The sequence below is a fragment of the Lytechinus variegatus genome, chromosome 7 (genome assembly GCF_018143015.1).
Source record: "Lytechinus variegatus isolate NC3 chromosome 7, Lvar_3.0, whole genome shotgun sequence".
In the NCBI taxonomy this organism is placed as follows: domain Eukaryota; kingdom Metazoa; phylum Echinodermata; class Echinoidea; order Temnopleuroida; family Toxopneustidae; genus Lytechinus; species Lytechinus variegatus.
In genome coordinates, this window is record NC_054746.1 from 534,731 (window position 1) to 678,909 (window position 144,179).

At 35.7% G+C, this 144,179-nt stretch overlaps 8 protein-coding genes across 11 annotated transcripts in view; 3 read left to right on the forward strand and 5 right to left on the reverse strand.

The window, feature by feature from the left end:
• The first annotated feature begins 277 nt into the window (after positions 1-277).
• On the forward strand, positions 278-15,251 carry LOC121418141 (DNA polymerase alpha subunit B-like). The gene is made up of 14 exons (XM_041611851.1): positions 278-925; positions 1,847-1,971; positions 3,876-3,952; positions 4,675-4,848; positions 5,385-5,584; positions 6,104-6,192; positions 6,590-6,808; positions 8,270-8,434; positions 9,373-9,411; positions 10,324-10,397; positions 11,941-12,040; positions 12,531-12,637; positions 13,842-14,028; positions 14,989-15,251. The coding sequence occupies exons 1-14, from the start codon at positions 835-837 to the stop codon at positions 15,148-15,150; spliced, it is 1,809 nt and encodes a 602-aa protein (XP_041467785.1). The 5' UTR covers positions 278-834; the 3' UTR covers positions 15,151-15,251.
• A 3,784-nt stretch (positions 15,252-19,035) lies between these two features.
• LOC121418140 lies at positions 19,036-37,707 on the reverse strand. Its single transcript, XM_041611850.1, has 20 exons — positions 37,383-37,707; positions 35,560-35,764; positions 33,992-34,158; positions 33,460-33,586; positions 32,404-32,574; positions 31,777-31,862; positions 30,795-30,911; positions 29,732-29,846; positions 29,114-29,289; positions 27,941-28,186; positions 26,926-27,134; positions 26,108-26,245; positions 25,386-25,523; positions 24,555-24,783; positions 23,828-24,032; positions 22,685-22,885; positions 21,892-22,128; positions 21,172-21,317; positions 20,392-20,608; positions 19,036-19,719 (listed from the first exon to the last, which is right to left on the reverse strand). Exons 1-20 carry the CDS (start codon positions 37,542-37,544, stop codon positions 19,580-19,582), a joined length of 3,432 nt encoding a protein of 1,143 aa, XP_041467784.1. The 5' UTR covers positions 37,545-37,707; the 3' UTR covers positions 19,036-19,579.
• A 256-nt stretch (positions 37,708-37,963) lies between these two features.
• Positions 37,964-57,036, forward strand: LOC121418142 (maleylacetoacetate isomerase-like). The gene is made up of 8 exons (XM_041611852.1): positions 37,964-38,072; positions 45,186-45,237; positions 48,012-48,073; positions 48,720-48,800; positions 49,160-49,237; positions 50,288-50,335; positions 53,048-53,229; positions 54,617-57,036. Exons 1-8 carry the CDS (start codon positions 38,058-38,060, stop codon positions 54,741-54,743), a joined length of 645 nt encoding a protein of 214 aa, XP_041467786.1. The 5' UTR covers positions 37,964-38,057; the 3' UTR covers positions 54,744-57,036.
• A 1,202-nt stretch (positions 57,037-58,238) lies between these two features.
• LOC121418143 lies at positions 58,239-72,371 on the reverse strand. Of its 2 annotated transcripts, none has more exons than XM_041611855.1 (3): positions 72,211-72,371; positions 70,371-71,634; positions 58,239-61,252 (listed from the first exon to the last, which is right to left on the reverse strand). In XM_041611855.1, the coding sequence occupies exons 2-3, from the start codon at positions 71,074-71,076 to the stop codon at positions 60,597-60,599; spliced, it is 1,362 nt and encodes a 453-aa protein (XP_041467789.1). In that variant the 5' UTR covers positions 71,077-71,634; positions 72,211-72,371; the 3' UTR covers positions 58,239-60,596. The 2 variants fall into 2 exon arrangements, with proteins under 2 accessions (XP_041467789.1, XP_041467788.1); XM_041611854.1 differs by lacking the exon at positions 72,211-72,371 and adding an exon at positions 72,119-72,184.
• Positions 72,372-89,660: 17,289 nt separating this feature from the next.
• LOC121418144 (left-right determination factor 2-like) lies at positions 89,661-92,762 on the reverse strand. Its single transcript, XM_041611856.1, has 4 exons — positions 92,348-92,762; positions 91,537-91,864; positions 90,877-91,119; positions 89,661-90,340 (listed from the first exon to the last, which is right to left on the reverse strand). The coding sequence occupies exons 1-4, from the start codon at positions 92,610-92,612 to the stop codon at positions 89,971-89,973; spliced, it is 1,206 nt and encodes a 401-aa protein (XP_041467790.1). The 5' UTR covers positions 92,613-92,762; the 3' UTR covers positions 89,661-89,970.
• A 3,607-nt stretch (positions 92,763-96,369) lies between these two features.
• LOC121418145 lies at positions 96,370-98,642 on the reverse strand. The gene is made up of 3 exons (XM_041611857.1): positions 98,493-98,642; positions 97,856-97,933; positions 96,370-96,839 (listed from the first exon to the last, which is right to left on the reverse strand). Exons 1-3 carry the CDS (start codon positions 98,638-98,640, stop codon positions 96,604-96,606), a joined length of 462 nt encoding a protein of 153 aa, XP_041467791.1. The 5' UTR covers positions 98,641-98,642; the 3' UTR covers positions 96,370-96,603.
• Positions 98,643-107,564: 8,922 nt separating this feature from the next.
• Positions 107,565-139,935, forward strand: LOC121418146. 2 transcript variants are annotated; one of them, XM_041611858.1, is made up of 15 exons: positions 107,565-107,707; positions 114,405-114,604; positions 115,953-116,025; positions 119,146-119,197; positions 121,219-121,351; positions 124,105-124,221; positions 124,863-124,955; positions 126,184-126,300; positions 126,966-127,078; positions 130,891-131,013; positions 132,723-132,842; positions 133,474-133,623; positions 134,125-134,289; positions 135,075-135,267; positions 136,361-139,935. In XM_041611858.1, exons 2-15 carry the CDS (start codon positions 114,487-114,489, stop codon positions 136,426-136,428), a joined length of 1,635 nt encoding a protein of 544 aa, XP_041467792.1. In that variant the 5' UTR covers positions 107,565-107,707; positions 114,405-114,486; the 3' UTR covers positions 136,429-139,935. The 2 variants fall into 2 exon arrangements, with proteins under 2 accessions (XP_041467792.1, XP_041467793.1); XM_041611859.1 differs by having other exon boundaries at positions 126,969-127,078.
• A 223-nt stretch (positions 139,936-140,158) lies between these two features.
• LOC121418147 (replication stress response regulator SDE2-like) overlaps positions 140,159-144,179 on the reverse strand; it is an 8,508-nt gene continuing 4,487 nt past the window's right edge. Inside the window, exons 5-7 of one of the 2 annotated variants that reach the window (XM_041611861.1) lie at positions 143,917-144,037; positions 143,099-143,354; positions 140,159-142,502 (exon numbers count right to left, since the gene is read on the reverse strand). In XM_041611861.1, the coding sequence (XP_041467795.1) occupies positions 142,281-142,502; positions 143,099-143,354; positions 143,917-144,037 (599 nt within the window). In that variant the 3' untranslated portion in view covers positions 140,159-142,280. Of the gene's footprint in view, positions 142,506-143,098; positions 143,355-143,916; positions 144,038-144,179 lie in introns of both variants that reach the window. The other variant, XM_041611860.1, reaches the window with a different exon arrangement.

Consider the following 144,179-nt stretch of genomic DNA (forward strand, 5'->3'; position numbering starts at 1 on the left):
CCACCATATGCACCACCACCACCACCTCCGACACCACCGCCTCTTCCATCATATAACCACCACCACCGCCACCACCACTATCACTACCGCCACCACCACCACCACCACACCACCACTACCCACCACAGCCTCTCCCATATCCACCGAATCCCACTATCAGACAAAAATGGCAGCAACATTGACTGCATTGCCTCAAATTTTTTTTTTACTTGTTGTTGAATATTGTCGGGTATGTTCGGATCGGTACCGGTACCGGAAGTAGATCCACTTGAAACTCAACGCGGGAAATCTAACAAGCGCGAAGATCGCGGACAGTGTCATATTTGCAGCAGCTCAGGACCGGTGACGTGACCGGGGCTGCTCTGGCCTAGCAGCACGTAACGTTAGTGTGTACTGCCCGCTGTTGCTGATGCTGAGTATTCGCCGATGCTTAAGAGTTACGTATTCAGTCTACCTGTTCAGTTTAGCAGGGGTTGTAATTTTTGCTCGAAATTTTTTGTAATACGTCTTTGTTTGCTGTATTCACAGGCATACTCCACAGACCACTGAAGTTAAAAGAAGTTGCCCTTGGAGTTGGACTGAATTGAGATTAAAGTTAAACTCGTACGTGCTGCAATTATTTGAACCTGTTCTACGAAGGGAGATACAGTAACATAGTCATAGGCCTAAGTTATCATTCAACTTCAAGTTAAACTTCAACTCAAGCTCAACACAACTCTCTCTATATATATAATTTTAGTGAGATCTTGGCCAAATTTTAAGTTGACTTTGAATCTGTGAAACATTCAAAACTTTCTTTCATAGACTCGAGGAACTTGTTCTAGATAGTCCATCATGGCTTCTGTCAGTGAAGATGACCTCTCTGAACAGTTTGAAACGTTTGGAGTAACATTGGACACCAGTGACCCTGACATTGTTGACAAGTGTAAGTTTTGTTTCAATTCAATTTATAAAATTCAACCAAAGCATTAAAAATACACAATACAATAAAATGATACACATATTTACATAGATCTAGGTCAATAAATAAAATGATGCTTGGCAGGATCTTTTCTTAAATACATTGTTAGAAAATTTCTAACAATGTATTTAAGAAAAGAGAAATCTAACTTACATTCCTTTGAATGATTAGGCATGTAATTCCACCATACGATCATTAATGCGCAAATGAATTGTTATCGAGTTAACATGTATTAAATAGATTATAATAAATGAGAATTGCATTGTTGTCATGGTTGTTCAATCCACATCTATGCAAAATTTTCAAGAAATGAATTCATCAATTAATATTCATATTCATAAATCTGTCATTCTGTGTCTTGTTCTTGTGTTTGAAGCACATTCTGTTAACTTTAGATGAAACTTTAAACTACATGTAGAAGGAGCACTAATTTCAAGATGATGGCTTAACATGCATAATGTCGACTATCTTCTTCCTCCGCTGATCCTGGAGATCTACAGCTGGTTGCTGTATTGTTGCATAAATGATTATAAGAGCACAAAGCACTTCCTCAGAGTAGTATTGGTGATACAGTACAATTTAATACACATTCAAGAGAGAGAAGAGAGAAAGGAGGTACGAGAGATGTGGATTTTGTGCAGGAAGAGTAAGAGTTTAGTGGTCAGCTTGTCATGCATGGAAGGAGATAGTTTTGGATGTTGTAAAAGTAGACATCTAACATGTCTAACTACCGTAACAAATTATAATTTTGCAGAGTAAAAAAAGTAGATTGTACTCTAGATCTGTGAAATTCCTTCGCCAAAATAATTATGTTGCTAATTGAATGTAAAAAGTGGCTGTTATGATGACATTTTATGTCTTTTTTCTTCTTTCTTTTTGTTACAGTGAAAGAATTATGTTTATTATACCGCCTGACAGCAGAGGATGCAGTGGCTGAGTGGATTGCATTTTCTACAACTCACAGTGGACTGGCAATTAACATCGATACACTAGAGCAACTTGAGAGAGAGGTACAGATTGCTATTTAGGGTGTGGCTAGTCTAATTGTTCTCAATGTTTTTTTTTCTTGTACTTTTCAGTTTCTCATCTTCACTCGGGTGTAAAGAAGGCACGAAAGGAATTCAGTTAAGAGTCCCACACTAGATCAGGGAACTGTCACCATTTTGGTAACTTTGCCATGCAATGTTAAAGGGGAATCCAACCCAAATAAAAACTGAAATCAGACAAGTTGATAGGTGAAAGTTTGAACAATATTGGACAAACAACAAGAAAGTTATAAATTTTAAAAAGTTGTAAATATTGGTAATCACTGTATTTATGGAGACTTCAAATTGGCTGCATATGGGATGTAATTGTGATGTAAGGCAAGGACTACTCTTTCATGTACTCCACTACATATTATAGCTAAAATGTCATTTTTCCCAAAAGTTTTATTTCAAATTATATTTTTCTTTCATGAGGACCTTAAACAATATACTACCTGGGTTATATTTAGATTTAGGGGAGTGGGTACTTAGGAGAAAACCACAAATCCCAGATAATAAAGTACATGGCCTATGGGAAAGTTGTCCTTGCCCCTAATCATAATTTACGAAAAGGCGAAAAATTGAAGGTTTCTTTCCAGACCAATCTCATGTAGATCCTTTGATCTGTTTGTCAACAAAGCAAATACAATCGGTCTGTCTCTGGAACCGCTTCGTTATGATGTAGAGCTATGATTAGCAATGTTACAAAAGGTCGTTTTGAAGAACAATTTATAGATAAAAATTATTATCTAACAAATACTAAAAATTTAATTCGGGATTATGAATAATTATTATAAATTTTGATTATTTATTCCCTGGGTTACAGGGGAGCATTTCATGAAAAACTTTGTCAGTGACTTAATTTGCTCTTAGTCAATGAGATGCAAGGATGTGGTACCTTATAACGAAGCTGAGGGGAAGTGAAAATCCCTGGCTATTTGTTACATGAAAAACACCTTGTTCAGTTGTTCATCACTAAAAAAATTAAGGTGATGAGTCATTAATGAAACAATTAATTCAAACTCGTACTATTTTGGTGGTGTTCTTTTTTTCATCTGCAAACCGGACACAGATCTATAGTTTTGATAATTAATGATCATCTGATTTTGTAAGAACCTCAAGAGAACATTCTTGCTTGTTCCACATTTTTTATGTTTTTGAAAATCAGGGAAATCATCAGTAAGGTGATTATGATTTAGGTAGGCCTATATAATTGTGAAATTAATACATTGTAAACAAAAAAAAATCCATACCTTAATATTGATATTTTCAAGGCAAGGCCACTTTTCCATTGGGCGCCTTTATGTGTTACAGCACAAATGCAAAAACAAAAACAAGAGCACAAAAATCTCCAAGGCACTTGAGAGGGGCATCAAGGCCAGTCTATACAGAATCCACAGGACAGCCATGGCATTAAATGGACTTGGGTTTTTTTAACCCTTGAACATTTTTGGAAAAAATCAACAGTTTGTCTTTAAACTTATGTTCATCCATTATTCAGGTTGAAAAGAGAAAGAGAAAATGTATGAATAAGGGCTTGGGAAGAATTACAAGGGGACCTAGCCCAAGAAATGTAAAAAAAAAAAATACAAAAAAGATTTACATGGTTGTGAAGTAAGTAAGTTGTGAAAAGTAGCCCCCCCCAAAAAAAAAAATTGCTTGCATAAGAATGTATGGAATGTTTTTCTCTTTTTTCTAAAAAAAATTGGGATTGGTCTTTCCAAAATTTTTCCAATATTATCATTTTGTAAAAGTTGTTTATAATGATAATAACATGTTATGTTGTGCCAGGCCTGCTGGAATAACAGCTTAAAGTTGAGAGTGGATACCCTGGGTAGATAAGAATATTATTATTACTAGTATTAGTATGAATTTTATTTTACCTCCAGGCACTGACCAAAAAGAGCTCTAAAGTCAAGACCCCTTCAAGCCAGAAGCAAGCCGCCAGAAAAACATCATTCTCAATGTATCCTTGTAAATAATTATCAATATTTCAGATATCAAGAACAAAACTGATACAGTAGAACCTGTCTATAAAGACCACGTAAGGGATTGATAAAAGTTTTTTCATGACCATTGACCAGGTTTCTGTAATGTTTAAATGTGGAAATTAATTCAATGGAAATCAAATTTGAGATCTATGCTTCTTTTGCACAGGTGATTGGTAAATTAGTTTGACTCTATTTGGAAGATGTTTTTCTACTGTAAAAAAGTCCATATTACCTTAATTTCCTTTTTGTGAATTGCTGGAAATAAAAATTAAACAATTTTGCTTGTGACATCTAATTGTGAGCTTGCCCTACTTTATTGCATATGTAATATATTATATAAACATATTCCTATGCAAATTGCAGCAATGCTTTTTTCGTCAATTAAAAAAAAGATATTCAATGTATTATGGATGGAATTGAAATTTTTTATTCTGCCACTTCAGAAAGACATATATTAATGTAAAAAAATAAATAATAACAGCCTTTGTTAGTGTGTTTCTGGATTTTGAATATGTTTGTTAGTGATATCTGTTACTCCTGGCACTATTAATGTAGAGTTATTGAGATTGTAATTATACCTTACAAGCACAAGCTTCTCGTCCTCTAATATTAGCATAGTATTATAGCATTTTGGACAAGATGCATGTAATAATTCCTTTAAGATTCCCTCCTTAACCAAGAAATACAAAAATACCAGGCTTGATGATGATGAGTCTGATGATTTGCTTGATGCTTATACCCCTGGCCCAAAGGCAAGACAGAAGAGAGTTATGACAACACCAGACAGCATTACAAATAAGAGAACGCCTCTGAGAGAGAAGAATATCAAGAAAGAAGATGACATTACATCGACCGGCAGTTCACCCTCATTGTAAGTTTTGTCTGATTCCAACAACCCCACTTCCCCCCAAATATTGACCATCTTGTTCAAAGTTGCTCAAAGATCTGCCACAAACAATATTCAAGAAAGTTTAGAAAAGCAATTTTCTAAATCGGTGTGTTTGCTTAGTTGGTATAGCGTCCTTCTCACAACCGGGAGGTGTGGAGTTCAAACCCCGGCCACGTCAGACGGGAGTTGCTGCTATCCTGTTTAGCATTCAACAATTCTAGGGATAGGGCTACGTCATTCTGGTGCTGCACAGTTGCTGTCAGGCCTGCAATCAATTGGGCAAAATAGATATTTGGAGTATTTCTTTTTTCATATTTCATTTTGAACAATATAATATTGATTTTCATTTTTTTTTCTCCTACCTACTGAACAGCAGAATAATGAGAAATGCTCAAGGCCTTGCCAATTTTTGTGAACTCTTAAGTACTTTTGTTTATTTTTCGTGATTGAGGGTGGTGTGCGTCTTTAGTTTAATCCAATGCAATGTATTAATAGAAATATTTTGACATAATTTCTAGGTCTGCCACTCCTTCTCAGAAGTATAGCAGTCGTAGCAAATCAGGCGAGGTGGTGGCCAGCTTCGGACCGGTCACTTCTGTCATCTGGGAGGGGTCCAACTTGACCAAATGCTGCATCTCTCGAGGTCGAGACAACCAATGTATTAAGAAGTCTGACAAGTACAAGTATATGATGCAGAAGATGAAGAAGAAAGCTGATGGTATGTTTGTATTATTAGTCAAGTTTTATCCATGCTTAACATTAAAAAAATGATTACATGGTAAATCTAGAAAATTAAGCCATTTGATTCTTCTTATCTTGACCATCTTCCGTAGTAAATTATTCATTTTTAGGCCATTGTCAATCCATATTTTGAATATTCTGGTAACTCCTTTTCAAGACTGCTAAACTTGTTAATTTCTTTTTTTTTATTACTTCAGTTGGAAATGAACTAAGAAAGGAAGCTAGAAAGTTGGCTGCCAAACAAATAAATTTGTATACTCATAATTAAGACATTCCATTCTTGTTAATGTAGTTGTGATTTGCTATGGGGAGTGAATTTCTGTTGATTCCTTATTGTATTTCAAAGCTACTTTTTTTTAGCAAAGGCTAATCTCCAAGTTACCCGTTTCATTTTATTACACTTTCAAACTTATCATATACTTTATCTAATAAAATCCTACTTATATCCAACTCTTTGTCATAAAATTCACCATATTTATTTTCATTTTTCTTTCAGTTCTGAATGAAATGATTGAAGACATGTCAAAAACCCTTCAGGAGAGACATAATATTGAGAGTGTATCCCACTTGGCATTGCCCATACAGGTAATGATGATAACCTGTAGTGATGGTGATAGTGATAGTGGAAGTAGTAGAAATATATGGAATCAAAATATTGAGGGAAAGGAGGGAGATGAGAAATTGAAAGAAAAGCAGAGAGAGAGGGGAGGAGAAAGAGAAGGAGAAAGAACAGAAGGATGATGAGGAGGGGGACTTTTGAACATCATTTTTTAACAATCTGCAATGGCTTGCCAGATATAGCAATTGCCCATGTATTCAAATTTTATTAGTTTATTATTTAGTATTTTTAATAACCCATGATTGAATTTGAATTTTAGTCATACCTAAATAGTTGTGAAACACCCCTCAACAATTTATGATATTTTCAACCCGTCCCATGAACCTTACATAAGAACTATGTCTGTCCTTTTTGCACCATCAGGAATCAGAAACAGTTGTAGGTAGGATCTGCTGTGACAGCAATGGCCGTCTCAACGCTCAGTCCGTCATGATGGAGGGATCTGTCGAGTCGTCTGCTGGTAAACAGGTCGCTGTCAGTCTTGCAGAGGTCAAGGAGTTTTCCCTGTTTCCGGGTCAGGTCGTTGCCATGGATGGGGTCAACAGTGCTGGGGTCAAGTTTGTGGCTTCCAAGATATATCCAGTAAGTCTTTTTAGGGATGATGTATTTTTCAACTTATGATGTATTAATGAATGAACTGCTGTGCTTTTTATTCCAAGTTGCTTATTTGTTTATGAACAGGGATTTTAAAAAAGTTTATATGGTAAGAGTGTTCAGGAAGCCAGGAAATGCTTTTCCAGGGAATTCAATCATTCTTACAGGAAATTCATGGAATTTATCTTTTACAGAGGTTTTCTTATGACAGTATTTTTGTAAAATTTATCATCTTTAATTGCAGAAGTTCATTAGATAGTAGAGGTTGTTTTGCCGACTAGAGTGATTTTAAATCAGAAAAATGCATGCAGTATAATGGGGGTTTACCTCCTAATAAAAAATAGCAAATATTGCCATAGTATGTTGCAAAAGACACCCTTTTTATAATTTGGAATAAATTGGAATAAAAAGAAAAAAATATCTGCTTGTAGTATTTTTCTCATGTTATAGAGAAGGAATGTAATTTATCCGACAAAATTAGGGATTCCTCATTTTCAAACGTGATTTTTTTTTCCAGAGAAAGCAAATATTTATTGACCATTCTAGATGAAATTTCTTCTTTCAATTCTATGTGGTATCACTGTTAAAGCTAAAGTAATGAAGTTGCAATAAACAATGATGTCATAAGACAAAATCAAGGTTAAAGTGCCATCACATCATGATCGATCTAGTTTATGGTACATTAACATTTAAGCCTAATTATTTGAAATCATGAAATATAAGCTGAAAATCAATCACACTGAAGATCACCAACATATGGTGTTGTGGAGATGTCGTTGTGTAGTGGCTCAGTCACTTGACTCTTAAACCAAGGGTCAAGGGTTCAAATCCCACCCGCCATGTTTGTCACTCTCCAGCCTGGTGTTAAATGGGTACCAAGTAGGATGTCAGAGTCAATGTGATTAGATTGGCATGTGTGCACCCATAAACAGTTGCCTGGCCAGAATACTCCCCAGGGAGTGGAGATGATGCACTTCATGTGTGCACATGTGGGACTGTGTATTAAATATTGCTTGAAAAAAAAGACCCAATATATGGCTGGAATGCTAGCATACCTTTTCTCATTTCTCGATTTCTCAGCAATGACCCATTTTTCTATTTGATTCAACTTATTTTCATTTCCGATAAAAAAAATGTACAGAGAAATGCATGTGTGCATAATAGCAGATTGTAAAAACAAAAAGAGACATTATAAAGATATGCATGTAAACATACTGATATTACATAAAGTGATACAGAGATTTCAAGAAAAGAATGGAATTGAGGAATACTGTAAAAAAAACAACCCAGAATCATTTGGCACATTTGTTATTTCTAGGTTACAGACACAAAGGTGGTCATTATATTGGATTCTGTTAAGACTCATTATGAGATTGCTACAACAGCTGGCATTTAGCTTTAAATAAAGCATAATGAGACCAAGCCTTTTTCATGTATTTTGACATACAGGGTGTGATGGGTGACTTTGCATCAACAGACTTCCCTGAGGCTACAGGAAACCTTCATCTCTTGCTTGCTGCGGGTCCCTTCAGTACCTCTGATAACCTCAGCTTAGAACCCTTGGAAGATCTTATCAAAGTTATCAAGAAGACCAGACCAGATGCTTGCATTTTGGTGAGAATCATTGTTATCATTTGAGGTTGTAACTGTGACCCAATTTCTTCTTTGCACATGAGCAACTCCTGTCACATAGGAAGGAATTACTGGAATACTAGAGTGCCCGATCAAGGTTGAAGCCAGGGTACTAGTATGCAGCACTTAAAAACATTCTATTAAGAGTTTTGTAATTGCTGTGGCATTCCTATAGTAATTTCAGTTATTATCATTATTTTCATTATTATTATTATTATTAGTAGTAGTAGTAGTATTTATTTTTTTGTCTTTGTTATTATTATTTTATTTATTGTATGGAAGTCTTTTTGTGTATGAAACAGTATCAAGATTTTCAAATATAAAACTATGAAAATATTGAGTTATCACATTCCATTTCATGATCAAATGTAAATCATCTTGACATTTTCAAATATTTTAATTGCAAATCATGATCTTACATGAATTAAGTTACCTTGCATAATTACTCATTGATTTCAAAGAAGAAAAAATACCCCAACAACTTAATTTGTCAATAATTATTATAGGAATTGTTGAACAATGGGATAGATTTTACACTTGGTAAATGCTGTTATGGAAGTTCTGTAATTTTCAGCTCTGTGTGTATTGAATGAGGATCAGTGTATGTTTCAGTATCACATGAGTATCATAGAATTTGCATCAGATTGAGACAATGACATTTAGATCGGGTATAAGACAAACAACGAAAGCAGGATTTTATGAAGAGCACCAGCTGACAAATGTAAACAAAACTGTATGATTCTTATCATTTTCATTACTATTACCAGGCTTGACTATTACAGCACACTTGAGTTTGATAAATGAATATTGTACCCTTCAAGTAAACATAGAATTATCTGTGCTAAAGGTTGTGTGGAAATAAACAGCTAGTTCTATTTATACCATTGATGTAATTTTCTTATTTTCATTCTTGTTCATAGCTTGGGCCTTTTGTTGATGTTGAACATAGCCAAATCAAGGTAAGAAAAGGAATCAGTAAAATACTAGCTTAGCACAAGATAGTGAAATATTCATGGTGAACTGGCACCCATTTCTCAAAACTTGTTGTAATAACAGATTTGCAATAACAGTTGAAAGCTACTAAAATCCGCCAATCCGATTGGCTGAAAGTGATCGTGTAATAGAAATTGTACATTTGATACTATAACCAATCTGTATGAAATAGGGCTGGGATGTTGGTAAATTTTTTTTTTTTTCTTCAAAATATTGGCTTTCTGCATCTTTTTAGCAAAAGATTTTGAATGTGAATATTGAAGCAGTAGTGGTATGAGGATATTTTGAAGGGGGGGGGGGGGCATGACATAAAAGTGAACATTTTTAATTTCTCAAATGAAATGCAGGGGTAATGCAGAGTAACACCACCAAGATCAATCCTTTTATTTTTTCCTTTCTCATTTTTCTAACTATTTTCAAAATTTTTTGCCAATAGATCTCATGTATCACTATTGTTATTATCCCCACTTTTCTTGAAGATTAAATGTTTGAATAATTGCTTGAGAGAGAATCTAATGGCTTAAAGGGATGGGGGGGGGGGGGGGGTCAATAAGTTAAGACTGACTTGATATTATGATTTAGTGCCACACATGATATTTATCCTTAGTATTGATAAAGTACACAGTAGAGCAGGTCCTATGATTGTAACCAATGCTGTTATGCGCAATATACCTCATTCAAAGCAGCGTATAAGTGTACTTTTTAGTCAAGACTTAAATCTTTTGGAACACCCCCTTACAATAATATTGGAAGATTTGTAGCATGCACACACACAATCACTCAGCAACAGTTTTCTTATTTGATATGGGTAATATTTGAGAGAATTTCAGAGCATTGAAATTATTAGAAATGTTTTTTTTTTTCAAATCTTTATTTAGGATGGATCACTTGGTGAGAGTTATGACAAGGTCTTCAATGATATCATACAGGCCACCATTAGGAAAACAGAAAGGTGAGTCAAATTATGGTGCAATGTATTAACAAATTTGATTATTTATGACTATTGCATATCCTTGATGGTTGTTCATCTAAAACTTCAAAACAATTTTAGGACAGCTCAAAAAATATGTATTTTAGAATTATGACATAAGTGGGAACCTTTTTTTGCCTAGAATGAGTTCTCTACAGGAATTGACTGATCAAAATTTAGAAATTTCATGGCAGCTAAAAGCAAGCTGTATTTTATAATAATGACTGGTGTCAACCTAGTATTGTCTTTAAATAATCTCCTAATTCATGAAGAGAACTCATTCTAGGCAAAAAAAAAAGGTTCCACTTATGTGGGATAATAATGACTGGTGTCAACCTAGTATTGTCTGTAAATAATCTCCTAATTCATGAAGAGAACTCATTCTAGGCAAAAAAAAAAAAGGTTCCCACTTATGTGGGATAATAATGACTGGTGTCAACCTAGTATTGTCTGTAAATAATCTCCTAATTCATGAAGAGAACTCATTCTAGGCAAAAAAAAGGTTCCCACTTATGTCATAAATCTAAAATACAGCTTGTTTTTAGCTGCCATGAAATTTCTAAATTTTGATCAGTCAATTCCTGTAGAGAACTCATTCTAGGCAAAAAAAAAAGGTTCCCACTTATGTCATAATTCTAAAATACAGCTTGTTTTTAGCTGCCATGAAATTTCTAAATTTTGAGGTACAAGGAATTAAAAGTCTGTTTGGGATATTGCAAATATGAAAGCTTGCTTGTTTTTTTTTCTGGATGCCCATCTGCATATCCATCTGATAGTTAAAAATGGATAAGGTGATAAGTTTCTTCTGAATTTGAATGCAAACACCATGATTGTATGTAGCTGAATGTACTTGCTACTCTGTGTAATGCAGTCAAAGTAGTACCCAAGTTGAATCTGCTCGAGCTGATAAAAAAGCTTGGACTTACAGATATCTATAGACCTACATCATTAAAGAGGTCTCACAAAATGATTTGCCTTAGTTAAGGCAAGCATTGGGTTCGTGTGGGACTGACATGATTTCAATGCAATTCATTTATTTTCAGATATTTCAATATAAAATGTACAAAAGATAAAAGGGGGTAGCAGCTCAAGAAATTTATTGAGCAAGGTGCTCCCTTGAATAATTCAAAATGAAGTATAAATATAACCTAAACACATTGGTTACATAAAACTTAAAACACAGAGCAGTGGTGCACAGTAATGCCGATAAGTTGTATTTCTTGGAAATGGTAATGATTTGTTGTATATCAAACATAAATACATGAATAAAGTTAACTAAATTTTAAGTCTGAAAGAATATTGTTATTGGATTTCCTTCAAACACCCAGTCCATGTTTTTTGATGACTTGGATGACTATTTCATAATATCATAAAAACAATTTTTTTGTATAAAAATATGTTATTTCCCTGCATTATCTCAAAAGGGAAGTGTTATTGGCGTATTTCCTTTAATTTGCACTTTTGCAGATTTGCTAATTATGTGATAAATAAAAAAAAATGTAAATGATATTAATTTTTGCTGCAGTGTTGGTTGTGAACTAATCTTTCAGCCATCTTTGAGAGATGCTCATCATCATTTCATCTATCCTCAACCACCTTACACTGACATCAAGAACCAACCAAAGGTAACAAATGATTTCAGGTTATAAAATAAAGATGAACTTGAATTTAGAGTCCTTTCTTCTTCTCAGAACTTCTTTGCAGACTTTATATCTATGCAGGGTTGGTAATTTAGGTATTTCTTGCCTCAGTGGGAAATACTGGAAAAAAACTTGTATAAATGCTTGGAAGTACCTAAGATGTACATACAGGGAGGTATAGGGAAATACAAGAATATGCTCGACAAGCACCTGCGCAATACCTGAAAATATTCCAAGGGTATATTGCGTAGTATTTTCCTGCGTTTTCAACTATTTCTCATTTTCCTCAAAAATTATCGAGGTGGTATTTACCAGTATTTACCACCACATTTTTCCCACACCCGCCAATCCTGCATCTACACATCACATCATTGCGACATTAAAAGTGTGTTTTAAGACCAAAGAGTATGAATGAAACCTAACATAATAATTAGTGATTTTAATATGTTTTCCTTGTTCGTTTCATATTTTATAGAGAGTGCATTTTGTGGCTGAGCCAGAGATGATTAATATCAATGGAATCAATATAGCATCTACCTCAACAGACATTGTATTCCATCTGAGTCGAGAAGAGATCTCATGGTAAGAATGTAGAATAGTTCTCAGTTTTTCATTTTCAAAGTATAATTCAATGTGTTTCAGTGTTCTAAACAAGTGGTTTTTCGTTCTTCTGTGTTCTAAACAACTAATTCCATGTTCTTTTAAGATCTAAATGACCAATTCCATTTTCTTTGTTCTAAAATATTGAATTCTGTGATGTTTGGTGACGTTCAAAAATATGATTAAGTAATTATAAAAGGAAAAAGCAACATTTTGTGATAATAATCTGCACAGTACTCATATCAATAGGCATGGTGAACACATGCTAAACACTGCAAAGAGGTTTGACAGGCAGATATTCCACGGATGCACAAATTTGTTTTATTGAATTTGCTTTGATGTCATGATATTCACTTTACATTTTGGAATTCATATTTGTGACCTGAAAAATTGTGTTTTCCATAAAGTTCCATGAATTCTGTGAACTTGTCTGTATCATGGAAAAGTATTTACTTCAGGATAGAAATGGTCGATAAAGAACAACATCCCAAGGAAAAACTTGCACATATGTCACTGTATATCATGGATGGCTTTTCAAGATTGTCCTTTCTTCCTAGGACAGTTTTGCGATGATTATCGGATATTGTAATCTAGATTTGTGATACAGGGTGGTTGAGGCAAGTCCCCCCTTTCAGAGCTCAATGTTTGTTTCCCAAATACTATGTTTCGCTCAGAAGCCGTTAGTCCTTGCTCTGAACACCACTGCTATGAAACATCCGTTCGCAAACAGTGAAGGAGCGCGGAGGCAGTGGTCACGCGGTCGGCCTTGCGCCCATGATGTGTGTAAGCTAGCTACCTTAAGCTAGCTGGCTGGCTATTCAGCATCCTCCACAGCTAATGCAATAGCAGGGCATCAGCTGTATATGCATCGGTGATCCAGCACAAAATGGAGGGTTGGCTGCTAAAGGATAAAGATAGACTGGGAGGGTTCACAACAGAAACAAGGACACTTGTATTGGTACATACCTACCATGTAATATTAACATGCAGTTCCTTTGACATTGTTTTTAACTACACCCGATAAATCATGAAATGAATTTCATGCTGATTTTTTTTGTGTAATTTGCAATCAAAAGTTCCAAATCCTGCAGAAATCCTTAAATGTTGAAAAGTATATGGTAAACTCATTCTCTGCTAAATCCTTTGGAAACAAGGATTTAAAACAAACGAATCTTTGTGTTTTCAGTCCTCCTGGTTCATCTGACCGTCTTGGTCGTCTCGTTCGTCACATCCTCAGCCATCAGAACTTCTACCCTCTATACCCACCCTCTGAGGAGATTCCGATAGACTATGAAAAATTCTCCCAGTACGGAAAGATGGGGTGCGCTCCACACATCTTCATCTGCCCGTCTCGGTTGCGCTACTTTGTGAAGGTAAGCAAACAGGAAAGTAGGGGTTTTTTGTGGGGAAGGGTGGTATATGGGTTTCAAACTTATTTATTATCATGAACAATAAGATTTTAGAAAATGAAATCACATGTCAATGTCTTCCAATTGATTACTGATCTGATTCTAGTGTGGGATGATATGCTAAACTTGTTCAATCAACTGTAAGGGTTGCATTCAACTTGATATCTGTTTGATCTAGGTCCTTGAGAAAGTAAGGTAAACCTTAAAGGACAAGTCCATCCCAACAAAAAGTTAATTTGAAAAAAAGGAGAAAAATCCAACAAGTAAAACACTGAAAATTCACCAAAATCGGATGTAAAATAAGAAAGTTATGACATTTTAAAGTTTTTGCTTAATTTCACAAAACAGTTATATGCACATCTTGGTCGGTATGCAAATTGGCAGACTGATGACGTCACCCACTCACTATTTCTTTTGTATTTTATTATATGAAATATTTTAATTTTCTGCTCCTTGTCAAGTGAAACAGAAGTTTCATTTCTCCCTGAACATGTGGAATTACCATTATTTTAACAGTTTATGGTTATGTTAAGTTTGTCCTTCTTGTGAAATCTGTAAAAATTGAAATATTGTATTATTCAAACAATAAAAAACAAAAGAAATAGTGAGTAATGGACATCATTGACTCTCTCATTTGCATATCACTGAGTTGTGTATTTAACTGTTTTGTGAAAAATAAGCGAAACTTTAAAATGTCATAACTTTCTTATTTTACATCCGATTTTGATGAAATTTGCAGCGTTATGTTTGTTTGATTTTTCTCTATCGATTCAAATCAACAATTTTCTGGGGTGGACTTAACCTTTAAGAAATATGATTTAGATAATAAAAGGATTATATGATGATGTAAGTTCTATACAAGAGTGGTATAATATCTGTTTTGCAATGGTGATTCAAACTGGTTTATTTTCTATTCTTTACAAGGAAATTGAAGGTGCTGTGTGCATCAATCCTGGCCTGTTGACCAGCGGTCAAGTCGGCGGGACTTATGCTAGACTAGTGATAAAAGATACTGGTCCAAAGAATGATGAGACAAACGATAACAAAGCCTGGAAGAGGACTGCAGTGGAAATTGTCAGAATATGAAGTGGTAGCAGGTTACTTTTTACTTCCATACAAATAATTTATGAGGGAACTCGGTATGACAAGATATTTATATTTCAGACCATTGAATCATATGTTAAGGCTATTCCACGGTTACTCACGTTACATTTGCAGACACCTTGACTCATACTTGGAGCTGTAACTCCATTATTATTGATAGGAACTAAACATCTCCTTATCACAACAAAGTACACAGTCTGACTATCCTTTGTATAAAAACAAAACTTGGGAAATTTTATTATGCTCCTGGCAAATCTTTGGAATGTGTCGGTTACTCACGTTACATGATTTGGACATGCATAAAATGAAAAGTCGACATAAGTGAAAAGTCTCCTCATACAAGGCTTTTATGAAAGTTAATTATATCCATTCCAAAGAAGTATATTAGGGAGACAAACTTTGTATATAATTAAAAAAATAAAGAACACATGGTTTTTACTTGGGGTGCAGATAATATGGTTACTCACGTTACATTTTGTCCATGTATGATTAACAACACACATGTCATTAAAAATTCAATAATGTGTGTAAAATTCATTGCTAGGAACATCAAAAAGAGATTTTATACCAAAAATTGGAACAATTGGAGCTTTATTAGGGAGTAGGAGGGAAAAGTATGATTTCGCTTACTAATTATGCATAAATTAGCATAATCGCTTAATACCAATTTGCATGAAATCAATTACTGTATAGTATTGTAGATTATGTCCAATGGCCGAGATCTCAAGGGGGACTGGGAGGCCCCCCCCCCCCCCCCCCCGGGCCATATCAACTCCCAAATACCCGGCCTAGATAGGGTTACAGGTAAGGACATTCTTTGTTTTTTTGTAACACTCTTTAAAGTTTGGTTAATCAAAACCAAGTCTTACTAATGCACTCTCGCATTGTGAATACTTCTACTACTATTCAATTTTTTGTGTGATTGTATGACCACTGATATTTTGATGAACAAAGAGTCACATCAAAGAGGTGTACCCTCATTTTGCTTTTAATTAATCAAAAATAACTTCACAACTCACCATGAGACTTAAAACTTGACATCCCACAGAAAATGTTACCTAACTGAATAATTTTTACTGGTTACTCACATTACATGATGGTTACTCACGTTACAAAGTTACTCACGTTACAGTTTTTCTTCATCATTTTTATTAAAAAATTGTACTTTTTAATGATTTTGATAGTCATCACTGTGTCAAAGATTGTTTGAAGGAAGAGAATTTAAAATCCCACCAATTAACTGTGAAGAATTTTCTCTCAGAAAAAAAAGTCATTTTTTTGGTTACTCATGTTACATCACCTGAGCAGGTTGCAATATTCATTTTTGAATGAGTACTACAAATTTACTTGAAAAGCTGTTGTGTATTTTAAGTAATTTGACTCTTCTAAACTTCAGAAATATATAAAGTGGTATGTTGTTGCAATAACAAAATGGTAATAAGGCATATTTCATTTTTCACTATTTTTCTTGTATTTTGGTACAGAATGGAAGACACAACTTTTGACTATTTTTTCCAAAGTATACATATGAAAATAAACTTTTTTTTTTGTTCCTGAAACTATCATGTTATATTAAAAAATTCAAGAAAATATTGAATTTGAATTTTTAAGCTCATGACCTGTGGAATTGCCCATATGTTAAAGCAAAAATGTAATTTTTTGTGATTTTGGATAGAAAAGAGATTCAAAAACATATTCTTTGACATAATGGTTACCCATTAGGATGTGAAAGCCTATGTAATATACCTAGCAATTAAGTAATAATAATTGCAATATGAAGCACTTAAAAACATTCTAATAAGTGTTATATAAATGTAACTATTATTATATATTATGATTTGATAAAGATACTGTCATTCTTTGCTAAAACATCAGAAATATGGTCACCTCCTTTGGCACTTCACAATCCAGTCATTGGTAAATTATGAAAAGCTATATACCCCCCTCCCCCTTCATGGAATGGTACCTTGTTATTTCCCGACATTGCTGTATTAGTGTCCCATTTGATATAATAATAAACAAATAATACAGCAAGTGCATTAGTAAGAATTATGTAGAAGGTAACTTTTGAACAGATATAACATGCCTGAAGCATAGCCGAGGATGTGGAGACTGTTCAAGCGTAAGAAGTGCATGCAATCATTTGAATGCCTTGAGTAAAGTGATGTGTATGCATTATATAAGATAGTGATATGGATCCTTGTTATTTGGTAAACCATGGTCTCAAAACCATGACCGGTTAATAGAGCTGGTCATTACTACTAGTTATTAGCCAGGCTGAAATTAATCACTGGTCATGTGATAGACTTGAGCCAATCATTTGATAAGAATTGATATCTATTTTTTAATATATAAATAATACACATCCGCAAAGGCATCACTAAGAATTACAGGCTTGAGGGACCTTTGGATCAGTACTGTTTTGGTAAGCAATTTTTACCAAGACAATTACCACTAATGTAGCTGTTAACTTATGCTAAAGTATGGGTCATAAATTAGTGAAAAACATCTTGCATGTACGTATACTGGTACTTTAAATGTAAGGGGGGAGGGAATGATGTGATAAAGGCACAATACAGGTTTCAGAGTTAAAAAACAGCATGTTTGAATTTGATTTTGTTGACTAACTGACCTATAACCAGGTCTGATAAAGGTTGCAATTTTCTACTGCATTTATTGTTTTTCTCATCTGTTTGATTAAGAAGAAAAATGAAATTGTTAATCTTTTGAATCAAAATTCATGAGAATGCATCAAATGCCGGTATTAATTTTGATTCATTTTTCATTGTAATGGAAGTCTAATTTGTAACTTCGTATGAAAATAAGAAAGTAATAAGCTTTCTTATTTTTAATCCTGTAGTCAGTGGAAGACAATGGGAGTATTTCTTGAATATATTGTATAGTAAAACTGTCATGTGTGTACACTAATAAAATCTTTTTACATATCAAGTGAAGATCATCTGTCGAGCATTGAATTTTCAGTAATTTGCTACTATTTATCATCAATGTTTAGAATTCAGTTGATGCTATTGAGTGTGATGAGAGTCAAAGTCTCCATTGATGCCCCTAAAAAATGCATTCAGACATTTTGTTTATTTTAATATGGCATAGAATATGTGATACAGTGCAATGAAATAATTTACTGATGTTTGAAAAATGGCATAGAAAATCTAAATAATGGGATCACAATGTTAAAAAAAAGTCTAATTGGTTCCAATTTGTGATGTTGGCAGTCTTGCGATTATCTACAATTTCAAACCGATTCAGCCTTTTTCCCGGATGTGATTGTAACATTTCATATTTTCTTGCATGAAAATATTAATATGGAATGTTTCATTATTTAAAAGCTGAATCAAGTGGACTCAATTATTTAAAATTACTGTCATAATCTAATTACAGTTTAAAACCCTATTTGGATTGCAACATATCACTCTATTTGGGGAAGGCTTTACTTGGCCATCATGGCCAGGGGTTAGTTGTTTTTTTTTATTTTTCTCTTTTATCACAAAAGGCAAAGGGTCATTTTATTTTACCTTAGTTGATGTTTTTTTATTTTTCTCTTTTGTCACAAAAGGCAAAGGTTCATTTTATTTTACCAAGTATAACAAAATTTTTATTAGAAAAATTATTTACAGCTGTTCTCCATGATGATATGCGAAGGTGAATATTATGGACAAATTTGATGGGCTTACAAACTTCTTTGTCATTTAAGCCAAACATAGTCAATATCCATGATTCTTCCATATATTGATATTCACAAAACACACAATTTAGTAAACATTTAACTTTAGAAATGACTTTATTTAAAATAAAACTCTGTATACACAATAAAACTCTGTATACAAAACACAGCAAGGCACAATGATATAAAATAATATGGAAGGTTTTTTTCTGGATGGAATCTAGTATTTTTGGACGGATCATCAAATAACAAACAATGATTTTTCTTCCATAAAATCAACTACTTCAGCCTAACTTAACACACATAAACTGGGCAGCTTTGGCCTTTCCACTTTTTCTTAATATTTTTTTTCTTCTGATCTTTCTACAGTAAAATCATGTCACATGGCCAACTGTGGTGGTGACAAGACCATGTATTAAAAAAAAGTGATATGTTCAAGAAAATGAAAACATGGCTGCCATAACACTAACCAATTGGTCAGTCTTCACCCTGATATGGCATTTATGACTTTTGCTTAGCCAAGTTAGATCCTAAGCAAAATATTCAATTCTTTCAATTGAATACCGGCCCAGGTGTTCAGAATTCATGCAGTAATGGTCATTATTTAGGCATTTAAGTTGAAATGCTATCCTTGCCATTTCCAGTGCAGATGGGCCCCGTGATTCAGTTAGAATAGGCTGTCGAGAGAAACATTCGCAACTGTCCCCAATAAGATATGTCTGAATCTGACTATAGCCACATCTTAAACTTGAAGAATGCTTGCATGTCCGGATCATCCACTGCTTTGTGGTTGACGGCAGCATAGACGTTCATCAGTAGCTCATTCTTGAACTTAGCCTCCAGGATTTGAACATACTTCTCAATACATCCTGTATAATGGAGGAAATGACAAATTGATCAAATAAAGGTGTACATCATGAAACTATGTGGGTCTATTAATCAGCAACCATGAGAAGATAACTAGAATGCATATCAAACTGATATTCTGAAGAATTTGTATGCTACTAATACATTGAATAAACACTTTTCAAAACAGGATTTTCTTCCTCTGCAGGTTTAACTGTAATCATGTAATTAAACCCCACCCTTCCCCATTATTCATCTGGGTTGATCGAAGAACAAACCAGCATTAAAATAAGACTTGAAAAAGAGCCAAATTCAACGCTGCATGTCAAATCTGTTTAAGGAAGCTTTCAAGTAGATCATAATTTTTAGTTATTATAAGCAGTAGACTTGCGCAACTTTTGAGATGGAATTGTGACATACAGGTATAGCACCGCAACGCCAAATGACATTTTACGAGAGAATTTTTGTACTTAGTGTACAAAGTCTAAGGGAGATGAAATTCATAAACGGTGATTATTTTTGTTCTGACTGGTCTGCTTAATTAATATCAGGTTTTAGTTGTTAAATTGTAAAATTTCCATTGATAAAAACCAATGAAAAACAAAAGATGATAAAATAGAGAAATACATAAGAAATAAAAAAAAAAAAATACATTTGGACCCATTTCAAAAACAAAAAGATAAGGCATGAATTACCTTTGCCGAGTATCCTGCCATATGCAATCATGTGCCTCTCTAATCTGGGGTCATCAAACTTTTCATGCTTCATGAGCAGACGGAGGATCTCGCCATGGAGGAAAGCATCGTCATATGACTCTTCATCCGAGAATGGATAGCGGGCGTAAACATCAACAGCTTGGAGGGGCTCCGTCTTAATAAGCAGTTCAGCTAGCTCTATGTAGGCATCATGGATCTAAATTGATTACAGAAAAGGGAGAAATGAATGCATAATTTCTATGCATATCAAATATTATGCAGCAGCGAAAAAAATTACACAGGGTCTTGTGGCAATTTCACCCCTGAAATGCTCAACAGATGCCTTGAAAATCCTCATTCACTGCAATGTTAAAGCTTATCCAATAGGGTGTGAAAAGTAGTCACCTAAAATGTGGCACATTCTCCGTCAAGAACCATTGATACCGGAGATGAACGTAATGACATGACTTGGACAATGTCACAATCACAATAATCGTGACAATGTTTTAATGTGATAACGTATATAATATGCACATTTTATATCGGAAGTTTCCTGCAGGAATGATTCGGGCATTGCGTTGACTGTGAAGATGGGAAAGTGATCATTTGAATTATTTTCTGAAAAGTCACCAGAAATCGTGAGTGATATAAAAAAAATGTTACCAAGTGTAATCAATTTTGTTCCAATAAAGTAACTCTCTTATCCCTCCAAATAAGTCTATGCCTTAAGCAAATTGTTATAGGAGCAAGTGGAAAGGTCATCATCAAATATTGACTAACCTGAGGTGCCATAGTGATGACATCATCATAGAGCATTCTCGATTCTTTGGTATCTTCCGTCTCTTTAGCTAGGGCCCTCGCTAGGCCAAGACGTGGAAGGTAGCTCATGCGATTCAAAGGAGCATTGGCAGGCACTGGGCTAGTCTCTGTCGCATGTACATGGAAAAACATAAATAACAAAATCAGAAATACAGGTGTACATTCATCAAATCTAAATGAAAAAACTACATAGAATGAGGAAGCTTACATAGACTTTCATTAAAACACTAGAAAAAAACATATAAATGCTGTTCTAAATCTTTGCTTGTTTGTTATGTTTTTAGAAGAATATTAACTGATTAAGCTTTAATTTTAGATTCCAGTAATTAATTCAAAGTATTGTGCGCTTAGAAACCTCAGTATTATTGAATACAAGCCTAATTTGCAAAAATATATTTCTATTAGTACTGGGACATATAGTCCGCTATGAATCGATTCAGAGGTGCACTGTATCATTCAATTTCAAAATGAAAGCTTTACATTTCAATAGATAAATTAAAACTTAACCTGATTTTCACTCTGATATGCATACTTGGACAAGGTTGGAAGTTGATCTTTCAATGGTTCATAATATTGCAAGAACAAAAACTGGACATATGAATAGAGAAATTGAGAGCATAATGCTTCTGGCAAACACCTACTATGATGGGCAGAGGAATGATATTTGTGGAAAGGACTTACCTGATTTGGCAGCAGCCTTACTTGGCTCTGGAGATGGAGTGGGTGCTGCCTTGGCTGGAGCTGCAGCAGTCTTGCTAGCTGGACCTGATTTAGCCCCTGCAGCAGGTTTGGCCACGCTGGTTGTGCTGCCCCCTCTTCCACGGGCTGGGGCAGCCTTGCCTGGCCCAGAGGTAGTGCCACGCCCACGGGCTGCGCCTCCCCTTGGGACTGGTGCTGCCTTGGCTGCACCCGTCTTGGCTGTAAAAATGAAGAGATATAAAATTAACAAAAAAATATGGTGTTTATGTTACTCTTCAAAGAAAATGGCAAATAAACATGGCCGTACGCAGAAATTTTTTGGTAGGCAGCAGGACTTGGAAGCTTTTTGAAAATAGTTGAAATTGAGGGAGTGAAGTGTCTGGGCTTGTAATTAGGGTTCTTTTGCATTTTGTAAAGAGAAGATAAAGGAATTTGAGCTTAATATTGGTGAATTTTGTGAAAACTTTCAGTAAAAATTTTCTGCTGCATACGGCCATGCATGTATATACTTCATAAACTATTGTGCATGAATTCTGCAACTTTATTTCGTTAATGTTTATTCTTGTGTATTTTATTTTCCTACTAAATGGCACTGGGATCCAAAAGAAAGACAGATTAAATAAAGGAAATGAAGAATTAGAAAGAAGCAAAAATTTCAGTTAGTCATAAAAATGAAAACAGTGAATTTCAAAGGCGTAATTCTAGTATTGCCATTTATAATAGCAAGTCAGAAAATGTAATGCATGTCCTTGCTGTGTACATTTACAATATTCACCTGCTGGACCGCCTCTGGTTGCACCCCTTGGTGTAGTAGTACCCCTCCCTGCTGGTGCACCCCTTGCAGGTGCTCCCCTTGCTGGGGCACCCCTAGCTGGGGCAGCCTTAGAGGCCACACCCTTACCCTTATCTACTGGTGCTGCCTTACTGGCTGCTGCCGCCTCTTCCTTCTTCTTTTTCTCCTGCCACCAACCTTGTTCTGAATATCAGGGGGGGAGAAGGAAGATGAAACTGAATACTTCTAAAATAACAAGAGAATCTAATCTACTTTGAATCTTGTATTATAAAACATGCCACAAACCACACCAGATAGGGGAACGTATCCCCAAAACAAGGAATAAAGATTCTTGGTGTCTTTTTCACTTCAAGAAATTGTTTTCCAAGAAGTACAGATAAAAATCTAGCACAACTCTAATACCCCTTTTACAAACCCAATTATGCGGATAATATCCGCATAATTTGGTTGTAAAATCAGAGCAGGACCAAAGTTATCTGCATTATTTCGATTCTGCAATTATCTGCATAATAGCAACATCGGGACCAGATTTTGGCTTTGTGAACACATTTCCAAAGTAATGCGGATAATTGCCATGCTGCGGTCACAAAAGGTCACCCTTTTCCAACACAACACCAATGGAAGGGGCGTGTTCAGTTGCCATGACAATTATCCGCCTTTTTCAGGTCGCGCGCTCGTAAAAAATAATGAGGATTATTTTCGGAGTTTGTGAATGCAATTTTTATTGAATTATCCGCATTAATCTCAGGCGGATAATTGGAGGATGGGTTTGTGAAAGGGGTATAAATAGTCCTCTCTAGAGACCAATGTGGTGTCTTTTCTATATTCGTTACTTTCAATAGAGGGCATTAGACCTTTAAGAATGTCTTGTAACAAATAATCTCATAGCAACACACCACATAATTCATTAGATGTGCCTTTCTGTTTAGCTCAGAAGCCTCCAGGCTATGTCAAAGTAAGTTGGAAACTGAGTTAATCTATAAATTTCTTTGATATAAAAATTAATTAAATAAGCCAGCCATTGGGGGCAGTGGCTTGAATGTCTCTCAATGAGCTACAAGGCTACATCGTTGTATCCTACAATGGATAGGTTTTTAAAAAGAAAATGAAAAATGATCTAATCACCTGTCATCTGTGTTGGCAGGTCACCACCTAAACTCGGTTTGCCCTCTTTCTCAATGCTTGCCCTAAAGGACAACCTAGCATCAAGGAGTGCTTTCTTTCCCAGGTCAGAGGTCGGGTCATTCTCATACATGGCTAGCTGGGAGGTGCCAAGGTGACATAGAGCTTGGCTATTACATGGTTGGGCTATCACTCCCTTTTGACATGTCTGAGAGGAAGAAATATAAAACAAATAATGTTTAAGTTTCACCATTTTAATTAATCAAGTTCTAACAGAAATAGAAACAAACATCAACTCAATGAGAGATGAAAAAAAATCATTTCTACAAGCCTATTTTCTGTAGTTATAATTTCATCTGAGAATTTAACATATTCAAGGATATCTTTGATTAGGAATAAAGTTCTGTAGGTTTCAATAGCAAAGAATGAATCACAGTACACCATGTATTCATTTATGGGCATGTGTTAGGTCCTGAAAAGCACCACCCAAACCCACATTATAACAAGTATTCTGATCATTCACTATTGCCATCACACAAGCCATTGTTATCTCATAACAAAGTAAATCAGCTACCCACACTCATGGTCCTCTGCCAAGAATCTATTAATATATATCTTTGTTATGTATTTTCCCAAATAAAAAAAAATAGAAAAATGAACCTTCTTTATAAACAGAGGTGACCTATTGATAAAATGAAAGCTTGATTTCTGGAATTGATTTGGTCCTAACCTGTTCTTGAAGTTTGAGAACCTGTTGACTCTGTGGGATGGTAGAACAGTTGATGAGTGAAGAGAGACGCTGACATCGTTGAGCAATCCAAGGGGTATTCCCTGCATCTTTCTCCATTAGCATTTCTAGCAGGATGGCATGAACATCAAGGAGTACCCACTCCATTGATTGGTAGGTGTCGCCTCTACAGGGCAGCGTGCATAGGTTCTGCCCTGCCAAAATGGCAGCACTGTAATAAAAATACAGCATGTTTTTTTTTAGGGAGATCATACAACTGAATATTCCCCTTGTAATGCATGAGTTTCTCATGTTTGTTTAAATTGACATAGAAGATGGGTCATAACACCAAGTTCATATCGATTATAATCAAAATCAAAGTTTACTGAAGTACTTAGGTATTCATCATGTCTTCTCTTTGATAACATACAAAGATTAAATACAGAATTGAGTTTTTATGCCTGCCTCTTTACAAAATTGTCAATTCATCTAATATTTTTAAATTTGTTGTTATTGCTTCTCTGAACATGTCTAAACATGTTTAATGGGTGACACGACATTTGCTCCTGCGACAATTACTCCAGGCTTTACTTCATCTAAGATGTAGGGTTAGGGTTGCATAGGGTTTCATGTTAGGTTTAAGGTACTGTTAATTGTAGCTGGAGCATGTGTCATGGAACTGTTAAATGTGCCAAAAATATAAACCAAAATCCTGTACAGCTGTGAAATTCTGCTATGTAAGGAGGTAATATCAAATACCTACGCTTACCAATCAAACTACCTTTGTTAACAATATACTTAACAAAAGATCCCGCACATGTATCTCATCCTCACCTGTGAAAGACATCAGCAGCACTGAGGAACCCTGATATAGGTGTCTTCTTGAGGAGCTTACCTAGTTCTATACATCCCTTGAGAAGCTGGCCGCTAGAAGTCCTCCATAGGTCTTCTGAGTGAAGGTCACATGAGGAACTGATAAAGGAAGCAAAGAAAAGAAGCACATAATTTGTCGATGATACTGTTTGTTTCTAGAAAATTATGAGGCCAGATAGTTTTGAAAAAATATATTTCTGTTATCCAGAGCCCTGGTGTAGATTCAAGTAGCAAACTTGAGGGGATGGTATATTGTGCCATCTCCCCCCTTCCCCTTTGAATAGTGTGACATCATGCATATCGACCCGTGATCCGAATATTGTCCAGACCCAAATTTGGTAGTTTTGGAGATTTATTTAAAGATTTAGAGCAAAATTTTATGCACCTATATCAATTAGGATAACTAATTACTCTAAAATAAATTGGAGAGATTCTGGATCAAGAACTAATGGTCAAATTTTAAACGTGTACATTGTGGTTGACGTGAATGACAACTTTTGTCACAAACTTGCCATCAAAGGGCCAAAATCTGATGGGGGGGGGGGGTGGAGCAAATAAACTACCATCCAGACTATGCACTTTGAAAATAGCTTTGGATATACATGTATAGGGTTAATCAATAACCTATCCTACCTTGAGCCATCTGACAGACCGATCAGTCATGTTGTAGAACACCCACTCACCTGTTCTCCACTGTTTCAGCCTGTTTAGTTGTGAGCTCTAGCAGGTACTGGATGCCATCATGCAGGTAGGTAGTGGCTTCTTTACTCCTGGCTCCAGGACCGTTCTTCTGCTGGACCAATGCTAAGCCAAGGTAGAATCTAATACATGAAGCAGAATGAAAACAAATGATCAGATCAAATGGGGATGTCATATATCATCACCATATTATGATATGAAATAATTACTCTATCAATTGACTTCAATTGACAAATTCAGAGCCAACATTCTATATCACAAAAGTTGAATAAATAAGTTTGAAAGGGTCAAACATAAGAATGATTTTGTCCATCATATTTTAGATCCAAATTAAACCATGCAAGTCTCATAATAAATTAACATCAATTCTTTTCAGTACAAACACACTGATGACATTCTTATATCTGTCCTCTCACTTACCTCAACTAAAGCACTTGCTTTACTGTTATCTAAAAGAGAAATTCCGTATTTTCTGGTGTTCTAAACATTAAATTCTGTGTTCTTTGGTGAAATGTGATACAAACAATCATAAATAGTAATTTTTTTTTAAACATAGGTTTCCAAGCAGATAAAGCTTGGCAAACACATGCTAGTCAATGAAAACAGGTTTACTTGACAGAATTCTCTTTGATGCACAATTTTGTTGATTTAATTTTGCTGTGCTGTTCATGATTTGCACTGCATTTTCTGTGATCCAACTTCTTTAGCCTACAAAGTTGCATTTTCTGGGCAATTCTGTGAATACCATATATTGTTTCCATTTTGCAAAGTGGAGATCCTAACCTAACCCTATGATCCTCACCTAGCAATGGAAAGGAATGGTTTGAGGCCTACTGCATGTTGCAACCTAACAAGGGCATCTTCTACTTTGTCCTGAAGCAGTAGTAGCCTTCCCACATGGATGTTGTACATAACATTATTCTGCTCCAAGGACAGGGCATCCATGAACTTGACGCATGCCTGACCTAGCGGGTTGCTTTCATCAGATGCTGCCTGAGATGTCTTTCCACCCTGAAATATAAAGATCATTATTTCCCCGATCGGATGGGATTGAAAATGTGCCACATATTTTCTCAGAGCAATTACACACTTGGCAAAATCAATGTGCAACTACATGATAAAGTTCTCATAATTGTTGATTTAAACCAGCATGCTTTTCAATAGTTCATCAAAGTTCATCAATCCCATGTTTATGAACACATTGTATGATACCTTCTTTTAATGCCTAGACTTATAATCATGCTGCAACTTGCTTAATCAAGTTAAACAGGGCTTATATTAATCAAGGGCCATTTCCTTTGATACCCTATTGACCTGCTCTGATGCTCCTATCATGGGCCTTGGAGATCTGTATTGCATCTTTTTATATTTTTCCTGTAATACAGTGATGTTCCTTCTGGGAAAGTGGCCTTGCCCTAAAAACACTGCCATTTATGGTCCAAGTGTTTTACAATTTGCACTAAAAAAAGGTCTTATTTGATCTCACTTCTAGTATATTTCGCCCAATACAAAAGAAATCCTGCATAATGCATCAATTTCATTCTGCTTGCAAACAAAATTTGTTAATTTTTTTTTTTGAACATCCCGTTTTGTTTTTAACTGGAACAACTTATCCAAACTTGATTGAATCAATTCCAAACAAAGAAAAATTTAAGCAATAGTAAAAAATTACCTCACCAAAATCAATAATAAGCAATTCCTCTCACCTCCCCATTATGAACATCAACCATCAGACCACCCTACCCTGCCTGTTTGATCAATAGAAGTTGGGCAGTATCCTGACATAACAATACACCATCTTGACTCATACACCATACCTGAGTAGCCTGCTTGGACTTGAACAGATAAAGCTCCTGGACATAGTCAGCCTTCTGTGACTGACCGCTGTTGAGCAGGTGCTTGTACTCCTCGTCGATGGCCTGAAGCTGTCGGGAAAGAGAGGCGTTGGCTCCTGCTCCTCTCTGCTGACATATGGCCTGGATATCATCCTCCTTGCTACTGTCCTTTGACTTGGTGCTCAGGCCAAGGGACAGGGTTGCCATGCTGTCATCAAGGTCATCATCCTAGGGGTCAAAAGGTCAAGGATATTAAGTCATTCATTTTTTATAAACAAATGATAACTCAAAGTTGTAATATCTAGGAGTTGTGGGAGTAGTGTCAACTCAAGACCATATACATATAGGCTCAGGGTCTGGAGTGTCAGGTTTGGTCAGACACAATTGAAAAATATGGGTATCAGCTTTAATGGGGAGTGGATAATTATTTGCTGACAACCGTTGAAAAGAACTGGAAATAAGTGAAATAGAGACTTTGGGGGATTAAAACACACCCAAAGTAGCAGGGAAAAATTGTTTAGCCAAGTCTGCTAAGCCTCAGTCTGACAAGTCTCAGGCCCTAGGGAAAGTGAGCTGGTGACTTCACCATTAGGCAATGGATGGAATTTCCAATGGCACTAGATCACATCCACTGGTCATTCATTTTGTGCCGCCCTTGGTGATTATCATCAAACTACTAAGATTGAGCATCCAAAATGTGTCAAATTCCCCATGAAAACTGCCTTTAAACAGATGGTATTTCCCATTTTACTTGATCAATGCTTTTTCATATTCTGTTTTTAGGATACTTCACTCAAGGTTATGTGTCTGACAAAAGAAGCAGCTTTGTGAAATTCCAGAAATTTTATTTTTAATCTGTAAATACTATTTTTCTGATTCTGAATTTGATAAACGAATACAACAAAACAACAATAAAAAAGTTCATTTGCTTTTTAGTTGAAAAACATATGAACTTGTAATGAATTGCGAGTCAATTTTTAGTACAAAAATTAATAAGAAGCCTTAAAATTAATTGCAAATTTGCAATCAATAGCCTATCTGTTTTTTAAACGAGAAGTTCAAATTACTTTACTCTATTTAATATTGATCTGTCAGTTATAAATTTTCCACAGGAATTTGCAATTGATTGCAGATACCATTAGAATGATGACTTACATCCTTCTTGAGTCCATACATATCCTGGGCATAGTAGGTCTCTTCCAGGACCAGGCCCAATGTAAAATGGAGGTCAGCTTTTTTAGGTTTCTGCTTGATGCCGCATGCCAGGTTCACAGCAGCAGAGTGCAGCAGGTCTAACGGGGATCCGCCTTCCTCAAAACGTGATGACTGACCTGAATAAAGATGTAATGAAGAACATAATAACTATAGGAATCAAAATGATTAATAAGTTCTGAGAGGTCCTCTTCTAACAATTACAATTCTTTTGACCACAACTATGAAAACTTTGTGTCACAAGTCATGCAGTGTCCTTAATACTATACTCAGACCAGCGATTCTGACTCCAGACTGACTGTACAAGTGCACATATAGTTTGCATAATTATATAAAAAGGGTGCGAAGTATCACATACAATGATTCAACCTTGACCCCTCCTTGACAATGCCATATTCATGGAGCATGTTGCTTATTATGTAAACCATTTTGAAGACTGATTCACAGCTTTGTATTTGTTTACAGCAAAAGGACTTTCATCTGATATGAGAAGTCATATTACTAAACAATGATTCATTTATTTGGCAATCTAAATCATAACTAATCATCATAATACTATACCTTTCCTTGGCAGAGCAATTCTGTATTTCTTGATGATATCTTTGGCCTTTGACATTAGCTGATCTGCACTACCAGATTCTTCAGAAACTTGTAACTTTTTCTCCCAGTCATGGCTCTGCAATATATCAAATATTGTATTACATTCAAAGATTTTAATTTGGCACATTCATCACAGAGAAATTGCAATTATTTATTTACTTTATTACAAATATTCTTTTCTAAGAGAGATTTAATACTCTGCTAAACTCTGAAGATTACAATTGGTGATTTCAATCTTGGTGTTGGGTTGATTTTTACATTAGAATAAAAATAATACACAGCGTAGGAAATATTTTTCAATTTTTTTAGGGGCAACTTTTTTTTTGACATGTTGGGATGACCACTGAATTTTTGGAGCTATTCCTTCCACTGCAAGAGATACTTTTTTTTGGTATCAAAGCATATCTGATTATTCTTGTGAAATATTGATTTTTTTAAAAGTTCTTGAATATTTTTTGTGGCAGATCTTGGGACAACTTTAGAAATGATGGTGTCCCTAAAGCATTCCACATCTGCACCTACTTCACCTGACCCCTATACCCTCTCCCCCTTTTTTTTCCTTAACATTTCAAATAATTATGTGACAATCATTATTATAGAGCCGTGAATGTTTCTCTACAATGGTTTTCATGTAGCTCCCTTCCTCTGGCTACTATTCTCTCAAGAATTTTGCTTACGACAGCTGGCCACTGCATTTTGTTTTATATATTATTGCTTACATAAATATCTATGTAAATTATTCTGCTATTATGTAATCGTCACAATTTGTAATTCTTTCATTTATTTTTGTATTTCTTTATATTCATTATGATTACTGCATTTCATATATTGAATTTTCAATAAATGCAGAAACACCTGCAAAATTTTTTAAAAAATTCTACTTTGCAAATTGTGGGGCAGTTTTTGCTGTCATGGGGGCCAAATCATCCGTTAGCCTCATGTATTTCCTAACATCGGAAGAATGTATTGCTGAAAAGCACCACCACGATCTCAGTCAAGAGAGTATTTGACATGAGGTGCTTACCTTTATGGAATGTTTGAGCTCCCTACTGGTGTGTTTGCTGGTACACATGTTGGCCATGTGCCAGTCCATTTCATCTTTGGGGCGTTTGCGACTGCATTCTTTACAAGTGTCAGCATTCTATAAAATAATGATAATAGATAAAGATATATTTATACTCTACACAGGTCAATATAATCTAGTGAATAAATTTACCTTTGAATACATGTTATTACAGTGTATATCTGCAACAAAATGTGACAATAAAAACTGCGGTGAGTTAGATAAAAAAAGAATGGAAGAATTGGGTTCATTACATATCCTCATTTTATATGTATTCAATACATTTATGATACTGATAATAAAACTTATGCACATGAATTTCAATAGAAGTCCTTATTACTGCAAATCTTGTACAACATGCACTTTTATCCAAAACTTAATTCTAGTCAGGACAGCTTGAAGTTAAAAGCTGACTGTACCTTATCTCATACTCTTCTTCATGACATTGTCTGTGATATTATTAACTGATGTATCACTACACTATAAGCAATACAATCTACATAACACTGTTCTACCGTCATAAAAAGTTTAAGATTATCATTGTAGAATTAATAAAAAAAAAGGAGAGCATTATTTACGATAGGGTACACGGTACACGTACACCACTTAGACTTTTGGGAATTAAGAAATTAAAACTATATTTCAAACAAGAGTTTAATTGTTCTTGATCAATGAATCAATATACACCCTTGGATAGTAAAGATAGGCCATGTTTATATTTTTGAATGGAACAAGATTGAAAAGTGACTGGATAATATCACTTGATTATTATCATTAATTATTAAGTAAAATTATTAATAACAATTCCTTTGCTAGATTTATTGTTTAAATATCAATTACTTAAGTGGTATGCACTTTACAGTAGAGCAAAAAAAAAAAAAGAAGATAACAAACAAAAATGAAAACAAAACAAATAAACAAAATGAGGGCCATGTCAGATTACCTCTGGTTCTGCATCAATCTTAGGTCTTTTCCCACATGTCTTTATATGAGTCCCTAGAGTACTGTACTTCATCTTCTCTTCACATCCTGTGATATCAGTATAATAATTGAAGGATTAATGATGGGCTTTCACACCTGGTATTTCAACATTTGAATTATTTAGGACAGCTTAGCAAAAGCTCTAGTTTACAGCTACTTACATGACAACTTTCTTTTGCCTTGAAAAAGAGTTATCTGCAAGAGTTAAGAGATTGTTTTCAGACAATATGAGGTCACTAACTTGCCAACATTCTCACAAATACAGCTCTTGGTAGCTGTCTTCAATAACCTTTTGAGTTAATGATACATATTTTATTGGTTGAATATACTAAAGTTATTTTCTATTTTATTCAGCAAATATCATATATAATAATCATACCAAACCACAAGATAATATATATTGAGAATAAAAATTTCACATTTCTTAATAAGTTTTTATAGTTGTATTTTCATAATCACCATTAAATCACCTCCTTGCTGAACTTGAAATCACAAGCTAAATTATCTTTTGCAATTATTGTTCCCTATGAAAGTATTAATATAAGTTTTGCTTGATTTTCAGACACCCTCAACAAAGAATATACCTTACCTGTATAGCAGTAGATACAACATACTGTAGCACTAGACAAGTCCTTCTCAATGCCTCCCTCTGGAACCTTCCATTCATTCTCGAGGGGTGTCCCATCCAATGGATCTACCTTTGATGTTCTTGTCAGCTCATCAATGATTGGTTCACTGAATACATGCTTTGGGTCAGAACCTTTGGAGAGATAAAAATGTGGCTTAATTTGTTATCATGCTCAACAATCAAGTGACTTGTTTTTATTGTCAAAATTCTGTAATTCAATACCAGTTTCAATGGTCTAAATGTTATTGTTATTTATAACTGGAAAAAATATATTGAATAATAAGAGTGGGATTTGAACCAATGACAGATCAGTACAGCATAGAGCTCTGATCTGATGCTTGTACAACAAGCAATGTTGACTACAGGCTTTATACCTTCTCTCTATAGAATACCTCCACTTTCATCCCACGGTTTCCTAACAATTTGTTCGTATTAGGTAATATAAAGCCAAAATTGTCTTGCAGAATGATTCATACTATAAACTCACAGTAAAAAAAATGTATGTGACCTCAAAGAAAATCTGATCTTTATTTGTTCAGTCATGGAAGTATCAAAGAGGTTTTGTATGAAATTATGTAGAAATATGTGAACATGCAAACAGAGAAGCAATGCATACAAAATATCAATTAACTTCCCAACTAACCTGAACTAAAATTTGTTTATTTTAGTTATATTCATAAGAACATATTCTCAATGTTACTTCAATGTGTGTGCTGTACTAACAATTACTAGAAACATGTAAATTATGTAGCAAACACAAGAAACAAAGTAAATCAATGAATTATGAAAATTCCCAAATGATAAAATAAGGCTTTGTAACAATTTACTAAATTCCATAATTTGAAACAGATGTTTGATAGGTAATCATTACATTTCTCAAAAGAAATTAGGCAATTGCAATATGGTAAAAGAAAAATAAATGCTAACTCATTTGTATACAAAGCAGGATTACAATTTATTGAAAATCATTTGTGCTATCTGAGAGAGAAAAAAAATCTGAAGAGCAATTAGAACTACCTTTGATACTGCATGGCTTATGAAATGGACTGATGGTGATGGGGCATTCATACTTCATAGCATCTTTGCTACTGGCAAACTGTACTGCACGTCCAAGCCATCTTTTTGTGGCATTCACAGTGTATGTCTGAAAAAAAATCCAACAACACAATGCAAACAAGAATTGGGGAAACCATGAAATATGACATGTGATTTTAACAATTACTCATCCTTCATTGGCAATTAAAAAATAATAATTTTCCAAAAAAAAGGAAAATCATAAAGACAAAAAGCAACAAAAATAATTAAAAAGTATCATATACAAATACCCTGATTTCACAATGAAGCACCATCTCAAGAATAAAATTCAGAGAATTAAGAATTTTGAGAATGAATTGAAGTGAGGCATGGGGAGCATTTCATTTTCATCACCTAAGCTGGTCTGAGCCAGTCATATAAAAGGATTTCAATAGCTTATAGTTGTTGGTGAAAATCACTATTACATTTATGAAATTCTCTCATGGTATACATAAGCATAAAAGTAAAGAATAACCTGTTTATTGGACCCATCAGCAGATGTGACCTCAATCTCTATGGCTGTCTCGCCAACATTAAGGTTGACCTCTGACCCCGGGTCTTGACCGTTGACCTTCACTACATTCTTTTTATCAGGAGCAGTCGGAGTAACCTTCAGTACACTGGCAGAGTAAGGAAGAATGCCTGCAAAAAAGCCATGAATAAAGTATGACAGAATATGATCTAAACATACTTTGGGTAATTAAACAAATGCAAACAATTGGTACCACAGTGCTTGGTCTTACTTTTTTTACTATCAGTATCAGTCAGTTCCATCACCTTTCCATCTACATACATAATGGCCCGAATTCACAAAGGTGGTTTCCAAAACCATCGTTTGAACCCATGGCTTACGCAGATTTCTGTATAAACAACGCTTATTTACTGCGTATATTAAAAAATGTCCAATGCTGATGCGCGCTTTTTTCAGTGCGCCAAATTGACGCCTGTTGCCATGGTTATCCACGTTAATTTATTTATGAGTCCACTGTTTGAAGAGCAGACTCATGAGCTGAAAACAGTGGACTCATGAATGAATAAAAAGCATGGATAACCACCACAACAGGCGTCAATGTGGTGCACTGTGACCAAAGAACACATCAGCATTGGACATTTTTTAGTATACGCGGTAAATAGGCATAATTTATACAGGAAATCTAAATAAACCATGGGTTCAACCAGTGGTTTTAAAAACTACCTAATTTGGGCCATTATGTAAATTTTTTTTTATAGATTATTGTAGTGAACCTGTCCGCTACGGTTTTGGTTATAATGCTTTAAACGAAGATATGGTGCTATAGCATTTAGTGTGTTAGAGCTCAATGATCAACGGATGCAACGCACTGGGTAAGGCAGCTCTCGGAAACTATAGCGAAGTTTCGCAGTGATCTCGTCACTTCGACACTGACTGAGGTCGGAGTCGAAAGACAAACTCCCTACGCTTCTCTCCAACTGGGCTGAATCAAGAAAAGGTTTTGGAAATGAACATACGGAGGGCCGGTACATTATTTATCATGGCAGGTTGGGATCTAGGGGATGGAAGGACCAAAGGTTCACATGCCCCCCCCCTCCCCCTGACTCGCTCGAGTGACCCTTTTAGCATGATTAAGAACCTCCAATGTTGGTGATCTTCAACTTATCTATGACCATTTTATTTTGTTCTGTTGAAAATGATTAAAAGCTTAATTAGACTTGCATACATTTCAAATTTATTTATGTGTCTCTTTGGGACCTATTAATGTATTTCACTCACCTGTTATTAAATCAGCAATTAGGCCCTATACTAATGCTCTGTGCATACATCATAATTTGTCAGGCAAACCTCCGGCAATGCATCTTCAGGGGCAGCATCAGGATACATGTATATTAATGGGGGGGGGGGGGTATGACCCCAATTGAATTATAGTGGTATTCTGTAGACCTCTTTAAGACTTTACATTCTTATTCCCTTTTTCCCCTCTTCCTTCACCTTTTTCTCCTCTTTTTAAATTTCTTCACTCCTTAAAATATAGTAGAAAGTGGCTGCCACTAAGTCCTAGTTCTTACATGAATAGGCTAGTGTATCAGGGCTGAAGTCAGGAACCAGGCACCCATCTGCTAACTTGATATTGGTCAGGGAAGCATCTTTGGCTGAGAGTCTCTTGGCATGGATGATGTAGAGCTTTGATGTTCCATCTTCAGCAGACACATCAATCTTGATTGTTGTTGTCTTACCCTCTGCAAGATCAACAGTCCTCCCTCCATCCCCACCCTGCAATCAAAAATAAGAATAAAGCATATCATTTAAAATCTGTACCAATTTTGAAAAAAAAATCTTCCTTCATTACTCTAGCAAAATTATTTTTAACACACCTCCTTCATTCAACCCCCCCCAAAAAAGCAAAAAAAATATTTTGACAATAGTTTGGAAATATTTCACAAACCAGAAACTGTTTCTCATTATTTCAATAATAACACTAGCGTATCCAGCATCAACTATAACAAAGAAATGTATGGGCCAATGCACAAGCATAATGTCACTATTGTCTGCAGTTTTGTTAGTGCAATATTGGGCTTAAAGCCTTAAAGTTAACTGTTAAGTCAAAATTATGAATTTCTCAAGAGTAAAACACAGATTTTCATTCAGCCTCAGGAACAAAAGTGTTAGCATTATCCACTGCCACAGCCTCAAAAAGGGACAACCCCAGGGAAACTCTTCCCCACTTCATTTTCAGAAGTCCGGACAGAATTCCACTTCACCGTTTCAATTCTGTGATTCAATACGAAACAAATCCCATTCTAGATTACAAATATACATGTATCCCTTTCTTAGCCTCGAGGACTCCATGATGATATTTAAAAATATTTTGACATATACTTCTTCATCATGGAGCCTTGAACCGTCTCCCATATATGTATAAGAGACACATGTAAACAAAGATGGATTTTCCTAGGAAATCCATCTTTGAAGACAGAAATCATGTATGTTAGTGATTTTATTTATTTTTACACCTTCATACGCATTAAGCGTATGAAGGTTTCAAAAATTGGTTACCGTAATAAAAAGGTTAAAAATTGAAGGTTTCTTACCAGACAATAGGTCTGACCCTTCAACCGCTTCACTATGTTGTACATTCGGTTAGTAATGTTACAAATTGCCGTTTTGAAGAACAATTTACAGATAAAAATTATTATTTAACAAATACTAAAATTTAAAAGGTGATTATAAATATCATTTATATTCGTGTATTAAATTTTAATACGTGATTATGAATAATTATTTATAATCACGTTAGTATTTGTTAAATAATAATTTTTATCAATAAATTGTTCTTCAAAACTGCATTTTGTAAAATCGCTAATCGAAGGTACGTCATAACGAAACGGTTCAAGGGTCAGACCTATTGTATTTACTTTGTTGACAAATGGATCAAGGGATCTAGGCCCTACACGAGATCGGTCTGGTAAGAAACCTTCAATTTTTCACCTGTTTATTAACAAATTTTTGAAACCTTCATACGCATAGGCGTATGACTATGAATAAGGTGTAAAAATAAATAAAATTACTACGGTAACATTTACGTAATTTCTTGTTTAAATGCATCATGCATGACATGTGTCTCTATATCATATGTTTAGTTTACTCCAACGATGTTGTACCGTACTTGTACTACTACTAGTTGTTGTAGGACTAGGAGGTCTGAGCCTGAGCCTGTTCATCGATCAAAGTAGAATGTCTACATGGTCTATTCAGACTATTGCTGCTCTCCTTCAGACAAAAATATGGGAGGCGGTTAAAGTTAAAATATCAAAAATATCATGGAGGCGGTTAAAGTTAAAATATCAAAAATATCATCATGGAGTCCTCAAGGCTACCCCTTTCAACTAACCACAATTTGGTAGCTTGCATTGCTGTCACTTGTCAAGCAACTGATGGTCAGTTTGCCCACATCACTCGCGACAGTCACGGCGTATTCTGTCGTGTTTCTGTGGAACTTCGGACTCAGGGATCCGGGCTTGACAGAAAGTTTCTCCAAGTCTGCATCATCCATGATTGTCTCGAACACATGCAAGGTTGGCCTAAATTAATACTCTTGTCGTCTTGACTTGTTCATCTATTAATCTAGCCTATTTAGGCCTAAAGAAAAAGATCTACTGCCCCGGCACCGTCAGGACGATCGACTGCTATATAGGCCTACTTGCTAGCAATTTAGCGTCCCTGGTTTCACCGGGGGGCACTTGCTATGTCCTCAACTGGATAATAATAGTCAACACAAAGATTGGAAGAACTTTCTTCTCGAGTGATTTTTTTTTCATTAAAATGACAAAAGTTGATAACCATCATTGAGACACATATTTCCGCTTTTTAAATATTTCTTTTAAAGTCAAATACACAGAAAAGAATTTTGACATTCTAATATTTTCATGTACCCGCAGAAAACAAGAACAAGCCCCTTCCAAATTTTAAATCGCTAGAGGGCGATCGAGAAATTGCAGTCTTTGCAGACGACTCGGCTGCCAGAGCTCAGCAGGTTTCTTCTTAAAATCCGGATAATTTCAGCTCAATGGCAGCTTCAAAGGTAAACAGACCCTAGATTTTTCGATCTAATTCATTTCTTTTAAATCGAACATGTATTTTTTTTTTCAATACTCGGACTGGTAGACTACAAAATAAGTCACAAATTGATCGTCATTTCTAGACTTTGGTCATGCTGGTAGATGCAGTCCGACATGTCGAAATTCATGTCACTGCACACACGATTGTGTGTAAGTGGTCACATGCAATCAATGCAGTCTTTCAAATATTACATAATCTTTGTATAAGAAATTTAAATCATTTACTTTTTCATTAATATATTGTTTTATTCTCCAGAGCACATCTCTAATTTTGAGCATGTATGTGGGTTGGCCTCACCAAGATCACCAAGGTTTCTCCCTTTTTGGTCATTTACCTTCCTCACTTTAATTTGATGTTCTTCATTGTATTTACAATTGTCTATTTTTTTAAGTATACCGGTATTTTTATCTTGATCTCTTGAGGAGAAAAAAATGAAACTTGAATAGGGCCTAATTGAATATGCACCCCCACCAAAATGGCAAAAATAAAAGATTGTTGACTTGAGACTTTCGGTAACTATCCTCAGAGACACAGCCGGTTTGAGATTACGACACTGTCGTACCTGTCACCGTGTTAAATTGGCAAGACCAATAACATCATTTTCATAAAAGAAGTCAATTTTTAAAAATAAAAGTGGTATGTAAGGGAAACACATTTTATTCTATACGAAATTATTACATTTAAAACTTACATCATGTACTTTGAGATCCATAATAGTCCATTTACAGAGACGATCGATCTTGTCACTCGTACATCCCCAAAAAGTCGCCATCTTGAAAATATCAAGTTTTGTGGGATCTGACTTCTGGGTTTTATTTTCTCTCTCATATCATGGCTAATTTGCTATTCAAGGAAGCATCAATTTTCTTTCTTTTCGAGCACGATTCCGAGTTCGAAAAGGTCTAGTTTGATGCAGAAAATATGAAATGGGTGAGCAAAATTGTGTTTTTAAAGTGATTTTTCGTTTGCATAATTAATGAATATTATCAGTTTTTGTTTGGCCTTTATTTCTCAGGCGACGTTTTCTTGATGCCGATGTATAAATTTGGGAAGGTTTTTTCTTCAGGCGATGGTAATTTTCCGACTTTACAAATGTGTCGCATGTTGCCCTCAAAGCTGAAACGCAAGGCGGATTTCGGACTAATGAGTCATAATTTTTCAGGAGTTTGAGCGAGGATGAACTGGCATTAATAATGAACCTTTAGAAATTGTTGTTTGATATAAATAACAATTTGTACCTCTAATGACTAACAAATGTCGCATTTAACTTGTGAAGTGAAGTGAAATGAATAGGTCGAGCTCTATGTGTCTCTAGCTCGTGCAGTGGTCACCGGTAGAACAGGTGCACACGCAGCATGGTTCTACCTCCATGGTGTGGGCATGTATACAATTACAAGTCATATCCAATCATTAGGTGTGAAGCCAATTAAAGGAGACAAAAGGGGATATGTTAGCCCCCTCTTCAAATACGGATATATTTTTTGACAGCAAATGGGTTACATCAGGGATGGAAGGGGTATCTCTTTTCAAATATAGTATCGACACCAGGGATGGATCTAGGATTTTCCAGGGGGAGGGCACATTTTCCCCAAGGAAAAAAAGCAAAAAAATGTTTTCAACCGAAAATGAAGTACATTTCAGTCCTTCTACGAAAACATCTGACAAGCAAAAACAAAATCCTCACTTTCAAGGGGGGGGGGGGGCCACTTGTGTTTTAAGTTTTAACAGCATTTTTACATATATAAATTTTGATTGTGCCTCTCAAAGGGAGGGGGGAGGGGCACGGGCTGGCTCTGCCCCCTTGACACCAGAGGTTAGTTACACTCCCCCATTTAAATGTGTCATTTCAATGCAAGTAAAATATTTTCATGCCCCAATTGAAAATTTGGGAAGCTAGCCTGCAGCATGCCTCCTGTACATGACCAGTGGTGGATCCAGGGGGGGGGGGGCACATCCTAACCACCCCCTTGAGAGCCATTATCAAAATTTTTAATGTAAAATGCTGCTTTTACACGTGAACGCTTCCCCTTTCATTGGTGGCGGAAGCCAAAAAATTTAGAGGGGGGGGCACCTGATAAAAAGGTTATCAACCCAAATTTCAGGGGGGACCACAAACACTTTTGAGAGGGTCCACCCTGATCTAGGGGGGACGCAGGGAAAAAATTGAGGGGGTCCGATTTTTTTACTCCTGCCCCACCCCTTCATGCAGGTTATCCTGGACACGCCTCTACTGCAGCCTTTGAACAAGGAAAGCTTACACAGCTTGTATAGTCATTCAAATTCAAAAGTTATTCGTATAAAATCCTGACATTGAAGGATCATCATCAAAAACAAAGAAACATGAAAAGAAAAAAAATTAAACAACATAAGCATAACATAGTAACAATGAGGTACACACAACATAAACACAACCACATTTCATATCTTTTGCTCCCCCCCTCCCCCGGCTCTCCCCCCCCCCTCCTTATAAGCCTGAATCTCCCCACTTTCAATTCAGCCACTCTCGTGATCACATGCATACACAGCATATCCACATATCATTCAGCATTACTCCAGTCATACAGGTACATGTACATTGCAACATGCAAATGAGTGCTGGCAGCCAAAAACATAATCTCATGAATAAATTAGCATGAATATGCATCCCCCCATTTCTCTGCAAAAGGCAACCACAAAAAAAAGGTTGGTAGAAAATGACATTAACTACTTGATTTAGAGCTAAACTTCAATGATTATATATATATTTACATGTATATACTTCATTTTATATGAACTAATTATATGCTAATTCATAAAATCATGTTCTGTTCTAATTCAGTAATTAAAGCTTGTACAGTGCTAATTTTTGCCATACGTATTCTTTATGGCATTTCTAACAGTTTTTTTTTTTAAACAACTTATGCTAAAGGGCAATTCCACAGGTTGGTTGACATGAGCTTAAAAATTCAAATTCAATATTTTTATGAATTTTTTAATGCTTTAAGTCCTTCATACATGATAGTTTCAGGAACAAGAAATAAAAAGTTTATTTTCATATGTATACTTTGGAAAAAAATGGTCAAAAGTTGTGTCTTCCATTGTGTACCAAAATACAAGAAAAATAGTGAAAAATGAAATATGCCTTATTACCATTTTGTTGTTGCAACAACATACCACTTTATATATTTCTGAAGTTTAGAAGAGTCAAATTACTTAAAATACACAACCGCTTTTCAAGTAAATTTGTAGTACTCATTCAAAAATAAATATTGCAACCTGCTCAGGTGATGTAACGTGAGTAACCGAAAAAACTGACTTTGTTTTCTGAGAGAAAAATTCTTCACAGTTAATTGGTGGGATTTTAAATTCTCTTCCTTCAAACAATCTTTGACACAGTGATGACTATCAAAATCATTAAAAAGTACAATTTTTTTATAAAATTGATGAAGAAAAACTGTAACGTGAGTAACCATCATGTAATGTGAGTAACCAGTAAAAATTATTCAGTTCGGTAACATTTTCTGTGGGATGTCAAGTTTTAAGTCTCATGGTGAGTTGTGAAGTTATTTTTGATTAATTAAAAGCAAAATGAGGGTACATCTCTTTGATGCGACTCTTTGTTCATCAAAATATCAGTGGTCATACAATCACACAAAAAAAATTGAATATTAGTAGAAGTATTCACAATGCGAGAGTGCATTAGTAAGACTTGGTTTTGATTAACCAAACTTTAAAGAGTGTTTGAACAACACATTGAATGCCCTTACCTGTAACCCTATCTAGGCCGGGGTATTTTGGGAGTTGATGGCCCGGGGGGTGGGGGGAGGGGGGGGGGCTCCTAGGCCCCCCTTGAGATCTCGGCCATTGGCCGCACGATCACGCCGAAAATTTGCGTGCAAGTTGTCTTGGACATAATCTACAATACTATACAGTAATTTATTTCATGCAAATTGGTATTAAGCGATTATGCTAATTTATGCATAATTAGTAAGTGAAATCATACTTTTCCCTCCTACTCCCTAATAAAGCTCCAATTGTTCCAATTTTTGGTATAAAATCTCTTTTAGATGTTCCTAGCAATGAATTTTACACACATTATTGAATTTTTAATGACATGTGTGTTGTTAACCATACATGGACAAAATGTAACGTGAGTAACCGTAACGTGAGTAACCATATTATCTGCACCCCAAGTAAAAACCATGTGTTCTTTATTTTTTTAATTATGTACAAAGTTTGTCTCCCTAATATACTTCTTTGAAATGGATATAATCAACTTTCATAAAAGCCTTGTATGAGGAGACTTTTCACTTATGTTGACTTTTCATTTTATGCATGTCCAAATCATGTAACGTGAGTAACCGACACATTCCAAAGATTTGCCAGGAGCATAATAGAATTTCCCAAGTTTTGTTTTTATACGAAGGATAGTCAGACTGTGTACTTTGTTGTGATAAGGAGATGTTTAGTTCCTATCAATAATAATGGAGTTACAGCTCAAAGTGTGAGTCAAGGTGTCTCCAAATGTAACGTGAGTAACCGTGGAATAGCCCTAAAGACGTTTTCTTACATATTTTTTGCTTTTGAAAATCAAATCACATATTTCAGCATTTTGGGGGCTGACGTGTATTACTAAATGTTGCGTAATTTTAAAACCACTTAACCGAGCATTTGGACTCAGAAGTTGCGCAGGACTTGAGGGAAAAATATTCTTGGAATGACGTGGAGCAATTTTCAAACATGAATTATTTATTGCAAAAATGTTGAGGCATCACAAATATGCGGCAGAATGTGTTTTAAAATTTTGATCTTTAATTACCCATAACTCCTTAACGAATGGTCGAATTTTCTTAATTTTTTGTTGTTGCATTTCTAATGCAAAGACCTTTCATTTGATGTATCATTTGCCAATATTTATTATTATCTTAATTTTGGGATAATATAGCTACTTTGGGTTCATTCACTTCTTCAGTCTTCAGATTTTTCTATATTTTTTAATGATGCTTACCTTAGTTGGGACTCGTACTCACCCAGTTGTGTCTTCAGTCAAATCTCTTCCCGCTATGCTAGCGAGAAGCACTGGTACCGGAAGAGGTATTTTAACGATTATCAGCCGATAGTTCGACTAGTCTAGACTCACAGACCCTTTACTAAGTCATGTAAATGGACAATTACACGCACTAGATCCTGCTCGAAATTTGAATTATTATGTTAATTATTTTGATTAGTGATGTTACAAAATGATGTTTAAGAGAACAATTTGTAGATAAAAATTATTATTTAACAAATAATAGAATGTGATTAATATAAAAATATATTATAAATAATTATTGTTATTATAATAATTATTTATAATCAAGTTTCAAATGTTATTATTTGTTAAATGATAATTTTTATCTATAAATTGTTCTTTAAAACGGCATTTTGTAACATCGCAAATTGAAGGTATAGTCATAATGAAGCAGTTCAAGGCTCAAGCCTTTTGTATTTGCTTTGTTTACAAATGGATCGATGGATCTACATGAGATCGGTCTGGTAAGAAACCTTCAATTTTTCATCTTTTTACTAACACACTTTTTACACCTTCTTACTCAGAAGGTTCATAGATAAATAAAATAAATAGATACAAACCGATTTCACCCTCTAAATATGGATTTCCTAGGGAAATCCATCTGGGTGTATAGCCTAGGTCTCACTTATGCGTCTATGGGAATGGTTTCAAGGCTCCGTGATGAAAAGTATATGTAAAAATATTTAAAAATATAAACACAGAGTCCTCAAGGCTAGGGTAGACGCACATGCACACCTGCGAGGTTAGTTATACTAACCTCGTAAAACGCATGTCAATTGACAATGAATTTAGATGCTTTCCTTCATCCCACAAATGTGGGGGAATAAAACGCCCAAAACTTTCTATAATTACTAACAGTGTTACTAATAAAATAAATCAATAACGTAATGATGAAAATTAAATTGTCTTAAAAAATGATTTTTTAACGCTTACCTTCAAATCTCGGCAATGAACTGTGTTACTAATAAAATAAATCGATAACCTAATGATGAAAATTTAATTGTTTTTAAAAATGATTTTTTAACACTTACCTTCGAATCTCGGCCATGAACCTATGAAGATCCTCCTTTCATACTGTGGTGGAACTCACGCATACAACAATGGAAATGTGAATGTGTGTGTGTTTGAGTTTTGTCAGACGTGTATCAATCAGATATGATTATTTACGTCTGGGACCGACCTTTAACGTCACCATCCGAAAGACGTGACCAGGGCTCGAACCCGGGGCTTGAACCTCTGCATCAATTTGTAACTTCCCCACAGCTTGGATTACAGGTGCACGCCACAACGCCCAGTTGTGAATATTTCTGATCTAACAGTCTTGATTCAAGTCGTTTGTGCATAATAGGAAATTGTAAAAAAAAATTATGGGTTGCATCTCATGTAAAAACTTATTAGGTGAAGTACGCCATCTTTTGACAGCGAAAAAAAAAACAATGAGAAAAAAAATGCTGAGCACCTAGAACGCAACCAGCAATACAAGCTTCAACATATAAATAATATCACACGCCCTCTCGCAGCTCTCTACATATATCATACGCGAAAAATCTGGATATATGATTCAACCTTCTTCGGCATCAACAATTAAATATAGTATTATTTTTATAGAAAGACAAACACAAGGAAAAAATAAGGCTTAAGACATACATGTAGACCTATTTATATTAGCACTACTTGCTCCAAATTTTTCAAAGTAATTCAATTAGCATGAATACCGGTAAACATGATAAAGGCTACGTAGCTAGCTTAGCTCAGGCACTTGACAAAAAACAAGAATCATGGAACTAATTTGTAAGAGATCTAATCGTTTTTCTCCTTTTTAGCACTGAGGACACAGTCACAGGACACATGGGTTACCAACTGGGGATAAGGTTATTATTGTTTTGAAGAGTGAGAAGTTGGAGATGGGAAAATTACATGGCCGTGATCATCGTGATGGTCCATATGACCATGATGACATTTTTTTTTCTGAAGTCCTTTAATGCTTAATGTTTCTCTTCTATTTTATGTTTTCCTTTTATGCAGCCTGTCCTTCACTCATACTTCCGCAGTTCCTGTTCATGGCGTGTAAGGACTGGTAAGTATCAAATATCAGTATTTGAAAATTGAAAGATAGTTCACCCAATTTGTGTCGAATTCTTATATTATGTTGGATGGCTCAGATTGGAATACCAAAAATATTCCAAGAGTTTGGGCAAATATCCCATGAATCACAGGTAACTGGAATATAGGCCCCAACGAGTGCAAATTTCTGGTATTCCATGAAAGAAAGCCATCCAATATAATTATTATCATCTATCCAACCCCTAGCAATCAAAAACTTGAAAGAGGGAGAAATTTGATTAAACAAGTCATATCACTTATCACATAATGGCATCATCACTTCATAAGATCAAATTTGGTCGTTGACCTGCGACTTGCATGAAGTTCATCATGACATTATTGAGTGATGTGCCCTTACACTGCGCACTGGCTGCGCACAGCATTGCTTTCATTGTTCTCTATTTCTCTCTTCATGAATTTTGATGTACATTTGTTTGAACATTCTTTGATTGTCATATGTGGCATGAAAGGAAATACCCCATTAGAAATATATAGAGGAACAACTTTTCATTTTATTTATGATACAACAAACTCTAAAGTTTCATCCCTTGTAAAGCAAATGACATAATTGTATGAGTTTAAATTTTTATAAGTATGTGTCAGGGTTTTCTGTCTGTTAGTCTGTCCATCCCATTCTTGTTCATGCAATCACTTTAATAAAACCATGGCATGAATCAACATCAAACATGATTCATTTATACACAAAGGAGAGGCATTAATCTGACTTTTTGTCTCACCTGTGAAGCAGAGTGAGACTATAGGCGCCGCTTTTCAGACAGCGGCGGCGATGGCGTCAGCACCAAATCTTAACCGAAGGTTAAGTTTTTGTAATGACAGCATAACTTAGAAATTATATGGTCCTACTTCATGAAACTTGGTCATAAGGTTAATCAAGTATTACTGAAGATCCTGCCTTAGTTTCAGGTCACATGAACAAGTTCAAAGTTCATTTAGGGTCAATCAACTTAGACCATGTTTGGGGAATCAACATCAAAATATTAACCTAAGGTTAAGTTTTTGAAATGTCATAACTTAGAAAATATATGGAATTAGTTCATGAAACTTAGACATCAGCTTAGTCAAGTATTACTGAATATCCTGCTTGAGTTACACATAACATGACCAAGGTCAAAGGTCATTAAGGGTCAATGAACTTTGGCCAAATTTGGGGTATCTGTTGAATTATCATCATAACTTTGAAAGTTTATGGATCTGATTCTTGAAACTTGGACATAATAGTAATCAAGTATTACTGAACATCCTGTGGTCACATGATTAAAGGTCGAAGGTCATTTATGGTCAATGAACTTTGGCCAAGTTAAGGGTATTTGTTGAATTACCGTCATAACTTTGAAAGTTTATGGATCTGATTCATGAAACTTGGGCATAATAGTAATCAGGTATCACTGAAGATCCTGTGCAAATTTCAGGTCACATGTCCAAGGTCAAAGGTCAATAGACTTTGGCCATGTTGGGGGTATTTGTTGAATTACCGTTATAACTTTAAGTATTTTGGTCTAGTTCATAAAACCTGAATTAGTTCATAAAACCTGAATTACCGTCATAACTTTGAAAGTTTATGGATCTGATTCATGAAACTTGGGCATAATAGTAATCAAGTATCACTGAACATCCTGTTCAAATTTCAGGTCACATGTCCAAGGTCAAAGGTCAATAGACTTTGGCCATGTTGGGGGTATTTGTTGAATAATAATAATAACTTTAAGTATTTTGGTCTAGTTCATAAAACCTGGACATAAGAGTCATCAAGTATCACTGAACATCTCATGCGAATTTCAGGTCACATGATGAAAGTCAAAGGTCATTTAAAGTCATTGAACTCTGGCCATTTTAGAGGTAATTTTTAGATTGCTGTCATAACTTTCAAATTCTATAGATATAGTGTATAAAATGTTGATATAGGGGTAATCAAGTATCACTGACAAGTTTTACATGTAGGTCACATGATCAAGGTCAAATATCAATGAACGTAGTATTATATTATATTATATGAATGGTGTTTTTTGTGAATAATTATCTTATAGTAGTTTTCAAAGTCAGCACTGCTGCTATATTGAATCGGGTGATGCAGGCGAGACCACCAGAGGCATTCCACTTGTTCAAATAAAGTTGTCAAAGGATATGATATATGGGTTAATGAGATTAAAGGTTACAGAGGTCATGCCTATTTTTAAACTTTTATGATAACTTATGGATAGTATATATAGTAATAATTGGAAATAATTGTAAACTTGCTTTATATTCACATGGCAGCGACAATTTGGTAGGTGTTAGAAAGTAATCCAGGGCCCTGTTGCATTGAAGTTACCATTCTGGTAACGTTGCCATTCAATGGTAACTTGCATGGAATCCTTGATTTTCATTAACTGTTGATCATCGTTACCATGGTTTTTACCATTGGGTGGCAAAGTTACCATAATGGTAATTTTGTGCAACAGGGCTTAGATCTGTAATGGCAGATGCATCAATACCAAATGCACTGTCAAGTCAAGAGTCTTTCCAGCTTATTCATTTTGCAAGCATTTATTTTAATGTGTTTAACGAATAGATTCAATTTTCTTGTGCTTTCTGAATATGAAATGAAGATGATTGATAGAATTCTTGTCAGATTTATCTTGATTAGATTAACTGATGACAAGGTTGTAATTGATTAAAATCGTTCATGTAATAACCCTTGTAAGATGCAAAACTATGAAAGCTCATGTATAATTTTATTTGAATTTGTAGCTCTTGCCTTGAAAGGAATCGACTATGAATACAAAGCTGTGAACCTACTGAAGTCAGAACAGGTAATTAAAAATAAGAATATAAATCTATTATTATTTATTCATATATTTTATATATATATATATATTATATAAACATCTTTGTACGGATAACATGTTCAGATACCTAACACTGTTTTTCAATATGGTCCTGTTGACAATAAAACAATCCAACAACATATAGAAAAATGCATAGAATAACCTAATATCATTATCAATCTACTGATTTCCAATCAACTGTTAGTGATTGTTTGTGAAAGCAATTTCTTGGCTCAATAGTCCCAGGTTTAATGTAAGTCCCAACTCTGGTTCACTAAACTTCATTTAAGCTGGGATTGTTTTTTATTAAGATGCATATATCAATATTTGGAAAATAGTATTGAACACAGACATACCGAAACTTGTAGACATATGTGAGTAAAATAGCTGACATGTTTATTGTTTAGCGTTCTATTCATTCATGCGATCTAACTCTGATGAGTGCATGAAATTTCATGTAGGTATCAGTTGGCTTTATATTGCCCATTTTTAGTAAAAAATAATGCAATAATCCTATGTTTTGAAGGGAAGGAGGAGGGGGTGTGGGGGGGGGGGGGTTCTCCTTTAATTTGCACCAGCATCCCATCATTAGAGGTTTCACTATTAACTGCAGTTATTGAATTTTTTCCAGCTTTCTGATGCCTACCGCACAATAAATCCATTGGGGCAAGTTCCTGCATTAGAGATTGATGGTGTTATGATGACGCAGTCAGTAAGTTTCATCTTCAATTTTTTCCAATTCAGTTCAGTCTTTATTTTGCAAACAGAATAAAAACAACATACAAAATGATATTGAAATATCAGTTGATGCAAAATTTATTTGGTCCCTTTCCACAAAGGCTATTAAAAACCCCATGTGACTGGATTGCCAAAACAAAATGAATGCAACACTAAAAAGTAATAAAAACAAAATAACACGAAATTAGTGACAAATTAGATGTAGTATACAGAAAGAAACTGTAAGAACAAAAACACTCTATGCCCCTCCTCTATCATTCAGAAGCTGACGATACCCATGAATTTTGTTCATATGATAACCATCTTTCATAATGATCATTACTAATTGTGCAGCTTCCTATCATAGAATACCTGGAGGAGACCAGACCAACTTGTAGCCTCTTTCCAAGTGACCCAATTAAAAGATTCATGGTAAGTGATCCTTCAGTCCTTGCAGTGAGTCATTAACCTCTGAACTGTGCATAACATTCATAAACAATATCTCTGAGGTCAAATTACTTGTTCAAAAGGAAAAACATGTTTTTCAGATAATTTTTCAGAGACATTTTATGGCATTTATTGGAGTTCTAATAATACCCTATCTTGAGTAGATCTGAACTCACTGAATTCTTCAACAATAACACGCTGTATGAATAATACAACCATACAAAAATTCATATAAATGGGACTAAATAAGAGATAGCAAAAAACAACACAGGGATCTGATAATTTTAAGAGATAAGAATGTGGTGTAGCTTTCTTTACCGGTGTGCAAAAGTCATGAAACTTTTTCTTGAAAATGAACCTTTAAAAAGAAGTTTGATAAGATTCATGGTTGTGTGTAGTTGGATCTAAAGTCCGCCACACACTGTACTATACAATGCTTCTTTTTTTTGTAACAAATTGCATTGGCCTTAATTAAATGTGAAGGTTGAAACAAGTAAAATAATAATGAATAGCAGTAATGATAATAGCTATTTTTTAAATATATATAGTGCTTTTCCCATAATGGCTCAAAGCGCTTTACAGTATAATATGATTCATATTATCAAAATAAAGAGATTATTAAAATAATCTCTTTTGTACTGAGGAGTAACACTAGGAATATTGAAATAAAAATTCTGCTTTACTGCAAGCCTTGTGGTCAGAGTAAAGTACAGATCGGCTTCAAATCGTAGCAAATGATGATTGAAATGTCACAACTATCTATAATTTATTTTGCTTTTATTTCTACAGGAGGCCTGTAATAGACTGAAATATTCAATTTAAGTTTTCACTTTTTTGCAGCTTTGGTCTTTAAGATTTCTTAGGTTTGAATATGTATTTTAGATGCTAAATTTGTTTTTTTTTTCTACCGTAATTCTTTTTTTTTCAAATTGATTGTGTACTGGATGCAGGGCTTGGATGTACTTTTCATGTCATCAATGATTTTCAATGAGATTATAATTCAATGTGTATTTCATGGTTTGTCTGTACATCTAGACACGTCAGGTAGCAGAAATGATCAATGCAGGGATCCAGCCTCTTCAGGTTAGTAAACATCTGTAGCAGTCTCATCAATGGAACTGACTTCAGACGGATCAAAACTACTGTATTATATCCAGTGACATAGAGTACCGAAGTGACAACGTCACAAAAAACTTTTTTGTACATTTCAGCATTTTTGATACCATATTCTGGTATAGCATGATGAAAAGCCCCACTTCCAAAATTTGGTGAGAATCGGTCCATGGGGGCCTGAGATATGACCTCATGAATACATAATTAGCCCCATTGAAGTCGATGTATTACTGGTCTGGTTCTTTTTACTTTTACAACCAGGCCAGTAATACATTGATTTCAATGGGGATGTATTCATGAGGCAATATCTTGGGGCCACATAGACCAATTCTCACCAAAGTTAGGTTGTGGGAGTTTTTCATCATGCTCTACCAGAATATGGTATCAAAAATGCTGAAATGCAAAAAGTGAAAATTGATGTCACACTTTGTCACACTATTCATCGGTTTGGAGTCATTTTCATTGTATCATGAAACCAAAAGCTCATTGAATTTGATTGATAGACTGATAATAGTCAGCTTGGTAGATAGATAGGTGGAAGGATATATGGATGAATGGAGAGAGACAGATTAGATTAAGTAGTGTGTGTGTAAAAATGACTTTCCTCATACTTGTCCAAGTCGGACAGAGTCAAATACAAGTTAGTCTGTCTAAGTTGAATCTCTTAGTACCACAGAAATATGTTAGAAATTTAAGCCTTTCAATCTTACAAGTATGTTCAGAGTTTTGCTGCTCCATGCGCAGCCGATGTGAATATAAAAGTAAGTTTCAAGTCCGTATTCTATTATCTTTCTGGCAAATGTATCAAAGGCAACATGGGATGTGGTATGATCAAGCCATCTTTACTCTTTCCTTCATTATTAATTTTACATTTATATTTACATTCTTAAAACAGTCATACATGTATCCTATTTTGAAGTATACATTTAAAGTCACATCATTGTCAGGTTATCATGGGAAATTTGGAACTAGTGCATCTCAACCAGTCGATCAAAACCAAGAATTTCACAGAAATTATCAGCGAGAACTTTCATAACAGACCCCCATTCCCCAGCACCCCACCCCCTACCCCTGTGTTCATATGTGGTGAAGATACATAACTTGTTTCTCCTTTCAAAAATGATTTAATGATTGCCAGATAATGTTTTACAGGTATGAGATCTTGGTCTATCATGACATTAGGTATTAGCAAATTATTTTAAACAAAACCTAAACATCAAATATTTAAAGTGTATTGAATCCTTATAATCAATTTTCCACAAATATTCAAATAGCACATTACTAGATTTTGCATTCATTCATTTGCGATTATGATGCACGTTTATAATGTGGAGAAACAGTCAATGGCCAATACAGATTGATTTGAACATTTTCATGATAGGTCACAAGTAAAGGTTTTGTTGGCGGTGGCGTCAACATCAAATCTTAATGGTAGGTTAAGTTTTTGAAATGACAGCATAACTTAGAAAGTATGGTCCTAGTTCATGAAACTTGGACATAAGGTTAATCTAGTATTACTGAACATCCTGCCTGAGGTTTTTTTAGGTCACATGACCAAGGTGAAATGTCATTTGGGGTCAATGAACTTTGGTCAAGTTGGGGGTATTTGTTGAATTACCATCATAACTTTGAAAGTTTATGGATCTAGTTCATAAAAAATGAACACAAGAGTAATCAAGGATCTCGTGCGAGCTTCAGGTCACATGACCAAATTCAGTGGTCATTTAAGGTCAATGAAGTTTGGCCATGGTGGAGTAATTATTATTAAAAAAATTGCTGTCATATTTTTTCGATGTTTATGGATGAAGTTTATGAAATGTGGACATAGGGGTCCATCCCATTTGTTTTAATTTCCATTTGTAATTATATGACAATACATATATCTACTTGCTGATCCATGCTGATTTGAGAAAATTATCTGTATAAGCTAGAACTTGGCAGTGGATGAATGAGCATAAATTTCCATGACCAACAATTGTTATAGACAGTACATATAAGAACAAATTACAAATAATAACATAATGCTTGATTGGTATCATGAATCCTTGTTTATATTTATATTTTCATGAACTATTAGAAGATACATTTATTGCTATTTTGTATTTTTTGTATGGAATATCATGGAAATAAATTTTGATATTTACTGTCAATAACTGGGATATATTCATATATAAAGGATTATAAAGAAACAAGAAAGCGTCAGACCAATGCCCATGGAGCTGCGGGGAATATAAGCAGAGGTAACCCATCTGTGAGAAAACAAATCGGACGGTTCGGAACTCAAAGTTTATTTGAAGAAAACATGAAAAAATAACACGAAGGCTCCGTGCAGAGAGATATAAAAGGAAATCAATCTAAAGTCGAAAGGCAAAGGATTGAAATAAGGAATAAATGCAAAGATAAATATGCCAAAAAGGACACTTTAGAAATGCAAATGGGAGTGTACTTAGCTAACGTCTGATGACGGCAGGTGTAAAGTAAAAGAGGAAATGGACGCCAATTTGCGTGATGATCTTGGGATAGTGCGTGCGTAGGGAGATGCTGCGTGTGTTCAGGAAAATTTGTGTACTTTTATTCAGCATGCAAGTTAATCATAATGAACTAGCAAATCAAATGAATATATCCAGTTATCTCGTAAAGAAGAAAATAATGGTAATTTCATAGTCTCTTGCATTACTGCAGAATCTTAGCATGATCAAGTTCATTGGAGCAGACCGAAAGATGGAACTAGGAAACACATTTATCACCAAAGGCTTTGAAGCACTTGAGAAAACCCTTGAGAACACCTCCGGCAAGTACTGCATTGGGGATGAAGTCACTGTAGCTGATCTCTTCCTTGCACCACAGGTCTACAATGCTTTGAGGTAGGTAGAAACACAAGCAGAGTATTGTTTTCCAGTGGATTACTCTCCATGACTTTGTAACAGAGGGTCATTGGTTTGAATCCTATCCATGTTCACCATGCTGATATTGGGTACGGGCACTTTGGCAGGAAGTAAATCATCAAAAGCTTTGAGCATCGGAATATTGATAGCTTAGTTAACTGGGGGTTATGTAAAAGCACTTGGAGCAAATGACAAGGTGGATATGTGTGCTATGCAAATACCCTAAGACATGTAGTGCTAGAATGCATAGACTTTACTTTATTGTGCTATATACCTTTTTGATGTCAAAGCTATATGTATCTTTTTATCTTTTTCAGTGATCATGGTGTATATGGATTTTAAAAAATTAAGATCAAGAACCTCATGTGTCTGTTTATTTTTTAGTACTCTTATAGTACATTTTATGTAAAATCTCACGAACAAATCAAAACTGAATTTATTGAGTTGAGTAATATGTGGTCATTCAATTTATGATTAAGATTAAGAAGCTCATGTTTCTGTTTATCTATTTATTGAATTATCATTAATTTAATGCAAATATCTCATTAAAATTTAATGGACAAATTAAAACTGAATCAATATGGTGAATAATACATGATCATGCTTTTGAGAAAAAAAATGCCCTTTACTCTTGGCATGCTGTAGTAATTGAGTGCATTGAATTGAAAAGTGTATTTATCATCAAGTTGTTTGAGCTGTCATAAGCAGAACAATAGCTTGAATTATAATCAAAAGTAATCTGTAAAATTTTACGATTGTACTCTGCTTAAAATACTGAATTGTGGAGAGCTGCATTAAGGGGCGTATTGATGAAAAAAGACTCTACCTAAAATTTGAAAGAATCTTTCACTCAGATGCTGTCAGTATATTCATATACCTTTATTTGAATATCTTATCACTATTGAGATCTGTTCACTCCAAGTTCTTGTCAACTTTTAGTACATTGTTTAAGAATTCAACCTTTGCTACTTATTGTTCAATATCCAATACAACACAAATGCAATTAATATTCAAATTTGGTAATAGTATTATATTTTCTAATATTCTGCAATGAATGTTAAAAATGTTTGCATGTACACATAAGTGATGCCATTGGCATGAATCATTTGTAACTTTGTGTCTTGATGTTGTGAAAAAAACCTGGTATTCAATACAATAGTTATTTGTTACATACTTTAGCTGTCCTGGTTTTGTACTTTACTGTAAACTTCTGCATTCCTTAACACACAACAGGGAGAAAAGGTAGTCACCTGTTCATTCTAACATTTTAATGCAGATTGATGCTTCTCTGTTTCCGAACACACAACAGTGAGAAAAATTTAGTCACTGGTTTTAATATTCTTTGTTTTTGTTTTTTCTAACACAGATTTAATGTGAACATGGCAACTTTTCCAATCATCTCAAGGATCAACGATGCTCTTGCTGAACTTGATGCCTTTAAGGTCAGCCATCCTTCCAAGCAGCCAGATTGCCCTGAAGATCTCAGACAATGAAAGGTCTCTAAATTCAAATAGATAGAATATTAAGTTGAGTAATATGAGCAAGATCAGTGTCAAATGGTCTTGACAGTATGGAATTGGCATGTACCATAAGACAAATTCTTGTTGGGTAGTAGGTTCCAAAAGTCAGTTGCACAAAAAATAGTGATCCACAATGCACAATACCAATAGAGAAAATAAACAATGCCTTTTGAAGAAAATGTACCAGTATTCATTCGAAAGTTTTCTATCCTACTGTGCCATTTCAAATACCTTTCATAAATTTTACCATTTACCGGTAATTGTAGTATTTTGCATGCCGACATTATTTTTGCATTAGTGACCTTTGGGAGCTAGCATCGCCAAAAAGTAATGTTCAACATGTCACCCAACACTAACCATTGTCTGATATAGAAGAAATGTGAATGATATCAATGTGAAGTTTCATTTCATTGATGGCAGTAACCCTCTTTATAAGAAGAATGATATCAATCCTCTCGGGAACTACTTTCAATTTCTCTTAAAATGTTGAATATGTACAAAATCATGATCATGTATGTATTCATAAGAGCAATACATTCATTTTTTTTCTAATTTTGTTTGAATTCTTTCAAGATTAACTACATACATACTGGTTGTGAATGTATCCCGTTACTCATATTTTTTTCAGAAATGATTAACTTCTAGTTTTTCAATAAAATACATCTTGCATATGATATGGTTCACAAAAGATATATCTTGTTTAAGGGTTACGATAGGTAGGTATTGCCAAAATGAGAAATTCATTGGATTGTAGTGTAGGGAGAATAAAATGAAATGCACTGGCGATATGAGAATAGTCATTTAATCAGTTACTGACTGAAAATAATGTCTTCATGATATGTAGAAATATTTTGATTGTTTACTTGAATTGTTTCATCTGTATTATAAAAGTTTATATTTTCTTTGTTTTCCCTCGGTCATTGCATGATCTTTCAGATGTAAATTGTATCATTTTTAATTTCCATATGTGGAGATTTTGTACTGAGTACATATTTTTGAAAACCATATTTCAGTACAGGATTAAATAATCATGTATTTAAACAAATATGATCTCTTTGTGTTTTTTGTAAAAAAAATGTAAAAAGGAAATAAAGAGTAGACTTGTTTATAGTTTGCCCATATCTCAAGTTAAGTCCTGTAGCCATACTTATTTTAAAACATATAAAAATTTTGTTGTGTGTGTGTGTGTGCATTCAGATAAGAGACAAAGTAACAGAAGTGTCTCATGAATAGCTTTTAATTCCCTTTTGAACAGTGAGTACCTACCTGTGGATATCACAGAATGCACTGTGAGTGAACAAAAATTGTACTCTCATACTGCATTCCAATTTTATGCATGCACCCTTCACTGGGAGCATCCACAGGTAGAGACAAGCTTTTCCGTTCACCTGCTTTTTATAATCAGTGAGGTTCAGTGTTTGGAATCCACTTTCCATTAATCAGAATGTTGATATGTCGGGCAATACTTAAAAAAAAGTCTCTCAGTGGGATAAAGACTTTATACCCCCGTCACACTTTTATTCGGAATCAGCAGGAATCGAGCACAACCAGCAAGAATGAAAATTTTCAAAAATCGAGCCACATTCGGGAAGGAATTTCGAATTGATCTAAATTTGTAAAAATGTCGTTCGATGACTTCAATGCTCCTCAGTGCTGACTGACGTTGCAGCAACAGCTAGCCATGTTTTTATGCAATTCAATTCTCCCATGAATGCGATCGGAATGCCTCGAATGCTCTTAGAATGTCGTAAGAATATTTATAATGCAGTCAGAGAGCAGTCAGAATGCACTTCGAATGTTGTTCGATATTTCTCCACTTCGAAAGTTTTGAACATGAGCAAAACATTCGGGCCGGTCACAAGAATGGACCCGAATGTCTGGAATGCACTCAGAATTTTTAGAATGCGCTTCGAATATCCAGGAATGTACCAAGAATTTTCATTCCGACGGCATTCTGGCTCATTCCGCCTCTAGTGTGACGGGGGTTTTAGACAAAGACTTCAGATGGCCAGATGTCTAGTATGCACTTTCTCATTCAAAATCACACAATTAAAATCTACTATATGTTCTTTTTCTCCCCTTTACTTGTTTTGATTTGATATTTGCTTTTATTACCCCCTACCCTTAGAATGGAGATACAAGAACATGAAATGTGAAAGGTATGTGCTGCATGTACAGTATTACAATAACATTAACAACTCAGATTATGAAATCACTACACTTGTATGCCATTCTTCGTCCAGTAACAAGTCGTAATATAAATATTTAACATCCAATTCAGAATCCTTGTCATCTGTTATTTCATCCAACATTCATGTGTGCTTATCCATCCTACTCTCCTACATTGATTGTTTACAAGCCAAAACAACCCGAAACTTGTCTTGGTTTTGGCTTTAATTCTACTACTCTTGGTGTATTTCTGGTCATGTTATAAATTTGGGTGGGGGGGGGGGGGGTGGGGGAGATTATGACCCCCTTGAAATTTTGACCACAGATATGAAACATATTTCTAGATATGGAGCCCAGTGGATTAGTCTTCTGACCTTGAAACAGAGGGTCGTGGGTTTGAAGCCCAGCCATGGCGTAATTTCCTTCAGCAAGAAATTTATCCACATTGTGCTGCACTCAACCCAGGTGAGGTGAATGGGTACCCGGCAGGATGAATTCCTTGAATGCATGAGCGCTGAAAGGCAGCTCGAGCTAAAGCCGGGGTGATAATAATAACAACACGCCTCTGAACAGAATATTTCTAGACAGAAGGCGCAATATAAATGCCTATTATTATAAATGTTTGCATGATGAAAGTGGCATAATAATGTGGTATCAGGTTGATGTCCTCACTGTTTTATCACATCTTAATAAAATAAGTCTTGACATATTACCGGATCCATGCCCTTCAAAAGATTATTAACGACAACAAAAACTAAATTAACTCTTCTCTCTTTTTGTGACCACTGAGATTAAGGGATTGTAGATGTCTCTTTTCACTGCTGAAAATTTGCGAAATTGACACTTTGTGATCCAAAAAGGAAACACAGTTTCTGTGGATCACGAAAGACAGTTTGAAACTGGACAAATCTTTTTTCACCAGCCCCAAACAACTTAGAAAATCTCACAATAAATTCACAATAATAAAAAAAGGCATGTCATGACCCCCACTCCTTGCTCCCCTACCATTCCCCCTTTTAAACATTAATTTCTTTATTGACTTTAAATTAAAATTCTATTCATACACACATTTAATATCCAGTCATCCCTTCATAATGTTCATGTTATGGTTACATGTAAACCTGTCTGCCAAGGTGACCAAATAGAAACAGAAATATAGCCAGTGGGGACATGCAGGTTTTATAGATAGGTACTATACACATATTCCTTTCAAATGGAAGACAATCTTGCTGGCCACTAAAGACAGGTGGTCAGGTTCGACTGAATTTATGATAAAGTACTGAAGAATCTGACAAGGTGTACTTTTCAGTATAATTTATTTTCTTATGAAAAGAAGATATTTTGAAGGAAAGGCAACCAAGTGCTCTCAAATGCATAATAATAAAAAAAATCACAAAGAACATGAACAAAGCATTTTATGGTATATATTTGTGAATGTGATAGTCAACCAAATTTTATGCTTCAAATGTCTAAGTGTGATCTCTTAGTACATAAAAAAACTAACATCTCTGTGATTAAAGAAAGTGAAACTTCCTCAAAAAGAAAATTCATACCTTCATATACAGTACTGCTCAAGGAAAGTCTGTAAACTAAAATAAACCGTCTAAAAATGAAAGTTCTTTTTTTTTCTAAAACCTCTTATTGCAAGTTTTTGCAAATTTCAAGTTTTAATTTTTTGCAAACAAAGCCCCCTATAACCAAAAAATTTTTTTTAGAAAGAACCATAAAGTATTCTGACAAATGTGACAAAAAAAACCTTCCATTTCATATCTCATCATTTTTTGTTGTTGTTAAGAAGCTTTCCAGATACGAAATAACATAATGCTTCAATAATTTGAAAGTAATTCAAACTCTAGGTCTGTAAAACCCCCAAAATAAATATTTCTTGGAAAAAGCTGAAAAATCATAAAGAATGCTCACAGAAAACTGCTAAGTAGGTTGATATCAATGATTTCATAGAAAAGCAGTTAAGCCTTAATAAGTCAACGTAAGTTAAAGTCAACTTTATAAATCAAATCGATTGTCATACTATGAGAATGTTTCACAAAGAGTTAATTAAAAGTTTTGTGTAAGTGCCAGTGCACATGTCATTTAATTGGGGGCTATTTCATAAAGCTGTTTGTAAGTTAAGAGCCACTTTAAGAATGACTGGTGAACCTTTCTTACGTGCTAAACCATCGCCAATGGTGTATACCATTTACCAAAAGAAAGGATCACCAGTCGTTCTTAAAGTTGCTCTTATCTTATGAACAGCTTTATTAAACATCCACTAGGCAATCTAATTGATTACTATCCACATTATAAAATTTGTCATCTGGTTTTAACAAAAATAGATATCCATGTCAAGATTATTTTAATGGAACACAAACCTACTTATTTCTTATAGTCTTTCAGATAAATTTGTTACACAAAACCTAAAGGTAACAAAAATAGTAAACAGTGAAACTGTTATTTTCCCCAAGCAAAAAAGGAAAGAGGCCATTGAAGTCAAAGGTACAGGAAAAAGATATTCCCCCCCCTTAAAAATTAATGATGTGGTTCATATGAAGAATTAATATTTATGTTTGTACTATAAATTCAAATAATTACTGAAATGTGCTATGACATTTGTGTTATGCAGCAATTCCTTTTATAGTTTCAATTTTCTAATCATTCATAATATTGAAAGGGAATAATGTTTGAAATTGAACACATGTACATACACATAGATTCATAAGAAATTTTCTTTGGTAAAAGCATAAACCTGCATACAATTGAGAGGGAGAGTATATCACTCAATTACAAATCAATTAACTTGAAAGCAGGGTGTTGAATAGAATGGCTAATGCTTGGATAACAATTCATTACACTAGTAAAGAACATTTGTCTCCCATCACACTGCCACTTTGAATTACTTGCTCTCAATATAAAATGAAATAAACTTGAAACATAATAAATCTCCAGTCCTGCCACATGCCAATGTACATTCAGATAATCTTCATATATATAAGGCCTACCCTTTAATCAAACCATCATAAAGATGTCATCAATATAGATTTTAAAACATGAAGTTCATTTGATCTCTATTAAAAAAGAAAAACAGTGCATGAACTTACATGTACACATTAGTTCTGGAAAGGCATATTGCGTAATGAATAATGTAAAGATAAAAAGGAAATTATTCATCATTTTAGGAAGTATGTATTTAGATTTACAGATCAAAGAAGATTAAAGAGGATCAAAGATTTAAGAAAATATTGATTTTTTATTGTCCATCAAGGATGATTATATTCTTGTAAAATGGAACATGTTGCACCAGAAAAAGGAATCAATACTTGTGAACATAATCGATCACAATGTTTAGGTATTATATCCGAATGATACAATCATTCATATAAAATAATTTTGAAGCTGCAACTAAAATTGAATATTTTGGTATATCTGTTTTCTTTTTCAAATACCATACTTTAAGCAGAACGTGTAAAGAAACAAAAAGAAATGAAATTTAAAGTCATATATAAATACAGAGAAAAACAAAAGAAGAAGCTCTTCTAAGTCTCTGTTTATATACCATGTAAGAAAATATCATAATTTAGCTCCTCATTTTATCATCTGTTTATGAAAGTCCATATGGGAGAAATCCATGTTGGCATACAAAACCTTACAAACTTAATTTATTTAGAATTGGTCGGTTACTTCGTCCCGTTTCACAGTATCTACATGATGCGACCAGTACTCTTTCTGTTTCTCAGCGACTTGTTGATATCTAACCAACATCCTCATCCTCGCTCTATGTTCAATCTCACTCATCTCCATCATCCTCCGCATCCTCTCCACCTTCGATTTCTCAAAGTCCAGCTGCGCCTGGAGCAATTCCATTCTCTTCCCGTGTTCCTCGTCGGTACGCATCTGCCGCTCTGCTTCCTCGACACTACTTCTCTCAGCGACTGCCGACGACTCCCCATCTCCGTCTAGAAGCACGACTGGCGACGCTGATGAGCTTGGCCGACGGGGTTGATGTGCGTTGCTCTGATTGGTGTACACTTTGTCACGTGGTCGCTTGTTGTTGCGTGATGACGAGCTGATGGAATGTCGAGAAGATAGTGATTCTGCGGCGTCGCCCATTGAGGATGAGACCGATGGCGCCCGAGGGATGCGGTCCTGGCTGGTATCACTGGCAGCCAATGGAGGTGTGTGAGTGTGTCTGGTCGATGACGACGTGGATGCTCCTCCTCCCATCCCTCCTCCAGCAGGCGAGGTCGATCCGTTCCATATTTGGTTTTCTTGTGATGCATCGCCGATTTCCGTTTGCAGGTGGATATCTTCGCGATCACCTATATGCATAAATGATAAAACAAGAAAAAGTTTACCCACGGATAAGCCTCATGTTTACAAAACAATAGTTCTGTGAAGCGTGCCATTTGTCTTGGGCTGTAAGACATACATTTTTTTGTATAATTTGATTTTTAAAAATCCCAGCTTAATATGCTTTCGATGACATCGTTTAGATCGAAAGTCAGTGATTTAAAGATAAATTCAAGTTTCGGTAACGATCTCAAATGGCTTTTTACAGAATCTAATACAATGACCACCCAAGTGTCTGTTCGTATAAGTAAAAAATATATGCCAAAGGATTCTGGGAGAAATTGTGTAATTGCTGAGAAATAAGCAAAATAAGCGCGGATTCGGTCACTTCCGTCGGGTCTTTATTCCAGCAATAATAATACACTGTCTCACGTGTGCCTATCTGTGTTGGTGATCTTCAGTGTGAACGTTTTTTCAGCGTAGATTTCAAGATTTTACAAAGCTCAGTTTATGTAACTGTACCAGATCTAGGTCCTCGATGATATTCTGACAATTAAGCCTGGTTTTACAGACTTTCTCATGAAACCAGTGTTTACTGCAACTACTGGCATTTCTCTTTAAGGATAATAATAATATATTGCAGAGCATTCCCAATAGTTGCAAGCATACCGACGCCATAATTGTTAATGAATATCACAAATAATGTGACAATTTCGAGGTAACAAAATTACGGTTTATTTGAATAAAAATCATCAGCTTTACATTATCTTGTCAATATAAATCCTGCACTTCCCTCCTTATTCATGGATAACTTCCGCCAATCAAAAGATACAAAGCTAAATCTCCATGCACCTACATATCTCAACTTTAAATCTATTTTAATTGTCAAATTCTTTTGAGTTTATTGTGAATATCCCTCAAATAGGCTCCGAATTAACTGCATTATTCTTTTTCACTCATTTCTCTATTAATTTTTTCATTTGACTCTTCCCGTTACAAGGTCCTACTTAATTAATATAACATAACGTGGACGTATCACATCAAACACATGATTGCCTTTCAAATTGCCATCGTGTCGACCCATTTTGCATAAGAGAAGCCCTCGTACAGGCATGCATACCCTTCCCCTAACAGAATTCCATCCAACAATCCTAGAAGTGTGATTCCAATCCACAATTCAAACTAGTATATATGTTTTGTGTACGTTACGATCTCAAAGGTTTGAAATACAAACATCTGCATGTATTCATTTTCAATGTCAAACTTGGAATTACCCCAAGTTTGGGATGTAACTCGCCGAGTTAGAAAACGTATTATAGGCGACATAATTTAGGCCTTAACATGTAATATTGCCAAAGATAATTGTCATTTACTCTGGTAGATATTGATTCCTAGTAGTAAAAAGGTATTTTTTCTTTCATTGATCAAACAAACTCGCTTAGAATCATTTGGCTTCGGTTTTATCATTGTGCGGGTTATCAATGTGGGGGAATATGATTCATATAGAAATTTTATTGTAGTTTATGTTGCAAATATGCTTCTTAATGCCCCCCTTCCCACATTCTCGTCGTGCCCCCTTTTAGACAACATTACTCAACGGGGAAAAAAATGTTGCGGCGAGATAAGAGCTTGCAATTAAAATCGATGGTTTGCTATAGAATAATAAACATTTCTAATAGTGGGATTGCCAAATACAGTAGTGGCACTACACGCTCTGTTGGCCTACGTTTCCAGCTACGATCAATGCACAATTGATGTCAAGTACATGGCAACGATAACTCGTTCCTCGTTCCCCTTGGCAACGAGACAACCAGTGTGCTTTGCAAGCTTTGTCACGTGAACAATGAATGCATCACTTTACCCTGGGCTTGAAAAAGTACGATACAAAAATGACATGGTTCGCAACAGGATGAAAGAGATATGAAAGAGTACGTTGTTCATAGTGGTGTCCCACAACTGCCACAAGGGGCACCATGCACAATTCCAGCCCGCAAGTGACGAACGGTCAAGATGCTTTGACTCACGATGCAAACATTTTTTTTTAATTAAAAGTAAAAGTACATGGAATACACAATTTTGCTTTATTTCTGGCAAGACCCGATTCAGAGAAAACAGTTTTCCATGAGTAGTATATTCTTTCTATCCGACCAGGTGAAAATATAGGGTTCTGCATGGATATACCGGTTACATCTTATACCAAGTCCACCCTTACAAGGAGTTGATTTGAATAAAAAGAGAAAATTCAACTAGCTTAACGTTGAAAATTTCATCAAAATCGGTTGTAAAATAAGAAAGTTATGACATTTTTAAGTTTCGTTTAATTTCACAAACACTATTATGCACATCCTTGTCTGTATGCAAATGAGGGTGCTAATGACATCACTCAATATTTCTTTTGTAATTCATTACATGAAATACGAAATATTGAAATTTTCTCCTCATTGTCCTTTGAAACAAATCTTCCCTTAACATGTGGAATTATCATTGTTTATAATTTCACGGTTCAGTCAAGTAGGCCCTTACTGTCCAATTCGTAAAAAATGAAAAATATTATATTCCAAACAAAAAAAGAATTAGTAAGTGTGGGACATCATCGACTCTCTCATTTAGGTTTCACTGAGTTGTGCATATAACTCTTTTGTAAAAAAAATAATAAGCGAAACTTTAAAATGAAAAAAAATTCCTTATTTCACATCCGATTTTGATGAAATTTTCAATGTTAAGCTTGTCGATTTTTATCTATTGATTAAAATTAACATTTTCCTGGGGGACTTGACTTTTAATTACACAATTACCGTGAAAAAGTGTAATACTTAACTAAAATTGGATGTCCTTATACGTCAAAACAAAGATGAGTAGAACTAGGTCTACTGGTGCTGGCCAAAACTTCAAGAAATCGATATCCACCCCACTCCCCCCGAATATTTCACGAAGATCCACCTGGCCTTTATGGATAGCTGTAGATTTTCAATGTTTGTAGTTTATCTGTGTTGTATATGCCCATGGGCGGCGTTCCGGGGGGGGGGGGCGGTGGGTCTATTGGAGACTGTCGCCCCACCCTCGGGAACCAACATCCCTCAGAATATATAGCTGCGCATGATTGTTACTTCTTCATCTGACCAACTGGGAACCGCCGTCCTTACAACCAGAAATACATGGGTTAACTAAAGTTATTGTTTTGCTATTTATCGCCCAATCCCCCCCAAAAAAAAAATAATAATAAAAAAGAAAGTAATAGACGCTTTACAGCACAACTCCACCCCAACAAAAAGTTGATTTGAATAAAAGAAAAATCCAGCAAGTATCACACTGAATTTTTTTTCAAAATCCGATGTAAAATAAGAGAGTTATGACATTATAGAGTTTCACTTAAAAAAGCTAAATGATAGTAGTTGCAGTTAAACACTAATGTCGTGAGAAAGTCTGTAAACCAAGGTTAAGTATGACTATATCATCGTGGATCTAGATCTGGTACAGTTACATTAACTGAACTTTGTGAAATCATAAAATCTAAGCTGAAATACGATCACACTGAAGATCGACAACACAGATAGGCATACGTGGGACAGTGTATTATAATTGCTGTAATAAAGAATCGACTGAAGTGACCGAATCCGCGTTTATTGTGCTTATTTCTCAGCAATTACAACACAATTTCTTCCAGAATCCTTTTGCACATATTTTTTATTCATACAGACACTTGGGTGGTCATTATATTAGATTCTGTAAAAAGTCATTTTGAGATCGTTACCAAAACTGGGATTTACCTTTAATGTCACTGAACATTCGTATGCACATCTTGGTCGGTATGCAAAATGAAGAGACTGATGACGCCATCCACTCATTATTTCTTATGTATTTTAATAATATTTTAACATTCAGGGCGCTTAATATACAGACGTTTCTAAGCGGTCAGTTTTCTGCCTATCAATTAAATTACCACGGAAAATAAAAAGTAGTCTTAATGAATTCAAAACATAGTTGAGAGAAACAAACGCAACGTAACTATAGACCAACCCACAACTGATCTATCTAGACATTGAAAAGGTATTCTATTATATGAAACAGGGGCGTCAATCCATTTTTCAGATGGGGGGGGGGCAAAATCATGAATCAACGTTCCAAAGGCGCTCGATCTTACAAAACACCCACACACACACAGATATATATATATATATATATATACATATTACTCGTGAGATACAGACACATATCTCACCAACAAATTAATACGAGCGCGAGCTGAAAATTTTGATATTTCGATCTGAATAAAAATGAGTTTATTGGACGTTTTTGATAAAACGAGATATATATCCAACAAAGGATTATTGCAAATCGAAGCGGGAGTTCTCTTGAAGTTTATAATTTGCTACAGAAATGATGCGAGCGCGAAGCGCGGGCTTAAAATTTTTATATTCCAATCTGAAAAGCGGAAATTTTGAGCACGATTTGAAATAAAGAACGATTTGTGTATCTCAATCTCCCTTGCTGAACATTACAATCTTGTTTTGTTTTTGCACATCCGGAATTATTTTGCCCCCTCCCAATATTTTCATTGGTGGGGCGATCGCCCCCGTGCCCCCCAGGATCGACCCCTCCGATATGAAATATTCTGATTTTCTCCTCATTGCCAAATGACATGTGGAATTAGCATTAGCATCAGTCAAGTTGTCTTTATTGTCAAATCTGTAAAAGACAAAAAAATTGTATAATTCGAAGTTTCGAACAATAAAAAAAAACAAATGAAATAGTGAGGGCCATCTTCGACTGTCTCCTTCGCATGTTACTGAGTTTTGCATATCACTTTTTTGTGGAAAACAAGCAGAACTTTATGTCATTGAATTCTTATTTTACATCCGATTTTGATGAAATTTTCAGCGTCGTGCTAGTTTGAATTTTATCTCTATCCAAATCAACATTTTTCTTGAAAGGACTTGACCCTTGACTGTACGTGTGCCCCGTTATTACTCTCTCAATCCAGAGTCATCATTACTATATAGCTTATTGAAAATATGCAGATCATGTTTGATCTCAGTATCCCGGGGGGGGGGGGGGCACTCAGTATATAATGCATAGTGGGTATGTGCCGCGGAGGGGACCCCCATTTTTACACCCAAATTTCCGTTCCAAGGCATAGCATTTTTGTCTTATTGAGAAAAAAAACAGAGAAAGCCGCTCCAAGGCATAGTATTTTGTTCTTATCGAGAAAAAAAGAAGAAATCCGCTCCAAAGCTTCGCATATTTTTCGTTACGCCGTTCCGGTCGCATTGATCTGCTGCAATTTTGGTGAAAAGCGGCCGCCGAGCGCTGTCCGACCATCGTCTCTGCGCTAGTGCACCCGGTGGAGGCCGCGCTAGCTGCATCATGCACGCATGCCCGTTCCATAGGGGTGCATACGCACGTACTCACACACTGGCGATCCGTTCCAAGGACCCCCGTTTTTACAAAATTGTAGTTCCAAAGCCCGTTCCGAGGACCCTCCTTTTTACAAAAAGCCAGCTCCAGGGCCCCCGTTTTTTTGTCTCGCCCGCGGCACACCCCTACCACTTTTTTGGTCGAGTGCCCCCCCCCATTGGCGGCGGAAGCAAATAAATTTAGGGGGTGTCCACCTAAAATTTTTGTATGGACACATGTAAAAAATAGGACAAGCGCCCCAAAAATTTTTTGACAAGCAAAAAAAAAAAAAAAAAAAAAAAAAGGTCATCAGCCTAAATTTTAGGGGGGGACAACACACGTTTCAAGGGGGGCCACGTGAATTTAGGGGGGGACGCAGGAAAAAAAATTGACAAGCAAAAAAAAAAAAAAAAAAAAAAGGTTATCAAAAAAAATTTAGGGGGGGACCGTCCCCCCCACCTAAAATTTAGGGGGGGACACGTCCCCCCGTCCCCCCGCTTCCGCCGCCTATGCCCCCCCCCGGGCTCAGTATCTCGTGAAGAAAATTAACATACCAAATAGGTTCACATTTAACCAGGGAATTGGGAGGTGGTTTAAAGTAGTATGTTACCGTAGGATTTAGTCATATTAACGAAACCAATCGATGGCGATATATATCATTGGAAATAACGCATTAGCTTTGGTTAGTATCTAGTCGGTTTCGACGATGTGACTGAATCCATCACCCGACAGTCCACATGTTGTAAAGATCGTGAGAACTACCAGGTGCAAGTTCTTCCATCTTGTCCACATCAAACCACTTTCTATCCTTTCTAATAAACAGGGAGAGTTTTGTTGACAGAAAAATATTTGATTTCCACATCAAATACAGCTTAATACATGCATTTCCATGCAAAAGCTTTCCTAGATAAAGCATTTTCTTGACACTCATAATAATGTAGGCCCTACATACCTAAATACTTCAATTATCCATTTCTTTAAGCTTGGACCCTTCCCTTTTCAGTATTTATGCATGATCATGAGCTTTTGGAATTCAAGTAGAGGCCATACTATACTTCGCAGATGCGTCCTCTACTCTAAAACCGACACCAATCACTTTAGAGTACCCCCTCCACCAAAAAGATGAGGTTTTTTTTTTTTTTTTATAGTACATCTGCATTGTTAAATCACGTTGATTTTAAATTCATTTGTGATTACAGAAGATTACTTCGGTAGTGGTGAATACAGTTTATATTGTTTATAATTATATATTAGTATTTCGGGAGTGCGTCAAATAAGGACGATGTAAGCAGTGCAGCATTTTCAAAGTAGTCGAGGTGGCGGGTATTTTCTTTTCACAACCAACATATCGGACCAAATGGACATATAATATAGTTCTCAATACGAACTATATTTCCAATCAATGCATCTATTTCCTCAACAAGATTAGATTGTTAGGATTTAGCTGTCTTCAAATTCCTGAAGAAACTCTTATGTGATCGAGTCCTTCCTTGTTCAATCACCCAATTATTCCCTGGTTAAGTTTTATTAGCGCTAGCTGTAAAAGAGATCGCAATGCAATATGATTGTAGCAAGTAAAACGACTTTGTATTAACTACCGCATAGTTGCCTAAAGTGGAAGACCCACACTAGCAATGAATGAGTACATGCAAAGTCTGTACGGCCAGACTATGATTGTTGAGTGGGTGGGTTTAAGTTCAAGATACAACGATAGCACACCATCGAGTTACATAGAAACGTACATACATCATGGGGAGAAGAGATTCAGGGCATCCTTCACTTCCGAACACACTTCGGATTCGCGCCAATTTACAGTGCATGCAGGAACTACGTAGATATACTCCTGACTTACCATGGTTCGTTTGTTTGTTTTGGCAATGTTGCCACAAAACGAAAAGCGGATTCCATCACCCATTATCAATTTTAAGCAATGAATGAGAAATCCAGATCCCATCAATTTTTCATCATGCAGCAAACATCAAATATTATGTTGAATATAGGCATATATTTGACATAAAGTAGTAAATACCAAAGATCCACATTACAGACGTCGATATAAAAGATCACAAGAAAAAAAATGGCTGATGCATGAGTGAAATAGAACTATCATTATTGCAGCGCAGGTGTGTAGGCCTATATATCCGTAGGGGGTATGCTGCTGTTTTGGGGGTAGAAATGGGCATTGGTATGAAATTGTCATGATTTGAAGTCAATGGTGTCTTAAAAACCAAATAAAAAATCATTATTGATTCCGTGGCGTACCTAGAAACACCACCAGGAGGAAAATACTAACCCCCTGACCCCACCCCCCCCCAAAAAAAAATAAGAGAGGTCAAATGTCATTTCGTTATCTCGTATATTTTTTATACCCTCCAAAAAAAATATCAAAGTTCTGTCAGGTGATGGGGCACTCTGTCCCCTCCCCCGGCCACCCAGGTTCTCTCGTGGCAATGGCATAGGGTCTACTGATGGCGTATGGGGGGCTGTGGGTCATGGGCAAAATTTTCACGACCAAGAAAAAAAGTAAAAGGAAAAGGGGGTAAATATAACATTATTTTCTGAAACTTATGTCAAAATCTGTTACAAAATTAGACTTTCGTATTAAAAATGTCAACATTTTGGCTCGATCGCATCGCTTGCAACTTTCTTAGAAATTTTTGGCCCCAAATGCCATGTCTGGACCCCTCAAAATTTCGGGCTTATTACGCAACTGGCTTATTGTTATTTTTGAAATACATGTGATCTTTACTGCTAGTAATTCTTCATCTCTCGCAACCTTCATTTTTTATAATGACATCGATGAATTTTATAAGCTCTACATTTGATACGCGGAGATCAAAAATTGTTAATTGATCTCCAGAATTTTATAATTTTTATTCCAAACAATTAAGTAAAGCGTTGGAGCGAGTGATCACTGTCTTCAATTTCCTTCGGGGGGGCTACGTTGGGGGGGGGGGGGTGAAAGGAAATAGACTCTCAAGTCATGCATATTCAAATAAGAGAGAGATTTTTTTTTTCTTTAACCTAGAGCCTCTTCACTCGAGTCATTTGAGTGGGTTAAATTGCACGAGTTCCAATTAATTCACATCAATGGCGTCTTTGAAATGTATCTCAATTAGTATTGAGATTAATCAAAATAATTACTGTTCAAAGATAATGAATATTAAGTTGAGTGAGGTATTAGTACTATTGATCTATGATTCATCCTGGTATTCTCATTTCATATACGTACGTCTTCAAATTTCGTCGGGGAATGGGGGGGGGGGGGATGGCGCTATGTAATGAATGATCTGAAGTCAAATTCCAGTAAACAGACAAAAACACCTCTTAATTTTGGTGTACCATGTCATGAGTTTCAATTAATTTAACTCAATCGAAATTTGTCTCATCGATCAGTCCCCATAATGGTATGAATTTGAATGAACCTCAACTTTATTGTCTAGCTATTTCCCTCGTTTCACCAAGGTCCTCATTGGTCTCACCGGATTTGTGATTTCCAATGTACATTACATTATTTACGTCAAGAGTAGTATTACCATTCAACTGTGAGTTTGTTAATATCTCTCAGTTTATAGATCAAGTAAATCTATGTTGTTGTATGATAACCATTCTTATCTTGCAGTCTATAATACAGCAACAATTACGCTTCGCACACGTGCATACCGTGCATCTACATACTTCACTCATTTTTGAACTCGCAATAACATATAAATGTTGCCTTTAAAACTGAGGTACAAAAGGAAAGAAAATTACCATCTTCTCCCGGTGCTTCTTCTGCTATCCAAGCGTCAGCGACGAAGCTGCCAATTAATTCATCGTCTGGCGGGTGAGATATGGGAAGTCCATTGGGATGCCGCGGATCACCATGGGGGGTAGTCAAAGGCAAGGGGAGATTCCCGTTCGTCTCTGTGGCATCCAGATGATCTAGATCATCGCTAATCTCAATCGGTTCGGTGCCCATAGGCGCCACCATCTCCTCTTCGTCATCGTCATCATCGAACTCCCCTTCGTTGTCATCCTCCTCCCCTTCGTCATCTTGTTCCACGCTCCCACCCATGAATTCCCCCACCCCCATCATACCAGATGTGAGATGGGAGGGGTGGGTGAAGTCTGAGAGATGGTGTCCGTTGTGTCTGCTCATGTCACCCTCGACCTCTATGTCGGCCTGTTTTACTTCACGACGCGCCCTCCATTTCATATTTTCCCAACACTTTCGCAGTTGTTTGGCATCGCGAATTCTCTTATCGACGGACTGAGAGTTGAACTTTTGCGTTATGAGCTGCCAGGCGCGCTTCTTTTCATCCAGCATATTCTGGTTGATGGCTTTGCGCTCAAGAATCCCAATATATTTATTGACTAAATTTTGAAGGAGGGTCCTGTCAGACGATTCAAATTTGTAGCGAGGTAGTCTTTTTCGTAGCATGCTACGTGGTTTCAAAGTATTCGCCTGGGACATCATGCCTGTGTCAATGATCAGATTATTATCTGTCAATATTTGAATAAGATGTCGATCAAGAATATCAGAATAGCTTATGGCCCAAATATAACTCACTTTATTTAACAATTTTCCATGGGGTTGGAGATGTTTGAATGTTTAAATTGCACTTTGGTAGAGATTATCAGAACAACTACTAAATACCAGTCTCGACAATTCTCCTCTTTATCCTTTGTGCATCTAGTTTCGTTCAAAGTTCTTTGAAGGGATTTGAGTGTAAGTTCAAATTCCATGAAGCGTGCCGCATTTATTTCAAGACGATATAGCACTATATCATCCACATTTAAAAAGGCTCATGCAGACAATTCGCTCGGGGAATAATGAGAGACGATGACAATGACAGGAAGACAGGCGCACTTAACTTGATATACACGAGAAAGACTAATGGTGTAATTCATTAGCTGCACTGTGTGCGTGTATACAAACGATGTTCATTCGTTGCTATGGTTGGCAAGGCTATTAATGCCAAGGTCAATCACGTTGTAAAACTGAAGTCATGGGCCGGGTCTATCTGGTCAACATCTGAAACGAACCATAGAAACAAAATAATGAGTTAATTTTGCGTGAAATCTGGATTTAATTCCCCTGGTGGTATATTGGTGTTCAAACAGCAGGCATCCATTCATTCACGTTCGTTGCTGATGAAATGGGAATGGTAACAGTTCAGTCACTCAATGATATTTCTTGCTTGATTCAAAGTAGAATTGCACTCGATCACCTTCCCCAGCTATTTATCCATAAAATGATGCATTGGTATCTCCAAATGTAAGATAAGTTGGCATTCATTTCAGCAAAGAATATCCCCCACCAGTGCGATGTAAGATTAGGCCTGCGTGGATATGCTTCATACGCTTGTGCAGTGTACTTCCAATATCAACAGCACACCACGCACACCATGCAGTTGGCTACACCTCAATTATAATATGGACAAGAAGCACTACCCTTGTCTAGGAGAGCCACGCTCTAAAGCTCTTTCTGTTTCCCCTACAGCCCCTACGTCACTCACGTTCTTACAATCCAAGGACCCACGCTAAGTCCTGCCCACAAGCGGCACAATCTTTCCCGCGCTAACCGATAGGAGTGACCTTTGTATCATACCCTGTCGTGCTTGCACTGGAAAATTCTGATCATTTTCCGGAGCACTTGAGTTTCCCAGTGAGTGAATGCTTGATAGATTAGACATGTGTGTCGCCCTTGCACTGGCTGGTTGGCTGGATTGCACAGGGAGATTCAAAGCCAGCCAGCCAGCCACGTACACACAAAAGCTCCTCGCTGATATTCTGCGAGGATGTCGGTACCGTGTGTTTTGTGTGTTCAGTGCTCGCTCTGGCGCGAAAGAGAGAGATCGAAAGAAAAGAATCCACAGGCGACTCCAGGCACACATAGACATGCAGGCAGGGTTTTCAAGAGGTCATTGAGGAAACAGCTTGCCAAGTGTGGCATATGTGTGAGGCATGTCTGGTGTTCCTGCATAAATTATGACTCAAGGGGAATGTGTGCATAAGGGAATATAGGAAGTACAACATAGACAGCGCTCCGGCGTAAGAAGCGTTACAACTTCAGAGACCACATGACATTATGGCCGATCTCTTTCCAGAAAAACTTGCAAATAAATAAGTTTATATTGCTTGAAAACTGCACTGAGTCGTGCGGATCATATCATTCGTATCATTTGGACTTTGGCAAATCCAATGAAAGTAAATCTAAAAGACCATCCACTTTAGACCTACTATTTCACACAATGATCAAGATTTCGAGCTTTACATGCGGAGGCTCCAGAAAACGCAAATTATGGGGGCACCCGTATATAGTAGTTCGCAGGGCAAATACTAACATGCGATGAATAAGGGAATGTAATGGATCAAGATTTTCTATAATCCAGGAATCATCAGGATGGGAATTCTTGTTTAGGATAGCTTGGCTATTTCAAAGGACTAGCTACATGTGCTTAAAATCCAGACACTACCCGGATACTCCCTTTGCGGTGCTGAAAAAGAAGACTATCTCGATTCTCTGTAACTTCGGTTTCAGTATGTATACAGCACTTGCGATTCGCCCTAATGTGTATGCATATGGTTTCATTGTTATTGTCATACTCTGTGTACTGTTATAAATTGCCTTTGTCACAGCTTCGGTTTGTGGGTGAAGTAAAATTATGTAGAGGGTGAGGCCGTACCTTTAAGTTAGTACAAATGAGAGGTCTCTGCATGTAGTATATCAGGGAGTTGGGAGGGTTATATATCCTGGTACTTTGTTTATGTGCCAGTGTACCGTGTCATTGTAACCCGACTGGCCATGTTTTCCTTCATCGCCTAGGATAGTTTGTGGAAATTAATTAACTATACTGCAAATGCACTTCTCTTTGTGAGAGACTGACATTGATACAGTTCAGTGGATTAACAAAAAGGAAGCCCTTCAGTAAGTGTGCTTTGCATAAGAAAGGGGGAAATCCCAGCGAACCGCCTATCATATTGCGCTTCCTGAAAACTATGAAGCCATGCATCAAGTGTAATATTCGATCATGTACCCTACAGACGACTAGCTCCCTTAATAGCTCGATCCTCATCATTTGAAGGCACTCCTTGAACACACATGAGACATACTTACCCATTCGTATGAATTAGTATGATAGCTCCATGGGGATCACCCCTACCCCCACCCTTCGGCTCACTCCCAGCTTTTCTCTCTTATAGTCTCTTTACACCGGGTTCCCGTTATATGCCCCCTCCCTCAGTTTATCTGTATACCTATTTCTCTTGTTATATACCTCTCTCGATCTCTTTTCCTCTCTCCCTCTCTTCTCCTTGCTCTCGGCTACCCTTTATCTACTATGTTATAAACAGCGTAATACAACGTAGAGCGATTCAGTTGCTAGTGGAATCAGGGAGATAAGAGATATAATGCAGGCATGTGCTAGGAATGAAAGAGTTCACGTTCAATATCGAACGAGTAGTCCGTTAGGGTCCATGGTAATATCAAGGCGGTGCAAGGTGCGATCTTTTTCTTCTTCCTCTTCCCACTATGCGTAGTCTTTCGACTCAGCCATCTTACGGTTATGAATTTTGATGTTCATTTGCACAATAAATAGCCTAACCAGCGGCCTAACCGTTTGGTTTGTTCAATTAAATTTATTACTAAATTACAGTCGATTATACAATATTGCATGAATCATACATCACATGATTTTTTTTTGAGCTCACATGAAATATTTGTCCCGGCTAAAAATTGCATTTATTGTGTTAACGGGGGAGTACCCCAAGTCCCCAAAAATAGGTCTTTTTAGAATAAAAAGAAAAAAGTCAAACCAGCATAACACTAAAAAATTGATCAAATTCAAATGATAAAAATTATACTATTTTAGAGTTTCGCTTAATTAAACAAAACAGTAGATGCACATCCTGGTCGGTATGCAAATGAGGGGACAATAATGACAACACGCTCTCATTTCTTCAGTATTTTTTTATGACAATAGTTTAATTTTCCCAATTGGATATACCATAGTGTTAACATATCGGGTTGAATTGGAAGTTTTTTTTTCGTCAAATCTGTAAAAATTTGAATATTGTCTATTTCACACAAAATATATATAAAAAAATATTGAGTGACATCATACACTCTTTCATTTGCATATCGCTGAGGTATACATATGGAACTGTTTTGTAAAAAAATAAGCAAAACATAAAATATTTAAAGGTCAAGTCCACCCCAGAAAAATGTTGATTTGAATAAATGGAGAAAAATCAAACTAGCATAACGCTGAAAATTTCATCAATATCGGACATAAAATAAGAAAGATGTTGTTTGAAGGTTTGCATGGTGGCATGTACAATTGCTGACGTGGTTTACGGTACACCATGTGGAGTGTTATAGGAACAGTGGATAGAAGAAGAGAAGAAGTGGATAGGCGAGAAAGTGGAGATTTGAGAGTAAGTATTCTTTCTTGAAAATAGTCCTGAAAAGGACTGTAAACCAGAAGGAATGTTGAGTGAGAACAGCTTGAGTAGTAGAGCTGATGTGAAGATCCCGGGGGGGCCACTTCCATTCACAAGTGGATACCATGCGCGACCATGGGGTCTCGAAAAGCACCCTAAACACGTAATTTCCATATTCTGAAAATGCACCCCTTAACAAGTATTGGCGTGTGAAACCCTACCCTTAACAAGTATTGAAAACAAAACGATACTCTTGGCAAATATTCCCTGAAATGAACCCCTAAACAAGTACAGGAATGTTTTATTGTTACGGGTCCTTCGGTCGTCGGCTTTACCTTATTTGGTTTAGTACGACCCCACCTTCTACACCTCGCGCAAATCGGACTCTTAACACGAAGTGTTGGGGCAAAAAGGACATCCTTTAAAAAACATTTGAATTTTGTTTTATCATCCCCGCAAATTCGACCCTAAACACGTAATTTTCCTAGCGAAATAGATACCCTTTTTTCATTATTTTTGTGTATTTGACACCCTTATCACGTTACGTACGTAACGTGCCCTATCGTGAAAAAGACATCCTTTTTACGTGTTTTTTTGGTCGCGCATGGTATCCACTCGTCAATGTAAGTGGCCCCTCCGGGGTGGTGATGCTGGCTTGAGTCGGCGAGTAGAGATGATGAGTAGTAGAGAGACTCGACGTTTCGGACAGGTTGACTGTCCGTCTTCAGGAGTGAAGTGAAGTATATTGTCTGGTTTACAGTCCTTTTCAGGACTATTTTCAAGAAAGAATACTTACTCTCAAATCTCCACTTTCTCGCCTATCCACTTCTTCTCTTCTTCTATCCACTGTTTCTATAACACTCCACATGGTGTACCGTAAACCACATCAGCAAAAATAAGAAAGTTATGACATTTTAAAGTTTCGCTTAATTTACGAAACAGTTATATGCACATCCTGGCTGGTATGCAAATTAGGATACTATGACGTCATCCACTCAGGGGCGGATCTAGCTTTCGCCAATAGGCGGGGGGCCGAAAAAATACCCATATTTTCCCCGATCGGCCGCTTAAAGTTGATTTTTGTTTGTTTCTTTGAAGGGGTAGTCCTAACAGTCACTTCTTAGCTTTATTCTTGCAAAACATAAATAAATAATATCATATAAGCTCTAATCGAATAGTGCGAGCGCGAAGCGCGAGCTACTTTCTTTTGGAAATTTCATGTATTTTGTCCTGAAAATTTAACATTTTGTGATCGTGAACAAGATGTGTTTGTATTGCGAGCGCGAATTGTCATGATTGTGAGCAAAAATTTGTAATAAGCCAATATGTTCTGCCTGATCGAAAAGGGGTCTGTTAAGGACTGTTTGCAGTTACCCATGAAAACGATGCATATTTCAACAATCAAGTATTGCGAGCGCGAAGCGCGCGCTGAAAACTTTTGACATTCTGACCTAAGAATTCGAAATTCTAAGCACTTTTTGTACTCGTGTACAGGAGAGGCATATAACTAAACAACTAATGCGAGCGCGAAGCGCGAGTGGGAAAAAATAGAGATTTATACCTAAAAACGGGACACTCTATCTGTCTGTCAATCTTGAAGAGGATGGGTATCTTCCTACATGAATAGTGTGAGCGCGAAGCGCGAGAAGAAATTTTTTATATTCTAATATAAGACTGGAACTGGATAATTAAAGCACGTTTTGAATAAAGAACAAACTGCGTATTTCAACAAACATGACTGTGTTCGTGTTTTTGAGATTTAGATCAAAATATCTGGACATTCTAAATAAATTTCATTTATTATCAAAATCAATAATGCGCGAGCGCGAGCTGAATCTGAAAAGGATCAGTTTAAGCACTGCTTTAAGCACTGTGTAGGAAAATTGTGAAGTGGATATTATATGGATAGCACTTAACCAATGTTGTGAGCGCGAAGCGCATACCGATTTTTTTTAATTATTTTTAAAACTAGCACCGAGACATTGTAATGACAGTTTGTCATCATATGAAAATGATGACTATCTTTCTATTCCTCTTCCCAAACGCGAGATGAAAGTTGTCGATATTCCATCCTGAAAAAAGGACAATTTCATTTATAGGAATTAATGAAACTATTATCTTATATTTTAATTTGATATTAACGAGACCGCGAAATTGGTTGATATTAAGGTCTGAAAACTGGATATTTTGAGGATTTTTTTTATATTGTCTTACGGCCTACTTGAGCGCATATGGTAATCCTATGCAGAGCTACTCGGCCGTTGCTGGAGTACAGGAAACCCATGTGCAGGAGACGGCCGGCCCGATCCCCATAGGCCTACTCGATCGCAGTGGCACCGCATTCTGTTGGTTTGCGTATATGATTTTGTGAACCAACAGAATGCGGCGCCACTGCGATCGAGTAGGCCTATGGGGATCGGGCCGGACGTTAAGAGGCCGTAAATTGAAACATTGATCTAATACCGCCGTAATTGTCTTTAATTCTGTTTTCAGCGTTTTTCTAAAGTTAAAAAGGATTTTTTTTTGGTTGCCAAAAATAGCGGGGCCGGCTCAGCCCCTTGGATCCGCGCCTGTCCACTCACTATTTCTTTTGTGCTTCATTATATGAAATATTCTAATTTTCTCCTCATTGTCAAGTGATACAACAATTAATTCCTCCCTGAACACGTGTAATTAGCATTGTTTAATACTATATTGTTCAGTCAAGTTGGTCCTTAATGTCAAATCTAAAAAAAAAATGCAAATGTTATATTCCACTTTATTACTTCCGTATTTAAACTATGGTATTCTTGCCTGGGGAAATTCTAGTAAGCTTCAACTTGATAAAATTTTGGTTATTCAAAAGAGAGCAATTCGTATAATCTCCAATGCCCATATACGGGCTCAGGGGCGTCGATCCATTTTTCAGATTGGGGGGGGGGGGCAAAATCATGAATCAATTTTCCAAAGGCGCTCGATCACACAAACACACACATATGCCTATATACAGTGCGTATCAAAAAAAAGTTTACACTTAGAAAAAATCCTGTAAAATTATATATTTGTAATATCCTAATGATTTTTCCACATTTTAGCATTGGTACAGATCCAGTTAAGCAAATGACGATATAACTGTCGAAAAATATTTCCGCTTGAGTGAGCACCACTTACTTTTGAAAAGTTGGTGAAAAATGATTTGCGCAGAACATTGAAATAGTCACTGCGAATAAAAGTAATGAAGAACACGTGGAATTTAGCTATTAAAATTGATTTGAAGATATCTTTTACCTTTTTAAACTTGTTTCCTTGCCCAAAACACTTCGAAGAGTGCATTGCGCCCCACCCCACTCCCCCACACACCGAGTCCATCGTGACGATATTTGCTTTACACTGAGCTGTGATTTACATGAAATGGCTTAGGCTTGATTTTCATATTGTTAATCATTGCCAAGCTTGGGAAAAGTGTGGAGAAACAAGTATCAAATGAAAAATGAAATGTAAAGCCACTTTAAATGATAAAAACTTAGTGAAAAGTGCTGGAGATGGCTGAAATAAACTTTTGTTCACATTCAGGTATGTCCTCAGATCCAGCTGTCACAAAAAGGGTAGAGGTTGTGCTTACTAAGTGTTAAAATTTCAAATTTGGGCGGCAAAATTGTTACAAAATGCTTGAATGTATCTGTTTTATTTCAATTGGCTAAAAGTGCTAGGGAAATTTATGAGAAATGCTTCGCAGGGTAAGTTTGATTTCGCCCTTTCCCCTTGACACAGCGTGAAAACAAGCATTTCTGCGCAAACAGATTTCTGCGAGCTTTACAAAAATGGACAGTGCTCACTCAAGTGTAACATTCTGTCAAAACTTTTACTTTCATTTGATAGATGAGACCCAAACCCATAATTATATGTGAAAAAATTACCCACATGTTGCATATTTCTAAATTCCCAGGGCATTTTCAAAGTGTAAACTTTTTTTTGATACGCACTGTATATGTGTACATATATATATATATATGTATATATATATATACACACACACACATATATATATACATATATATCTCACCAGCAGATTAATGCGAGCGCGAAGCGCGAGCTGAAAATTTTGATATTTCGATCTGAAAATTTTTTTGATTTAATGGACGTTTTTTAATAAAGAATAAGATATATATATCCAACAAAAAATTATTGCAAATCGAAGTAGGAGTTCTTTTGAGGTTTAGAACTGAAAACGGGACCATAATCACCTATTTAATCATGGAAAGTATGGGTTTTGTTACAAAAATGATGCAAGCGCGAAGCGCGAGCTGAAATTTTTTGATATTCCAATCTGAAAAGTGGACATTTTGAGCACGATTTTAGACGAAGAACGAGTTGTGTATCTCAATCTCGCTTGCTGATTTCTGTGTAACATTACAATCTTATTTTATTTTCAGCACATGCGGAATTATTGGGGGGGGGCAAAATGATAGGTTTGCCCCCCCCCCAAATATTTTCATTGGTGGGGCGATCGCCCCCCCCCCTGCCCCAACATAATCGACGCCTCTGTACGGGCTCATACCACAGGTCCTCTCTTTTTAGAAAAGGGTGTTTTAAGAGTTTCTGATATTTTCCTTCTGCAGTTGGGTTCTTTTATGTTTCAACTGAATAATAATGACTTGCCTCCGGCACTTAATTATATGTTCATAAAAAACAACCAGTTGCATGACTATCCAACACGCCAAGCATTTTCATTTCATCTTCAAAAAAAAAGAACAAAATTTGCCCACAATACTATTATTTATTCAGGTCCCAAATATTGGAATTCACTCAATATCGATATAAAAAGATCTGTTAGCTTAACTGCATTTAAAAGAAAATTGAAAACGTCTCTTTTGAGAAAAGATTACTCCTCGTAGAACCCAACTGTAAGCTTTAAATACACAATATATTTTTATCTATTTGTACTCAATTGCGTATTACTTTTAAGACGGTCAGAGAGTGGATTGGGCACCTGGTAGCCAGGGAAACTCTTCAAAACCACATACCTCTTCTAAGTTTTGCTTCGGTCCTTTGATACTTTTTCTCTCCTAGCAACTAACAAGTTTTTTTCTTTTCCTCGTCTGCCAGGTGCTCCATCCCCTCACTACGTCCGTATGATTACCATTGTAATGAATTACATGTATTCATATTTACAGCTGCAGATACCCTTACAAAGGACCCGTCTAATACTATTTCACTGGCATACGATCAATTCTGTCAAAATATTTTACGTCATGCTGATGACCATGGTCACATTTGTTCTACGGCGGCCGTACGGCGAGTCGAAAACAGTCGTTTTATTAATTTTTATTCAAACCACCTATATGTAGCTGGTACAAAAGTGTTAAAACGGCTGTTTTCGACTCGCCGTACGGCCGCCGTAGAACAAATGTGACCATGGTATAAACGTCGCAATCATGAACAGCAATATAATAGACGGGTCTTCTTTCCTTCTTTCTTTCTTTTATGTCTTGTTTTGTCCTCCTTGTCTTGTCTAGTAACCTGTGTGCCCCTGTTCTTGTAACGTTCTCTGTTTTCGTCCTTGTCCAGTTTCTGTAACTTTCTCCGAGCTCAGCTCTATTTTTTTCTATAATTATTTGTAGCTATCAATGATTGCACATAAATTATTTGTTAAGGGCCTATCCACAACAAGCTTTTGCTTTACTTTAGGTCCATCCACTTAGAATCTGCTTTTATATTGTAATTATGCATACTATTTCGGAATGAGTTGTATGTTTTTCTTTGTATTTTGATTGATTTGTGGAAAATAAATGAAATGAAATATTGTATAATTTAAACAATAAAAAAAAAGAAAAAGAAATAGTGAGTGATGGACATCATCGACTGACTCACCTAGTTCTGCATATCACTGTTTTGTGAAAATTAAGCGAAACTTTAAAATGTCATAAACTTTCTTATTTTACATCCGATTTTGATGAAATTTTCAGCAATATGCTAGTTTGATTTTTCTCTATTTATTCAAGTTAGCATTTTCCTGGGGTTGACTTGATCTTTAAACAATGCTAATTCCACATGTTCGTGGAGGAATTGATCGTTGTTTCACTTGACAAAGAAGAGAAAATTAGATTATTTCTTATTTCATATAATAAAATACAAAAGAAATAGTGAGTTGGGATGATGTCATCAGTCTCCTCAACAAAAAGTTGATTTGAATAAAAAGATAAAAATCCAACAAGCATATCACTAAAAATTTCGTCAAAATCGGATGTTAAATAGGAAAGTTATGACATTTTAAAGCTTCGCTTAATTGCACAAAACAGTTATACTCACATCCTGGTCTGTATGCAAATGAAGAGACTGACGACATCATCAACTCACTATTTGTTTTGTATCTTATTATATGAAAAATGAAATATTCTAATTTTCTCCACATTGTCAAGTTAAACAATGATCAATTCCTCGCTGAACATGTGGAATTAGCATTGTTAAATACTATAAAAATTATGGTTAAGTGAAGTTGGTCCTTATTTTCAAATCTGTAAACAAAGGAAATATTGTATAATTCGAAAAATAAAAAAAGAAAGAAATAGTGAGGGACATCATCGACTGACTCATGTGCATGATGACCGAGTTGTGCATATCACTGTGTTGTGAAAAATAAGCGAAATTTTAAAATGCCATAACTTTCTTATTTTACATCCAATTTTGATGAAATTTTCAGCTTTATGCTAGTTTTTTTTTCTCTATTTATTCAAATCAAAATTTTTCTTGGGTGGACTTGACCTTTAATCAGAGGCGTCGATTATGGGGGGGGGGGCGATCGCACCACCAATGAAAATATTGGGGGGCAAACATATCATTTTGCCCCCCCCCCAATAATTCCGCATGTGCTAAAAACAAAATAAGATTGTAATGTTACACAGAAATCAGCAAGCGAGATTGAGATACACAACTCGTTCTTCGTCTAAAATCGTGCTCAAAATGTCCACTTTTCAGATTGGAATATCAAAAAATTTCAGCTCGCGCTTCGCGCTCGCATAATTGTTGTAACAAAAACCCATACTTTCCATGATTAACTAGGTGAATATGGTGCCGTTTTCAGTTCTAAACCTCAAAAGAACTCCCACTTCGATTTGCAATAATCTTTTGTTGGATATATACATCTTTTTCTTTATTAAAAACGTCCATTAAACTCAATTTTTTTTCAGATCGAAATATCAAAATTTTCAGCTCGCGCTTCGCGCTCGCATTAATCTGCTGGTGAGATATATATGTATATATATATATATGTGTGTGTGTGTGTATATATATATATGTACACATATATATAGGCATATGTGTGTGTTTGTGTGATCGAGCGCCTTTGGAAAATTGATTTATGATTTTGCCCCCCCAATCTGAAAAACGGATCGACGCCCCTGTCTTTAATTATATACATACAAATTAAACGAACATAAAGTGGAAGATATACCAGAGAGGCATATTGGCCAGGTGGTTCACAAACAGTGTTAAAAGTGAAATTCTTCTCTGTTGTCCATAGGCACGTGATACCTACGGTAAAGAACTATTATGGAAAGTATACCATCTTTAAAAAAAATCTACAGAACCACGAACGCGATCGAAATCACTTTGTAAACAACCAGTTCGTCAACTTATCACTTTTACTTATGTCTGATTAACCATTTCGTCTATAATGCTACAGACATTCTTTAGGGATAATTTCACTTTCACAATGTGATGATTGGCCTATATGGTCAGTAGACCTCTGGCAATTAGACCAAAATCAATTCAAACGATGAACACGTTGACCAAAAGTATTAAGCCCAAGTAAAGATAGTTAATCTGGAAATTAAAGTAAGTGCAATGTGCATTGTCCGATGCAAAATATTAAATATTAATGACCTGAAATGACCAATGACCATCAAAATGCTTTTGTGACCAAAGAATTCACTCTGTCATATGATACGGCTAGGTTACCATATGGCAGTTAAAAAAATAACAGGTTAAGTTAAGATTTTATGTTGACGTCATCGAGGTGCTATACCATACTGAATACAACCGTAGTGTGTCAAGTCGCTTTAAATTTGTAGCAAAATGAAATGTATTTGCAAGATTTGAATTTATGATTTTTTTTTCATAAATCACATTTTATTCATAAAAAAGGGAATACAATAATGGGCCCAGGTTATCAGTTCTAGACGAACGTAATACAGGGCAATATAAAATGAATATAGTACGGTATACATAAACAAACATAAAATAATAGATAATAATCATTTACATATCAAATACGTCGATTCAATTTATAGTAAAGTGATGTGAAGGGGGAAGGAGGGGATATGCTATCTCGTGGTTTAACTTAAGTTGTTCTAATTTTAAAATGAGTTCATTGTTCTAACATATTGGTATTACAAAAATATATGAATTATGCAATTATAAATATCTGAACAGATAAACTGTAAATTCACATAAGTATGCTTAAATCTTGAATTGATATTATGTATATATAAGGTGTGATTTGATTGACTCAATTTGTCCCATGTGTTTGTAGAAAATTCAAATATCTATTTATTTCAATGGTAGAAGATTTAATATTTTTGACGATTATATTATAAACAAAGCTTAGCACATACAGGCATTAAGATATAACTACGTATCAATAACATTTCTACATTAATGAACGGTCGGTCCACATTCAAATTCAATTGTATGCTTTTTATGATGTCTTTACGTCCCTCATATAAGGAGTATGTAGAACAAAATGATGTTTGCTTATGATTTGGATCCATGCAGGCCTGTATCCACCGGAAAGCATATTGACCAATATATACTTTTTAGAAGAAAAATAATGATCGTCGCATATTCATTTGCTTATCGGAGATACCCATCTCCTGGCCTTATGTAAAAAAAAATACTTCCCATTTTGGTACTTCTTTTAAAGGGGAATCCAGCCTTGGCCATAAGATGTTATGTTGGGAAGGAGAAAAATAAATTAAACAGAATGGTGAAAGTTTGAAAGAAATCGGACAAGCAATGAGAAAGTTATAGCTGCTTTAAAATTGAGATCACTAATACTATGTAGATTTCAAATTGGCAACTGTGTCAGTAAATTATGACAAGGGGCAAGGACAACTTTCCCATAGGCCATGTACTTTATTATCAGGGATTTGTGGTTTTCTCCTAAGTACCCATTCCCCTGGGGCAGTAATCTAAATATAGCCCAGGTAGTATATTGTAGTATGTCCTCATGAAAGAAAAATATAATTTGAAATAAAACTTTTGGGAAAAATGACAGTTTAGCCATAATATGTATTGGAGTACATGGAAGAGTAGTCCTTGCCTTACATCACTATGACATCCCATATGTGGCCAATTTGAAGTCTCCATGGGTATAGTGATTACCAATATTTACAACTTTTAAAAATCATAACTTTCTTGTTGTTTGTCCAATATTGTTCAAACTTTCACCTATCAACTTGTCTGATTTTTCTTTTCCTTATAAAAACAAGTTTTTATTTGGGTTGGATTTCTTTTAAATTCATACTGAATTGCTTAAATATTGTCATGAAAAAATGGCAGAAAAGTGCTCAAAATAAGGCTGGTGTTGCGCTCCAGACCATCCGTAGAGTCACAGAATATTCGGGTGCCATGAGCATAATTACAACAGGAAGACAAAAGATATTCATTCGACGCAACTCCATTCGAAAAATATTTTTTGAATGAATGGATATTGCTGATTGACAAAAGTGTACTTTTCGAATACGTTATTGCTGATTGACAAAAGTGTATGAATATGATTGACCATCTAACACTGATTATAGAAAGGGCAACTACTGAACTTCCTTTGCCCAAATTTGGACAAAATATTGATGAATTTGGAACTATTTTGGCTGGCAAAAGAATAGGGTTAATTTACTGTCTCGGGTGATTTGATCCCTTGAGATTTCTTCAGAAGTGCGATTTATTTTAAAAATGAGCTGGCTAAGGTACCCTATTCTTATCAGATATGGAATGTCTGATATCACATCCACTGGTATTAGACATTCAACCCTCTAATTTCAAATTTAGTTTTTATGATTTTTATATATGGGAGATGTTTTACGCGCATGATCCCTTTGCGCTCGTGATGTGCACGGGGATGCACTTCGCAACAATCAATAATCAGCCATGGAACTCGTTTATCGAAAGCAGTATGTCGCCCTCTATGCGAACCTGACTTGGAGTAGTACAGTCACATATAGACACGGATCAACACGGCAGCTATATTGACCAGCACGGCAAATTAAAATCTGCTCATAATAATGAGCTGATATTTATTCATTCATTTTTTCTCAGCCTTGTCGCAACATTATATTATGATGATTTTAAAAAAGATATCAAAACTTCTTTAACCAGTAAAAACGCTGTTTTTTTTTATACAACACAGTTTACTGTTATAACAGTAGTTGTTAAGTACTTCAAATCTTGAACGACAAATTTAATTTCGATTTGATTCACTAGCGTACCTACGGGGGGGGGCACAGGGGGCAGTCTGCCCCCCCCCCTGACGAGCCACCACCCGTATTTTTGATTGAAGACTTCATTTTTTTTTGCAATCCTTTATTTGTGATTGAAAACCGTTTATTCTTTATTTTTGGCTTATCAATTTTTTTGGCGGACGATTTTGCCCCCCCCCCCCGAGGAAAATCCTAGGTACGCCACTGATTTGATTTGATATCACTTTATTGAAATCACAATAAAGGAAAGAAATTTACAAAGTCAATAGAAAACATAATGAAAATTAAGATATGCCCAGGTCATGACACATAACTGTCGATGAAGGGCAGTAGTATAAAACTTAATGTACAATTTCGATGTAACAGGTTCATGATATATACATATAACATATTAAAAAAGAATTAAATGTGAAATAATAATAACAGACAAAGTTGGGGTAAATATTAGAAAAAAAAGAGAAAAAGAATTATTCATACATGCACTAAGTTTACAAATATTAGGTTGGGGTCAATCTCCAAGGCGTAAGAAAATATCCTGAATCATTTAATCATCCATTTAATCATAAATAAATTAAGCATGTTTGTGTCAACTGTTTAACAACTACTGAAAAGTTCATAAAGTAAATAGCGTTGTAAAGATTTGATGGGAAAAAATAACATGGACTGCCAAGGATACTCCAGGCAGGAACACGGACCTACACGGACCATCACGAGGCTTTGTCAACCCGGCAGTCCACGGATGACGCCGGATGTTTTTGACGAGACAAAAACTGCCGTGTTGGCCTCCCGGACGTTTAAGGACCAACTAGGACCACTCCGGACCTCCAAGGATGCCCAAGGCGCCAACAAGGATCTCTCCCCGGACCATCCCGGATCAGATCCGGGATGGTCCGGGGTCTATATGTGACTGGAGCTTTAGCACTGGCGTACCATGGCCTGGGTCACGGCATGGGGGGGGGGGCACCAGCATAAATATTGAGTCACTTAGTGGCTCAAAGTGGCCAAATATACTGACCTAATATAGATATCTTAAGGACTGTGCCATTAAAGGGATGGTCCAGGCTGGAGATATTTCTATCTCAATAAATAGAGTAAAATTCCCAAAGCAAAATGCTGAAAATTTGATCAAAACCGGAAAACAAATAAATGAATTTTAAAGATTTGCATTATTCCGTAGAAACATTTCTAGGCATGTCTTTATGAATATTCATTAGGTGGGCTGATGAAGTCATATCCCCATTTGTTCTTTGTATTTTATTATATGAAATAAGGTTTATTCAAAAATATTCTGTCAAGAAATAAAACAATTGGACTAATTATGTGCACTAGTTATTTATTGCCGCAACTTATTTCATCATAATGGAGACATATCATTTACACATGTATGAAAAATGAAACATTTATGATTTCATGTAACAACATAAGGAAAGGGAAAGTGAGTACGTGATATCATCAGCCCACCTAATGAATATTCATGACGATGTGCATATAAATGTTTTCACAAAATATTGACAAACTTTGAAATTCAATAATTTTGTTATTTGTAATACAATTTTGATGAAATTTTCGGCATTTCGCTCAGTGAATTCTACTCTATTTATTAAGCTATGAATACTTTCAGCCCGGACCATCCATTTAAGGTAGTTTCGGAACTAAGTAGGACCTAAAATTATTCGTTTAGAGGGGATGATGCAAGAAGGCAAAACAACCGAGCTTTACAAAATAAGAAACATAAAATAAAAACATTGTGGGGAAAGAAAAAAGGAAATATAAAAATTTTGTTCACAAATTGATGAAACACAATTTGCTTAGGGCCCATGCGTTCATCACTATCGCATTCACATTGTTTGTTTCGAGGATTAAATGGCGCTAAAAACATCCCGTTTTATGTTGATATGTTCCCTCGCTCTTCGAGCTTGTATTATTATTCTAATCTAGTAACATACGCATCTTTTTTTTTAATTATTACATGAAAGCGTAGCGTCTGAATAAAAACAAAAGTTCAGCACGCCCTTCGCGTTCATATCAGTGGATTGGTCAAATACGTACTGCTCTTCATAATTTCCTTAAAAAAACCCAGTTTGAATATAAAAAAAGTTCAGCTCGCACTGTTTGGCTGGTGAAATACGTTTGCTCTTCAAACACACACAGTCCTACAAAATAATGTTCCATTTCAAGTCTGAATATCAAACATTTTCAGCTCGCGCTTCGCTTGCAACATGACTAGTGAAATACGTTTCATGTTCATGATTAAGAAGTCCTGAAAATTTCTTGTGTTTAGGGCTAATAAAAAAAAATCACCTCGCGTTTTGCACTCGCATTGTTATATATATTTTTTTCAAAGTACTTTTATATTGCCATCTCGGGGCAATTTCTGTGAAAATTAAGGGACAACTTCACAGACGAATATTGGAGACATTTGTATTTTCAAGGGCAGCTGCCCCTTACCGACCACCTGCTGACATGTTACTTTGTAAGTTTTTTTCATAACATAACCTGAGCACACTTTTTAATGATTTCATTTACTCATTGTTCTTTTCCTAGTCCTTGACACTGTCAAGAGGCTAGCCCCTCTCCCACCGCCCACACTGTGTCAGCTTATACACATCCCATGCTTCCCGTAAAGAGGTAATCCAGGCTGAATTAAAATCAAACAATTTGAGGAGCCCCAATGTTATGACATTTAAGGTTTTTGCATTATCTTGATGGAAACGTTCTATACATGCCTTCATGAATATGCAATGCACGTGCCTATAATGTTATCGCCCAGATATTCTTAGGATTTCGATATAAATATCAATTAATTTTTCCTCCAATAATGTAGAGAAAAATTAGCTACTGGAAGTTCAGTGTGTAAAATCTTCATTGCTGGAACTGATTTTGTTACACAGGAGGCATGTTTTACACACATGTCTGCAAATATGTAATATCTATTATTTGAAAATAAGAAATTCGAAATTGAGGATATGACATATCATCCGCCCATGCTGCATATTCATGACGGCCTGCATTTTACTGTAAATTAAGAATTAGAGAGGAGAGTGATTATATAAAAAGAAACGCAAAATTCATAAGGGTGATCTATTATAAGAATATTATAATTTTTAGATGATTTTCTTTTTCTTGATGTGAATCAGCTGACCCGAAGCAGCCGTCCTAATTAACCTTCTTTCCTGAACCAAAACATAACTTATCGCGCGCACGTCAATTGTGTCTCTCCATTGTCAATCCTACAGTGATGATTCCGTCTTTACCCGAATTTAGTGTCGGTAACAATGACCTTCCCTTCTTTAAGACCCATTCTTGACCAGGTGCTGTGGGTGGGGATAATGAGTGTGAAAAGAAAGAACGGCTAGCCTGCCTAATTAGCCCCCGTTGATAGATGTAGGGATTAAATAGCATGCTTCCAAAACTGTTCAGAATAAGTCTTTAAGAACCATGTGCTCAGTGTAATGCTGGCTTGAAGCTAGACTCAATATTATTTCAGAGCCATCATTGAGATTATTTTTAAGTACAATTTGTGTTATGCTTTTATAAATTTTATTACACCACTTTTAAAGGGAACTCTCACTGTATATCTTCTCTTACCCCTCCCCCTCTTCATACCTTTCTCTATTTCTCCTCTGTCTCACACTTTTCCCCTCTTTCTGCACATGTATATCTCTCCTTCTCTTTCCTCATCTCGAATGAACTTTTCTTTCATCTATCCCACTACTTCAATTGCGTTAAACTTCATTAAAATATTCAGGACCGGCATCATCAAACACATATATTCTCAATATTATTCGACATTACGTAATACTGTGGTTTTGTTTGATATCATTAAGAAAACAATTCTTTGATTTCATCCACTTGTGTTTAAATGAAATTGAATAATATTGACATTATCGCATTACCAACATCTGGGGAGCATTTCAAGAAACTGATTGGCCCAACTGTTATAAGCTTCTGAAATCCTTGTATCTAATTGGCTCAGGACATATTAGGCAGTGAAAAACCATTATTTGTTTCTTGAAATGATCCCCTGATCAATCATAGTAGCCAACATCAAACTTATAAAATGAAAATAAAAAAACAAAATTGATAAATATTCATGAAGAGAATTTAGATTTTATCATATTATTGCATTTTATTATGAATACATATAGCTGAAATCATCACATAGTTTATAGAATATAGATTATATAATAATTTATGGCAAAAATATTTACAGTTTGGATTTTCATTAATATCAAGTTTATAAAATGTTGCAAAACTCATGAATGCAACCATACCCATGTATAACGAGTATACTCTTATACTCAATAAGTATTTGTCTTTTAGACTATTTCAGACATACTACAGCAAACACACACTATAAATAAAAAGGTTTCCTTTGCAGTCGCTTTCAGTTCGATATGAATTCATCTTCTGATATTGTAGGAGTCATTACTGAATTGTTCGTGTTCATATAGAAATCCGTAAGGTCTGGATCATAATAAGCAGCCGCAGTCTTCGACGATCATGTTCGGGATCTCCTCTACTTTGAGCTCGACGGTGCCGCTCGCTGTTTCTGCTAAGTACATCATAGGCAACGACGATGACCTAGAGGCTCCGCAGGTCCGACGGCCACCTCCTCCATTCCTGGTGGATCCTGAAGCAAAGAATGGAAGACTGAAGATATCCCTGATGTGACGACTACGTGGGTTGTGGCACGGGCCGTAGCAGTCGAAAGCCTCGAAGCCAGCTGGTTCGATGATCCACCGGCTTGTCCACGAGAGGTCGCGGAAGTCGACGTACTTTCGGCGGCGACAACAGCGGTGTTCTTCTTCGCCTTCGTATCGGCACTCGTTTGGTTCGTCACTGAAGAGGAATAAACAAAAAATTGTAATTTGATTAATGTCAAAATAATAATAAAAAAAGAACAAAAGGAAATTCAGTGCATTTACATCGACCATACCTTGACTCAAATAGTTACTCAGGCATTGAATGGCGAGTAAAAAAATTGATTAAAGATTGCTGAACTGTGAACCGAACATTTGATTTATTTGATTTGATTTCCTTTGTCGAACTTTTTAGAAATCAATGTTTTAATTGATTTTGTGCAAGTTTAATTTTATTATAGTATCATAAATCGGAACATGATGCTTCTAAATATGTAAATTGGTCTTGCAAATTATTCATATACTTCGACGAACATGTTTCAATCACTTCGATGTATTAAATAAGTGTGTTTGTTCTTAATGACGTTTGGAGATGCAATGTTGCCTTTCAGACAAATGCTTAATAATTTGCACGTCATTAAATACATTTCCAGTTCAAACAAAATCAATACATTTTTCGGGTATTAAAAAAGAATAAAGCTTGGTAAAAAAAAACAACATATATATAATTCTCACCTTGCTTTGTATTTAGTCGTGTAGATGACAAGCACTGGTCTGCTATCAGGGGAAGTTGGGGTCTCAGGATAAAAGTCAGTAGCAAAGACGATCTCGTTGGCCACCTGCCGGGCGTGATGAGCTCCCTCGATTGGATCGATGTGGAATGCCACGCCCAGGTTGGTGTCGGGATCCGCTACCCATGTCTGGATTGTGTTGGTGATGTCAAAGACCTTCCAGCCAGAGCCGTTAAGATTCACCTCTCTGTGAAATGAAACGAGAACAGTCGGTTAATAACACTAAAAGAGAGTATTCAAAACTAAATAGAGAAAATAAAACAAATGATCACATGTATTTGCTGTGCAGTTTTACCTCTTTGTTCGCATTAATCATATACTTTCCATATAACTGTCATGTAATATGATTATATATTTCACTTAATTCCATTCATCCCTATTTATCACCATTCTATTTTAAATATTTATCACCCATTAAATGAGATTTCTATTTCTCTACTTCACACAATATTTACTTTCCCTAATAATCTATTCTGCACATAGAATTTAAATTTCAAGATATTGAAATAAATTTCAGTTATGATTCGTTATTACAAGTCTATTTCTTTAAGTATAGCAATCTATATCATGACGAATATAATGTGAAATCAATAATGATACTGACCTCTGATCAATTGTTATGGTTCTGAAGCCGTTATGTTGGTTGGCAACATCAGCTGCTAGGTCGGCTGGGTCTGAATTCAAATCGATCTCTTGATGGATGAGTTGCTTGACAGAGACCAGGGCGGAGTGGACGTGGCCGTGGTTGACTGGATGTGGGGGTGCTGGACCCTCGCCGTCCTCGACAGCGGGTTTGAAGATGGAATGATTGGGTCGCTCCTTGTAGACCTTGAGTTCAGCCATGATGACCTCGCTGCCCTCGGGGATGGCAGACATGTCGAACGTGAAGTGCTGTCGGTTGCGCTCGGTGTACGACACATCTCCGTAAATTTCTACAAAGAAAAGAAAATGAAAAGGGCTATAATTACTGAACTTGCTTCATGCTCGTTTTTTATCCATTGGTTAGTATTTCAAACCATATATCACAGACTTCAAAAATAATTTTCATATGTATTCCATTAATCCAATCCATTTTAGTGTTGTATTTGGATAACCATCCGAACTTGAGCAGATGCAATGCGATTTGTGAATACGACATCATTGGTTGAATAGAATTTGATGAGATCAATTCTTCAAATAATATGAAACAATGCATTTAATGTAATATGTTTGAAGTTGAGTCTTCATTGGTTGAATAGAATTTGATGAGATCAATTCTTCAAATATGATGAAATTATGCATTAAAATAAAACGTAGTATGTTTGAAGTTGTGTCTTCTGTGATTTTGAAGTAGGCCTATATCCATTTTTAAAAATAACAATACAACAAATACAATCGACATTTTAAAACGACATATTACTCTCAACGACACTCACCTTCGTTTTTATGAATTCCTTTCGCAATGTAGGATCGGCGAATGCGATGCTGACGATGCAACGACTCGTACTGGAATCGGAGATGGTCGGGAACCGAAATCGTACTCGCATCCACTGAAGGAAAGTTCCAAGGATCTGTAACTCCAATCTTATCAAGAATATCCATTTGTAAGTCAAAATCAGCATCAAGAGGAGCAGCAGTAGTGATGCTGGCCAGAACAGCCATAAACGTGACAACAACTGGAGCACCAAGTGATAATTCCATATTGAGAGAAGAAGCGCAGAGACAACAATCAAGTTCTGTGAAAACTTCGAAGATGCTGGATTTGTTTTTACTCCGAAAGTGGTAAGTGGTAAGATCTGGGAGATGTTTGTCGTTTGAAGTTAGTTCTGAGAGTGAGAGGGATGGTGCGAGTGGCTCTATTTAAATGGGTCGTCTGAGAAGTTGAGCCGAGACGATTATAATTGGGTTTGAATAGATTACAGGAATAGCGGTTGTCTGATAAGAAAAGATCCGCTAGGTGGCTTTTCGGGACAGCCAATGTCGATAATTAAGCTGTCTCGAGAGAACAATAGAGCGCGCATAGAGCCGTTTACGTTTGCTTGTCTGATGATGATACCGGTCACAATAGAAGTGATAGTTTTGTGTGGTGGAGGATATACCTTTCTGGAAAGCTTCACAAATGAAGCGCATAAATGCTCTTTTGTCAATTACCACAGCTGTTGGACAATAGTGATAATGGTTACGTCTCGAGTATGGTTTCTCCGACGCACTAATCATTGGCAAAGGAACAAACTCATTTTCTGCGAATATTCTCCATGTCGCTCAATAACCACGTTTACCATAGAAAATAAATACGAATACAAAATTAGATCATGAACATTCGAACGAAATCATGAATATTCCTGCATTAATAATTTGAATCAATTTATAGACGATTCAAAATAATATAAAGTTTATCTGCACATAAAAATTTTTGTTTACAGAAACGTGTGGGGCAATCCAATGAAAATATACTGTTTATGTGATGACGTTAAAGTCGAAAAGATGGAGGAATTATCTTGAATGCACTACTTTACCTCTACACTGTACAAAAATATTGAGTAAAATTTTAACCAGCACGAGGGTAATTTTGCTTTGAACCAATTTGAGGCAGTGTTTTACGCATTGGACACATAATTATCCTCACGGAACATTTTTACCCAATATTTTTTGGAGTGTATGTAAGATTCTTACTGATGATTATAGATAAATTTAACGATTAGAAATAGAGCGAACTGATGTAAATAATTTCAATTGTTATATTTTGCTTTAGAGATGGTGCGACGATTTTGCTCGGGCAGCTTAAACATATATATTCGCATAGGTAACCATTACCAAGAAGTTGAAATCAAACAAGCGAAACATTTCAAAAATAAAATTAAGACATTCATACTTTTTGCATCATTTCATGAAAGAGTTGATTTCGATATCCATTTCAATGGACGCCAAGTTAGCACATTATTATTTAGCTCATCATATTCATCAAAATTTAACATTGAAAATTCAAGAATTTAGAAATACGACATAATTAATTATTTATAAGTGTAAACGGTCGAGTGTAATATTTTTCTACCAAATTGCTTATGATAATCTTCTATATTAAAACAAATATTTACCTTCTTAGGACAGAAGATTCAGACATTTATAATCAATTAAATCAAGTGATGACTGGAAGAACTTCATCACGAAATGAATATAAGCAATAGCTGTTCTACTTATTGTGAATAATGTGAACGTGCGAAATTTGAAGTTTATGTCGTATTTCATGAAATAAACCGAAGTAAATGAGAAATGGGAGATGAAAATTACAGCTCTATATCAGCTGTCACGGAGGCATTATGCACATTGCATTAATAAATAGAATTTGGATATATTCCCCAAACTGTTAACTTATAAACGAGCTTGAACCCCGATGCGATTTGCCATTTTCCTTTCCTCGAAGATGGTAAACCTAATTATTTCACCGGGCCCTTCGTCCTGTCCATCAAGCTCGTCTTGGAGAAGTACGAAAACCATGAGTAAATATGTTTACATTCCACCAGACAAGATTGTAAGTGGATTTACGAGGGGGTTCACACCTCCACGTAATCAAGCTTGTTGATATCCAAGCTAGCACAATAACGGACCTTACAAATAACGAGATTATCGCAATTAGACACAACAATGGCTACTCCCAATGCACGAGACGTTGATTGTGTTGATATCAAAGGAAAGGTCAGACTCATTTACTAGTCAGACGAGCAGTAAGAACCAATTTGACTTCCCTTCGTAATTTGGAACAAGGAGATATCAAGCACCTCAAATCTGATGCACGTGTGCATATTCTTTTTTTCTTTGGTCAGGGAAATTGGCGTCATAACTATAGGTTTCAGATATATCAGCCATTCGGATTAAATACAAATTTGTTTTTCAGTTGTTTCATTAATGAGACACCTTGAACTCCGTGACGGTTGACTGACAGTTAAATATCAACTCACATAGTTGTCAGATAATCAACTGCGACATATTTAAATATACATGTATTTCTTATGAATCAATATAACTTTATTCTTCCTTCATGGTAGGTATTCTCAGAATGATAAAGAATTTTGTATTATCTACATATATGAAAAAAAAAAGAATTGGGAAATTTGATTGCAGTGATGAGTGAACGTTGACATTGATTTTCTACTAGATAAAATATGTCAAATGCTAATACCTCATATACTGAATGTCGCATTGTATCGCGAGAAATATTTTTTTTTCAAAATTCATATAAAACTAGCGTTCCCGGTAGTAGCAAGGGCCGCGGAACGGAGTTGAGGGGGATGTGGCCCCTCCCTCAGTGGTTCCAGTAAACATGTCAAACGCAATGTTGACCATCTTTTTTTTTCCAGTAATGTCAGCCCTCCACCTTTCAATTTCGTTCTGCAGCCCCTGAGAAAAAGCGACATGAATAAAGTAATATCCCTCATATTTAACTGCACTATTGTAAGTGGAACTGTGGAAATGTTTTTACTCGGGGGGGGGGGGGGGGGATAAACAAATACATAAATGCAGGAAGATGTGAGGACAGTGGAAGTGTTATTGCCTTACAAATCTATCCACGAAAAGAAGCAATTATTGATCTGTATAGGACGACTAAACATTTTAAATTATTGTTAACTAATTAGTACTTTGTATCTGTGTTTTCATTTGCAGGCCTAGTCTAATCTTTACAATTTTCGCCGATATTCACATTCAAATTACTCTTGTTCCATGTTTTTTCAAATGCTATTATTTTCTTAAGGTTTTTAATAACTTATTAGAAAGGTGCAACCTCAAACACTTGAACCATGATGACATCATCAACCGACAATAATGTAGCATGAATCAGATGGTAATTCGAAAAGCATTAAAAAAGCACCGACAACGGCACACATAAACTACCGGCTAGATATGGAATACACCTTTTTTCTAGGTGAAAAATGAAGAAAGAAATAATGTGAAATCTGGCATCTGCATACCTAGCAAGCATCATTATAAGTTGAATTAAATACCGTCAATGGCAATGGTGAGAAAAATTTCATACAAATATGGGCGATGATCGCGGGGACAGCGAGGACCAGGCTGGGGGACCTCTCCATCTCAAATTATGCACCCCCTCCCGAAATCGCCGCTCATGCATATTATTGAATCAACTCAATTCGTATTTATTTTTCACTCATAAAAAGCAACCAGTAAACATATAAAATGAACACGAATACTCAATAACATTTGTAGTGAACATTAGTGTGGGCAGTGGCAAGAAAAGACAAACCTTATATGCCAACCCAAGATACTTCAAATTATAAAAATTGAAATAACATATGGAATTACACTGAACATGAGACACCCCCCCCCAAAAAAAAAAATCCGAACCTTGGACAAAACAAAGCTATAATTCTAAATACAAGAGCCTATATATCAATGCAAATAATAATTAGAAATAACATACATCATATTAATTTCAACACCGAAAGCGCCATTGCAAAGTCCATAAAAGGAAACATGACAAAACTGAAACTGACAATCATCTTCTTTGAAATATAGGGAAGAGAAAGAGAAACGAAAGTGGAAGTGCAATAAAGTTAGTCTGTTAAGCTTCCAAGCAAGGAATTGTTAGTGTAATTATCCATGCTTCAAGCCACAATTCATTATTAATCATTCTTTACCTCAAGTTTAATGATCTCGGTGATTGTGTCGTCGCAATGACCTATTCAAATATATCCTCTCCATTGAACAAATCGATTTCCCTTGTTGTGTTCGGTGTGTTCCGATTCAAGTTCACAATGCGCCGTCGCTGATTTGCCCGTCTCAGTCCCTGAACTTGTTCCGTGGAGTTCGGAGGTCTCGGCGACGGCTTACTTCTTTCTTGAGGTGTGCGGAATACGTTGGGTATTCTGAACCCGTCGTTCAAAGGAGTGGCAACAAGTGGTACGATCTGCTCACCTGAGAGGAGGAGAGAAGGCAGAACATCATTATGAGCATAGGCGGCGGAAGGGGGGGGGGGGCGTGCCCCCCCTAAATTTGAGGAGGGGGGGGGGCGACCCCCCCCTAAATTTGTTGTTGAAGACCTTCTTTTTTTTTCCTTGTCAATTTATTTTCCTACGTCCCCCTAAAATGTTTGGGTTGAGACCTTTTTATTTTTTATTTTGCTTGTCAAAATAATTTTGGTTGTCCCCTCCTAAAATTTTTGGCTTCCGCCTCCAATGATTATGAGACATTTTTTCGGTCTTATTTACAGGTGTTGCTTTTCCCTGGAGTTATTTTCGGGAAAAAGTTGCTGTCAATATCGGGGCAAATTTCAGATCATCATCAACAAACATTATCAAGTCCCATCTTAAAACTTATTTATTCCTCTCTCATTGAATTGAATAACTTTATTGTCCATAAAGGAATTTCTTTTAACTGGTTTACACACATGTAGATACAATGAATAAATCATACACAGAACAAAACAAAAGATGATGAAAACTTGTCAACATGAGGAAATAAATCCAACCCATTAACGATTTAATATTATATTGTTTTCGGGAGAATTTCTATTCTACTTTAATATTTCATGTACACTTTCTTGAAGTGCCATAACACTGAAATATCAACCTGTGCGCTATATAAGTAGCCATAATTATTGCCATTGTCATTATTCACACGATAATGTTAGTCTTATTTCATACCACTGATAGTAAACGATTCCGTAAGCCTACTCACGAACGAACAAGTGACTGTTTCACTCAATACAAGTTTAATACTGAGAATTATGAAATAGATAGGAATAAAGGTACGAAGTTGGTTCTGCCATCAATTCATTCAGTAACAAACGACCGTCACATTAATATACAGGCCTTCAATCTGGATATATGATTTCAATTATTTCAATTATGCCAAATCAAGTGTGTTCTCATGATGATATAATTTTACTAGTAATGTGGTTATCTGTCAATTATGGTTTATTACTTTATTACCTGAGTCCATATATGATGTATCCTTCGATTGTTGTGCAAGAGTCGTTGGCGGAATGGGTGTACCTGGTACGCCACGAGCTATACATCGAAACAACGAAAGACAATGAGTACGTTTCAACTTATACCTTTTATAGATAACTGTAATACGATGTAATTTAGGGGAAAAATACTAATTATTTTCCTTCTGAAAAGAGAATAAATGCAATTGATTTTCCTTCATATGATTTTCGTCATTTAGAAAAGTGACAAATACTGGTACCCGATTTATAGCAGACAAACGTGTGGTGTGTTTATCGACAATTAATTGGAATGCATTATTTTCTCAATTCAATGTACATGATTCTATGTTTCCCACGTTGATTTAGATTTTTTTTCTCATTTTGTTACAAAATGTTCATTTTTCATTCATATTGAATAAGTAAAAGGTTACATCACCACTGAAATAGGCCAGCAACCACATCTAAAATTTCTTGATTTCAACTATATTTTCCATAACGATTAAATTATTATGGTAAAAGTTAGAATTAAAATGTCAGTAGCACTTATATAATGATGTTACATTAAAAAAAATAACTCTTCCCGTCCTATCATGATCAATGGCGGCTTAAAAGATTTCCTAAAGTATTCCTCATCTTACATGTTATATCTATCTGCGGACTTTCGGCTAGGTTACGATTGGTTATATTTGGTGTAGAAGGTACTGCTGGCGAGTGTTTATTGAGATCACTTCTGATACATGGAGAGCATGGAACAAGCTGAAAGGGGGATTGTGACATACTAGTCATGACATCCCCTATGGAGAAAAAACAAACAAACAAACATGAGGAACAAGGTATAAAACTGATGAAAGTATCAAGGGGTCAATCATAGAGAGATCATCCAGCACCAATTGAACGTAAATTAAATGACAGTATGGGCAACATATTATAGAAAGAGATGACTGTCTGTTGTGGGAAATAATTACCAAAAGTAATACAGAGCAGTGCCAACAAACTTGACGGAAAAAGGGCGTCTGTGACATAATTTCTTAAAAGTCCTGAGCAAGTGAAGTGATCAAATATATTTTATCTTATTTAATTTGATATTGACTTTTCTAAAATGAAAATCTAATTTTGTGACAGATTTTTCAAAATATTCAGAAAATTACCATATGTCTGATCCATTTCCTGTTTCCCTTTTTTGTCTTGGTCTTGGATCTATTGGATGCCCACCCCACACCCAATTGTATACCACTGTACTGAGGTTAGTGGCAGGCCTGGTTAGTGGAGCAAAGTCTCAGAAGAATAAGTGGAATGCCTCTGGCGGTCTCGCCTGCATTACGCAATTCGATATAGCAGCAGTGCTTCCTTAAAAACACAGCCAATGAATAATTATTTACAGAAGAAAACATCAATAAGATAATAAAATATTATGTCCATTGAAACAAAATGACCTTTGACCATGATCATGTGACCTAAGGATTGTGCAAAACTATCATTCATACTTGATTACCATTATGTTGATGTTTCATGAGCAAGTACCACAAACTTTCCTAAGTTATGAAGCCAATTCAATACATATTCCCAACACGGCCAGAGTTCATTGACCTTTTAATGACCTTTGACCTTGGCCATGTTCCTGAAACGCACACAGGGTATTCAGGGATACATTGCTGCTCTTATGTCCAAGTTTAATGAACTAAATCCATAGACTTTAAAGATATGACAATTTCCACAAATACGCCCAACATTACTAAAGTTTGTTGACCCTAAATGACCTTTGACCTTGATCATGTGACCTGAAATTAGCACAGGATGTTCAAGGATACTTGATTGATCTTATGTCCAAGTTTCATGAACTAGATCCATAACATTTCAAAGTTATGATAACTATTCCTCAAATACCCCCAATATGGCCAAAGTTCGTTGACCCTAAGTGACCTTTGACCTTGGTCATGTGATCTGAAACTCACACATGATATTTAGAAATACATGGTTGGTCTTATGTCCGAGTTTTATGAATTAGGTCCATATACTTATGAAGTTATGACATTTCAATTCAATTCAATATAAAGTCTTCTTTATTCGCATAAAAATGCACATATACATAAAAACATGTTTTCCAATTTACAAGACAAACATATTCAATATATAAAAAATACACTATAAACCATCCATTCAACAAAAAAACAAAACAAAAAAAAAAACCGAGGTGGGACCAGGATTAATATGCCTGTAGGCCAGAAAGCCAGTCAGTTCCCTCAATTCACTTTCAGTTAAATAAGATACATCCTTTTCATCCCTCATTGTAATGAGTTCCTTAATTTGCTCAACCTTGCGATCCACATTAGCTACCGGTAAGTTGCATTGAACCTTATTCCACTGCCTATTTACCTGTCTAGGGTCCATCATATATTTACTATTCAAGTATTTGATATTCCCTCCAAGCACAGAGAATGAACCAAACTGACTCATTTTTGTTATATATGATACGGTAAAGTTATCAGCCTTAATAGATGACAAGACAAAATTTAAACATCTATGAAACCACAATTTTATGCACATTGTTTTGGCCAAAAAGGTAAGAACACATTGTGTGTTTGCCAAGGAACTTTCCACACTCACACACATTGCTTAAAACCATATTGCACTGACGATTAAAATCACCTATGGGTTTGGAAACATCATCACTAAAAATATCCTGACTGATGACATGACCAAGATGACATATTCTATCCACAACCTGAACTGGATTACCACTGACTTTAATCTTTGTGTCCACTACCTTTTTTCTATCACATGTAAATATGAGTTGGCTCTTCTCACTATTAAATTTTATTTCATATTCCGAAGCATAATCCTGACTAATAAGGATCATTCTGTTGTGGGCAAGAACACCAAGTGACAGTAGGATTAAATTGTTAGCACAAGAGAAAGCACCTGCAAATACTTGTCCCATAAACAACCCTCACCGTTATCTTTGGAGTTTAGACAGAAGTCTATCAATATATAGACAATACAGACTGGGAGATAATATTCCACCTTGTTTTACGCCATTAGAGACAGTAAAATACTCAGAATAAACACTGTTCCATCTTAGACGGATCTTTTGGTCCAAATACATATTCAATAGAAGTTTACAAAACATGGGACATACTCCTTTACATAACATGATTTTAAACAATTTAACAAAATTAACTCTATCAAAGGCTTTGCTTGCGTCTAATACAAGAACATATACATTACTCTTCTCATGAACAAAGTATGACACTGTCTCTTTTACCATACTGGTACACATAGTTGTCGACAGCCCTTCTTTCAGTTCAATTCAATTCAATTCAATTCTGGTTTTATTGTGAAAAAGGTACATGATAAAAGTCCGAAGACTCATATTATCATATTTACAAAGTAATGTACATGTATATTATTAAAAGATTACAATATATCAAATTCTAGTGCTAGACAAATAATCAACAAATAAAGCCAGAAAAAATAATTTTTGACAATCTCAAAAAAAGATTAAAATTGATTGAAATTGTAACATTGTAAAACTATCATCGTCAAAATTAAATCAGCAAAGTTGCGAGTATCAAAAACACATATATATTAACATTTACACTTTTGAAATATACTACTTAATGTAATTGCTCGAAAATTGCACGAATCACCCAAATTAGCCCAACGTCCTTTAGGAATTGGAATCATTGTACTTCGAAGCATGCTGTCAGGTGTCATTTCATGCCAGATCATCCCTGTGAATAACATAGCAACATATTTACTGATAACCTTTTTACCATGAATTAAGTGGTCAGACATTAATCCACTAATATCGTTATTATAGGGACATCTTATACACATTCGTGGCATCTGCATTTATTAATATTATCAACAGAGTTATCAATATCATTTTTAAGATTTATCATCTACCATATCCAATTCACTGTTATATAACCCATCAAATTTATCAGCAAACATTCCAGCTATACTATCTTTTCCTTGAACACCATCAACAACATTAGGATATCTACTGACATTCTTGGATCTATTGTATTTCTTAACCTCAGACCAAAATGATCTGGTACTACCTGATGCAATCGCAGTTGCCATGTTATCAGTCTTTATTACATCTATCTCTCTCAAAGTCTTTTTCAGAATTTTGTGATAATCCATTCTCGCTTTCTTACGCAATTCAAAAATTTCACCACTTTGGGGGCGATCATTTTCAACCCACAACTTGTGCCAAAACAGTGCATTTTTTAAAATATACCTCTACATTCCATCCAGGTATTACCTTACATTTTGGCTTCTGAGAACTTTTACACATTACATGCAAGGCAGCGTTTAGACATGCGTAACGATTTTATCATGAAACTCATTCAATTCTCTACCATGTCGTTGGCAGTGTTTTTCTCTGCAATTTAATGCACAATGCGGAATATCTATTAAATGTAGAATTTCAGACAACCTATCCACATATCTATCCAGCTCCTCCTGATTTGCTATACTCCAGTTATAACACTTTTTTGTTTGTTCTTCTTGTTCACTAATGTCTGAGAATTCTGACATATACAGGCCAACTGACATTTAACAGCAACATGATCTGAGAAATTATTAACAGTATCAATGCATTCATACACCTGCAAAGCCTTAACTAAACTATCTGTTAAAACAAAATGATCAATCAATGATTTGTGGTTACTACCTTTGCTACTGAAAGTAAAATCAAAATCACATAATTCATCCTGTGTACAAATGTGATAATCTGCAAAAAAGTTCAAAAAACACCTTGTTTGGAAAGTGTCTCTAGAGACATCCGTATTAAAATCCCCTTCAAAGCAGGAAAATCAGGATTTAACTCATTCATTAAAATTCAGTACTTGTTGGAACTCTACTAAATTGGCATTTTGGCATCTGTCATCACATGGCATATAAATACAACCCAACAACAAACGTTTCGGATTTTCCAACATAACAATAACTGCACTTAGTCTATTTGTATCTGATTCAGTTATTTTTGGCTCAACTTTTACATTTAGTCCATGCTTCCCAATTGTAGCTGTTCCACCATTTCAAAAACTTAACCTTGGTTAAGATTTCGATATTGATTCCCCCAACATGGTCTAAGTTCAGTGACCCTAAATAACCGTTGATCTTGGTCAGGTGACCCGAAACTCAGGCAGGATGTTTAGTATTACTTGATTACTCTTATGTCCAAATGTCATGAACTAGGTCCATATACTTTCAAAGTTATGATGACATTTCAAAAACTTAACCTTGGTTAAGATTTCAATGGTGACGACGCCGCCATCACCGCCGTCGGAAAAGCGGCGCCTATAGTCTCGCTCTGCTATGCAGGCGAGACAATAACCAACAAATCAGCAATTGAACCAGTACTTCCATTTCTCTTAACTTTCAGGAGATTCCATTTTTGTGTGTGGTTTTGTGGGATAACTCCATGAAATGAAAGGTTTCAATGTCATACATGTATTCCTATAGCCTGTGTTAGTATAAAACGAAATTTGAAAATAGTTCACAATGCAGACCTAGCCATGCTTATAGATTTGTACTTCCACACTCTAACCTGCTCCTCGCAAAGTTAAGAATAATTTAGATCTACCTCCATTACAACTCGTTAAACGAAATAGCAAAAAAAAAAATAAGTGCATGTAAGCAAAACAAACATAACAATCGTCTAGGTAAAACAATGTTAAATCGATCAAAGCATTCATGAGATCTACCGTACCCGTAGGCCTTAATAGCCTATACCGGTACTAGTATTCTTTAAATTTTCAATAAATATTAATATTATAGCCATTTTGTCATCTTTTGAATAAGTAAATGTTAAGGCTGTATAGGCTAGATCCAGAATCTAGGCCCTAAATGTTACTTTACTTAGTCTAGACCCCAAATACTATAGATATCTAACGTTCGTTAGACTACAGAGTAGAATCTACCTAGTAGTACTAGGTAGATTCTACTCTGTAGTCTAACGAACAGGTAACGGGGCCTAGTAGATTATACTCTGTAGTCTAACGAACAGGTAACGTGGCCTAGTAGTAGTATCATCAATCACGTAAGACCTAGATCTAATATAGCTTCTGTTGGTTAGGGTTCTAAGACTAAGTTACACTTTTTAGTTGGAATCTCTGTCTAATTCACGGTGAGATTCTGTACCATCAGATTAAAAAAATATATTTTTCGGCAAAAAATCTACCTGTAGGCCCTATTCATTGCTTTTTGCCTGGTCGTTGGCCTACTGTACAAGTTAGAATTAACGTTATGCAGACCTAGGACCTGGTCCTAGGATAGGAAGTTAGGGCCCCTACCGTACTTGACTACTAGTAATCTTAATGACAGACAATGTTAGTTATCAAGAAAAGTTACCGGTATGGTAGTGGATCGTATTACCGAACACTTTTCATGAATTTGATCATATCAAACACATTATTCCAATAAAATTCACCAAACTTTCACCATAAATACACAAATACCTACAAAATATAAACATGCAGAAATTTTGCCGAAATTGTTTTTCATTTTTACGACATCAGCTTCCAATCGGACCCCTCTTCGCAAATGAAATATTTTGGTCACTTGAAAAGGTATCGTATTACCGAACGTGTGTTTTCTATGGGAAAAGTTGGGAAAACAACAAAGTCACTGATGAGCTATTTGGACCATATTTTATTGTTTTGAGGATATAAAGACTTCGAAATTGTGTTTTTGATAATTTTTCATCATTTTTCTATTTAAGTTCCCTTTGAGAGGAAGTTGCAAAGGTTTGAGCCTATTTGATTATTTTCTGACGCATATGATGCGCGCGTTCGGTAATACAAGGCCGGTCGGTAATACAATCACTCACTATACCGTATATTGAATCATGAATGGTCTGTTCTGGAGTTTTTTATGCCTAAAAAACGTTAGATCTAGATCTAGTTGGGCTAGTTGAGAACATTTCATTATTTCTACAGTTTTCGAGTTAACCAACATAAATTCACACAGACTGGAATGGTTGTCAAATGCTAATTAAAGGTCTAACGTTAGTTGTTCTCGATCTTCCGTAGATAGCGCATACTCTTGCTTCTTGGCCCTGGGCACCCATCATGCATCCGCCAACCATGTGGGCGGGCGGCCGGGGTCGGCTGCAACGTGTACTACCGGTACTAGCCCCATGCAGCGCTCGGGGTAGCGCTGGAAATAAGAGCTAACAACATAACAGACAACAAATAACTCAAAGTATAATTAAACTAATATAGAAATTAAAAAGTTAAACAAATGCTCATGCTACCTAGCTCAATTATATTCAAATGACGTACCAAGTGTAGAATACCACGAATCAGAAAGAAGTATAAAATCTCCTCGGTCTTTGACAAAAGTAAGTAAAGCAAGCAAATAAAAGGGGCAGAAACGATTGAGAACACAGCTGATCGATCAATAGAGCTAGTATCGATAATTGAGATATCGCGGTAGAATTGGTAGATCTTATATTCGTAACAAGTGATTGTCAGAGAAACATTTTTTTAAAGGTATACTGTACAGTGATATCATGAGTCACTAAAGCAAAGCATCTTTCACAATAATGGTAGTGCATGCTACTGCTTACAACCGTTGTGATTGTGTGCAACATATATTGCGACCAAATGATCGCAAACGATCGCAAGAGCGATTGTGAAAGCCCCTTAAATGCAGTCCTTAAAAAGTTCCTTTTCTGATCAGCATATTAAAATTTCAGTTTGCGCTTCGCGCTTGCGTTTATATTCTGTAGTTAGAGACACACCTCTTTCATGATTACAAAAACTGCTCGGAATGTTTAATTTTCATGTCTAACGTAAATTTCCAAAAGTTTGAGCTAGAGATTCGCGCTCGCAACATTCACACACAGGCTTAATTTATTACAAAATAATCAGTCCCATGACGACCATTATATCTCTTTAGAACTATTGGGAAGAAAAAGTAACACTATAGACAAGATCTGTACTTAAGCAATTATATAGATATTATATTAACGGTTTAAAAAAGATGGATGACATGCCTCAATCGGATTTTCTCAGGTTTAACAGTAAAACAAATTCGGCATATTTTTATGAGACGTACGTGCATTGTAAATTGAGGGACTTTCAGCTTAAACATTTGCATGAGGTTATTTACATAAATGCCATAAATGATAAACTTTATACAGTAGGTTATCATCTAACAAAATGTTCGTTATCAAGGAGTTGACACTTGGATCACTTATTAAAAGGTTTGACCGAATGTTCAAGCACTTTGAAAAAATATTGGACGTCATTAAGGTCTAAATGATTTTGGGGAATATCTCCATGGAAGACACAGGGATTGATGGAAGTTCAAATAGGATAAAATGTCTCGGTAACTTTAATACATGTAGTTAAAAAGAGATTTATTCTGCTAGGCAGGAAGCTGTTTTGCCACCTGTTGGAACTGTAATAAAAAAATTGTGAAACATATAGGCCTATATGGAAGAAGAATATAAGATTGCACAGAGGAATACCCTGCAATATATGTATATATATATATATATATAAAAGTTAATAAATTTTTGAAAAATCTCTTTTCGGTAGGCCTATATGTGCGTTTCAGAAAAAAGGTGATCTAAATCTAGAGGGCAGATATTCGGATCATATTTAATTTTGTGGAATTATTCTGCATGGATATAAATGGGTAACTCATCAGCTTTCCATTGATACTATATTTGTACCATTTATGCCACGGATGAATCAATCGCTGTTGAAGACAACAGGTGCAGAGACCACTTTTTCCAAGTTTTGGTAAAGTGGGTAAAATGTGCACTTGATAAGATATGTCAGTTTCCAAAGTAATTTTTGGAATGAAGTGTTACTTGAAGCATTTCTCTGAAATGATGAGTGAAAATGGATGTCTTCTCATGGACTTGGTCTTACTGACCCACACCTTCAACATGTCCTCCTCTCCTTTGAAAACAAAGCCAGAAGCGTGGAAGGATATCCCTGACAGCTTGTCTCACCAATGGCATGCAATGCCGGATCATTGTGGAAAGCATCCACCTCATATCGAATTCGGCACTAAGTCATGAGTTGCAAAAACTTATTTTAAAGTGTCCCTAAAAGAAATAATCACAGGGTGTGCGGTCAGGCGCTCTTGGTGGCCTTTTTATGCCATGGTTGAAGGCAATGTACGCAATGTCCCGAGAGTTCTCTGAGTCTATCACAAATGATGCTGGGACGATGGGCAGGGGCGCCGTCCTGAATCCACCAAAGATGCCTGTACACCGTCACAACTGTCTCTCAAAATGTCGGTCCGACTGTTGTACGATCTCCTCTTCAATGGTGTACAAGTACATTCACTTATTTACACTCCTTTGGAAGGAAAAAAAGTGTCAAATCAAAAGATTTTTGCCAGCTCACACATCGATGAAAGTATTTACATCAGCATCTGCCTTTTCATCAAGTTTTCAAAAACCTGGAAAAAGTAATATCTGCACCTTTTGTCTGTACATCAATTAATTCGGTCATGCGTAGCGAAAATGGCATAAATAAGGTATCAGTGGAAAGCTGATGGGTTTCTTTTTTTATAATCATGCACAATAATGTCACAAAATTAAATATGCTTTGAATATCAGCCCTTTAGGTTTGGATTACCTTTTTTTCTGAAACGCACTGTATATCGAGCAGCTGGGCGCGGATCCTCCGATCCATATCCGGATATCGGTATATCGGATTCAATTGAGGCGCCATGTTATCGACGAAAGCTTTACTCAGTTACAGCTCCTGCTCTTTTTGCTGCTGGGATGGTAGCGCCTGATAAATATGATCCCATGTCATGACTTTGAGCTGGAGCTAGCTGAGATGAAAGATGGACGCTTACCCATCAGAATAAGGTTAGGATCGAGTAATGGTTTTTGTTTTCTAATCTAATTTCAGGTGGAAACTATGTCTATGGATTTAGAGTAGGGCTTAGTTTTTTAAATTATATTAGGCCTAGAGTCTAGACTTACTTAGTTAGGGATTGGCCGCAACCTAACCAGGGGAACTCCCGCCCGCGTAACGGGCGGGAGCCAGGGGCCCGTTTCTCAACACCCGGACAAGTTAGTCATATCTTTATCCACAAACCACGGAGTTAGTTCCAATCTTACTAAACCTGTTTCACGAAAGGCTTCCTAACTAAAATACCTTGATATCGATACTATCGGTAAAATGAGCAGACGAGACGTAGCCTTAGTCACAAAATAGCACAATTTTCAAAAAGAAAAATTATGACGAAATTGCAAATATTGTGATGAATTGGGGATTACATCTTTTAAAGATAATAGCACAGGTAAATTATGCATCATACATACTTAGACCATGAAGACTGGGGCATTCAATTGCTGAAAATTGAATTATGAATAATTTATTTCACGACTAAAAAAATCACATGTGGACGTTGAGATGGGTATAGTGAGTGATTGTATTACCGACCGGCCTTGTATTACCGAACGCGCGCATCATATGCGTCAGAAAATAATCAAATACGCTCAAACCTTTGCAACTTCCTTCCAAAGGGAACTTAAATAGAAAAATGATGAAAAATTATCAAAAACACAATTTCGAAGTCTTTATATCCTCAAAACAATAAAATATGGTCAAAATAGCTCATCAGTGACTTTGTTGTTTTCCCAACTTTTCCCATAGAAAACACACGTTCGGTAATACGATACCTTTTCAAGTGACCAAAATATTTCACTTGCGAAGAGGGGTCCGATTGGAAGCTGATGTCGTAAAAATGAAAAACAATTTCGGCAAAATTTCTGCATGTTTATATTTTGTAGGTATTTGTGTATTTATGGTGAAAGTTTGGTGAATTTTATTGGAATAATGTGTTTGATATGATCAAATTCATGAAAAGTGTTCGGTAATACGATCCACTACCATACCCCCGGGATATCCAATTTTAATAGTTTACGAAAGTAAACCATAACGGTTTTATTTGTAAAATTATGATAATTATACAATGTTTTAAGATTCCAAACATCATCGAAATATAGTTTAACATTTTTTTATATAAATCTTTGATACCGATCTTACGATTTGACAAATTCTATGCATAAATTAGAGATTAGAATTTATCCAAATGTCAATAGGGTCTGAAAACGACAAATACAAGTCCAGTTATGGATGGCCTGACGTGGTAGAATTTTTATCGATTAAATTATTTTACTATTTCAAAATGAATGGTTTTGTGGCGTTTTACCAACAGTTTTCATAGTTACTTTGTATTACAATGATCATTGAATGCATTATCCCACTTGTTTTGGGATTTAATTTCAACCTCTATGGTTGATTACGTAAGATTATAATTTTCAAATTTCTCGGCACTTTTGCATGTCATAGTCTACCCACGTGATGCCATACGTCATTAAGAAAGAAGTTATGACAGGTTCGGAGGTGTCATAAATATTTAGTGAGGTTGTTGGGCCCGATCTTGGTAAAGAGGGCTTCGTGAAACATTTAGCGGACAAGTAGCTCACTATCTCCGATTTAGTCAAGAAGTTAGACTTATGACGGTGTTGAGAAACGGGCCCCTGGACCTTACGTGTAATTGACCATAGGGCATAGATCTACTCACCTGACTAGCGTGAAGTAGGCCTATGGTCAAAATAATTCTCCGAATAAATAGTTAGGCCTAAAACAGAAATCAAGCACTTACCACGATTATATGGATGAAGGTCTAACGAGTGGCAGTTTCCTGACATCTGGGCACAAACTGGAACCTCAAAAAAACGAAAAGTTCTCTCCTAACCCAGTCTCCATCAGCCATTTTGTTACGATTTTGTTACGAACCCAGTTCCCTGGGTTAGCCGCAACCAAGTCAGACTCAGAGTCCACCGGTAATAATATAGCCTCGGGTCGACTGGTCAGGCATTTGAGTTTACGCCGCGCCGTGGCAGCCCCGGTAGCGCGCCCAAGAAAAGGCCAAGGTCAAAATCAGTGGAAGACAGCTCTTAACAATTTTTAGCTAGGCCTAGGCGAGACCAAAAGGCAAAAGCTTCAGTCTCTGTATTTTGGTTGTTCCGCTGAACTATGTTGGCTCCATCTGAATGGGGATGATAGTAAAATGTCAGAAATTGTTGAATAAATCCCCAGAAACGACGGTTATTCCTGTCTAGGCCTAGGCTAGGCTTACTGCGGCAGCCCGAACACATAGGCCCTACTGAAGACGTGTCGAGGTCCCCGGGGCAAGGCCTAGGCTAGCTAGGGTATATCGCTAATAAGATCCGCAATGCATTATGGGTTTGCAAATAGGGCAGCTAGCTAGCTCTGCGCACACGCACTGATAAGCAATATACCTTTATAGGCCTAACATTAGGACTAGATCTAGGTAGTAGATCATCCTAGACCCCCAATGTTATAGACATAGGCTAGGTCTAGCCAGGCCTAACTTAGGCTAGGCGTAGTCGTAGAAGCTTTGTAGCCAAGGGTTTTTTTTTAATGGTAGGTAGGACAGTGAAAATAATGAAATGGCATTTCTACTAAAACTAGCATTACGGTACCTTAACTTTCTATTAGCATGATAGTCAAAGACGTTGCTCAAAACTTACCATAAAATTTCCTAAATGGTGAAAAAGAAGGCGTAAATGCTCCATAGAAAGTGTCTGGAAATGCATACAGCATTTTGGCCCATCCCCATAGGCATAGGCTATATGGCAGTGTATGCTATTGCCAGACACCTTTATTTCAGTGCTTGAAAAACAACAACTAGAAGAAATACAATCAAGAAAAATTCGCACTTGCTATTCCAAATATTATGAATATGATAAAATCATTTTATATTTACCAACCATTTTCTTTGCCTCGCTCTTGCCGCATACTCCTCCACGAAAAACTATAATTTTTGTGCGCGAAAATATTACATCATGATTCCGGAGGGGTAAATATATCCTTGATTATAATGATGTAAAAACAAATTTGTTTGATTTTCTTCTTCTTATATCATGAGTAAATTCTAAGTTTTTGTTTGCTTTTTTTATATCGAATCTGAGCAGATGTTGGTAATAAATTCATGTTTGATAACCTATTTTATTTTTTCTTGTTAGCTGCATGTTCCATGGCACTTTCCAATATTATGCTCGTTCGTATTGTGACGCTCATCATTGATGAGCTGCCGATTGTCAACGGCTCCAATCACGGTAAACCTTGCGCACGGGGTACCTTGAGAACTAGCCGTTGACGATCACCCACAATACACCACACCTCATCATTTGATCGAAGGAGCGGAAGAGATTGAAATTCGGCAAGTCAGGTCTATATTTCCAGTAGAAAATATATTGTTCATGCAAAACTATGTTATATGATATTTTAAGCATTTTCTGTCATTTTAGAGATAAATAAGGTAAAACCTTTTTTTTCCCTTGTTTTTACAATCTTGTTCTATATATTGCTCTGTGAAATTGAATTGCGGAAGTTTTACGGTACGAAATTGTTTTCGAACACAGTAATATGCGCGTCCGGAATCTTGTCTTGTCTTTCCGTTAATGCCCACAATCATTATATTGATTATTATGGCATATGAATATCAAGATTGACTTGAATTTTGCCAGGACTGGCAGGTACAATACACCAGGTGAACACCCTACTCTGACGAATAGTGTATTGGTTTTAACGTGCATAGGTTGTGACTCTCCTATACACGGGACCAATATTTGCATCCTTTCCGATGGACGGAGTACGTGTTTCCAAGTGCATTCACACCTGCACTGAATACAGTGGTGGTGAGGCACGCTAACACACAACGCTATAGCATCAGATTTTTTGTTAGATGCGTTTCGGCATGAGCGGGACTCGAACCCCTCATGCTGAGATCTACCATCTTATCTGAAACATGCGCTCTAACTGACTGAGCTACGCTGCCTCCCCATAATAATCATAATAGTGTCCGGTAATACAATAGGTGACTATAGGCCTACTGTGTGGGCAAGTGGCTGAAAATAGGCATTTTTAAGTCTTATGTAACCCGGGGAGCCCAGGACTCGTCAAAGTAATATTAGGCAGATCAATACTCTCTAAAATGGGGTAGAATGCGGTCGCAATAGCACTCTAAATAAAGGGGGAAAAATAAATTATGCACTTGCCTCGATTATGTGGATGAAAATCTATAGTGACACAGAATCCTTACATCGAGGCACAAACTGGACCCTCAAAAAAGGAAAAGTTTTGTTTGTTCCAGCTGGTTTGTTCTTTCAAATTGAAAACAAAATGGCCGATTGCTACTGAGAACGAAAGCGACATTTTCCTTTTTTAGAGGGTCCAGTTTGTGACTCGCGATGTCAGGATTCTGTGTCACGGTAGACCTTCATCCATTTAATCGAGGTAAGTGCTTAATATATTTTTTCCCCTTTTATTTGGAGTGCTCTTGCGACCCCATTCTACCCCACTATTGATCTGCCTAATATTACACGGACGAGTCCTGGGGTCTGACCCACTTCGCGGGCTGGAGCTCCCTCCCTGGGTTGGTCTTTATTCTGACTTTAACACTGTTTGAGCCTCTGTGAGGAGCCATGGAAACATGTCACATTGATAGATAATCAACTTGGCTGCCAGAAAATGTGAAGATGTTGCTACATTTAACTACTTGTTCACTCAAAATATATTAAAATGAAAATTTGAAGAAAATTCACCAACTGACTTTTTTGACACATGTCTACAGCACAAATCTTGTGCCATTGCCCACCCTATCAAGGGGGGGGGGAAGCTAGATTCCTTCTCTTCCTTTTTTGAAAAATTTGAAAAGCCCCCTTGCCCCCAAGTAGCAATAAAAAAGAAAAATAAGAAAGCTGAAAGGTCAGTTTTTGTCCCTGAAAAATTTGACACAACCCCCCCCCAAAAAAAAAAATTCAATTGGGGTCTAATTGAGGGATTTGATTCCTTTTCTTGTTTTAGGCTTTGCTGAAAAATATAGAGCAAAAAAACAAAAAAAGAATGGAAAAAGACAATCAGTCAAAATTGAAATCAACTAGGTCTAACGTTAGATCTAATGACAACGTTAGTTATTACTAGCTTAGAGCCTTATTTTTCCTTGCTTTTGAAAATGTTTGGGGTTTGGTCGAACCCCCCCCCCCCCCCGACTACTGGCTTGTATACTGTAGACTATCTAAGATTTATAGATCATTTATCATAATCACTTCCTAATAGAAATCATCATCTTTCAACTCTTATGTAATAGAATCTTAGATCTACCAGTAGGCATGTTCTGCATCTAGCCATAGATCTAAGGTTAGATCAGACTTTAGATCAGACCTCTTACATTAGGTCTAGAGATCTACTTGATCTTGCATTCTTGGACTGGGTGCAGATTAATCATATATTCGACAACTGAAATCTCTCACTCTCCGAGTTTAGTCTTCAGTCCGGGAATTTCAATATTTAACTTTAAAGCATATTTTGACTTGTTTGGTTTCTCCTATTGAGGAGGCGTAATGAAGCAAGACATTGTCCAGCAGAAAAAAAACCCTGATGAAACAGAGACTGAAGCAATCGGTCTAGCTTCTCGCTCTAACGATAGGTGCAGGGGCCCATTTCATATAGAGTTACAACTGTTGTAACTGCCATAATTGCAACTTCCAGTACATGTTTTGAGCCTCTTAATTTGTGAAGGTGCTGTAAAGGTACTGTAATTTGCCAATTATGGCAACTACCATGGTAACCTTGATTTTAATAGGCTGCTGAACCCTGTTACCATGGTAGTTGCCATAATTGGCAAATTACCATGGCAACTACCATGGTAACAGGGTTCAGCAGCCTATTAAAATCAAGGTTACCATGGTAGTTGCCATGGTAATTTGCCATTATTGCAACTACCATGGTAACAGGGTTCAGCAGCCTATTAAAATCAAGGTTACCATGGTAGTTGCCATAATTGGCAAATTACAGTACCTTTACAGCACCTTCACAAATTAAGAGGCTCAAAACATGAACTGGAGTTTCTTCAGAAGTCTTTTTGATGCAATTATGCACATATAAACTTGAATGGGCACATTGGAATCATGGTTATTGGGGCTTCTGCCCTTTTTGTACCTCATGTTTATTTTTTCACCCTGAAAACTACACGTAGCCTTCATGAATATGAATATTTGAGGTACATAAAAACAATACTCTGTCAAGCATCCCTATGTCAATAAAATCAAAACAGCAACAACGTCAACAGCAAAAAAAAAAACATGAAATGACTGAAAACTTTGGAAAAAAGGAGCTAGACTTTCATTTGCAACTCTAGAAGGAAAGGCCATTCTGAGGGCAAGTTAGTTTTGATAAAAGCAGAAAAATGAGTGCACAATTAAAAGCCTTGTAAATCACATGTAGTCGGGCGAAAAATTATATTTTTGTGTTCATGGGCTCCTTTTGACAACTTACTGCCTGAATCTACTACATTGGATAAGCTTTAACACTGCAGTGAATGGGGATTTTAAGGGGCTCCTTTTTAATTTCCAGGACATTATTTTAGCATAACAGGGCAAAATCAATGAGAGCACCCAGTATGTAGATACAATTTTTACCCCTTTTTAACCTCATCTCCTAAATCTTTCTTTCTTCACAATATAGATCCCAGATAACAAGATTTACCAAAGGAACTATCAAATTTTGATCAGTATGACCGGTATACCTTGAAGGCTAGATTGGAAGAATGCCTCGCTTTTTCAACACATACTCTAGACTAAAGCCTGTCTCCAAGAAGGCTGATGTTGATGCATTTTCTGAACTGCAAATAAGTAGAGCTGCAAAACGGAAAGACAAAGTGACTGGTATGTGAAGGGTCATCTTTTCATCCCTGATGCTAGATGATATGATTGACTGATTAATTATTGACATTTTTATATTACCCTTTTACTAATGTAAGAATGATTAAATTTCTTTCAATAAAACTTGGGGGTAAAATCTTTTATTTTCCTTATTTTGTTCTACATGGTCAATTCTTTCAAGTGGTAAATTTTGTAATGCCTTTCAGGAATAACATTGTCTATTAAAAAGTCAATTCTATCATACTTAGTGTTATAATATATGAATAATAATATATAAATAATATTTAAGCTTCAACCAACCTTAGTTTGGGCAAGCTTTCGTTCTGGAGACAATGTATATTCAAAGTCTCTATTAAGTACTGTATTAATCCTTATCCTTATTCTTTTCCAGAAGTTACTTTCAAAGTCAATTACTTGTTCACCTAAAAACATTTTTGTTCAATTCTCTTTAATTTCCTTTAACATTTTAAGAAAAGCACATTGAGCTCTTTACAGAGTGGATTTGGTGCAATATAGTCCAATTTACTGTTATTTTTATAATTAATTATTATTATCATTTTCTAATAAGTGATCTCTCCTGTACCAGGTGAAATATACACACATAATACTGAATATATTAAAGGGGAATGAAACCTTTGGAACAAATAGGCTTGTGTAGAAACAGAAAAATCAAAGAATAAGAATAAAGAAAGTTTGAGAAAAATCGGACAAATAATGAGAAAGTTATGAGCATTTGAATATTGCAATAGCTAATGCTATGGAGATCCTCCCGTTGGCAATGCGACAAGGATGTGTGATGTCACTGATGAACAACTTTCCCTTTGGTGGACTATAAAATACACTCAAAATGTCTCTTTTTGCTATTTCTTATGATGATACAAACTCTTTATCCATGATGTATTCTTAAAAAATATGTATTACATGCCCTCATGTAGAAAGAACACATGATCTATGGATAGATGTGATAAAAGAGGCAATTCAAGTGAAATATATACTAAAGTAATGGGGAGAGTTGTTCACAAGTGACATCACACATCTTTGTCGCATTGCCAATTTGCTATCTCCATAGCTATAGTGATTGCAATATTCAAATGCTCATAACTTACTCATTATTTGTCCGATTTTCCTCAAACTTTTGTTGATCTTTTTCTTTGATTTTCTGTTTTCACACAAGCTATCTTGTTCCAATGGTTTCATTCTCCTTTAATGAATTCCTGTATTCACATTCAGAAGAGTTAATATTGTTCCCCATACTGCAGAACTTGTAGAAATGTACACACTAATTTAGTACAGCCTTTCTGTTCAAATCACTTTTATTCATGTTGAAATTTTAAACCCTTGTATTATGTAGCCCTCAAGTCCATTGCAGAAAGTGAGACTGGTGATCTGGATAAAGAAGAATTGGCTGATACATTTGAATCAAAGTAAGCAACCAATTTTCTTCCTTCCTTGTATCACTGGGGGAGAAATCACTTTTGATTATGATTACGTTGTGTTCATTTCCAGAACCATGAGTTAAAATTTTGGTAATAGCAAGTCACTTGAATGTGATGAAATTTTCTACCCCACTCTATAATAATGCATGTAAGTATTTTGTCAGAGGCATTTTCTATTATTTGTGTCTTCTGTCCATAGACTGCTCCTCTTTTGTTCTTGCAACAAAGTAAGAACCATTTGAAAGATAATCAACACTTGTTTCACATGAAAGATGGGATGATCTGATTAGTTTTGGGACATTAAGATAAAAGGTCATTATGTACATTGAAGTATATTGTTTTATGATTTGCCCTGCCTATGAAATATACAGATTGCCACTACTCAATACTATCCCACACATTTACCCTGATTTCAATGATTTAACCACTTACCAGCAATTTTTATTATGTCTTCTGATACACTCTGCTGCTCAATAGCTAGATATGCAAATGAAATTCTCACTGTTCGTAAAGAAATAATATATTCAAGAAATAGTATTTGACTTCCACCATTTTTTGTCTCACCTGCGAAGCAAAGTGAGACTATAGGCGCCGCTTTTCCGACGGCGACGGCGGCGGCGGCGTCAACATCAAATCTTAACCTGAGGTTAAGTTTTTGAAATGATGTCATAACTTAGAAAGTATATTGACCTAGTTAATAAAACTTGGCCATAAGGTTAATCAAGTATTACTGAACATCCTATTAGAGTTTCATGTCACATGACCAAGGTCAAAGGTCATTTAGGGTCAATGAACTTAGACCATGTTGGAGGAATCAACATCGAAATCTTCACCTGAGGTTAAGTTTTTGAAATGTCATCATAACTTAGAAAATATATGGACCTAGTTCATGAAACTTGGACATAAGGTTAATCAAGTATCACTGAACATCCTGCATGAGTTTCACGTCACATGACCAAGGTCAAAGGTCATTTAGGGTCAATGAACTTTGGCCGAATTGGGGATATCTGTTGAATTCCCATCATAACTTTCAAAGTTTATGGATCTGATTCATGAAACTTGGACATAATAGTAATCAAGCATCACTGAATATTTTGTGCAAGTTTCAGGTCTCATGATTAAGGTCAAAGGTCATTTTGGGTCAATGAACTTTGGCCGAATCGGGGGTATCTGTTGAATTACCATCATAACTTTGGAAGTTTATTGGTCTAGTTCATTAAACTTGGACATTAGAGTAATCAAGTATCACTGAACATCCTGCGCGCATTTCAGGTCACATGACCAAGGTCAAAGGTCAATGAACTTTGGCCGAATTGGGTGTATCTGTTGAATTACCATCATAACTTTTAAAGTTTATGGATCTGATTCATGAAACTTGTACATAAGAGTAATCAAGTATCACTGAACATCCTGTTCGAGTTTCAGGTCACATGATCAAGGTCAAAGGTCATGTAAGGTCAATGAACTTTGGCCATGTTGGGGTTTTCGTTGAATAACCATCATATCTCTAAGTTTATTGGTCTAGTTCATAAAAAAGGGAAATAAGAGTAACCATGTATCACTGAACATCTTGTGCGAGTTAGAGTAGTATTCAAAGTGAGCACTGCTGCTATATTGAACCGCGTGATGCAGGTGAGACGGCCAGAGGCATTCCACTTGTTTCATGCTAGTCATTCCTGAAATGTTAAGTTTAATTTGTGAATACCTTATGATTTCCTTTTTCATGTAATTGTATGTGACTTTTATACATTTTGATGTCATCACTCATAGGCCTTCTTAGGCCGGCCGTCGGTTTTGATGGGTGTGATTTTTGTCTCGCCCACCAGAGGTGAACGCGAGACTTAGTGATCCAAATGTCGTCCATCCGTCACAAACCTGCATATGACACATAACTCCACAACCGTAAGTCGCTTTTCAACCAAACTTGGATGGTGGATGGACTTGTAGGACCTGCATGTTATGCTGCAGTTTGAGGTCACATGGTAAGGTCAAAGGTCATTTTCAGGTCAACGTTAAAAGTTTACATGCAAGACTCTCTTATGACACCTAACTCCATATGTCGCTTTTCAACCAAACTTGGATGGTAAATGGACTTGGGGGACCTGCATGTTATGCTGCAGTCTGAGGTCACATGGTAAGGTCAAAAGTCATTTTCAGGTCAATGTTAAAGTTTACATGCAAGAATCTTAACTCCGCAACCGTAAGTCGCTTTTCAACCAAACTTGGATGATAGATGAACTTGGAGGACCTGCATGTTATGCTGCAGTTGGAGGTCACATGATAAGGTCAAAGGTCATTTTCAGGTCAACGTTAACGTGTACACGCAAGACTCTCTTATGACACCTATCTCTGCAACCGTATGTCGCTTTTCAACCAAACTTGGATGGTAGATGGACTTGGGGGACCTGCATGTTATGCTGTAGTCGGAGGTCACATGGTAAGGTCAAAGGTCATTTTCAGGTCAACATTAAAGTTTACATGCAAGACTCTTAAATCCGCAACCGTAAGTCGCTTTTCAACCAAACTTGGATGGTGGATGGACTTGGGGGACCTGCATGTTATGCTGCAGTCGGAGGTCACATGGTAAGGTCAAAGGTCATTTTCAGGTCAACGTTAAAGTTAAAATGCTAGACTCTCTTATGACACCTAACTCCGCAACCGTATGTCGCTTTTCAACCAAACTTGGATGGTAAATGGACTTGGGGGACCTGCATGTTATGCTGCAGTCGGAGGTCTCATGGTAAGGTCAAAGGTCATTTTCAGGTCAACATTAAAGTTTACGTGCAAGGCTCTTATGACAAGTGCTATTCCATCCCAGTCATTTCGCAATGAATTTTTCAATATAATTCTTTTGCGTGCCCTCGCAAATCATGATATTTCTGGTTATTTTCATAAGTGGGCGAGACACAAAATTACTTTTGCCTTGTTTGAATTAAGAATAATAAACTAAACTATGTATCTTTTAGTAATTGCAGAAAGAAATGAAAGAACTTTCACATGAATGTAAGGAAACTTACGAAACTAGATATTCTGTTTTTGTTGGGTTTTGTCATGCTTTATTAAATGATAAGTAATGCAAAGTCTATGGTTTAATTTGTCTTTTTCCAGAGTCACAATGAAGATTTTGCCAAAACCTGTCTCACGAAAGTCATCACGAAGGGTAATATTGTTTTCAGTTGAGAGAGCAATGCAGCAATCTAAAAACCTGTCATCAGTATATTGCCATATTTTTTTTTCTCACAAATAACTTAGCCAGATAGTTTAATGCAAGATATTTGTCTCACCTGCATAGCACAGTGAGTATAGGCGCTGCTTTTCCGACAGTGGCAGCATCAACATAAAATCCAAGTTTCAGGTCACAAGGTAAAAGGTCATTTAGGGTCAATGAATTTAGACTATGTTGTGAGAGTCAATATTGAAATCTTAACCTAAAGTTAAGTTATTGAAATGTCATCATAACTTAGAAAGTATACGCACCTAGTTCATGAAACTTGGCCATAAGGGTAATAAAATACTACTGAACATCCTACCCCGGGGGGGGGGGGGGCACTTCCATTGACTAGTGGATACCATGGGGTCTCAAAAAGCACCCTAAACAAGTATTTTCCATATTCTGAAAATGCACCCCTTAACAAGTATTGGAAAAACTTTGGCAAAGTTGGGGGTATTTGTTGAATTATCATCATAACTTTGAAATTGTTTTGGTCTTCTTCATAAAACTTGACATTAGAGTAATCAAATATCACTGAAAATCCTGTGCAAGTTTCAGGTCACATGACCAAGGTCAAAGGTCATTAAGGTCAATGAACTTTGGCCATGTTGGAGGTAATTGTATCCCCCGAACAGAGTTCGGAGGATACTATGGATTTGGCCTCGTCGCGCTGCGTCCGCCGCTATAGAGATTTCCTTGTGAGCGCTCTATCAGCTGCATTCCTTATCCGATCATCTTCAAATTTTGCATGAAGGTAGAGTATGGTATAGCGAAGCCATTTAAAGATTTTGGTGGGGGTGGAGGTCACATGGTAAGGTTGAAGGTCATTTTCAGGTCAACATTAACGTTTACATGCAAGACTCTCTTATGACACCTAATTCCGCAACCGTATGTCACTTTTAAACCAAACTTGGATGGTAGATGGACTTTGGGAACCTGCATTGTGCTGCAGTCAGAGGTCACATAGTAAGGTCAAAGGTCATTTTCAGGTTAACGTTACAGTTTACGTGCAAGACGCTCTTATGATACCTAACTCCGCAACAGTAAGTCACTTTTCAACCAAACTTGGATGGTAGATGGACTTGGGGGACCTGCATGTTATGCTGGAGTCAGTGGTCACATGGTAAGGTCAAAGGTGGTAAGGTGGGTTCGGGGATACATGTGCTCAGCTGTGCAACCTGCCGAGCATCTCTAGGTATTAAAATGCTGTCATAACTTTCAAAGTTTATGGATATAGTTTATGAATTGTGGACATAAAGGTAATCCAGTATCACTGACAAGTCTTAGGTCACATGATCAAGGTCAAATGTCATTTAGGGTCAGTGAACATAGTATTGTATCATATGTAAATGGTGTTTTTGTGAATAATTATTTTATAGTAGTTTTCAAAGTCTGCACTGCTGCTATATTGAATCACGTAATGCAAGTGAGACTGCCAGATCAGCTCCACTTGTTTTATTTATATTTTATTTTAGTAATTTTTTGCTTTTACCAAAGGTATCTGACTTTGGCTCCATGATGACAATTCCTCCTTCCACCAAATTTGCCTTTGGCATCCTCCTTGTTCACACCAAACTTGCTGCTTTTCTTCCTCATATCTTTCATGAAATCTTTGGTCTTCTATTCCCTTTTATGCCATCCACTTCCAGATCCCATTCTCTTTACATAGGTACATTATCACCCCCCCCCCCTCAACACATGGCCCATCTATCTCAATGCCCTTCTCTTTACCACTCTCACAATAGTTTCTTCCAACCCATACCTTTCCATGAGCTAACTTTTGTTCTTCCTATTAATGAAAAAAATGTATTGTTAGAGTGTTCAGGAAAGTATTAAAACAGGAAAATCCTTGCTTATATTCAGTATGTATTCATAAAAAAGAAATCTTTATATTAGATTGTTTTCTGTAGTTTTACTGATTAAAGGAGGTGATCTTAGTATCCTTTCATATTAATTTCTTATGTTTACAGAAACCAACTCCTTTGAAAGTAGAAGGAAAGGGATTGGGCATGAGATACAGAAAACAGTACTCTCCAATGGCTAGAACTTCCCCTAATGAAGATACAAGTGATGATATTGACGACTCCATTCTTTACCTCTCGGGTAAGATACGAGACTATTTGGTTCCATGACCTTCGCTCTGCCAACATTTGCTTCACTATAAATTCCACACACAAAAAATCATCTTGACTTAATGCAAAAACAATAGATATGATATTGTAGCTAAAGAGTTAAAGAATCTATTTCCAGTATTGCAATATTATAAATCATGCAAATTTATGCAACAATGGATGCCCTCATTTGCATTATTTGAAATAGCACCTTACGTATGGGAGGATCTAAAAATATTCACCTGATATCAGTTTAATATATTTTTGATAAGTTCCTTTATGGACATGGACCCTCTATGTTGTGGTTTAATTTGCAACTGATAAGACACGATCAGCTCATTAATTATGTAAATTATGCAATTTCTGTGAACCATGTGTCCCATACATAAGGATTTCAGTATGTTTTTTATGTTTTTTTTATCAAACATTGACCAATCATATTTTAAGAAGCTCTAATGTATTTACTTTGACTTCCAAAAAACAAAACTAGGTATTGAAGTTTTATCAGTCTTTTATTTTATCAATTGATTTTCATAAATAAAAAGAATATCTTTAGTTTGGTTCCATAACTTGGGAAGTGACCACTTATAAGTACTTTTTTTTTCAAAGTGTGATTTCATTTGTAGAACTAAATATGAAGCTATGGAGATATTCATTATAACATTCATGAGCTCTAAAAAAATAAGTTTCAAAATCGAGTTGGAGGGCATACAGTACGCTTGCAAGTTAGAATAACTATAAATTAAAGAATTCTAAATAAAACTATATTTTCATGATATACAAATCTATTTCTTTGTTGTTTATTATACTCTCCAAGCATATAACTTGGATCCAGGTTCTTTAAAAATTTGGCTCTCAAATGTGGAGCGATGCTGAAGTGACAATATCGAGAGATGTAAGGAATGTGAATTTAGACTTGTGAATAAGTGAATGCACATGCGTGTAAAGCACTATTGATATCTCGTGTAATTTCACCATACAAAATGTAGTGTTACAACTAATTTTATTGGTGCTTGATCAGTTGTGAACTGGTTTGAAGTTGTGTTTTAACTCTGGAAAGCCAACCAAAACACAAATCACAACTGTACAGGTTCAATTTATCAGCTCATTTGACAATCATTCATAACTATTAAAATAATGAAAGCATGGACAAAGAGCAATGTAAACATCATGTATGATTTCATGTAAATACAATTTTGGCATATGCAGCTTCCCTTCAGTTTGGCCTGAAATCTTGAGATTTTCAAGGCAAACCACTTTTCAATGGGGCATATATTTGTATTGCAAAAATAGGAAAATTTAAAAAGTGCGCACCAATTATTCAAGGCCAATTAAGAGAGGCCCAGAGAATCAATAGGCCATCCAAAGCCATGCCATTGTATCGTAAGTTGGACCAAGGCAAAGTTAATCTGGATTTCATAATACAATACAGGTTTGTGGGATTTATGCTGGCAAATATTTCTTTTGTTTTTCATGGTCTACATATGAGGTATTCTGATAATTAAACCTAGGTTTAACCCTATTCTAAACTAGAATTTTAAACCATTCTTCTGTGGAATGCTGGGCTTCATAATATTTGTCCTATATTTGTTGCAATTAAATCTACAAATTAATTCATTATAATTCATTACATTTTTGTCTCACCTGCATAGCAGAGTGAGACTATAGGCGCCGCTTTTCCGACGGCGGTGGCGGCGGCGTCAACATCAAATCTTAACCTAAGGTTAAGTTTTTGAAATGACATCATAACTTAGAAAGTATATGGACCTAGTTCATGAGACTTGGCCATAAGGTTAATCAAGTATTACTGAACATCCTATTAGAGTTTCATGTCACATGACCAAGGTCAAAGGTCATTTAGTGTCAATGAACTTTGGCCGAATTGGGCTATCTGTTGAATTCCCATCATAACTTTGAAAGTTTATGGATCTGATTCATGAAACTTGGACATAATAGTAATCAAGCATCACTGAACATTTTGTGCAAGTTTTAGGTCTCGTGATTAAGGTCAAAGGTCATTTAGGGTCAATGAACTTTGGCCAAATTGGGGGTATCTGTTGAATTACCATCATAACTTTGAAAGTTTATTGGTCTAGTTCGTTAAACTTGGATATTAGAGTAATCAAGTATCACTGAACATCCTGTGCGCATTTCAGGTCACATGACCAAGGTCAAAGGTCAATGAACTTTGGCCGAATTGGGTGTATCTGTTGAATTACCATCATAACTTTGAAAGTTTATGGATCTGATTCATGAAACTTGGACATAAGAGTAATCAAGTATCACTGAACATCCTTCGCGAGTTTCAGGTCACATGATCAAGGTCATGTAAGGTCAATGAACTTTGGCCATGTTGGGGTTTTTTGTTGAATAACCATCATATCTCTGTAAGTTTATTGGTCTAGTTCATAAAAAGTGGACATAAGAGTAACCATGTATCACTGAACATCTTGTGCGAGTTAGAGTAGTTTTCAAAGTCAGCACTGCTGCTATATTGAACCGCGTGATGCAGGTGAGACGGCCAGAGGCATTCCATTTGTTGTATTTTCCTATTGCCATTTTATATACAATGTTTGCAGCAGGATAAGAATAACTGTAAGTTGGTTTTTAATGTGTTGACAACTGGCACTTCATAAAAGTGTGGTCTAATTTAACACAGGTTTAACTATACCATGGCTACCAGAATGTCACCAAAGCAAATCTAAAGCCAACTTTAATTCATAAAGAAATTGGTTTATTATTTAGATTTCTTGGAGGAAAGTACAACTTTGTCTGATGGAGAGACAACCCTTACAGATGCAGAGACCCGTGATGACTCCATCAGTGACTACTCTGATATTGAGCTTCCTAGAGATTTACCAGGTAAAAACATACAGATCTTGGTCCCGTAACACAAAGCTTAGCAGTGATTGTAGAATATGTTTTTTACAATTGATTGCATTGTATATAATGTACAATTAATTGTGATAATTAATTGTACGATTAATCGCTAATATTTGTGTTACAGGACCCTGATTTCACAAACTATAAGGGGCTTTAAACAATGCTTGATTATACTAAAATAGCATTGATTATATAGTCTATGCATGCTGTTCAGAAAAACATTGCCTTAGATAATCTCTACCTGTACTGAGGGAGTTTAATCTAGGCCCAAGGTTTAAAATTCTTAAAAAAAATTATTGAATGTATATCCTTGTAATTTTTGCTGTACATATTTTCTTCCTTTTATAAGCAAGTACCCATTCTGAGGCAAAAGAATAAGAAGAGAGTTTCAAGTAGTACCATTTTCTGATAAAGGTAAAGAAAAAGCTTAAATTCGTAATTCAAGTGTTTTGGGGATTAGTTTTAGCTGCTTGATTTAAAGCAAGAGTACCTACATACTTTACATGATTTCATTAATAGGACTTTGCAATAATGTTTCCTCTTTAGAGAAGGAAGCTTGCATTTTGCTTATCTGTGAATTTATTCCTTGTAATGATGTATTTTTTATTCTTATTCTGTAGAGCAAAAGAGAAAATCAAGCACGGTATCAAGCAGAATTCTGAAATTGTCACAGATGTCTAATAGGAAATCTCATTCAAAGTCTCATTCAAAAGGTAAGAAAAGAAATATCAATAATATGTGAGTTTTTATCAGGCTAAAATCTAATAATTGTTCAAATAAATGTTCTTAATATTTAAGGAAATTTTACATATTGAACAATTGTGAGGGATACAATGCATGATAACAAAGTGGTGTTTGGGGCAATTCCAAGCAAAAGTGGACATTTTCCAAAAATTTAAATTGGCTCAACTGGATCAAATATTTCTATCAAAACTCATATGGTATTTTGTAAATACAAAAGGGGAACATAATTAGCCACAAATTTATTTTTCTTACGCATCTCTTTATAGGAGAATCCAAACCATACAAAAAATTCTATACATGGGACTTCATATATTGTTTTGTACTTATTTCAATTTAGCAGAAAATTATTGCTTGTTTTGTAAAATTTTCTTTTGGAGAATCTGAAGGTCATCATTTTACATCATATCAAAAGAAAATTTTAAAATATAAGTTCATTTTATGTTGCCTGTGTGTGAATATTTCAGATGTCACTCCGTAACTGGGTATGGGTTTATGTTTTAAGTTGTAATTAATGAAAAAATACACATTTTTTTTAATGTAATGCAGCGTATTGAAGCTAGAACAACATAGAATCCAATCAATAACTCAAAATTGTGATAGTCATTCAAAGTTTACAGAGTTTTCTCCTCAAATATGCATGCCCATTTTACATCACTCCATAACCATGTTTATGAATATTCATATCTTAGTAATTCAGTGGATCAAAATAAAAATGTTATTTTTTTGAAAAGTGGTTTTCAGCATCTACTGTCAGGTACCATTTCTATGCAAATAACTATTTGAATATGGGTGATATCTTTGTTTGAATGATAAAAATTTGGTTTCTGAATGTCACTCCGTAACTGCCCTTCGGCCAATACATTATCTGCTATGAAATGTCTATAAGTATATCCTAAATGCACCATTTAATGAGAATCTTCCTTAACCTGATATGTACCTTGGCCCACTCTTTCTAACCTTCATTGGTTATTCATAGTCTCTTGTGTGTTATGTACTTATATTAAGTAATAATGTATTCATACACTTATTTGTAATCACATCTGTACAACTGTTCGATGCAGATTCTATTGAATTTTCTCCATTCTCTCTCTCTCTTTATTATTCCCACCTCTCTTAAGAAATATTTTATCATGCAATACTTTGAATTTGCCTCTCCATTTTGGTAATAAAATGATTGTTGTAATTAATTACTTGAAGGTGAACAAAATTTATCAAAGATAGGAAAGAAAGCTCAGATGACTACAACATCAGTGTACAGCCTTTTGAGTGATGAAAGTAGCTCTAGCCTTGTTGGATCTCCTTTGAAGAAACTAGGTATTTATGAAATCATTTATTTGACATATTTCTTAAACATTTGAATAAATTTTGTCAAAATGGTTTTATGTGTATTGTCAAGAAAACTTAATAGCCAGACTTAAAACAATAAATATTACATACCAAGTTGCTTTAGGTTTGTATTCCCCCCAAAAAAAATGATAATTGCCTTTCAATCTAACTTTGGAGAAATAAACACATACAAAATGCATGTTCAGAATATTGCCTTTGATTTTGTTTTTTTAGTTAAATGCAACTATTTTTTAATAGACTGCAAGAAAGTAATTTATGTAGAATGAACGTGATAAAATCAGGCAAGCTTGATATTTTAGATAACATATTTTGCATAGTACATGTACTATGATTGAGATTATTAAATTGACTTGGGCTACATTCTACACAGGCAAATTTCATTTTCTGCATAATTTTGGCTTGGCTTTATATGCAGTGTTTTATAAAAGAAATTAATCTGCAGGATGAATTTAAGATCATTTATTTTATTTATTTGTGCGTGTGTTCATGTGGGGGGGGGGGGGGGGTCAACAATGTCAGTTATCTTCTTTTTTTCTGTTAATTTTTTTATGCCCGATGTATTAAATTTTTTTATTCAACAGATATTTTGTATGCTATGATATTGTTGCTGTTATTACTTGAATTATTTGCAGCAGGGAATGAGACTAAGCTTAAAATTGCTGGAAAGAAAGTATCACTTGCGAAGAAAAGTCCAACCAAGATTAAACATTCACATCATGAAGACAATGGTGAATCATCTGCAAAGGTTTGCTATTCATCCTCTCTCTTATAAATCTTTGTATTTCCGCCCATGGTTCTTAATACTCGTTTATCCTCGTAAAAAAAAACAGATTAGAAATTGTATTCAGAATAATATTTTAATTGGTTTATTTTATCGTGAAACAAACATATTTGAATAAAGGAAATATCTGTATGAAAACATGTACCATCAATAGGCATACCTGACATTACTAACTATTCAAATTTATTGAAGAGAATTACTTTTCCTCATGGGTAGAGTGAGCTTGTTTCAGATTTCTAAACAAAATCAGTTTTATTGTTTACTAAAATTTTATATTATGTCACCCAAAGTGTCTAATTAAAAAAATACACAGATTTACTTTTGACTGAATTATATTTATTTTGAGTCAATTTATTTTACAAAGGATTTCACCTAAAATGGCTGATCTATGGCAGGACTACAATTTACAGGCTTAGGCAATGGAATAATGAGGAAAAAAATGATTTTAATATCAAGCAATTGAAAAAATGAACATATGACAATTTCAGTGTTTGAATAAAGGAAATTGATTGAATTTCATATTGATACATTAGTTGAATTGATGTTGGTTCATTTCTATCACCACAGTTATAAACATCCTTTTCAATCTACTGTAGATATAGAATTATTGTCATTTTATTACTTTTACTTAAAGGGGAACCCAGCCTTGGTCATAAATGTTATGTTTGAAAGGAGAAAATAAAACAGAATGGTGAAAATTTGAAAGAAATGGGACAAGCAGTAAGAAAGTTATGGCTGCCTTAAAATTGAGATCCCTAAGACTATGTAGATTTCGAATTGGCAACTGGATAAGTAAATTATGACAAGGGGCAAGGACAACTTTTCCAAGGCCATGTGCTTAATTATCAGGGATTTGTGATTTTCTCCTAAGTACCCATTCCCCTGGGGCAGAAATCTAAATATAACCCAGGTAGTATATTGTTTTATGTCCTCATGAAAGAAAATATAATTTGAAGCATGACTTCTGAAAAATGGAATTTTAGCCATTTTATGTATTGGGGTAGATGGAAGAGTAGCCCTTTCCTTACATCACTATGACATAACATATGTGGCCAATTTGAAGTCTCCGTGGGTATAGTGATCACCAATTTTTACACCTTTTAAAAATGCTTAGCTTTCTTATTGTTTGTCCAAAATTGTTCAAACTTTCACCTGTCAACTTGTCTGATTTTTCTTTTTCCTCTGAAAAGTTTTTATGTGGGTTGGATTCCCCTTTAGCATAAATGGGCAATATTAGTAATTCTGATAAAAATTTTGCAGGCATACAATCAGCCCCTCTCTTTTACCTTCATTATAGGTATGTTTTTAGTATTTCTATGTTCTCTCCTTTTATTCCCCCTTTTTTGCTATCTACTGAAGATGTGGAATTGCTATTTCTGATTCATGCAAACTCCATTTTTTTAATTTCAGTGCTGGTCTTTGACCAGATTACATGTCATTACAAACCATTTTAGCAATAGCAAACTTGAACTTCCTCTTTTCCTTTTTGTCTCGCCTGCATAGCAGAACAAGACTATAGTCGCCACTTTTCCGACGGCGGCGGTGGTGTCAACATTGAAATCTTAACCAAGGTTTGAAATAGCATAAGAAGGTACCGCTATGTGGACCTATTCATGAAGCTTGGACAGTGGGGTTATCAATTACTACTGGACATTCTGCTCGATTTTCAGGTCACATGACCAAGGTCAAAGGTCATTTAGGGTCAATGAAATTAGACCATGTTGGGGAAATCAGCATCAAAATCTTAACCAAGTTTAAGTTTTTGAAATGTCATCATAACTTAGAAAGTGTATGGAATAATTCATGAAACTTGGACATATGAGTAATGGTATATCACTAGACATCCTGTCTGAGTTGGGTTGCATGACCAAGGTCAAAGGTCATGTAGGGTCAATGAACTTTGGCCATGTTGGGATATTTGTTTAATTGCCATCATAACTTTGAAAGTTTATGGATCTAGTTCATGAAACTTAGACATATGAATAATCAAGTATCACTGAATATCCTATGCGTTCTTCAGGTCATATGACCAAGGTCAAAGGTCAATTAGGGTCAACAAATTTGGCCATGTTGAGGGTATTTGTTGAATTGCTGATATAATATTTGATAGGTTAGGGATCTAGTTCATGAAACTTAAAGACATAAGAGTAATTAAGTATTATTGAACATCGTGCATGAGTTTCGGTTGCATGATCAAGGTCATTTAGGGTCAATGAACATAGTATTTTATTATCATATGAATGGTGTGTTTGTGAATAATTATTCAATAGTTGTTTTTACAGTCAGCACTGTTATATTGAATTGCGCAATGCAGGCAAGACTGCCAGAGGCATTCCAATTTTTTTTTTTTGGGGGGGTGCATTCGTAGATGTTTGGGTTTTTTTTTTAAATGAAAAGAGAGCATTGGCCTCCATGGTCTCTGTCATTCATATTGCACTGTTCTATAATTAATATTCTTTTTAAGGACGTTCCACAGTTATATTTATGCGCATAGTTTACACTCTGCGCGCTGACGTCACAATGGATGAACAGGTGATTAATTAGCTGTGGGTATGAGCTGATTTTTCTCATCTTCTGCACTTTAACTGCATATCCAATGAGTTATTTCATGATGCTTAAAATTGAATTATTCCATGGACCATTCAAAAATAAATTCTCTACAATTTCAAAATACTTTACTCTGCAGTGCTGCCAAGAATCACGAATATTACCCTGAGTTTGAATAAATGGTATAGTGGTTTTGATTTTTTCTTCATATAGATACAAAGCATTCCGGGCATTTTTGGTGTTTTAAAAAGCACATTTGCTCTAATAAAAATGCTGATAGTATAAAAACAAACACATGAACCCCTATTTTTTAATGTTTGTACCTCTTAGGTATACCTTCCTCTACAACTCTGCAAATTTTGGTGAAAATGACATGGATTTTGAATAAAGTGCAGCATTTATTGTACTTTTGTAGTTTGTTACTGAAATTTCACATTTTTTAGATTGGGATTTTGTTATCTTTTACGCCATTTTTAAGAACTGACAGTGCTGTTAAACTTAAAATTGCAAACAAATAGCACTATAAATAGATTCTCCATTCTTACGATACAATTATTAACTCTCTTGCGAAATATGATGACTTTTTCATGTAATTTGACTGAGTAATAGAGGTTTAAACACATTGTAGTAATCTTGGGCGGTCTAAAAATGCCAAATTCTTTTGAATGCTCAATTCATAAGAACATCAGTTTGGGTGAACTTTGTAGCTCTATAGCAAAAAATCAAGCACATGGACCTATGTTGATTTTTGCATATTTCGAATATTAAGGTTCTAAAGTATATATGTGCAAAGTTTGGTGAAAATGACATGGATTTCACTTTAACTGTGGAACGTCCTTAAGTGATGTATTTGTTATCACCTCTTCCTTTCTCTTTTTAACCCTTATACTCAAAATGGCCCACCTCAAGATTTTTTCGCAACAAAGCGTCTGCACAATTTTTTTTACTGTGCCGCTGATTGATTTTTTACTTTAAGGTCTCGCACAACTTCTTATACCAAATTTGCTACACCTGGGTACATGGTTACAAAATTACGCAACATCATATAAGTCAATTTCAGACCTAAATTGCTCAAAAACATGACTTTATGGTCTAGTAAGATCACTTTTAGTCCGTTTTTATTGACAAGAATCAGAATACCCAGGAAGTTTAGGGTGAAATATGGAGCTATTTTGGTCTTGAAAATTAAATTGAATTGATTACCATGTCACATTTTATTTTCTCATCAGGATGGAAAGAAGCAAGTTTCATTCCAGCTGAAAGTCAATCAAGAACTGGAAGATGCCGACATGAGCACTCCTTTTAATGTTTCCCTCCCTCATCGTTCTGCTTCTAATAGCATTCTGAAAAAGGTGATTGACTACTATTGCCCATATTCATACCCCCCCAAAAGAAGTTTGAAGGGAGTATATAGGAATCAGTGTACAGTTGGGCGGCGGTCCATTGCAAATCTTCTGCATCGAACTACTTTCTCAGTTTTTAACCAATTCTCATGAAACTTGGAACACATGTTGGTGTTGGGGTGAAGATGTGCAAGACACATTTTTTTCGCTTGTGTCGTATATTTTGTTGCCATGGTAAAGTTATACTTTGGCAAAAATCATGCAGTTCTAACCACTCCCTCATGTTGCCATGGTAATAACATAGTATTTTACCCCCCCCAAAAAAAAATTGCAGTTTTAATTACTTCATCAATTTCAACCAATGCTCTAGTTTGAATTATGGTTTGATTTAAAGGCTGAGACAAATGACATAAATCTATAACAGTACAAGTTCAATTTATCTGCTTATTTTACACTCTTATCATTCATTGCTCTCAAGAAATGATTAAAAAATTGTTTTCTTTAGTATTCAAGAATGAGCAAATAGCAAATTTAGCATAAAAAAACAAACAATGTTAACACATTTGCAGTAGTTTTGGCTTCCCATAATTTTACCACAGAGTTAGACCTTGGTCTAAGTTAAACCAGACTTCAGAATATGAGCCAATGACATCTACTTCTGCGTTTGCACCTTTCCATTTGTTATTGTGTTTTTTTTATGTGACTACCCCTAATAAAATATTTTAAGCAAATATTTCCCATGGATCTATGATATAATGTCTATGAGATGGTCACACCTTTACATGATTCTGGTTCCTATCTCCCCTGAAATCAAAATCATCAAAATTTATATATGCAGTATGCTTCACATCTTTACTTATTTTATCCCCATGCCTTCATGGTTCCATATTTTAGAAACATGAGTAGACTATTGTCTAAAACAATTACAATCTATACCGAAGTTTCATTGTATATCTTTTTTTCCCCTTCCATGGGACTTGACCTACCGGTACTAATCCCTAAATCTAAGTCAAAGCCAATCTCTGTGAGAAGCTCGAAACTTAATAGAATGAATGATATTCATTTATTTTTGCTATTTCTTTTAAAAAAATTCTATTTCTTTAAATTGGGGGAACTTGTACCCACATAACCTTAAATGCCTTAATTTCTCTCATTTTGTTCTTTCTTTAATTTTATCTGTTTTGGCATATAATGTCATTGTCATATATGTTACCGGTATACATTTTATATATATTTTATGAAAATTAAATAATTAGCATCAACCAAACCCCCAAAAGTAATAGACTGAGACAAGACATTTCATGTTTGAATTAAAAAACAAAACAAGATATGACCTAAGCAATTTGAAAATTGTTTTAAGTCATTGGCATATGTTCTCATTATGGAATCGTGGTGTAGCGATTCTGACTCTTGCCTTGTAATCAGAGGGTCATGTGTTGGAATCCCACCGTGGCCTAACGTCCTTTTGCAAGGCGTCTATCCACACTTTGCCACTCTCGTCCAGGTGGTAATTGGGTACTGGTAGGGGAAAAATATTGTCATTGTTGATTTGACAAATGTGTGCCTAAGAGGCTGCTAAAAATGTTATGAATCCAGTGACTGGATAATAATAATTGGGAAGTGCTTTGAGCAGTTAAAGATTAATATCGTGCTGTACAAAAGCCAATTATTATTGTTATCATCATTATTATTAAAATTATTTCATTTCATCCTAACAGACATCTGCAATAGAACCCAGTATTGTGGGTCCTGGTGAGACTGTCAGGGCAACCAGTACACCCCAGAAGTCAAGCAGACATTCCAGGAAGGCCCATGGGTGCCATATCATGGATCTTTCTGTAAGTAGTATACTAGTATCGATTAATTATTAAAAAATGTTTATTATTTAAGTAGTGAATATTTTTATCATGCACTATAAATATACACAAATCATTCACAGGTGTGAGTGTGTGTTACTGGTGATGTATGGAGGTATACTTTTTGTTGCATTTTGACAAGATGCTGCATTGCCACTTACAGTCACAAACTTGAACCTATGCATCATTTGTTTTATAAAATGGGTCAACAATATAAATATATGGAATGATAATAGTTTCTTTTACAAATTGGACTTTATTTTCAAGAATCTTAGAATCCATTAACTTTGTGAGCAAGGCCGGAAATTTGTCTTATGATGTCATCACTACCTTCTCATATCAAGAAATTAGCCCTTCTTTGTTGGCACACCATAAAGTCCCTGCAGTCTATTGCTTAGCTTTAGGCGTATAAACCCTCGCATATTGTACAGTGTACAGGGTCTCTACATGTTTAATATATCACCCACAATTTCAAATTGCTTGTATGCCTTTTATCTTAGCACCTTTGATGATGATGATGATAATGATCATGATCATGGATGATGACGATTTGATAAAAACAACAGAAAAATATACTCAGATATACTGTGACCAATTTTCCTTTCTTTTTTAGTTTGATGTATCTGCTGTATCTCTGCCTCCGGATCATGATCTAGTGATAACACACAAACCAAAGAAACCTGAAAAGAATCAGGAGGTGAAGCAAACTCAAAAGTTGTCAGAAGGACCTGGAGAAACAACAGAGAAGTTGCTAGATTTTGAGGTCAGTTCTCAAATTTTGAAATTAGAAGTGAACTTCACCTCTTGTCCAAACTCTATATATCATACTATTCTCAGATGACTTGATTGCAAGGAAAAGCTCACAATTTTATGATTAAAAACAAAACAAAACTGCTGTTCCATACACAATCATACAACTTGTCAAGTTTACAGTATGTTTTCCTTTCCATTGAATTCATAATAAAAAAAAAAAACGAATTGCACATTAATGAGGATTTAACTTAAATGTACAGTAATGATTGAAATTTACAATAACAATTCCAATTCACATTACTGATAACTATTTACAGTAATATTTACAATTCACAATAACAATTGGAATGAACAATAACTGCAGTAAACAATAAATTATTATCATTCTTGTGTTGAGTGCGTAGACAATCAAACAGATATTAAAAATGTCATCATGATGATGGTTGTAGGTTCTGGCAGTAAGAGCAAGTAAGATGAAAAGAGTTTCATTTCTTTTTTTGTTTTCTGCTAGCCGATGTGTCTACAGGCATCTCAGCACTTGGATTTGGGGGCAGAGACACCAGTGAAAGATGAGAAGAGGAGAGTGAATGAAATGACCCCTTCTGCCCAACTGAAACGTCACAGTCCTGAAGCTGGGACACCTTCTAAGCAGCTCCCAAAGAAATCAAGGATCTTGGTATGGTGTTGCTGAGAGAATATTCTCTTACATTGCTGTAGTAGTGATCTTGAAATCTGTAATGGTGTTCTATTAAGCAGAGCACCAGATGGCCGTTCATAAAGCTGTTAGTAAGTTACAGAGAGGTTTATGCACGATTGGTGACTCCTTTTTGTGCTCATATACCTATATAGCTGACTTAGCACCCTAGATCGTGTTCCAGTCGTGAGTAAAGTCATGCGTAACTTTATATACAGCTTTATGAAAAACCATCCTTGGGGGGTGTTTCACAAAGATTTAAGATTTTATGACTTAGAGTCTTACGGAAATGCCTAGTTCCTTGCGGTATAAAAGGCATAACCACATTTGTCACATCATGCAAAGAGAATGCGCACTACTGCGTATTGATCAATTAGCTTCTGCATTGCATTTCAGGTACACGTCGGCATTTAATTGCGATGTAAAGTCATACATAAATCTTTGTGAAACACCCCCCAGGTGTCTTGTTGGAATTTAAGATTTTGCACAAATTTTCTATAAGATTGTGTTGTAGATTTGTGAGTAGATAAATACCTTTATTAATAGCTTTGCTTTGACAGGAAAATGCTGTTGCAAACTCTAAGATAACAATTATTTTACTTACATTTTTAGAACAGTTATTTTACTTACATTTTTAGAATGATCCCTTGGACGGTATTTTGAAGTCCAAATTAACTTAGACCATTGGTAATGATAATGTTTGATATATTTATATTTCCATTTATATGAATGATTAAAATCAACCTTATTCTTCATCCATGTTGCAGAAGCATGCTGGAGATGCAGGCCTTGGTAATAGAAAGCGTCTCAACTACCAACACCTTGAATCATCAGAACCCACTCCAGAGTGTATCATTACTACATTGCCATTTCAAGGATACAATATCCATTCATCCATTGCACAGATACCAACACTGCAGAGCAAGATTGACATCAGGCACATCAGGCAACACCCTCAAGGCAAGAATATTCTTCTTTTACGGTAGATTTTTTATAATCCTGTGACTAAAAAATGTCAAAAAATAAATTCTGTTGTGAAATTAAAATAGAAAAATACTAAAAAACAATAAATGAATTGATTAAATAGAGAAGTGTCATGAAACCTGGCGGGGGGGGGGATGTGCCGTGGGCGAGACAAAAAACGAGAGCTTTGGAGCGGGCTTATTTTTTGAAAAGGAGGGTCTTCGGAACGGCTTCGGAACTACAAATGTTTGTGAAAATGGCGGGGCCTTGGAACGGGTCACCAACCTGTGAGTGCCTATACACCGCTATGGAACGAGCATACGTGCATGCAGCTAGCTTGGCGGCATGGGCCCCGGGTGCAGTCACGCAGAGACGATGGTCGGTCAGCTTACTGCGGCTCATTGTAGTGGATCAATGTGGCCGGAACGGCGTAACGAAATTATGTGAAGCTTTTCAAGCAGATTTCTTTCTTTTGTTCTCGAATAGAAGAAAATGCTATGCTTTGGAGCGGCTATCTTTTTGTCTTTTTCTCAAGATAAAATGCTATGCCTTGGATAGGAAATTTGAATGTATAATGGGGGTCCCTCCACAGCACATACCCACCATGCATTACATGCTGAGAAAAAAAAAGAGGAAAAAGAAACAGGAGAAAAGGGAGAAAATAAAGAAAAGCATGAAAGAGTTCTTGGTTGGTTAACTATACAATACTCCCATCATGTCACCTTTAGGCTGGAGTGCCCCCCCCCTCCCTCCCACATCAAAATACCATGATGCCACCCCTGGGAAAGGATGTTCATGCACTCATTGTCTGAAGAGAAAGAAATGGATAGGATAATAACTGTTTCATGTAGGGATGCCACAATGGCTTGATAAAAAAAGTCTGAGTATCATCATCTATATTGAATCCTTCATGATAATAATATGTTGAAAAAATCTGAATTCAGATTTCAGTCTGTTCATGTCAAAAAAGATTTCTGCACAACTTTGGATGAAATGCAAGCTTTTGTAATATCCCCAATGTGGAAATGAAATATATCCTTACTTTTTATCACATCACTGACTGAGGAATCACATTTTGACATCTTTCTAGATATACTGGAGACCATTCCTGACAGAACATTTCTGCATCTGAAATCTGCCATCGGTAGTCACAGTTAAATACTTTTTCTTTGGCATCAAGTAAAAAATGGAATGATTGAGTTCAGATTTGATGTACCTTCTGAACATCATTTGAGTTATCACTTTCTCAGTAATATTGCTGAAAACAGTAATCAACGGTAATTTTTATCAGTATAATATTAATGATTTCTATAACTCAGCCTTTGGTGAATGAAGGATTTTGTTTTTTGTTTTATATTTTTAATGGAAATTCTCTATTGATTTTGATATACTACCAGGAAGTAGAGTATACAAGTATGAGTATCAGTTTATCCTAACCCTTTTTCCATTCAAGGAAGAGATCGCCCAGAATGTTCGGAAGGCTACTGTAACATTTTGTACTGTATTATCATTGCGATACATTATACTTCAATTTAAAGCTGCTAAGAGGCTCTTGTTTATACAATGACTTCACTATTTTTTGAAGCACTTGGATAGTCTAATTATCTATTATTAATCTATTTTTATAGTGAAAGTTCCCCTGATATTTGGTGTAAATTAAGCATCAAAACGAGAGCATTTCAGTGAAGGTTTAGTGTCACATGCGAGATGCTCCTCCATATGCTCTGTGTTATAAACTCCATCAATTTCAGTTCTTACGGTTCATGAATCAATATAAAAATAATTGAAGCCTATATGAAATTAATTTGTCTGTTATATTAAACAAAACAGATTAATATAAGAGACTTAACCTCTTTATCTTTTAATTGATGAAAAAATATAAACAATTAATTTTTGAAAATTTTACTCTTTAGTCTTATAGTTCACATCGGGCTCTTCTTGTGTGCAAATTTCAAATTTTCAGCGGCTGAGATATGAGGTATATCCTGGTCTGAATTTGAAATAGCCCAGTTAAATTTGGGTCAATTTCAGGGCTTCATTTTGAAGACAGTAATAAGCATTTAGGACTATTGCAACTCAGATTTCATCAAGCCTCTCCAGTTATCTTGAATACCACCTATACAACAATTGAAGGTGCTGCCATGAAAATGTAAATCAATAGGAACAAGTACGATTGTTCTTCACTTGTGGGAAATATGTGGATGTATTTTGGTGATCACATGATTTTTTACAACTGAACCAAGTTCTATGCATTTATAGGTATATCAGAGTACATAGTTTTTTTGTTGATATTTTTCAAATAGACTGTAATCTAAAATTGATACCAGATATTTATATGTGTGAAAAGAGTGTTTGTTACTAGCATTGATGAGATGTGTATTTATGTTAATTTATTTATTTCTGAATTTTTCTGAATTTCAATTCCATTGAATATATATACGGGTAAATTCCTTGAATACTTTTTCCAAAGATTATAAATTGTGAATTGGTCATTTTCATTTTTGTTATGAACTACACAGTAATTATTCTCTTCAAATATTTATGTAAATTAGAGATATTATAGATTTAATGTTTTGTACTTCTTGTACAAATTACTGTTTTTTTCCAATACAAAAACTTCTTATTATATGAATTTGTTTCTGAAATTGATTTGGAGTATTTATTACCTACGCAAGACATTTCAAATGTGAATAGACACATTTTGCACTTAATTATGGATCTCAAACTGGAGAGAGCAACATCATTTCATTGCTCTTCCAGGTCCTTCCCACAGACCCTTATACTAAATTACAGGGTAATATTTTTTGTACATGTATTTTGTAATATTGACCAGGCTTCTCAAGGAAATGCATCAGACAGCGCTCAGACCACACTGCACTTGTCTTTGACTTTTGCATAATGATGGGGTTAATTCTAAGGGGTACTTCATATTTTCAAGATATTTCTTGTTGAGAAGCCATTAATCATTATACAGATTTCATTGAGTGAAATGATCATCTTTGTTATTTTAACATACATGTGGAAACGTCAGATGTGATCTTCCTTTTCATCTACCCAATTGGTTCAATAACTAGTCATGATAATTAGTACATTTTACGCCATAAGAAAATTGAAATAGCACTAGCAGACAGGTAAACAGTTGGAAGTATTGCAAGGTTATTTCTGCTAAGAGTTGAAAACCTGTTTTGTATTTTTATCAGATAATGTGATGTTCTTAGTTCAGCTAATTTTCCTGATATATGCCTTATGCCATGTTCAGCCCCCCCCCCCTCTTTGTTTTCTTAATAATCTTCCTTATTTAACAATTATATTCTATTAATTTGTGGCTAAGAATTGTGCTATTGTGTACATAAAAGCGACATAATTTTTGTTCAAAATAAACCTGCAATGTCAAGTGAATTATTGTAAAAAAATATATACAGCCGAAGAGAAATATATTTATTTGAAATATGGTATTGACTATTGACATATATTATTCATTTGAAATATGGTATTGAAATACATTATGTTCATGTCCAAAAGAGACACTGATACTGGCATAATATATATTATCTTTTATAAGTTGAAAAGAAAACTGAAAATATAATAAAATGTTTTGACAAAACACAAAAAGACACGTATGTGTGTTTTCAATGTTTATTTTCTCACATCTTCATTATTGAAACTATGATTAAACAGATGAACAACAATAAATTCTCACATGAACCCCTTTTGTGTTATGCTCTAAAGAAATCCAGTATTTGAATCGAAAGTAATGTTTTAAAATGTGACCCATACAGTAGACGATCCAATCCAAAGGTCATTTGATAATGATATACGCCTTTTCCTTTCGTTGACAAAGCGCTGCGCACACACTACTCCAAGAAACTTTATACTATATGCAGTAGAACACATCAAGTGAAAAATTACATGGGGAGATTGAGGCAATTTGCACCAGATTAGCTGAAAAGACCCCTGGATAATGTTAATTCACTGCAATGAATGTTAGGTCTTATCCAATCTTGCAAACTTAAGCCGCAGGGTGTGAAAAATAGCCCCCCCAAAATGAAAATAATTTTTTTGCTTGGAAAACACATGAACATAAATTGAAAGTACAAGAGTTCCAAACACAAATACACATTTAAATGCAATTGTTCTAAAAATACATAGAAAGAAATGAATCCTTATTATTCATCAACCCATATGAGATGATTCCCCCAGGTAGGCATGTCATAAAGCTATCAAACAGATATTTACAAAAAAGTAACAAAATAGCTGGTTTCTCAATCATGTTTTGTTGATTTAGTGGATTTTTTATGCAATCATTGACTAGAAGTAAAACTGGGTTTTCCATTTTTCAATTGTTATATTATACCGCTTTCAGTAACTCATGATTTTTTGGTCCGCACCAGGCCCGTGCTAAAATAGTCCGCACCAAGCGAAAAACATTGCTTTCAGTAACTATAGCAGAGCCGCGCCACTTTTACGATCACCCATTCAAAAACTCGGGCATGTAAGGGCAAACTGTCATGGTAACTGAACACGCCATATAGAGAGCGTAAGTGCTCCGTCTTCGCTGAATATTCGCGCGGTAAATTTGATGCGGAGGCACAGCCAGAATTGTGTGACCTTTGACCGTGCGAGGAATTTTGGCCGGGGCCTGGTGCTGCTATCGTTCATAAACTCTTTGGTCGGCGCCTGGCGCGGGCCTGGTGCTGATAAAAGCAGCACCAAAATAGCCCGGGCCTGGCGCGGGCCAAAATAGCCCGCGCCATTCATAAACTCAAAATTTTACGACTTAGCCCGGGCCTGGCTCGGGCTAGCGAATTACTGAAAGGGGTATTACTGTCATAAAAATTCTTTTGCAAAGTGTATTATAAAAAAAATCTTTAAAAAAAAATCTTTAAAAAAAGATTCAGTGTTCATTGGTTTGTGTCACATCTGGGGGCTGTTTCGTAAAGCTGTATGTTTAGAGTGACATTAAGAACAACTAGTGATCTTTTCTTGTGATAAAGATATTTACCATTAAAATGTTCATTGGTGTTTATTAAGCGTGTAAGATAGGTTCACCAGTCATTCTGAAAGTTTCTCTGACTTATGAACAGCTTTATGAAACACCCACCCAGATGTTTTAGTTAGCCTATGCCATCATGCATGGCAAGCCATTTCCTCATTTAATCCTACATGTTGATATCAAGAACTTCCTTATATTAACACAATATGATTTCATGATATTGATACTTTGTGTGAACTATAGGAACTTTAAGATATCAAGAATGGAATGTTGGATACCTATAAACAGAATTAAATACAGAAATGGGTTGTCATACGTATGTCATCATATGCTGACCAAACTGTCCAACTGCCAGTGTGTTCAGAGGGTAATTTTACCTCGGCTAACCATAATTTAAATATATATTTGATTTAGGATTTCCAACTGACATTTACCATCATTACACTTGCAAATAATTCTTCACAAACAGATACAGATATACATAATGCATGGTGCCAGAACAATTTCAATGGAAGCTTACATTAATCAATTTTCTAATAGCAGACTTAGAGGCCCAAATTCACAAAGGTGGTTTTGAAAACCCACGGTTGAATCCATGGTTTATGCAAATTTCCTGTATAAATTATGCATAATTTAGTATGTATCGGGCGCATGTATGGAACATGTCCAACTCTAATGAGCGCTTTTGTCACAGTGCGCCTAATTGATGCTTGTTACCATGGTTAGATACGCTATTTTATTCATGGGTCCACTCTTCAAATGGTAGACTCATGAATAAAATAGCATATCTAACCATGGTAACAGGCGTCAATTTGGTGCACTGTGACAAATGCGCACATCAGCATTGGACATTTTTTATACATGCGGCCTGTCACCTTGGACATGATTTTTTTTCAGGACTAGTGAAGACATTTATTTTGTCCTAGTCTTGCTCCTTTGTTGCATATAATGTTCAACCAGCTGCTTACATTCCTCAGGTGCTATCGTGTAAGGAGCTTGCATGCAAAAAAAGGGCTGCTGCATTGTTAGGAGCTTGCACACTATTCTTTTTAGCTTAATCCTTCTTCTTTCTGCTACACTGCACAGAGCTGACACAAAATGAGGTCGCTGCATTGTTAGGTAATAGTTCCAAGTAATTTATGCCCCCCCAAAAAGGAATGCAATTAAATTGTTTTCTGTTGCTTGGCGATAGGGACATGCAGTGAGATTATTGGTTAGAAATTGAGGTGTGTTGGAGTGAGCATTTTGAACAAGATACCCTAAGCAGATCACATTTTAACCTCAGTTGGGGAAGGTTAGGTTTTCACCTCTTTCTGTGTGAGAGATGTTGCTGAGGTGTCTCGAGTGTTGAGACCGGTGTGAAGAAGGTTTAGAGATTCAACACTAGCATTTACGGGTTTTCAAAACCAGCTTTGTGAATTCGGGCCAATGAGTAAGTATGAAATAGCAAAATATATTTATTATTTACATGAATATGAATTTAAAAAATGCTTGTAGATCTGAACAGAAAGTTGATAAAGAGGATGCTCCTTGGTCTTGCTGATATCCAAGATGTGCTCTTTTAGAGGGAACATCAGTATTCCCTTTGATTCTCAATCACATAAAATATCAATATTTATTCAATAAACAGCCAAATTGAATATACAAAAATGGATCATGTTTTTTTTGGATCTGGTTTCAAAATTGTACAAACTTGTCTATTTGGGAGAAGAGAAATACCTGAACTTGAATTGTTAAATTAAATATTCTTGTTCCGGGAATAAAATATCAAAACAATTCAAAATTTAATTAGAAAATACTATTAAACAGGTGCCATCGAACATTAGTTCTCGTTACATTTCAAATGATCCCCTTTCCATGTTATATCACTGCGCTTCTGAATAGGCAGAAAGGAGATACATATGGTGTATCTTGAATGTGATATATTATCATTTTCACTTGTACAGTTCTTCCATTTCCTGAGCATGTCTGACCGCTTGTCTTCTCTTTTAATATCTTACGAGCAATCATCCTCTGCTCATTTCTTTTTCCCCTTCTTTCCTTTGCCTGCCTTTGCAAGCAGTGATGGGTCTATTTCGGATGGCTCCAGACCCCTTACGGAGTACAGTCTCTGCGCCCTTTCTTGTAGTGTACCGCCGCATTTCATTCCTCTTTCCATCAGAGCGCTCTTCAGGCGATCTAGGCCGAGGTCTTCTAGGTCCGCTGAAGAGGGATAGTCATCAAGGTTGATTGGTCCTTCTTCCTGCAAGGAAGATTGCACAAAAAGTGTTTTACTAATATTTTTTTCAAGTCAGTAGGTTCTGAAGAACTGGAAGTGAATGAAATCCCATTCTTTCCACTCCTTTTAATAATTAAATTCACACTGTAGCACATACCTTTGGAATTATTTACTTTGTATCTAAAGTGTAGAAATACCAATGATTCTGTTTATAATTTTCAGGCTGAGGATGAAATTTGATTACCTTAAAACACGTCCTATTTATTAAAATGTTATATTCTATGCATTATTTTTGTCTTCAATTCATGCTGAATACTCATTCACACCCAGTAAAAGGACATAAAAATACAGTGCATTCTTTTGCATAAAGCACAAAAAATATGAAAAGTGATATAAAGCAATAATTGAAGCACATCCTACCATACTTATAAACTTACATCCCGAGTACAACTGTCATTTTCCTAAAGTCAATTCAAAAGATCACACAGCCATTTTGCTATTTCAATGCAAAGCCAAAGTCACACCAGTGAAACTGACTCTAGAATGACCAATAGCAATAGTCGGTTTGGAGTCACTCCCATTGGTGTGACTGGGTATCAAGTAAGGTATACACATACTGTTGTTGATGAAGAAGTCCCACTTCTTGGTGGAGGAAGACTACTCAGAAGGGTCTTTGAACTTGAAGTTGGTTCAGTAGATGAGTCAGGACTATCCTCCGCTGCCTGTATCTCCGCCTCTGATGCCATGTCAACAGGCGATATAGAAGGTGGTGATGTTGATGGAGCCGATGTGTCTTCTGAGATTTCCTCATCTTGGTTTCTAGTTTTTAATTCTTCTTCATCATCTTCTTCCTCGTCTTCTACAATACCAAGCCTGTATTCAATATTCACACAATTTTGAGAAAAAATCACAATCCCTTCCTACTTATTCTGTACACAAAAATATATGTATGTTTGACAAAAAGGTTCTTAAAACACATTTTGATATCCTTTTTTCTTTCATGTTATGAACAGAGAAACTGAAGCGAGAGGTTCACGATAGACTAAGTTAGTCAATAATGCATTTTATGTACATAGATATGATATAATGTAGTTGTCATGCTATGAATGTGGCCTTATTTTACAAAAATATTTATACAAAGGCTGTTCATTTTGTCCAGATAATTTATATACTTTTCAATCAGAATGCAGGCTACAACACCATTGATTACTAACAAATTAAATCAGAAGAAAATTTATTTCAATAACTCATTGTCTTGTATGATGCACGAGTCACAACATTGAACACTATATTGAACCACCTATTGGTCATGCGAGTCCCGTCAGTTGGATTTGTATTACAAAGTCAAGCCTTTTTAAACCTCCCAACAGATTTGACTTAGGGAACTTTTCCTTTGCTCGAGTTTTTTTTTTGTCATGGGATATTTGCTCCTTACCACATGCAGTGTTTTTTCAGTTCAGCCTCGTCATCATCATCATCACTATCTGTTTCTGCTTTTCTCTTGACACTTCCAGAGGTAGATGCCTCGTCTTTACTAGAACCTGCCACATCAATACCTGCATCCAAGGAATATAGATCTTCATGAAGTTTCATTTACTTTGCCAACTTAATGTGACTTCAGTCTATGTAAATTTCAAGTGTATTGCGATAATTCACATTGAGAAGTAAGATTCATTAATGCAACTATCACACAACACA

Excerpts from the sequence above, each read along its gene's own strand:
- LOC121418141 (XM_041611851.1), top strand. The coding sequence starts at position 835 with ATGGCTTCTGTCAGTGAAGATGACCTCTCTGAACAGTTTGAAACGTTT. Across the intron at positions 4,849-5,384 it reads ACCGGCAGTTCACCCTCATT|GTCTGCCACTCCTTCTCAGA; the intron begins GTAAGTTTTGTC and ends CATAATTTCTAG. Across the intron at positions 9,412-10,323 it reads TTGAACATAGCCAAATCAAG|GATGGATCACTTGGTGAGAG; the intron begins GTAAGAAAAGGA and ends ATCTTTATTTAG.
- LOC121418140 (XM_041611850.1), bottom strand. The coding sequence starts at position 37,544 with ATGGATGATGCAGACTTGGAGAAACTTTCTGTCAAGCCCGGATCCCTG. Across the intron at positions 31,863-32,403 it reads TTGTATCTACTGCTATACAG|GATGTGAAGAGAAGATGAAG; the intron begins GTAAGGTATATT and ends CTGATATCACAG. Across the intron at positions 27,135-27,940 it reads AGTCCAAGCAGGCTACTCAG|GGTGGAAAGACATCTCAGGC; the intron begins GTATGGTGTATG and ends TTTATATTTCAG.
- LOC121418142 (XM_041611852.1), top strand. Across the intron at positions 45,238-48,011 it reads TTCATGGCGTGTAAGGACTG|CTCTTGCCTTGAAAGGAATC; the intron begins GTAAGTATCAAA and ends TTGAATTTGTAG. Across the intron at positions 49,238-50,287 it reads ACCCAATTAAAAGATTCATG|ACACGTCAGGTAGCAGAAAT; the intron begins GTAAGTGATCCT and ends CTGTACATCTAG.
- LOC121418143 (XM_041611855.1), bottom strand. The coding sequence starts at position 71,076 with ATGATGTCCCAGGCGAATACTTTGAAACCACGTAGCATGCTACGAAAA. Across the intron at positions 61,253-70,370 it reads AGAAGCACCGGGAGAAGATG|GTGATCGCGAAGATATCCAC; the intron begins GTAATTTTCTTT and ends TTATGCATATAG.
- LOC121418144 (XM_041611856.1), bottom strand. The coding sequence starts at position 92,612 with ATGGAATTATCACTTGGTGCTCCAGTTGTTGTCACGTTTATGGCTGTT. Across the intron at positions 91,865-92,347 it reads AGGAATTCATAAAAACGAAG|AAATTTACGGAGATGTGTCG; the intron begins GTGAGTGTCGTT and ends TTTTCTTTGTAG. Across the intron at positions 91,120-91,536 it reads ACCATAACAATTGATCAGAG|AGAGGTGAATCTTAACGGCT; the intron begins GTCAGTATCATT and ends TTCATTTCACAG.
- LOC121418145 (XM_041611857.1), bottom strand. The coding sequence starts at position 98,640 with ATGACTAGTATGTCACAATCCCCCTTTCAGCTTGTTCCATGCTCTCCA. Across the intron at positions 97,934-98,492 it reads TCCGCAGATAGATATAACAT|CTCGTGGCGTACCAGGTACA; the intron begins GTAAGATGAGGA and ends TTCGATGTATAG. Across the intron at positions 96,840-97,855 it reads TACATCATATATGGACTCAG|GTGAGCAGATCGTACCACTT; the intron begins GTAATAAAGTAA and ends TCCTCCTCTCAG.
- LOC121418146 (XM_041611858.1), top strand. The coding sequence starts at position 114,487 with ATGCCTCGCTTTTTCAACACATACTCTAGACTAAAGCCTGTCTCCAAG. Across the intron at positions 126,301-126,965 it reads ATCTCCTTTGAAGAAACTAG|CAGGGAATGAGACTAAGCTT; the intron begins GTATTTATGAAA and ends AATTATTTGCAG. Across the intron at positions 133,624-134,124 it reads AGAAGTTGCTAGATTTTGAG|CCGATGTGTCTACAGGCATC; the intron begins GTCAGTTCTCAA and ends GTTTTCTGCTAG.